Raw genomic sequence first — 144,179 nt, 5'->3', positions numbered from 1 at the left:
GAAACCTCTCAAGTATAAATGCTGGGTTGTTTCAACCCAAATTTGGGTCAAATATGAACAAACCCAGCCGTTGGGTTAATTTTTTTAATTAAAAATGTTAACCTGACGGTTGGGTTTGTCCATATTTGACCCAAATTTTGGTTAAAACAACCCAGCATTTTTTAGAGTGTATCCATTGACTGAGATCAGATGATGCGTTCGGCATGCGTCCAAAACATATGCACATGCACGAGGAGACAGACATCAACAAATTGTGCTGATGACGAAAATTTTTGTCACATTTACTGTCCGTGAAACTAAGTATAATGCAGACAGGGGAAGTATACATTGGGTTTGAGTATTAGCCTAAACTTTGGCCAATAACTTGAAAAATCACCTGCTTTTAACCTAGCAGCCGATAAAGGAATACAATTTCATTGACTTCCACTAAAGTAGGGACCCAAGCCATATCTAGAGAATATCACGGAGACTTGACTTGGGCTAGTAGGCAACCACCTATCAATCACCCAGAACATGTAACCACAGAGCAACACACTAAAAAGCACTCAGAAGTCCTTAGAAACCCTATAGCATTGTAGCAGCAACAACATAGTTGTGTCTTAAATTACATACAACTCAGATTTTTTTGTTTTACAAAAGTTGTCAAACTGTATCATTTCAAATGGTAGTACTATTTAGGTACTAATAGGTCAAGTCTAGTCAAGTCACCTTTATTTATATGGCACTTTATACTGTACAGATTGCTTCAAAGCAGCTTTACAGCGATAAACAGAAAATAATGATACTAATAATAATAGAACCAATGAGGTTCATTCTCGTGTTACGCAGCACGTTTGAGCTTCTGTAAGAACCAATGAGGTTCATTCTCCTGTTACGCATCACGTTTGAGTTTCTGTAAGAACCAATGAGGTTCATTCTCCTGTTACGCAGCACGTTTGAGCTTCTGTAAGAACCAATGAGGTTCATTCTTGTGTTACGCAGCACGCTTGAGTTTCTGTAAGAACCAATGAGGTTCATTCTTGTGTTACGCAGCACGTTTGAGCTTCTGCAAGAACCAATGAGGTTCATTCTCGTGTTACACAGCACGTTTGAGCTTCTGCAAGAACCAATGAGGTTCATTCTTGTGTTACGCATCACGTTTGAGCTTCTGCAAGAACCAATGAGGTTCATTCTCGTGTTACACAGCACGTTTGAGCTTCTGCAAGAACCAATGAGGTTCATTCTCCTGTTACGCAGCACGTTTGAGCTTCTGCAAGAACCAATGAGGTTCATTCTTGTGTTACGCATCACGTTTGAGCTTCTGCAAGAACCAATGAGGTTCATTCTTGTGTTACGCAGCACGTTTGAGCTTCTGCAAGAACCAATGAGGTTCATTCTCCTGTTACGCAGCACGTTTAAGCTTCAGCAAGAACCAATGAGGTTCATTCTCGTGTAACGCAGCACGTTTGAGCTTCAGCAAGAACCAATGAGGTTCATTCTCGTGTTACGCAGCACGTTTGAGCTTCTGCAAGAACCAATGAGGTTCATTCTTGTGTTACGCAGCACGTTTGAACTTCTGCAAGAACCAATGAGGTTCATTCTCGTGTTACGCAGCACGTTTGAACTTCTGTAAGAACCAATGAGGTTAATTCTTGTGTTACGCAGCACGTTTGAGCTTCTGCAAGAACCAATGAGGTTCATTCTCGTGTTACGCAGCACGTTTGAGTTTCTGTAAGAACCAATGAGGTTCATTCTTGTGTTACGCAGCACGTTTGAGCTTCTGCAAGAACCAATTAGGTTCATTCTCGTGTTACGCAGCACGTTTGAGCTTCTGCAAGAACCAATGAGGTTCATTCTCGTGTTACGCAGCACGTTTGAGTTTCTGTAAGAACCAATAAGGTTCATTCTTGTGTTACGCAGCACGTTTGAGCTTCTGCAAGAACCAATTAGGTTCATTCTCGTGTTACGCAGCACGTTTGAGCTTCTGCAAGAACCAATGAGGTTCATTCTCGTGTTACGCAGCACGCTTGAGCTTCTGTAAGAACCAATAAGGTTCATTCTTGTGTTACGCAGCACGTTTGAGCTTCTGTAAGAACCAATGAGGTTCATTCTTGTGTTACGCAGCACGTTTGAACTTCTGCAAGAACCAATTAGGTTCATTCTCGTGTTACGCAGCACGTTTGAGTTTCTGAAAGAACCAATGAGGTTCATTCTCGTGTTACGCAGCACGTTTGAGTTTCTGTAAGAACCAATGAGGTTCATTCTCGTATTACGCAGCACGTTTGAGAATTTAGTTTTTTCAGCTCGAAAGTCAACGGAGAGTTGCTAGACTACCCGAGCTGCAAAATAAATGTTGCTGCCGCTAAGGAGTGTCTAGATTTCTAGGCTATATTTCTCCTGCGATTGAGTCCTTGCTTCATCTCTTCAACCACAAACCCTGACAGTCTGAGCTTCTGCAAGAACCAATGAGGTTTGTTTTTACGAGTCAAGCATATCAAGTAAAGGTTTACCTTCTGTTTATGTTCACTGATCAATGTTTATATGTGAATTAAAGCCTAAATTAAATATGTTCATCATTATAAAGCAATTCAGTCTCTCCATAAAATTCGGACTAATCCGCACAATTCATATGGATTAGTTTTACAATCTCTTTATTAACTTTTTGAAGAGTCGAAGTGGTAGTTGCGTAGCTGTCAATGGAGGGACATAAATCTCTCCGATTTCATTTTAGTTGCGAAGATGAACGAAAGTCTTAAGTTTGGAACAACATAAGTGTGAGTAAATTATGATTTTTTTTTTTTACTGGGTCTGGGTTGTGACATTGATAACGCACATTTAATTGACAAACAAGTCATGTTCTTTAATACAAGACAAAGTATTTTTCTGATTTTCTTTTTTAAGTATTCACTACATGTTTATTATAGAAAGTAAATTCAAGTCCAGTTGCCATTCCACATGAAGAGTGACTTTTATGGGTTTGAATCTGAGGTAAAAGATTCTCACGAGCACATGGCTTGTGGAAACACATCTTCTGGTCATTCACACTTAATCATAGAGGGTTCACCACAGCAGACTAAGCTCTGCAGAACATTTCTACTTATGTTTTCCATATATAATTTTAGAACTGAAACCAATATAATGCAACCTTAATTTAATTCAAAAATACAATAATTTAACTTTCTCTGCAAAATGCATTCTAATGCATACTAATGTTACACTATTAAAAAGCCAATTTAGTCTGCCAAATATTAAATGCATCAATGTGCTGGTGCCCTAGTTGTTAATTAAAGTTATTAATAAAATTGATAATTCAGCAGTTCCTCTATTCATCTTTTCTCTTTTATTCTTTATGACAAAAGTATTCAAAAAGAGAAAAATTACATCAGCAATAAACTCACTGCACAGGTTAAATGAAACATTTCAGACATGCACCGTACCTTTCCCATAGTTGAAGTGGAGTTTGATGGATTTGCCCTGGTTGATGTGCAGGTACGTAAACCACACGGCAAAAGTAAGCAGCACCAGCAGAAGCAGAAGTTTGAACTGCTTTCGTATTTTCTTCACAGGGAATCGCAGCATTGTCGCAGCAGCAGCATCATCAGCAGCAGCAGCAAAAAGAGTGTCAGCTGCTCCTCAGTCTGGCGCTTTAGAGACAGACTCCTGATGTCACAATGTCATATTTGCATCAGCTAATCCACACCTCAATTCGTAATGTCACACTGTCATATTTCTCCACAAAGCAGCAGAATCAGTCTTTGCTGCTACTTTAGTTTGAAGCATCAAAAAAGATAAGACTCCTGATGTCACAATGTCACATCCCTGATCAATTCCGCTGTCACAAAAGTCATATTTACACTTTGTGTCAGTTGCTTCTCTGTTTGGCACGTAAAAAAAAAAAAAAAAAGATTCCTTATGTCACAATGTCCAGCAGCAGAAAAATGTCAGCTGCTTCTCAGATGCGTTTTAAAAACAATGTTATTTCCTCAAGCTCAACAAGTTTCACTGATTATTATAGTTAAAACGGTTTACATGAGTCTTATTATAGAAGCATCCTATTTGATTTACAAGATGTAGCCTAACTGACTTCAGCTGCTCCGGAAATCTTCATTTAAGTCCCATTTGCGGTAAACGAGTTTCAAAAACAGGTAAAGATGAAGAATAGTCCAATAAAAAGATATTATTGTAGACGTACAGGCAAAAAGAAAAGAGCAGCGGGCTGTTAATCTTGTGCAAGCCGCTCTGACAGCAGTCCAGCCACTCCAGAGAGGATCATCCTCTGGATTTAAAGCTTTCGCTCAAATGACCAGTCTAACTTTTTAACACTGCGTATTCTCGTTTAATTAACAATACACAACACAATCTAACTGCAGAACACGCAGAGGCGAAGCTGCCCCTTCCTAGGATGCATTTTAGATTTGTTGGGGTATCTCAAACAGTCATGATAACAATAAAACCATAATTATAAACCTGTAACTTAGCCATAATAATTAGCAAAATGTGTGAAATGAGTGAAACCACCTCATATTATAAAATATGTGCCTATTATGAATTGTGATTTTTTACATCTTTGTTTCCATTCATTTAACTCTTAAGAATAATTGAATTTCTACACGTTATCTTTAGGAGTAATTAGCTTCAAAGTGGTCAAAAAAAGTGTATAAGTGACTTTAGCACCACTTTGAATTTACTTCAAAATGTAAGGCATGCAATAGTGTAGAGATAATTAAACGTAATGTAAATCAACACAATGCATATGACACTTGATGTAAGCTACAATATCTATTTAAATATGTATTTCGAGTAGATGCACTGATTTAGTCAATTTAACATCACGCGCCTGGTACCAAAAAAAAAAAATGCAATGAAATGAAATAGCTAAATGCGGATTTATAATCAGATATTACTTTCCGGAGTTTAAAACACTAATAATGCGAATAGCCTAGAACAACAATGATTGAAGAATCACATTGCTCTGGCGGTGTATAGGTGATGCGTTCATGCACCTGCTATCCATCCAAGTCCACGCGCAACTTATTGGCTCTTTCAAAAAAAAAAAATGTAAATCAAACGTGTGCACCTAAACGTTCCTTCCCCCGTTAACAGAAAACCCTATTCATAAAAACAATAACAATGGTCTATTGGCGTCCGTAAGCTCCAATACCGCTAGCAGCATCTGACATTTTGATTCCACTAGTGCGCTCCGCCAAACAAACGCGTTGTTTCACCGATGTGATGTGATGCGTCAGTCTCCGCACGCGTGGATGCTGTCACGCCTTTAGTCAGAGAAACTATTTAGCAATGAGTCTCATAAATGCCACGAGCTCCGCTTCCAGTCCTGCGATGTGATCGACTCTCGATCCCCGCGTTCAACTGAGCATCCATGACTCTGCCGGGGAGCGACATTACGAATCCCACTATTGAGCTGGATGGGCTAATGAATTATTCAACAAGCCATGTCGACGTTACGCGGAGCATCTCGTCGTCGTGCTCATTAATATTCATAAGCCAAGGATTACCAGGCAGGCTTACTGGTCGAACGTTCCATTTACGTAATTAATATTCATGAGCCCTGCCGTCACCATAGTATGACTGGGATGTTCGCTGCTGGGCAACCGAACTTGGGTGGAGCTGTTACGGGCAGCAACGCTGTCCAACCATCGGCGGACTTCCAGCGCAATGCATTATTATTGGAAGAGATCGGTGACGAATGCATATATTAATCGTTTGCTGTGATGATCTCACCTTGTTTATTTGATGCTTCCATCATTTGACAGACGATATTAACGCTTAAATCGTTGTGTTTATGAAGAATTTCTCTTTTTATTAATGAAATTTCTATTTCAAGTATTGTTTTTCGTATGATGTATTTAGAAACGTGTTTTTTTTATGTATTTTTAATAATTAGTCAAATTAAATATTTGACTTTTTATATTATTTATGTAGGTGCATTATTATTAAATTAATCATAGTTAAATGATAATTTAATAACATCTTAAAATAAATCAATAGTTTACTTGTAGAATATATATATATATATATATATACATAGGGTGAATACTGGTAAAGTGGGACACTTTCTGATAATTTACCTTCTGAATAATGTTTTATTATGATCCAAATGTCTTAGCCCCTCATATGATACTATTCTCAATAGCTTAAGTGCTCTACTCATTAACATTAAACACAGGATGGATGACTCTTCCTCAAACACACATGGACACCAAACCACATTTTTCCAGGTGCTACTGTCAGACTGGACACCTTTATTGGCAAACTGGGACACTTCAAACACATTATATTGTTATTCAAATGTAGGCCCAATGAATTAAATACACAATAACAATATAAACAACAACAAAAATAATAAAAATCACTTTTTTTAAGGATGCAGGTACAGCAGATTCTTTCCACCCCTCCATCCCTCGCCTGTCCACAATATTTTGTATTGGGTTTAGTTTAAATAAATAAAAACAATTGAAATCTTCATAAACATTCATAATAAATGTTTATGAAGATTTCAATTGTTTTTATTTATTTAAACTAAACCCAATACAAAATATGATATTTGAACATTATGATATAATATCATTTATATAGATGTAATATTCATTTTGATATAATAATTTGATATACCATTTTACAATATGCATGTACACATGGCCATAAATGCCATTCTCTTATGCAATGCTAATTGAATTTGCATATTAATGTGTTCTTGGGGCAACATGAAATGAAAAACCTGTAATAATGGGAGTTATACGTAATTGGGAATATTTTCATTAAAATATCATATAAAATAAAATATATTGATATATAATTTCTTTCCCTATTCACTTGTGTCTCCCAAAATGCCTGACATGCCATGATGTTAGTCCTGGTGTCCACTGTATGAAATCAATCCCCTGTTACGTAACAGAAAGTCATATTCTGATTTGAAACCCCATAACATATTCCTGCGATGTTGATTTCAACAATTTGAAAATGAGTCCTATTTAAATTATTTAAAGGGCACCTATTATGGAATTTTGAAATGTACCTTTCATGTAGTGTGTAACATAGATCTAAGTGAACAAAAACATCCTGCAAAGTTTGAAATATGAAAGTGCACCGTATATAAAGTTATTGTCTTTCAAAAGTAAGAGTCGACTCGGAGTCATTTTTATGAATCGTTAGAAGACCGAAGCTTTTTCTCTGACTAGATGACGTCAACTTGTCAAGTTATTTGAATACGATACGCCCACTTATTGCGCTCCAAGGCCAGCAGGGAAACATCAGGGCGACGAGACGCTGTGTTCTGAAGTGCGACTCAAAAGCCAACTTTATTCATCTGCCCAAGGAGGAGCATTTGAAGACTAAGTGGCTACAATTCATATATACAACTATACCACAGAAGTATAGTCCGAGCCTTGTGCTTTGCTCGCGCCATTTTGAAGACGATTGCTTTACCAACTTAAATGCAATCAAACTGGGATTCGCGAGCCGACTGATATTGAAGGAAGGTTCAGTTCCAAGTGTATTTGCATCAGCTTCCTCCTCCGTATCACAACCTGTAAGTGTTATTAATAATTGTTGCTTTTATGTTTTATGTAGCATGATTAATTATTATTTTGTTTGTTGTGTAAGCACCGTTTAGCTTCTAGGTCTTCAATGGCAATTGTATTGAGATGTGAAGTGTTTGTCGTTGTTTACGGAGTTGTCTTAAAGAATAGAGTAATACCTCGTACTAGTAACGTAACTGCATTTTTTTTTTTTTTTTTGTAAAAACGTTATGTTTATGCATCGGGATAATGCAAACAAAGACTGATTGTGCTTTTACAATATGAACTCTGGGCTATGCTCGCTAACATAACATTACATGCTTTATCTTATTTTTAGTTTTTTACTACAAACTACAAAGCAGTGGACTATAATCATTATTATAACACAATTTAATTGATAAAAGCATCATTGTACTCCGTGTTAAACAATAAGTATTATCTCTGTAAACACTGCTGGGTCATCTGATCAATCGCAGATTAGCGTCGCGCAAAGGAGGGGTTTGGAAAAACGAGTCGTTGAACGAATCATTTGAGAGTCGGTGAGCAAATCAGGTAAAAATAAATGCATATTATACGACAACAAAAGTGTTTTTTGTCATTGCATGTATGTAAAACTGTTGTTGGGGACTCCCTAAACAACATTAGGAACATTTTAAATGTCATAATAGGTGCCCTTTAAATGATGAGCAAATGTGCGTACATGCTATGTCATCTTTGCAGGACTATGATGAAGAGTTTATAAAGTCATATTTTAGCAACAGTGTGAAAGTGAATGGCACATAACAAGCACAATACTGGCATAAACATGAATATCTATTGGTACAATATGCATCACATGACTAAACTCACGTCATCAGTTTGAAATACCTCCGTTTTCACATGCAGTGCACACTACAACACGAAAACTGCATTTTCACATTTAACCAGTTTGGAGAGCGTTTTCAAAAAAGTTAGTCTTCAATAATAAAAACGCCGTCTCAGACAAAACGAAGAGAAAAAGATGCGTTTTTAAACAATAATGTATTAGTGTGAACAAGGCCTCAGTTGCATTCAACCCGACACATTAGAATAGATCATGCATGTCACTCATAAAATAGTCTGGAAAAGCTTCCCATGAGATGGATTATTGTCACATTATGATTTCACGGGGTAATTTAAAGTCCAGCATTTCTAAACTTCTGATTCGCATTTTAAGTATTCCGCATATTTCCTGGCTTTGATCATTTACAGCATAAGCACAAGACTCATCAAATCTGTGAATAATTATGCCCCGTTTCTAATATGCATGAAGCTAGAAGCCAGTGCAGAGCTTATGTGGTGAAATATTAGTGTTTTTTCCAGCAGTGATCTCTTCCTCATGCGAGGAGCTGTCAGAGGTGGAACAACCAGTCGTTTCTCTCCCGATGTCTTATTCATCCTCTTTCCCTGCAGACTGTGGTCATGTACAGTGAGCTTGACTGGGCCAGGTAGGGTGACAGCCAGGTTTTAAATATGTAGCTGTCATCATAGCTTGCGATTATTATGACACATAAGAGCTCACAGCTGAAAGAGAGAAAGACTAAGCAGGACTCTTCTAATGGTGTGAGATAGATATAAACGCTCTTATATAGAATGGCCTTTTCCCTTTGTACTGTTTGTCTTCCTCGCCGCTTACCGGCATGACATTACAATAAAATGGCCTGATTCTACTGAAATGTCAAGTGGATTAAAAGGAAGGATTTTTCTTTCATGTTGATCTTTCAGGAGTGAATCATTTCCACTGCATCTTTAAGATTCGAAATGTGACTCGTCCAAGACGCAATAAAACCAGAAAGGATCGTTGAGAGCGCAGATGGAGTCTCATTGACATGTTAATGCACTTAATGGCCGTGTTTCTTATTTTCAGCAGACTAATACGATATGTGTCCCATGCGTCAGGCTGGTAAATTGTTCTGCTGTGATTTATGCATTTGCAAAAAAGTTTTTTTTTTTAATGTAGATTGAAACATGTCAAGTTTGTGCGATCAAAAAATCCATTTAAGTTGATCAATCCAGTCTTTCTTTTTTAATTATCAAGATAGTTGTATCACCTTGAAAAACTCATGTCATTGACCCTTTAGGGACATTTTCATATAATTGTGCATAATAAACACTTCCGGTGTTGTGTTGGGTCGCCACTTGATGAGCAAATCTATTTGACAGCTATAGTAATACATATTTTGTCTATTTGTAATCGGACTAGTAGCACAGTCACACGTAACCATGTCAATTGGAATGAATTGGCCAAATCCAATCGAAATTTCATGCGGATTGCAAGGGGTGGTTTAAAGCGTTTTTAATCCATTTGATACATGTAAACACTTGATCGAATTGAAAACCGAAACTGGGAATTTATGCACAAATGCAATGACGTAATGACGGATGATGCAGAGAATGAGCTGTTGTTGTTGAATCCTTGTTGTCTTGTTTGGTCTCCTGTAAGGAAACAGCTTATAAAGCATACTAAGTCAATATTATCATTATTATTATTATTATTATTTTGGTGTAAAATGTAAAAATGCAGAAAGTAGGTTAGGATTACAGGGGATAGAATATACAATTTGTACATTATAAAAATAATTATATCTATGAAATGTCCTCATATAAACCCAACAATTATTTAATTTGAAATGCTAATACAAAATAAAACAGAAACATTTAAGTTTAATGTTCATAGTTACTGGGGTGAAGTACACATGAGGAGAACTGATTTTACCATCCACTAAAATCACTGAGACAGCTGATAAAATGTCATTGCAAAAATGTCTAAAGTTAGATCAAATATCAGTAAAAAATTCTGGTCACACTTTAGATTAGGTTTCAATTCTCACTATTTTAACTACAACATTTCTCAATAAACTCCTAATTACTGCTTATTAATAGTTAGTAAGGAAGTTGTTAAGTTATTGGGTAGGAGTAAGGGATGAGGAATACTGTTATTTTCACAATTTCGGTTGAGGCAGAGGCAGAGGCAGTGGCAGTGGCAGAGGCAGAGGCAGTGGCAGAGGCAGAGGCAGTGGCAGTGGCAGTGGCAGAGGCAGAGGCAGTGGCAGAGGCAGTGGCAGAGGCAGTGGCAGAGGCAGTGGCAGAGGCAGTGGCAGAGGCAGAGGCAGAGGCAGAGGCAGAGGCAGAGGCAGAGGCAGTGGCAGAGGCAGTGGCAGAGGCAGTGGCAGAGGCAGAGGCAGTGGCAGAGGCAGAGGCAGTGGCAGAGGCAGAGGCAGTGGCAGTGGCAGTGGCAGAGGCAGAGGCAGTGGCAGAGGCAGAGGCAGTGGCAGAGGCAGTGGCAGAGGCAGAGGCAGAGGCAGTGGCAGTGGCAGAGGCAGTGGCAGAGGCAGTGGCAGAGGCAGAGGCAGTGGCAGAGGCAGAGGCAGAGGCAGAGGCAGAGGCAGAGGCAGAGGCAGAGGCAGTGGCAGAGGCAGTGGCAGAGGCAGAGGCAGAGGCAGTGGCAGAGGCAGAGGCAGTGGCAGAGGCAGTGGCAGAGGCAGAGGCAGAGGCAGAGGCAGAGGCAGTGGCAGTAGCAGAGGCAGTGGCAGAGGCAGAGGCAGAGGCAGTAGCAGAGGCAGTGGCAGAGGCAGAGGCAGAGGCAGAGGCAGTGGCAGAGGCAGTGGCAGAGGCAGAGGCAGTGGCAGTAGCAGAGGCAGAGGCAGAGGCAGTGGCAGTGGCAGAGGCAGTGGCAGTGGCAGAGGCAGAGGCAGAGGCAGAGGCAGTGGCAGTGGCAGTGGCAGAGGCAGAGGCAGAGGCAGTGGCAGAGGCAGAGGCAGTGGCAGAGGCAGAGGCAGTGGCAGAGGCAGTGGCAGTGGCAGAGGCAGAGGCAGTAGCAGAGGCAGTGGCAGTGGCAGTGGCAGAGGCAGAGGCAGTGGCAGAGGCAGAGGCAGTGGCAGAGGCAATGGCAGAGGCAGAGGCAGAGGCAGTGGCAGAGGCAGAGGCAGAGGCAGAGGCAGAGGCAGTGGCAGTGGCAGAGGCAGTGGCAGTGGCAGAGGCAGTGGCAGAGGCAGAGGCAGAGGCAGTGGCAGAGGCAGTGGCAGAGGCAGAGGCAGAGGCAGTGGCAGAGGCAGTGGCAGAGGCAGAGGCAGTGGCAGAGGCAGAAGCAGAGGCAGAGGCAGAGGCAGTGGCAGAGGCAGTGGCAGTGGCAGTGGCAGTGGCAGTGGCAGAGGCAGAAGCAGAGGCAGAGGCAGTGGCAGTGGCAGAAGCAGAGGCAGTGGCAGAGGCAGTGGCAGAGGCAGAGGCAGAGGCAGTGGCAGTGGCATAGGCAGAGGCAGTGGCAGAGGCAGATAAGCTTAAACAAGGCACACCTGAACTGAACTATCTAATCAATAAGTAACTATGGAAAAAAACAGGCAGGTGCGGAGGAAGACTAAACTGAACTAATAGGCAGAACAAAGACAGAAATCAAAACTGACAATGTAACAGTTATGCAGAATAAGACATTAATATATGCTTTATAAGTACTAATAAACAGCCAATATCAGTAATATGCATGCTAATAAGCAACCTAATAACATTGTTCACAAAATATTCAGGTAATCACCTAAAAAAATACTCAAATACACAAAAAGTTACATCTAACTTGGACACAAAAGGGTCAAGCATGAAGACAATGTTGCACTTGCCACAATGTTGTGATCAATTTCTGCTTCTCTGAGGAATTCAAGAATCTCAGACAGGAACACATTGATCTCACAATATGTGACCAGTAATTGCTTTTCCAAACAAACACATCCGCTCCTGTTTTCCTGTTAGAGATGATGGTATTATCCCAGTCAAAACTTTTGGAGAACATGACTACTTTATATTTGGGCTAATTTGATTAAGATTTCAGCCACAAATAACACAACATTCGCATAACCAAGAAAAAACTTTTTAAAACGTTTAAAAAACTGGATGTTTTTAACAGTTTCATAACATTCTTAGAATATTTGTTTGCTGTGTAGTTCCAGTATTCGAATATGATTGGCCAAGCAGTTGGGACTTTTCATTGTTTATGATATTTTAGCTATTATTTTCATTTTCACTATATATCCCTTTTTGTACCACTCGCATGTCTGAGTTTGTGTGTTCCAGACAGTAGTGGTGGTCAATTTTAAGTGGCTTTTTCTGCAAGTTATACAGTTACACTAGTAGGTGATTCAAAACCTCAGTCAGTCCAAACTCAATCAATCAGGAATGAAACAACCGACTGTTCATTGAATCAGTCAAATAACCGTTTTGTTCAAAGATGCCGATTCATTCAGGCATGAAACACTGTTGTGGTGTTGAGACATTCGTGTTCGTGTTTTAACCTCGTTTGGAACTATTCTGACAAAAATTGACAAAGTAATGTTGCGTCGAAAATGTAGGTTAAAATCAAATTCTAATGTATTGAACTGTAACAATCGACAGGAAGAATGACAGACACAGAGAAAATTATCATACATAAATATGGAATCATTATATTTTGTTACATCCCTGGCTGTATGTCGTCTCTCTCTCTCTCTCTCTCTCTCTCTCTCTCTCTCTCTCTCTCTCTCTCTCTCTCTCTCTCTCTCTCTCTCTCTCTCTCTCTCTCAAATAAATACTACAAACAAAATCTAAATATTCAAGTAGACTTGTTCTGTATGCATCATTTTCAAAAATAAAATAGTTTGGATGTTTTTATTGACTCCAAAATGCGATTAGCAAAATTACACAGAAGGATTTTAATTTGCATGTTTTTCTGCATGTTAATCACTTTGGTTAATCCCTCTAATGGCCTGCTTAATCATCAAGGGCGTTTGCATACAGTGTTCGTCTCCTGCGCCCGTATTTGAGGTTTGTGAATATATAAGTGACTGACAATGCTGTCACCTGTCAGTTATTAGTCCACGTAATAAGAGTCGTAATAATCCGCTCTGGAGAGAGAAGCTCCATTCACACGCGCTGCTGTATTCCTGTCATATCTCAAGGAAGGAGAGTGGCATGTGAATGCAATAAGCCGAGATTTAGCTGAATTCAAAGCACGGATGAGACTGTCAGACACAAATGTTTATTTGTTCATGCAGTGCAGCGCCGTTGGAGCTTTTCATTCATTACCAGAGAGAAACAGAGCGGGTCTATGAAGGATAGACGTTCACCTGGACAGAACAAACGTCTCTCACAGCTGTGAAAGCAGCACCTGCCTCGCTTTTTCTCCTCCTCATTCCTTTTGATGTTAGAAAAGAAGGCATCGTTTCAGTACAGGTTACAAGCGATCAAAGATTAGGAGTAGAATAGAAAAAAAAATGGGAATTTTGGCCTATCTCTGTCATAGCTGGTTGCCGCAAGGAAGAGTAAAGGCAGGATCTAGGCCTATGTGCAGCAGTCAACTTTATTAACAATAAACCAGAGGTGTAAAGATTAGCCCACGTCAAAACCACTTGAGAAAAGACAAACCTAACAGTGAAAATGTAACAAGTCACCAATTCTTGAGTAAAAGTCTTGCAGTATCTGATTTTAACAGTACTTTTGTAGTCAATAAATGTATCCCTTAAAACTCATCTATGATCACCAAAATTACATATTTAAACATTTTCTCCTTTCTCCTGAATGTAACTCTACACTCTTGCCTAATTTAGTATACGTGGTCCTATGAATATGCAAATGAGACCCGCCTCCACTCACTCACTCACTCAGAGATCCACTGGTTGACGATCACACGTTGATCTGATCGGTTACAAGGTAGTTTGTGACGTCAGAAACACCAGCGATTTCAAACCGTGTTTCTGAGACTGTCTTTGGTTCACTGCAGTTTTAAGCAGAAAATACTCAGCAATGGTGTTGACTTATGAACTTACACATGGTTTGTCTTAAAGCATATTAAAAACACCACATAGATTTGAATTTTTACCGAACTGAACTGATGCAGTGGTCCAACACTTAGGAGATGTGCCAGTGAAAAACAAGAAACATTTGATTTGTGAGGAGAGCAATTACATGTTTTTTTGTTTTTTTTAAAACAATATAAAAACTGAACACCTCAAAATTGCAATTGCAAGGTCGACACCGCAGCCTCTTAAACGTCTACAGACAATCAAGTCTCAGTTGAGCTCAAGTGCTCAGCATAAGTAAACCATCCTTCCAAAAGGGCTCTTCAATATAACGGATAAATAAAATAATGTTAAGTAAAATGTAATAGTCAAAGCCTACTTGCACTGGACGTGCTGGTTTTGGCCACATCACCGGCTGCAGTCATGCCCTCATCTAATATATGAAACACCTGCGATTCACAACTACCTGCTAATGCACTCGCTTTGGCGTAAAGTAGCCTTGTTGACCAGTTTGGATGAGTAAGGGCAAAAAGCACAATATATAGTTATAAGATAATAGCCCCATTCACACAGCACTTTGAACCCGGCAAATTGCCGGAACGCCTTCTGTGTGAACGCAAACACGACCCGGGTTTAATGCCGGGATCGATGCCGGGTTGGGGACCTAGTAACATTGCCGTGTTCAGACCCGGAACGCGCGCTGTGTGAACAAAAGCCAGGACAAATGCCGTAAGGGGTGTGTCGTAGTGATGATGCACGAGCCTTCGCAATGACGTAGTTATCGTGCGACTCTGTTACTCTGTTAGAAGAAAGTTTGTGTTCGTCATCGATACAAGAAAGAACGAAAAGATGTCTGCAAACTGGACTGAAGCAGAGACCCGAGAGCTCCTTGCAATCCGCGCCGAAGCTGAGATCGTTCGCCACCTTATACGTCACATCATAACGTCACGCGTCTATCCGGGACATACCCGGGTTGTGTGTGAACGCGCTCTCTGATTCCGGCAAATCACTGGCAGTGTGAATGAACCATTTTCAAACGAACCCGGGTCAAATCCCGGGTCACTTTATCCGTGTATTTTCCGGAATCTCTGTGTGAAAGGGGCTATAGTAGGCTACATTCAATGCCCTGTAGATGGCCAGATCACTTATTTTGAAAAAATGTACTGTAGGTGCCTTAGGTGTAAAATGTAACTACTAACTGCATTACTCATTGTAAATATATTGGAGTACAGAGTACATAAACATATTCAAAAATGTAGTCAAGTAAACCATAAAAATGTTTAATATCATGTGCGCACATGCATTTTTTTTAACCTATTTCCTTTGTGCATCACTGCCAAAAGTGAGACTATGGATGCGCATTAATGAATAAAGATTTATTTGCTCAAATTTGGCTTTCGTTGGGCCCACATGTGCCCCGCATTTCACACCAGTCTGGGCCCACAGTGGGCTGCCCTCAATGGTCCCACACGGGCCCCAAAGAAGCATGTTTGCTGGGTTATTTTGAATGGAATAATTTTTAAGTTGTGGTTGAGGTCGTGAACGGGGCTATGATCGTTTTTAAATCCACATTTAACTAAACATGTTTTGCAGACCCTGTGTTATCACACTTAGATTATTGCTCTGTGATTTGGTCAGGAACTACAAAGAAGAATTTAGGGAAACTACACTCTAATAAATGCTGAGTTGTTTTAACCCAATTTTGGGTCAAATATGGACAAACCCAGCCATTGGGTTACATTTTTAAATAGCATTTTTGATTCAAAGTTTGGGTTTGTCCATATTTGACCCAACAAAACAACCCAGCATTTTTTAGAGTGTACAGAGGGTTCAGAATAGAGCTGCTCGTTTAGCTTTTTGCTGTACAATAAGGGCTAGTGTTAACAAAATGCACGGCAAACTATTCTGGTTAACGGTTGATGGGAGGTTAAAAGCGTCACTTCTTGGCTTTAAACTAAATGAATGCATGGAAAACTCCTGACTGTCTGTAGGCAACTTACTCTGAGTTCTAATGTACATACATATCTCACGAGGCATGCCGTCATTGGTAAATATATTATTCCAAAATCCAGAACAAACTCAAAATAACGTACACACTCTAAAAAAGGCTGGGTTGTTTCAACCCAATTTTGGGTCAAATATGGACAAACCCAGCCATTGGGTTAAATTTTTAAATGACATTTTTAACCCAACATTTGTGTTTGTCCATATTTGACCCAAAATTGAGATGAAACAGTGTTGTATAGAGCTATGACTGAATGGAACTTTCTTCCTGCTTTTTATTTTAGCTTAGTAGATAGAGTATATTGTATGTGTATGTGTATGTGTGTGTATATGTGTATGTGTGTGTATGTATATATGAGAATTTGTTTTTTATTATTATGTGTTTTGTGTGGACTCGAGGAAGAGTAGCGGATGCATTTTGTTGCCTCAGCTAATGGGGATCCTAATAAATATATATTTTTTTTGTTTGTTTTTTGGGGGGACTATAAAACAGGTTGAATAAAACCCACTCTGCTGTGTGTTGAAGGGCACATTTGAGATTGCTCCTTTTTGTAAAAGACTCTTAACCTCTTCCCTCAATACAGGCTCCAACAGCGGCTCCTTGACAACAGTCATTCGGACCCTTGAAAAAGCCAAACCGTCTGCAGCCTACATTAAAGTGAGGCTGTCGAGATGCTTTCTTCCATGCTGTCCTCAACATTGACGTATAATCATCTGCCACTGGAAGGCAAGGTGGAGAATTACAGGTGAGGACAGGATGAGGACAGGTGAGTAGGATTAATAAATGAAACACACAGAAAAACTGGGTCAAAAGAAAACCGCCAAACAGAAACTGAACAATGAAAACTGAACATAACCCATGACAATCCCAGCATCAGCCCATTGTGTGCCACGGTTTCTCGGATGCCACAGAATCTAATTTTTTAAAGCGGACAGAAGGCCTTGAAATATGAAATACTGTCCTGACGAAAGACACTTTTTACTGTATCAGTCTTTTTTTATGTACCCTTGAATATGACAATGCACACAGCCGTATTGTGCCATCAGCTCATTTCACAGCGCGTTTGTCACGGGTATGGTGCGGATGAAGACAGGCAGAGGCCCAAAGTTCCAATTCAAACTTTTACTATAATAAAACTTAAACAAAACTGGTACAGGCAAGGGTAACACTCTCCATACACAATAACATATACAAACAAACATTGACCGACAACTGAAAGGAGAAAGACAGGAACTTAAATACACAGAGGATGACGAGGGTACAACAGGTGATGACAATGAAGGATGATTAACTGATTAACTAGACAGGTGATGAAAATGAACTAATGAAAATGACGACAGAGATGAAGAAAAACACTGAATGAGAAAAACAACCTAAAAGTCCATGGAAACAACAGAAAACACATTAACAATGTGACAGAACCCCCCCCTCCCCCCAGGCGCGTCCTCGCGCCGTAAAACATCCAAAGGGGTGGGAGGGTGGGCGCCCTGGAGGCTGATGAACAGGTGGCCGATCTGGAGCAGGAAGCCTCCAGGGCGGAGCAGGACGTGCAGGTGGCCAGGGCGGAGCAGGATGAGGGCTTGGCCATGGCGGAGCAGACGGACCCTCAGGCGTCCATGGTGGTGAGGACCCTTCGAATGGCCACGGCGGAGACGACCCTTCGGGCGGCCACGGTGGTGAGGACCCTTCGGGCGGCCATGGCGGTGAGGACCCTTCGGGCGGCCATGGCGGTGAGGACCCTTCGGGCGGCCATGGCGGTGAGGACCCTTCGGGCGGCCATGGCGGTGAGGACCCTTCGGGCGGCCATGGCGGTGAGGACCCTTCGGGCGGCCATGGCGGTGAGGACCCTTCGGGCGGCCATGGCGGTGAGGACCCTTCGGGCGGCCATGGCGGTGAGGACCCTTCGGGCGGCCATGGCGGTGAGGACCCTTCGGGCGGCCATGGCGGTGAGGACCCTTCGGGCGGCCATGGCGGTGAGGACCCTTCGGGCGGCCATGGCGGTGAGGACCCTTCGGGCGGCCATGGCGACCGTGTCGGAAGGGCCTCCACGATCCCCTCAGAGGACTTATTGCCCCCCCCCCAAATTTTCTTGGGGAGGTCAGCACTGGACTGGACCCGCGGCGAAGAGGACTCTGAGCTGACCGGGGCCAGCGGCGAAGGCGGTCCTGGGCTGGACGGGACCAGCGGCGAAGGCTCTGGGCTGAACGGGACCAGCGGCGAAGGCTCTGGGCTGGACGGGACCAGCGGTGCAGGAAGCTCTGGGCTGGACGGGACCAGCGGTGCAGGAAGCTCTGGGCTGGACGGGACCAGCGGTGCAGGAAGCTCTGGGCTGGACGGGACCAGCGGTGCAGGAAGCTCTGGGCTGGACGGGACCAGCGGTGCAGGAAGCTCTGGGCTGGACGGGACCAGCGGTGCAGGAAGCTCTGGGCTGGACGGGACCAGCGGTGCAGGAAGCTCTGGGCTGGACGGGACCAGCGGTGCAGGAAGCTCTGGGCTGGACGGGACCAGCGGTGCAGGAAGCTCTGGGCTGGACGGGACCAGCGGCGAAAGCTCTGGATCGGCTGGTGTTACCGTGAGGGAGGAACCACAAACCCAAAGAGCTCTGTCCATAAACTCAATAAAAGGTCTATCTAAGTCCCTGAGCAGCAATATCTGGGCTAGTGGATCATCAAGTCCTCTCCAGAACCGTTGCTTCAAAAACTCCTCCTCCCAGTAAACATCCTGATGAAGATGCAGGTAAACTTCCACAAACTCATCCAATGAACTCCCATTCTGATTGAACAGAAATGCCTCCATACCGTCCTCCTCCATTACTTTATGGGTCGGTCAATCTGTCACGGGTATGGTGCGGATGAAGACAGGCAGAGGCCCAAAGTTCCAATTCAAACTTTTACTATAATAAAACTTAAACAAAACTGGTACAGGCAAGGGTAACACTCTCCATACACAATAACATATACAAACAAACATTGACCGACAACTGAAAGGAGAAAGACAGGAACTTAAATACACAGAGGATGACGAGGGTACAACAGGTGATGACAATGAAGGATGATTAACTGATTAACTAGACAGGTGATGAAAATGAACTAATGAAAATGACGACAGAGATGAAGAAAAACACTGAATGAGAAAAACAACCTAAAAGTCCATGGAAACAACAGAAAACACATTAACAATGTGACAGCGTTACAGACATAAGGCTTTATATTAGAGATATACTGCCCTGACGAAAGCCTTCATTTTAGCAAATAGTTCTTTATTAATTCATATGCATCCATACTCTCGTTTTCTTCATAGTAAAATGGCAGTGACGCACAAAGTAAATAGGTTATAGTACAAATAAACCGGAAATTGTAAAGCATGAGCACTGTAGCAAATTAGCAAGGGAAATATGAATAATTAATTATAAATATTTGGATCAGTTAATAAAACTAACGTGATGTAGCTGAATTAAATTTACAATCAATTTAATTTGAGACTGACGTCTCTCATCAACTCTCAGAAAGGATTTTTTTTTTGTGGCCACAGAAAGTTTATTTTAACTAAATCACAAACACACAACTAATCTAAACAAACACATACACACACAGACAATCACATAGAAAATGTGAAAATGATAATTATTTTGATAGGACGCATGATAGATGAGGTTACTGTGGTTCTATCCATGCATAAAACTATACAATACAAACAGACACTACATTAAGTAGCCTAATAATCATACACACAATGTCCTGGAGATACATTTATATGAGGTTTGCCTATCAAATAATGGAAATAAGTAATTTTTATGGACTTTATTGTATTGGGCCTTCTTGGATCGTTGCTTGTTATGGTCTTGAGGCGTCTGTTGCATTATTCAGTAAATATAATGAATAATTGTGTTTGATTGTTCCAGCCGCTACCACACGTCAACATTTTTTAATGCAAAAGTGTCTTGTGCGCATGCGAAAGTTTGTATATATATATATATATATATATATATATATATTTTTTTTTTTTTTTTTGCAAAGGACCCTTGCTCTGTACTATTTACACAACACCATTTTCAACTGAAAACAGAAAAGCTTGTTATGCGTTCTGTCCGTTCATTTACACAACACCAGCGAGAGCGGGCCTGAAAACACACGCTTTTGAAAACGGGTTTCAAAGTGCAAGTTTGTTGAAGACGACACTGTTATCGACTTCTGTGTAAACTAAAACTAACAAAAAGTGAAAGTGAGATCTGCCATTATGCCAAATCAGCATCAAAGACTATTCATGTCAAATGTTGGGCAAAATAAATAACATACAACTTCTTGCAACATTACAACAAGATTACATAAAATGTTATATCTCAAATCGATTTTAAATTCATTAATAGATTTTGAATTTGAAAACTTTCTATTGATTGAAGGTTGAAAAACATCTATACCTTTACTTTGTGGGTGTAACTAATGTTTTATAAAATTAAATACAATTACAAGCTGCTTGGACATTCTGCAATTATGCCTTATTATGGCTTACAGGAGACTTCATTAAAATGCCTTGCATAAAAAAAAAAAATAAAAAAAAAAAAAAAAGTGTGAATAGCACTATTAAACACTGCTATCATATGAGCTCTGAAATATGGCTCTTCGAAATGTAATATTCCATCAGCTTTTACCATTAATAAGAAAGTTGCTCAGCTGGTTTTCACATGCATGATCAGACACGGCAGATGTTCTGACACTGAACTTATGAATTTTACAGAAAAATTATAAACAAACGTGCAGCTGAATGCAACACTGAAAATAAAAATACAACATAATTAGTAGTTACTACAGTGTATTATTATTGTTTTTAAGATGTATGTATTGGCTGAAAAAATGTTTGTGTTTTTTTACTACACAACACAAAATCGATGTTTGTGGCATTGCATTCACAGAGTTAAACACAATCTAAACAATCTATTGCTTCTGCACACAAAACACAAATATTAACAACAAAACTTCATCAAAAGCACAAAAGGGAGATAAAGCATGTATTAAAGTGTAATTTACTATAAGTGTTTTTTTATGGTGATGTGTAAATACATAACATTTATTTAGAAATGCTTGGTCTAAAGTAGAGGTTTTCAAACCATCCTATTGCAAGGGACCCACTTTCTGAAATATATATAGACAGATGTGTATTTTCCTACACATCTGTTGACTGGATACATCTTTTACAGTAAAAAAATAATAATAATAATAATATAAATATTATCTGGAAAATATTTACTTTTTATTGACACTGTATTTTTTGGCCACCAGTGTAATGATGTATAAGAGAAACATAAAACTAATGTAATTTTTTAATTTTTTTTATTAATTTCAAATTTTAAATTACCAGGTCCCAGGAACTCAATTTGACATAAAGACTATTTAACAGTTATTGTAAGTTGTGATAATATTTCATAAAATTACTGTTTTACTGTATTTTTAATCAAATAAATGCAGTTTATAAGAAAGATACTTTCAAATATATATAAACAATCTTACAAAAAAATGTTCAGTGGGGTTCTATATAGAATACTAGCATTCTTGACTCAATTTTAAAGAACCCCTTTATATCAAAAAGGTTCTATATAAGGAGAAATGAAATGTTTAATGTTTAATACTATCATTATTAACAGGTTTTTAAAATTTTTCTAGTGATAAAGTATATTTGCGAGCTCTTTAATTCATCGTTAAAACTAATTAGTACTCAAGGTAACACATTTTTAATTCAAAATGAAAAATTAATTAAAACTAAATAAAATAAATCCATAAAACGATCCAATGATGGGAAGATTCAATAATTGAAGCTCTTGACAAAACCTTTTCTTCTAAGAGTCTCCCAACCCCAGACTTTTGAACGATATTTAACTATTGATGCATTTGTATTAAATGATAAATAATGTAGATGCTGAAATGCGATCATCCGGTCAGAGATGTCTGGTGTCGGTGCTTTAATCTCTAAACACCGCTGACCCCTGCTGGCCATCTGTGTTAATGCAGCTCTGAAAGACCCATGTGCAACCACGGGCGTTATGTGCTTTGAAACCAAAGCTTCAAATACAAAAATAGCCTATAGTGTATAAGTGAGGCATGCAACAACTCGATTTTTACATTGTCGTGGGGGATTGCCAGGGCTTTGCTATGCAGTGTTATTACTGGCTAATGTAATATTTGGCACAATCTCAGACCTAAAAGACCCACTTTGCTTTGATTAAATTTATATCAATTAAGTGATCGTTTTGGACACATTTGACATTATATCTCGGCGCGGAAGACAAATGATCAAACTTAAACCGAATTGATATGCAGTGGATATTTGGACACCCAAATCAGGGGTGTTCAATCCTGCGTCTGAACGGACACCTTCAAGTTCATTTTATAAGCTCGTTGAATCTGTTATTCTCAAGTCTCTAATTTGCAGTCAAGTCTCATATCAGTTGTTTGAGTCCAAGCCCAGTCTCAAGGTCATTTATTTGCAGTTTAATTTCAACTCTCAGACTCAAATTTCTCTGTTAGCGGCACATTCTGTAAAATATATTACTAATTTAAATGAGAATTAACCAATTCTGTCTGAATTGATATTGAGAGACATACAGTATTTCATGGATGTTTAATAACTGTGGCGATCTGAACCTGAGCCTCCGCATTTGCCTTGACATCCCATTTTCCTGCATTCTGCTTGTGTTCAACTTTCTACAATATGTAGCTAGAAAATGTCTGTGAGTTTTTTTTTTCATTTCATTTCATTTTATGGACAAAAACATTGCTCAAAATATTTTCTCTTGTGGAACAAAGTATGTCACACATGTTTGAATGACATGAGTAAATTATGATATAACTTCCCTTTAATATTAAGCACACACATTGACAGAAGAATATGTTTCATTGACTGCTGGAAGAAAATTGTATATCTGGAAAATTAATATATATATATACACACACACAGGTGAAACTCGAAAAATGTGAATATCGTGCACAAGTTTTTACTGAATTTATTTCAGTAATTCAACTTAAAAGGTGAAACTAATATATTATAGGCCTATAGACTCATTACATGCAAAGTGAGATATTTCAAGCCTTTATTTGTTATAATTGTGATGATTACAGCTTATGAAAACCCCAAATTCAAAATTAGAATATTGTGAAAAGGGTTTCATAATCTGTAATCATCACAATTATAACAAATAAAGGCTTGAAATATCTCACTTTGCATGTAATGAGTCTATATAATATATTAGTTTCACATTTTAAGTTGAATTGCGGTACTGAAATAAATTAACTTTTGCATTATATTAAAAAAAATTTCACCTGTGTGTATATATAGCTATATATATATATCAACACTGGTGCTGAACATTTGTGAATAGATTAAGAAGGACTTTGGTTCGGTTACTGTGAATCTGTGTCTGGATGTGATCGCTAAGGCTTGATTTCTACAGTGGTTTTATCATAAGACTTTTGGGTCACTGAACACTTTATGTTTGCTCAGATCGTCATAAACCGCCTCAGGGTAACGTCGAGCTCCTTGAGAATGAACTGGCAGGGAAAGCACCAGACAATGGCGGCGGGATGATGGCGAGCAACTTCATCGACAAACGCCTGACTGATCACAGTTAAAATTTTTCAAACTCGACTTTACCCTGAGGTGGTTTATGACGATCTGAGCAAACATAGAATATTTAGAATGATTTGTAATCGACAGTAAGAAATTTTGGATTCGAAATATTCAGCTTTCGGACATTGTTGTTCTCGTGATGTGACGCATTCTGCCCACAGCACAGGTTACATGTGATACAAAAGAAAAGTAAACGCATCAAATAGTTCCAAATGTCATAACAAGTCTCACCAGAAATATGAATGTGTTAAAAAATCGGCTAATGGACTTTAGCTGCACTACTTCCTGAACTTTTAGCCAGCTCCTTTGTTTCCTGTCTGCCATTATTGGACAAACTGATTAATCCAGGTGTGCATTTTCAACTTTTTATCTTTTGTCAAATCAACTTCGATAACTAATGTGTGAAGATAACATACTATTTTGAGTTTCTGTTTATTAAACCATTCTTCTTCATTGTATTAACTCACATTTTTAACTACAACGAACTAAAAATGTTAAGGCAACGAGGTAACTTGCTTTTTTAAGTTAAACCAGATTTTCTTTTTAACAGTGTGTCTGATTATTGTTGTTGGTCAGGCACACCTGATTAATCAGTTTGTCCAAAAATGGCAGACAGGAAACAAAGGAGCTGGAACACTCTTAGAAGAAAAGGTTCTATATAGAACCTTAAAAGGTTCTATAGGCGCTTCGTATTTGGAACCCCTAAAAGGTTCTATACAGAACACTTTATAAGGGTTCAATCAAAAGGGGTTCATTTAGGGGTTCATTCATTCATTTTGTTTTGTCAAATAATAGCCTAAAGAACCTTTGTGCCAAAAGGGTTCTTTCTTGTCATTATAGAATCTTTTTAGCATAAAAGGTTCTTTGGAGTTGAGTAAAGAACCCTATGGTTCTATATAGAACCCCAATGAACCATTTTTTTCTAAGAGTATAGAACCTTTTAGGGGTTCCAAATACGTAGCGCCTATAGAACCTTTTAAGGTTCTATATAGAACCTTTTCTTCTAAGAGTGAAGTAGTGCAGCTGCGCATAAAGTCCATTATATCTCTAAATTGTGCTTTACACCTTTACACTGATAATGTTCTCATTGTTCTGACTGCTAAAAGTCAATATGCTCATGTCATAATAATTATAGTAGAATATGATCGTAGCTGATATTGTTGTAGCATGGGGAGAGTTGTAACACCACCAAGATCATTTATCATCATTGTTTACTTCCAGATCCTATATGAATGTCAATGTCAATAGGCATATGCAGATTTTATAAAGAAAAAAATATGTTGGCGGTAGAATGTAATTTTTTTCCACCAAACTATATTTTGTTTAGCACTTACATTTTTGCAGATAAAATGTAACATATTAGATCAATTTGATGCATTTATCGTACATTAGATTACATTGTAGTTTCTAAGGCAAAAAAAATGTGTTGCAGTTTTTACCTCAAACCATTATGCTAACACAGCTTGTTTTTATTATTATTTTTTTTTTTAAAGGAGCTGATGATATTTTAAAGGGATGGTTGAGTATGATTTCACTTTTTTAACTTTAGTGTGTAATGTTGCTGTTTGAGAAGAAACAACTGTTGTGTTAGGAAAACTCACAGCAACGTTTATTTGTTTTTTTTTGTCATTGACTGCCAAGCTAATATAAGTATAGTGTTATAAATGTGTATTGGCCTACATTAAAAAAAAAAAATTAAATATGAAAAACTTTATACTTATATTCGCAATGTTAATAACTGTAAGTTATATACTTATATAACTATAAGTGTCCTCACGGTCTGTGAAAAAAGGGTCCATATTGGTTGTTTATTTACAGATAAAGATCTTCGGGAGTCTCTTTCAAATAATCTGGGAAAGAAACGCTCAATATAAACTAGTCTAAGGAAAGCAAAAGGTGAAAGCTGGGATCAACACTCCTCAATGACGCCCTGAGACAGAATGACTAAAACAAGAGTGATATTTTATTAATGATTAAGTTTAAAGCTGCCATTGAGAACTAAAGGCTACTTCAAGGTTACATTTATGAACTCTTTAGTCACGCCAGAAAATGTGCTTTTTACCACATGACATTTATTTTCCTTGCTTCAGGGGATTTTTAAGAAAGGTTAAACAGCCTCCTAGATCATTAATTGTCAATAAAGGTTTTGTTCACATGATTTAACGATTATTATCGCCACAACAAAATCACCACTTTACTTTCCATAATTGCAGACAATACAGTTTGTATGATTTGTTGGACGAGGAAGGAACTTTAAAGGAACCTGAGGCACTGAGGTAAATGTTGGCATCATGTTCTGAAATGCATTTACAAAGCAATTTTGTAATACATCAACAAAGTAACTGGGTGTTAGCAAGAGAGGTGTTTAAGAATTAACAGAACAAAGTGAAAACAAGACTTTAATGATTACACAAGGTAACAATGCACAAATGTTAAAGGGATAGTTCACTTTGAAATTAAATGTTGGTATGTTTTATCTTACCTGAAGTGCATCCAAGATGTCGGTGTCTTTGTCTCCGCAGTAGTTTCAATTTTGATATTTTTAGGTCAAACCGTTCTTGTCTGTCAGCTGTGTTGCGGAAAGTTACTTTTAAAACTAATGCATTACAATATTGCGTTACTCCCTTAAAAAGTAAGTAATTGCATTACTTAGTTACTTTTTTAGAAAAGTAATGCGTTACGTTACTTTTGCGTTACCTTTTTCCCCACCTGGGCTGAGCTTGTTTTTTTATAACACAAAAGTTATATTTTTGGGCAAATGTAAAGACCCGTTCACACCAAAAGTGAAATAATAATCCTCAGGCTGAAGGACATGTGTACAGTAGAGGAAATTTCTCTTTCTATCGTCATTTCTGCTTATTTAACTGAATCATCGAAGGTCAGAAGCAAGTAGATTGGTCAATAAAGTGAGATTAAATGCATAAAAATGTATGTTTTATTTAACATATTTAGTTATTGGAGGTTTGCATAGTATTTTGATTCTGCATTCACTGATTTTATTCATTTTGAGGAATATTGAATATTTTTTGGTGTGTGCAAGTGAGATGAGTTAATGCTCACATTTACTCTAGAACTACAATACACACACACACACACACACACACACACACACACACACACACACACACACACACACACACACACACCGCCTCTGCACTTTGATTTGTCTCAACATGAGGACAGGAGAGCTGTCAGTCAATAAATGGGAAAACAAAGTAACTTGCGTTACTTATTTGAAAAAGTAACTCAGATATTTTGTTGTAAATTTTAAAAGTAATGCGTTACTTTACTAGTTACTTGAAAAAGTAATCTGATTACGTAACTCGAATTACTTGTAATGCATTTCCCCCAACACTGTCTGTCAGTCATATAATGCAGGTCTATAGGCACTGTCTCCAAAAGCATGCAGAGAAAAGTCCAAATAAAAAAATTCCCCATCGTAAGTGCACATTGATGGCCTAAGACATGAAACAAGCGGTTTGTGTGATAAAACCAACAGTATTTATATCGTTTTTATCTCTTTTACACAACCACGTCCATCTGATCTGTTTACTTAGTCTGCGCAAGCGCCGGAAGTGATCTCTCTCCCGGATGAGTTCGCGCGAGCTTACGTAAATGTATTTTTTTTACATCGGTTTAAACATCCCGGATAAGTGCAAACTAGCACCATTTCTATTAGCTGTAAATAATTCAAATGTCCACACAAATGTCAGGGTTCAATGAATACTTTGTATTGTTACACTCGTGCAGCAGTTAGCATACAGGCAAGAGCTCACACACTAGTTCCCGCGCAACCGCCCGAGTCTCCTAGGCAACACCATAGACATGTATAAAGGCTAGATGGCTCAAGGCGGAGTCAGCTGTGTCGTCACTTGGCGGCCATCTTAGGTCAGGAGACTGCGCTGCTGCTCCCTGCTGCTGTGGACGGAAGGTGAGTGACATACGCCAACTAAAATGCTCGTAACTTGCTGAATTCTTGACGGATTTACAAACGGTTTGGTTTATTACAAACCTTATTAACGTGGCTATGATTTGTGCTGATGCCGATGTTTAATAAACTCCGTGACTATAATTTTTCACAAGTATGCAGTTAAATAGCCGCATCCCTGACGTTTATGACACACCAAGCCGTTTGAAAATCGGTTGAAAATTGAGCAAAATATAGTTATTTCAGCACTACATGCACAATAGACTTTAATGTTATAACTGGACGAGCGGTCCTGTCCTAAGATGGCCGCCGTGTGACGTCGTCGGGTCCCATTGGCTCTCAGCGCCGGTAAGCCATCTAGCCTTTCTAAACATGTCTATGGGCAACACACCTTTCTGCGTACATAACAGAATGCTCTTAAAGCTATAAAGTCCCATTTACATGTGCACATTATATGACATTAGCCGATGGGGAATTGTGTAATTTGGACTTTTCTCTGCATTCTTTTGGAGACAGTACCTATAGACCTGCATTATATGACTGACAGACAAGAACGGTTTGACCTAAAAATATCAGAATTGAAACTACTGCGGAGACAAAGACTCCGACATCTTGGATGCACTTCAGGTAAGCTAAAACATACCAACATTTAATTTCAAAGTGAACTATCCCTTTAAGTCAAATCGTAAATCTTTATGACCACTAGGTGTCTTACCTTTTGGTCACCAGTGCTCTTGATGAAATTCATATTCCACAACCGTCAGCCACAGGATCTTATCATCAGAATTCAGCTCACTTACATCTGACCTGGGCAAGCCTTCCCAAATGCTTGTCTTTAGACCAGTGTTTCCACACAGGAAATCCAAATCGCGTGCTAGACACACCAGTCGGACTTTATAATGGTGAGGACAAGGCTTTCTTTGAATGTCTATCAATGTCTTTTCCTGTCAGATCTTTTGAAATGTAAAACAGACTCAAACTAATGGAAGGCCCACATTATAAAGATATTGTTTAAATGTTGTTAGACATATATTTATCTGGGTATAACCATTACAAAGTCCTTAGTTTGGGTTTCACAACAGTCAAAGTGTATGGAATTCAATACGAGCACTATGATATCCGGTTGACTGCTTTGTCTGGTCATTGCACAGTCCCATCTGTGAATGTTAGTTGAAAAGCGATCTATCCTCCTCCAGTCACGTATAGACTTTTAACTATTGGTTAAAAATTAAAATAGTAAGCAAAAATAGGAATTATGTCTTCATTTTATTAAACCTGATGAGGTTCCACACTCATCTGATTTTCTTTCATCTGTGGGACACAAAAAGAGATGTTTAGCAGCATGTTCAAGCTGCTCTTTTCCATAAAGGAAAGTGGATGGGGACTGGAATGGTCAAGATTCAAATAGGACCAACAAAAATAATAATAAAAATAATCACCAAAATGCTGTCCCCAGTGTAATAATAACAGAAATGCGTTACAATATTGTATTGCTCCCTAAAAAGTAACTAAATTGCATTACTTGGTTACTTTTTTCTAGAAAGTAATGAGTTCCTTTCGCATACTTCTCACCTGCTTGTAAAAAAAAAATATATATTTTTTTTTGGCAAATGTAAAGGCCCTTTCACACGAGGCCCTGGTTTATACACCTGGTATTAAAGGAACACGCCGGCTTTTTGGGACTTTAGCTTATTCGCCGTATCCCCCAGAGTTAGATAAGTCCATACCCTTCTCATCACTCCACAGAAGTAGCAGTGCTTCGCCCTTCTGAGAATATAGTTCCCAGTATGTATACGGTTAGAAGATGGCTGTCTCATGTGACCTTGTTATTTGTACACGCTGTGACTATACAAATCACAACATGTAAATAGGAAAATGTTTGTGTTATTTTGTCACTTATTGGGAGCAGTATGCTAGCTGGAGCCATTTACCTTCAGTCTTTGTGCTAAGCTAGGCTAGCGGTGGGTGCGTCAGACAGAGTTACGGCACGCACGGAGATGAGAAGGGTGTGTGTGGACTTATCTAACTCTGGGGGATACGGTGAATAAGCTAAAGTCCCAAATGGCGTGTTCCTTTAAGATGTGTTTTGTTCGATCGGATCACAAGTTCACGACAGTAAATACAGTACAGATGTAAACGGTCTAAACCGTTTTGAGTTTGTCCACTTTCGACCACTTCCAGAGGTAGTCGAATGCGTATTTGACCGGATTGCTTTCGTAGTGTAAACGCTCATGTGGTCGAATGCGGCCACAAAAGACCATCTTCTCTCCACATATTGACCGAATGCGTAACATTATGGGAAGTGCACTAGCCAGACGGGATTTAAACTTTGTTGGCTGGAAACCCAAGTTTGGTTTGAAGACAAAAAAACTTACCAAGCACAATATTATTCTCTCACCGTTCCTGATTTCTAACACGCACTCACAGCGTTTGCTGTGGTCTTGTGGCTGTCAGAGCAGAAACGAAAGCTGATGTTCTCCTTATGTTTTTCCATCGTCTCCTTTTGCGTTCATATGTAAATTGCGTGAGCTTATTTCATCCATTAGATCAAAAGATCTGAAAAAAAACATACATTAACACTACATAGACCCTCCCCTCAAAGACATCAGGACAGAAGTGGTTGAAAGTGGACAAAAGAGACGGATTAAAACACCAGGTGTAAACGGGAATGTGTCTCTCGTCTACTTGTGATCAGATCGACCAAAACTCATCTTAATACTAAACAAGGCCCAAAAGTGAAATGAATAAGCCTCAGTCTGAAGGAAATTGCGAAGCTCAAACTGCTGTGCTGCCAATCAGGACGCAGGAGAAGAAAGTTCAACACTTTTTATTAAATAAAAAAACAAATGTAATGGATCATTAAAGATCAGCAGCAAAGACAATTGGTTAATAAAGTGAGATTAAATAGGTTTGTGTAATATTTGATTTTGCTTTTCACTGTTTTTATTCATTTTGAGGAAAACTGAATCTGTTTTTGTGCAAGTGAGAGGAGTAAATGCATGTTTACACGAGTCTAGATCTACAATAACAATCATGTGTACACAGCACACACAACGCCTCGGCACGTACTCACGGTTTCTCTCAACATGTGGACAGGAGAGCTGTCAGTCAATAAATGGAAAACTAACTAGCGTTACTCATTTGAGAAAGTCATTCAGATATTTTGTTGTGAATTTAAAAGTTTAATTCAAAGTATAATTCAATAACTTGCCCTTCCCCCAACACTGACTGTCCCTTTAAAGGATTAGTTCACTTTAAAAAAAACTTTTGCTGATAATTTACTCACCCCGATGTCATCCAAGATGTCCATGTCTTTCTTTCTTCAGTGGAAAAGAAATGAAGGTTTTTGATGAACACATTTCTCCATATAATGGACGTCAATGGGCCCCAAACGGTTCAAGGTCCAGATGACAGTGTCAGCGCCGCTTCAACGGGCTTTAAACGACACCAGACGATGAATACGGGTCTTATCTAGCGAAACCATCGTCATTTCAAAAAGAAATAAAAAAGTTTAAGTTTTATAAGCACAAACGCTCGCCTTGCTCTGTTCTGTGATGCACGTTCGTGACGTCACGTAATATGCAATTACGCTGAAAAGGTCACGCTTGACGAGTCAGTGTTTACAGATGTGCGGAAGGAGGACCATACACACATATTCAAATGTCTTAGTGTCAGTTTATCATTTAAAATGCCCATTGCGTGTGTGTATCCTGGTGTTGTAATATTAAAAAGCCTAAAAGAACATTTTCGTCTGGACAGAAATGTTTTACTTTTCACAGAAGCGTGACCTTTTCAGCGTAACTGTGTATTACGTGACGTCACGAACGCGCATCACAGAACAGAGCAAGGCGAGCGGTTGTGCTTATAAAACTTAAACTTTTTTATTTATTTTTGAAATGATGAACGTTTCGCTAGATAAGACCCGTATTCATCGTCTGGTGTCGTTTAAAGCCCGTTGAAGCGGCACTGACACTGTCATCTGGACCTTGAACCGTTTGGGGCCCATTGACGTCCATTATATGGAGAAATGTTTTCATCAAAAATCTTAATTTCTTTTCGACTGAAGAAAGAAAGACATGGACATCTTGGATGACATCGGGGTGAGTAAATTATCAGCAAAAGTTTTTTTTAAATGAACTAATCCTTTAAGGGTTCATCATCTTCTGCAAGTTGCAATTGACAATAATGAGACAAACACACTTGTAAAATGTTTTCAGTTGCATTGCAGTTGCATTTATTTCTTACTTGGACTGAATCACATTCATAGCAGTATCACTATAGTAAAGGAGCACTACGGTCCTTTAACACAATAACGACAGGAATTAAACTACTGGATAGTAACAATAAGGCAAAATATTGAATAGACCTCAGAAAAAAAACAGCATTCGTTCACAACATAATGGTAACTTCACAATGTTAAGGGTCAAATGTAAAAAATATATAGATATATAGCAAGAGAGAGGTACTCCAATAAATATGCGTTTCCCTTATTTAGTAATATTGTTCACAGACAGACCATAAAACCTCTTCAAGGATTTATTGTTAAAATTTTAAAGATTGTAATTACAACTGCACAGCTTTCACTAAATCAATTGTCACTGCCTTACATACAGCATAGTCATAATTTTTTTTTTTTTTTTTACATATATTCAATTCCAAAACCTATACAATATTGGTCCAATCTTAGATGCTTTGTACTTTTCTGTAACTGTAAATATGAAATCCAACATATGAATGCACTTGCAGTATGTGCTGTACTGGGGTGCGTTTCCCGTACAACTATATTGCTCACTGCTTAACTACCATAGTATGATGCATCGTTGGAGAAATCAACTAGCTCGTCACGACTGTTTCCCGAAACAATATGTCGCAAAGTATCGTTCAACCACGCTGGTTTATGACGTCTCGCACGTGGTGGACTAATAAATTATTTTAATTAATCTGTTTGAGATCGAATTAACGCTAGATTTTGTCATATAAGTTACAGACATGGCATCTGAAGACCATTTCTAATTTTTCTCAGTTATTTTGCTTTATTACCAGACTTAATATTTGGCTCGTTCTTACATAGTAGAGCGCGTTCGCACATGCGCAGTCTTCAAAAACGGTGTTTTAAATCTCTTGACAAACTAAAAGACGTAAATTACATTTGTATGTATTCTAAATAAATAACACGGGTTGTACTGAATGTCAGCTTGCTTATTTTGCTAAAGATAAGGATTTATTCAGTCTACATCTCATGTAAACTAGAAACTATGCTTCTAACCACAGCTCGAGAGCTGTCGCTCTAACCACACAAGTTTGCTATGCTGTTTGCGAACGTTCGTTGGAACGATGGTTTCGGGAAACACCAAATCGTTGAACTATGCTGATAACGACGGAACTTGCGACCATAGTTGGCTAACGATGCTTTCGGGAAACGCACCCCTGGACAGTGGTTATCGTCAGCTATATGGGAAATAATCATGTTATTACATTGATATCTTATAAGACTTTGTCATAAGATGGAATCATAATACAATATTTTATGTTAGTAACAGCATCTATTGGATTTACTCTTACAGGCAGAGGTGATACAGAATAATATAAAGCAAATTTGGTAAAGTTGTGATTGTACACAATGTTCGTGGCAGATCAGATGTTAGAAAAAAAGTGTGTTAAAGCAAAAAAAACAACAACAACAACAAACAGATTAAATAAGAAATAAAATGCCCCCCCCCCAGTCTAAAGAAATGTTAATTATAAATACTTAAATTTCACTCAATACTGAACACACATTGATACACACTAGTTAAATAATAAAAGGTGTGTTGTGAGCATACGGACGTGCTATTGCGTTAGCTTAGCGACATGCTAATGCGAGACTCCAGTCAAGTCACTGGTGTTCAGTGTAACTGAGACCGCAGACAACATGGTAGCTCACTAGGTTTAGGAACAAAGCTTTTATATTAGTGAAAAAGACAATAATATGAAAGGACGTATTTTAAAAGTGCATTTAAAAGGTGCCCTTTGCTATGATGCAAAAGGACAGAGTTTGAATTAAAGATTGAAAATTCTGAATCATTGAGACCTTCATCCACAAGGTATGAACCTGAACGCCACTGTAAGGCCAGAAAGATACTGTACGCAACAGGCTACAGATGTGTTATTAAGGCCCACTCACACCAAGGACAATGACTATAACGTTTAAATCATCATTCTATGAGAATAGTCCACAACGATAACGACACAGAGGAACGTTATCGTTGGAATCACTTTCAGAATTAGTTTTTTCAGCTGATGACTGATAAAAACATTGACAGCCAATCAGAATCCACTTTTAAAGAGCTCAAGCATTTAAAGTGGCAGACATCAACTGCAGTGTGCGCTTCTAATAAACAGCATTGTCGTCCGTTGGGGGGAATGCTACTATGGTTTTCGTTTTGTTTATTCAAGTAGATAGCTATAAACATGCCATTTATTTAACTAATTTTAACTAAGTTGCTCAGTAAGATGCTATGGATGCTTGTTTCCGCCACGGAATAAAACAATTTAAACGATAATTGCGACTTCTTATCTCACAATTCTGACTTTAGATCTCACAATTCTGACTTTATATCTCGCAATTCTGACTTTATATCTCACAATTCTGACTTTTTCACACAATTGCAAGATATAAAGTCTGAATTTCCAGATATTTCCGAGTTCTTCTTTTTTTTTTATCTCACAATTCTGACTTTAGATCTCACAATTCTGACTTTATACATCACAATTCTGACTTTAGATCTCACAATTCTGACTTTTTCACACAATTGCAAGATATAAAGTCAGAATTTCCAGATATTTCCGAGTTCTTCTTTTTTTTTTATCTCACAATTCTGACTTTAGATCTCACAATTCTGACTTTATACATCACAATTCTGACTTTAGATCTCACAATTCTGACTTTTTCACACAATTGCAAGATATAAAGTCAGAATTGGCAGATATAAACTCGCAATTGCGATTAAAAAAGTCAGAATTGTGAGATAAAAAGAAAAAAAGAAAAAAAATCGCAATAACCTTTTTTAATTTTTATACAAGCTTTCATAGTATGCTCATATGGAAGCTTTTTTCCGCCACGGAATAAAACAATTTAAACGATAATTGTGACTTCTTATCTCACAATTCTGACTTTATATCTCACAATTCTGACTTTATAACACACAATTATGACTTTATAACACAATTCTGACATTATATCTCACAATTTTGACTTTATATCTTACAATTCTGACTTTAGATCTCACAATTCTGACTTTTTCACACAATTGCAAGATATAAAGTCAGAATTTCCAGATATTTCCGAGTTCTTCTTTTTTTTATCTCACAATTCTGACTTTTTTTATTCGCAATTGCAAAATTATATCTGGCAATTCTGATTTTATTTCTCGCAATTGCGACTTTATATCTCACAATTCTGACTTTTTCACACAATTGCAAGATATAAAGTCAGAATTTCCAGATATAAACTCGCAATTGCGAGAAATAAAATCAGAATTGCCAGATATAATTTTGCAATTGCAATAAAAAAAAGTCAGAATTGTGAGAAAAAAAAAAAAGAAGAAATCGCAATAACCTTTTTTCATTTTTATACAAGCTTTCATAGTATGCTCTTCAAACTGTTGACATAAAAAAAACCTGACACAGTTTATAGCACCCCTTGTGGTGACGCTGAGAATGTAACGTTATGAATGTTATAACCGGTCACCTGACACGTTTCTGAACGCAGTTATGCACAAAATCGGACTTTAGTAATTGCATCCAGCATTTGCGTAGAGTAAGTTTCAGGCCTCAAACTCATAAAAATAATATCAGGAAAGTTATACAAAGATACAGTGGAAAAGTGCAAATATTTACAGTACATCCCTCAATGGTGTGCTTTGAACCAAGTGGATTATTCCTCATTATCTTTAACAACAGGACTGCTATACCTAAACACAGTCATCAACACTGAACCCAATGGATGCCCAGCTTTCTGTTTCATCCCCCCCGACCCGTCACAAAAGCATCAAACACCCGAGTGCTGACAGAGCGGGTAAAACGATCGCGCTCACTGCCATTTGAATAAGGTCGCAAGCTAAAGCAAAGCCAGATGGAAAGGAAATCTTCCCCGTGCCAGTGGCCGTCTCCACACTTCTCAAAGGACAGCATTTCAGCGAGGGCAACAGAAGGCACCCGTTCTCCTCTACGGAGCTCGCATGCACACAATAGAGAAGGAAACGACCAGGCGAGGTCGAACTCGAACCATCTGGGAGGTGGCAGCAGGTTGCAAACAAAGAACAAAAGAAATGCTAAGTATAGAAGAGGAATAGCCTACTGACTTTATAAACTACCATCAAAAAATGGTCACATGACATTAACTTGAGAAGTCTGTGTTCGCTTCTCTAAAACGCCTTATTTTCATGAAACCCATCCTACGAACAATTAACGTTCTGCCGCAGACCTTCACAACACATTACTATTCGTGGTGTGGGACACAATGGCTCTGAAATTACATTCTGTTTTGATGACCTTGCAAATCGTGTACATTTTCCCCCCGGCTAAGCTGAGACGGTTTGCTGGCAGTGTGACCCCTGCATAGGGAACCTACTGTATGAAACTTGGCATTAAGCAAATGTGTAAAAATAGCCACGCTGATTCTCGAGGGCTCAGCGGTTGAGCACGTGTTGATAGCGACAGGAGCGTTTATGTGTGTCTCAGTGTGCTTAAAGGGTTAGTTCACCCAAAAAATGAAAATTCAATCAGTAATTACTCACCCTTGTTCCAACCATGTAAGTCTTTCGTTCATCTTCGGATCACAAATTAAGATATTTTTGATGAAATCTGCAGGCAGTCTCACTCCTCCATAGGCTTTCAGAGGGACCCAAACTCGCCGGCCCACGTCACACGTAGACTCACTATTGGCCGACGCTGGTCATGTGTGTGATGCGTGGTGACGTGCAACACAGACGCGCTGCGCAAAAACACTACGTGAACTAACTCGAGGCCCAGAGAGAAGGAATAAAGTCGTTATTTTTGTTGTTTTTCCGCACATAAAGTATTGACGTCGCATGATAAACTTAATGCAGAGCCACTGTAGTCACTTGGACTATTGTAACGATGTTTTAATAACTATTCTGGGCCGGCGAGTTTGGGTCCCTCTGAAAGCCTATGGAGGAGTGAGACTGCCTTCAGATTTCATCAAAAATATCTTAATTTGTGACACGAAGATGAACGAAAGACTTACATGGTTGGAACAACATGAGGGTGAGTAATTACTGATTGAATTTTCATTTTTGGGTGAACTAACCCTTTAAGTGTAGACGCCATATTTAATGTGATGTGCAAGAAGTCGTTTTTTTTTTTTTTTTTGGGCTTGTTTTATTTGAGTAGCAAAATGTTATTCATTGAATTCAAATGTAATTTTGAATAATTTAACATACAAAGAATGTATGTTTTTTTTTTTGTCTTGTGGAAATGTTCAATGTTTTGTTTGCTGAACACACCAGTGTACACTGGATGTTGCTTGTCCCGTGCAACAGGACCAGGTTGAGGATGCCATATGACTTTAAAATGGACCACTGTTGAGTGATCCGCTGTGTTTGCATTCAAAGCGCATTTCCACTCACACCCGAGGGTACAACAGCTGAGTACATATCAGACCAAGCAGCATTTCCCACCATGGCGGACGGTTCCCTCATTTAGCATCAGCGAAGGATCAAGCTGACGATCCTTTGTGAGATTTATGAATAAAACAATGATCAGTTTGAATCAACTGATGATAAGTACAGTACATTTTGCTTAAATGGCAGAACCCTTTCAGAAAAATATCCACTCCCCCCAAAAAAAACAATATTTATATTTGAATATTTTGCATAAATAAAATGACGCCTATTCAGTACCAGTTTTCCATTCATTGATATTGATATGTTAAGGTTCATATTAATTATATGAATTAATTACCATTAACGTGATTTGAAAAATACATATTTAAATCGTAAAGTACTTGCATGATTTTAGTATTTGTTGTCCCATAAAGAAAAAAACAAACAATGGGTCAGCACAGAATAATTCTCAAAAAATGCTGGGTTGTTTTAACCCAAATTTGGGTCAAATATGGACAAACCCAACCGTCGGGTTAACATTTTTAATTAAAAAATGTAACCCAGCGGCTGGGTTTGTCCATATTTGACCCAAATTTGGGTTGAAACAACCCAGCATTTTTTAGAGTGTACATTTTCTGAAAATATAATGAGAATCATCATCGAGAATAATGAGAATTATAGACAAAAGTAAAACGTCTGGGTCCATTACCGGAATGGCAGCCATTTTATTTTACATTATGGTCTAATGAAAATAACGAAATGTCATGAAAATAACGCAAAAACACCTTCATGATGCTAAAATAGACATTTTCTTTATGCAAAATAGATCACTTTTAAATTTATAGTGAAATATGACTACAAATATGTCGAGATTCACCCTAGTATGCGATTCAGATAATACAGCAGAGCCCCAAACGAGGAGAAGAAGAAGAACTGAAAAAAGTACTGGCTTACAGATAAAATACCTCATCTAAAGCACACGGCTTCCCACTTTCCCTTGAGTGAGATGCTTCCTACTGGCAATAGACAAATGAAAGTGGTTGGAAGCTCGATGCAAGCGTATCATCTGACATCACTCCCTCTTTACAAATATTATCTGATACTATACAGACAGAATTAACAGTACAACTTGTACTTATTTGCTGTTTCCTTGTGGTAGAGGTATTGAGCAATGCTGCTGACTTGGCAGCAACCTAAGGAAAAGATAACAGACACTGTCACCCTTCCCTTTTTATGAGAGTTTCGATCTGTATTTTCATATACATCTCAAATCTTAGTGAAGGATAGCGCTGGTTGCAGTGATTTGGGCTTGCTGGCCTATTTGAGCCAAGACAACTACCCCAGCACATGTGTATTTAGACATGGAAGTTTGTGTACTACTAAAATCAACACTTTAAAATGTGTCAGTGACACAGGATAAACATTAAGGTATACCTCACAATACTACAGCAAAGATTGTGCATTGATTTTCAATACAGCAGCAGTACGCTAACATATCTGCTTTCAAATGAAATGATTTTCATGCTACTCTCAGATTACATTTGGGAAATCTACGGTGAGACGGGGAAACCAGCCCCTAAGAAAAACCAGAACCACTTTGTCTTGTTTGCTTGTCCATTCTGCAGGACGGAAAGTAGGTTCCAGACGAAGACTAGTCACCCAAGACTCTCTCTTTGTTCACAGTATACAAGGCATCAAGGACTATCTGAAGAGGACAACATATCAGAGACACCGAGAAGACACTGTGGTTGAAATGGAGAACATGCTAAGGTAAGGAAGTAGGGTATATTGAGGATCTAGTAACCAGAACTAAAAAACTGTCTGTCCTTTCCTGACACCAAAATAGTGGTACTACTAGAGGAATGTAGGCAACAAATGCAGTATTGTAAGACTGAGGAACTATGGTGAGAGACTTGACTAAGTCAATAGGCTAAAACCAAGACTATCAAACCTTGTACATGAATCCAGCAAGAATTCCCCCATTGGTCAGGTCTTAAATGGATTTAAACGGGCGATTTCTCAACTATAACCAATGTATCCCAGACATGCTCAGACAGGAGAACTGTGGGAGGACCAGAGGTTTCAGGAAGTGGAACTTGAACCTGTGCAGCTGCTACCAATGTTGAGTCATTAGGGGAAGGTTGGTTAATGTACGGTCCTCAGGCTCTTTTCCAAGATGCGTCGGCATCTTGACGCTCCACTGCCGACAGTGCGATCAACATCTGTGCTGCATAGTAGGTCGCCATTATGATGGCTCGAGAGTGGGGCACAGGGAAGCAGAACTTGTTGACGGCAATGGTGAGGTCAGATACCATGAAGAGGACGGCTCCGAGGCAGGCCGACAGCTTCGTCCAGGTCCACAGGTCATTGGCGAGCTGGACTCCAGCAATGGCCCGCCAGCCCATGAAGCCGATGAGAGCGATGTAAACGGCCACCAGGTAGGTAAAGGGACCGGAGAGGTAGGGGTAAAGAAGGGTGTAGCTGAGGCCTGAGATGACACCGATGACCAGACCTGCTCTCGAGTTGATGGGTTTCATCCCAAAGGCCGAAGAGTAGAGAATGTGGGTGATGGCAAACATTAGCAGTCCTGTCAAGGCAAATTCAACTGAATTAAGTATTCAATAAAAGCATCATAATGAAAGCAGGGGGTGCTTTCTAAACTAGGGATGCACGGTATATCGGCCAGCCTTTCGGTATCGACCCATAAATAATGATTATTTCCTTCAACTGAGACACTTCAGATGCACACTGTTCATGTGCAGATGGTTTTGAATGACTTGAAATATGATTGGAATCACTTCAGAAAAGGAAAATACAGTCACTTGAAACATGTGCAGCACGAGTCATTATAATTGTGTCCTTAGGACATGGATATTAAAGGATTAGTTCACTTTAAAAAAAACTTTGGCTGATAATTTACTCACCCCGATGTCATCCAAGATGTCCATGTCTTTCTTTCTTCAGTGGAAAAGAAATTAAGGTTTTTGATGAAAACATTTCTCCATATAATGGACGTCAATGGGCCCCAAACGGTTCAAGGTCCAGATGACAGTGTCAGCGCCGCTTCAACGGGCTTTAAACGACACCAGACGATGAATACGGGTCTTATCTAGCGAAACCATCGTCATTTCAAAAATAAATACAAAAGTTTAAGTTTTATAAGCACAAACGCTCGCCTTGCTCTGTTCTGTGATGCGTGTTCGTGACGTCACGTAATACGCAATTACGTTGAAAAGGTCACGCTTCTATAAAAAGTTCAAAATTTCTGTCCTGATGAAAATTTTCTTTTAGGCTTTTTAATATTTCAACACCCAGGATACGCACACGAAATGGGCATTTTAAACGATAAACTGACACAAAGACATTTGAATATGTGTGTATGGTCCTCCTTCCGCACATCTGTAAACACTGACTCGTCAAGCGTGACCTTTTCAACGTAATTGCGTATTACATGACGTCACGAACGCGCATCACAGAACAGAGCACGGCGAGCGTTTGTGCTTATAAAATTTTAACTTTTTTATTTATTTTTGAAATGACCGATGGTTTCGCTAGATAAGACCCGTATTCATCGTCTGGTGTCGTTTAAAGCCCTTTGAAGCGGCGCTGACACTGTCATTTGGACCTTGAACCGTTTGGGGCCCATTGACGTCCATTATATGGAGAAATGTGTTCATCAAAAACCTTCATTTCTTTTCGACTGAAGAAAGAAAGACATGGACATCTTGAATGACATCGGGGTGAGTAAATTATCAGCAAACGTTTTTTTTTAAAGTGAACTAATCCTTTAATAGTGAAACTTTTGCTTTTGTAACCAGGCTCTCAAAAGTTATATAAAAATTTGGATATAGATTTATCGGCCAGTATATTGGTTATCGGGTTTCTAATATAAAGAATTATCGGTATCGGCCAACATTTTCACATCAGTGCATCCCTATTCCAATCCTGCTCCTGGAGGGCAACCTTCCTGCAGAGCTGAGCTACAGTACAACACACACAAACTTTCAAGCAATCCTGAAAACCCTGAATAGCTGGTACAGATGTGATTTCTCAGGGTTAAAGATCAACTCTGCAGGAAGGTCTCCAGGAGCTGGATTGGACACCCCTGAATGAAAGAATTTAACATAAATATCTCCTGTACAGGATATAACAAGAAACGTGTTAGTCTTTGTCCCATAACCCTGTTGTTTATTCCAAAGAAAAACTTGAGTAACTGTGGTTCCCAAGGGTATCTTTGGGCAGAACGGTTTGTCCCAACCCTCAACCTTGACCTAAAAAAACATCTTTCAATCTCTACACTACTTTCTCAGTACAAGAGCCGCTGAATCAGGCATGATAGTTCAGGGTTGGGACATAAAACTTCTTGCTTGAGAGTGGAGACTTGCATAAAACCACAGTCTGCTTTCAAATAATTAGCATTAACTAATTTAACCATCATTTGGGAAAGTTTAATACAATATTATATTGATATAGAGCTTTTGATAAACAGAATTATACATCTTTCCCTTCTCATCAACACACATGGCAAATAACTCTTAATCCTTTTCTAATCAAATCAGAGCAAAACAAATGAATTAACTCACCGTGACTAAAGTAGCCTTGTTCTTGCCAGATGAGAAATGCGTCACCCAAGGCTGAAAAAATAAGTCCTGCCAGGATTTTCCTGGCACTGGAGTGGGCACCTAAGAAGCTGATGCCATGAGCGAGCAGAAAAACCCAAAGACAGAAGATGGGCAGGCATTTGATGAGGGCACTGTACCAGGAGGGACTCGAGGTGGGCAACCACAGAACAAAGTAGACGCAAGTGGCTTTGAAGAACGGGACAAGCTTTGGACCCTCGCTCTTGACCTGTAGGACAAAAGAGAGATTGAAGTTGTATTCATGGGAAGTGAAACACACTATCACGTGAGTCAGAAAGACGGACACAGAGCTCCTTTTACATGTAACAATTGGAGGTGATAAAAAACACTTAACAATAAGCACCTCAGTTAAATGTGTTTCATGCGTTTCCTTGGAAATGTGAAAACTATGACAATTGCTAAATCTCAGAAGTTGACCAAACCCAAGAGAAGTATGTCAAAGTTTTGCTGTAAACAAGGCAGGAAGAACTGGGCATATTTCAACCCAATAAACCCTACAGGACCCCAAACTATTTAAGAACATACAGCTCTTTTTGTGACCCACAGGGTCAGATGAGTCTGATTATAGACTCCACACCACATTTAGCGGTAGAGGTCATAAATACAATTTACCACGTTTAATCTTGAAATTATGATGTCAAGGAGACGGCAGATTTTGTACAGAAACGTATGTGTAACTAGTACATGTAGAACTAGATTTTACCAGAGCCCGTGTACGGAGAGCCTGGCCACTCCCTATTAAGTCCTATTGTACCGAGTTTTGGTTGTAGTTCCACCAGAGTTCCACTGGGGGCGATCGCCCGAGTACAAAATGAGTTGTGTTGTGTGTTTACCTGTGTCCGCTGTGTTGTGTGTTTACCTGTGTCCGCTGTGTTGTGTGTTTACCTGTGTCCGCTGTGTTGTGTGTTTCCCTGTGTCCGCTGTGTTGTGTGTTTGCCTGTGACCGTCCACTGTGTTGTGTGTTTACCTGTGTCAACTGTGTTGTGTGTTTACCTGTGTCCGCTGTGTTGTGCGTTTACCTGTGTCCGCTGTGTTGTGTGTTTACCTGTGTCCGCTGTGTTGTGTGTTTGCCTGTGACCGTCCACTGTGTTGTGTGTTTACCTGTGTCAACTGTGTTGTGTGTTTACCTGTGTCCGCTGTGTTGTGTGTTTACCTGTGTCAGCTGTGTTGTGTGTTTACCTGTGTCCGCTGTGTTGTGTGTTTACCTGTGTCCGCTGTGTTGTGTGTTTACCTGTGTCCGCTGTGTTGTGTGTTTGCCTGTGACCGTCCACTGTGTTGTGTGTTTGCCTGTGTCCGTCCACTGTGTTGTGTGTTTGCCTGTGTCCGTCCACTGTGTTGTGTGTTTACCTGTGTCAGCTGTGTTGTGTGTTTACCTGTGTCAGCTGTGTTGTGTGTTTACCTGTGTCAGCTGTGTTGTGTGTTTACCTGTGTCAGCTGTGTTGTGTGTTTACCTGTGTCAGCTGTGTTGTGTGTTTACCTGTGTCAGCTGTGTTGTGTGTTTACCTGTGTCAGCTGTGTTGTGTGTTTACCTGTGTCAGCTGTGTTGTGTGTTTACCTGTGTCAGCTGTGTTGTGTGTTTACCTGTGTCAGCTGTGTTGTGTGTTTACCTGTGTCAGCTGTGTTGTGTGTTTACCTGTGTCAGCTGTGTTGTGTGTTTACCTGTGTCAGCTGTGTTGTGTGTTTACCTGTGTCAGCTGTGTTGTGTGTTTACCTGTGTCCGCTGTGTTGTGTGTTTACCTGTGTCCGTCCGCTGTGTTGTGTGTTTACCTGTGTCCGCTGTGTTGTGTGTTTACCTGTGTCCGCTGTGTTGTGTGTTTACCTGTGTCAGCTGTGTTGTGTGTTTACCTGTGTCAGCTGTGTTGTGTGTTTACCTGTGTCCGCTGTGTTGTGTGTTTACCTGTGTCAGCTGTGTTGTGCGTTTACCTGTGTCCGCTGTGTTGTGCGTTTACCTGTGTCAGCTGTGTTGTGTTTACCTGTGTCCGCTGTGTTGTGCGTTTACCTGTGTCCGCTGTGTTGTGTGTTTACCTGTGTCCGCTGTGTTGTGTGTTTACCTGTGTCAGCTGTGTTGTGTGTTTACCTGTGTCCGCTGTGTTGTGTGTTTACCTGTGTCCGCTGTGTTGTGTGTTTACCTGTGTCCGCTGTGTTGTTTACCCGTGTCCGCTGTGTTGTGTGTTTACCTGTGTCCGCTGTGTTGTGTGTTTACCCGTGTCCGCTGTGTTGTGTGTTTACCCGTGTCCGCTGTGTTGTGTGTTTACCCGTGTCAGCTGTGTTGTGTGTTTACCTGTGTCAGCTGTGTTGTGTGTTTACCTGTGTCCGCTGTGTTGTGCGTTTACCTGTGTCAGCTGTGTTGTGCGTTTACCTGTGTCCGCTGTGTTGTGCGTTTACCTGTCAGCTGTGTTGTGTTTACCTGTGTCCGCTGTGTTGTGCGTTTACCTGTGTCCGCTGTGTTGTGTGTTTACCCGTGTCCGCTGTGTTGTGTGTTTACCCGTGTCCGCTGTGTTGTGTGTTTACCCGTGTCAGCTGTGTTGTGTGTTTACCTGTGTCAGCTGTGTTGTGTGTTTACCTGTGTCCGCTGTGTTGTGCGTTTACCTGTGTCAGCTGTGTTGTGCGTTTACCTGTGTCCGCTGTGTTGTGCGTTTACCTGTGTCAGCTGTGTTGTGTTTACCTGTGTCCGCTGTGTTGTGCGTTTACCTGTGTCCGCTGTGTTGTGCGTTTACCTGTGTCCGCTGTGTTGTGCGTTTACCTGTGTCCGCTGTGTTGTGTGTTTACCTGTGTCAGCTGTGTTGTGTGTTTACCTGTGTCAGCTGTGTTGTGTGTTTACCTGTGTCCGCTGTGTTGTGTGTTTACCTGTGTCAGCTGTGTTGTGTGTTTACCTGTGTCAGCTGTGTTGTGTGTTTACCTGTGTCCGCTGTGTTGTGTGTTTACCTGTGTCCGCTGTGTTGTTTACCCGTGTCCGCTGTGTTGTGTGTTTACCTGTGTCCGCTGTGTTGTGTGTTTACCCGTGTCCGCTGTGTTGTGTGTTTACCCGTGTCCGCTGTGTTGTGTGTTTACCCGTGTCAGCTGTGTTGTGTGTTTACCTGTGTCAGCTGTGTTGTGTGTTTACCTGTGTCCGCTGTGTTGTGCGTTTCCCTGTGTCCGCTGTGTTGTGTGTTTACCTGTGTCCGCTGTGTTGTGTGTTTACCTGTGTCAGCTGTGTTGTGTGTTTACCTGTGTCCGCTGTGTTGTGTTTACCTGTGTCAGCTGTGTTGTGTGTTTACCTCTGTCCGCTGTGTTGTGTTTACCTGTGTCCGCTGTGTTGTGTTTACCTGTGTCAGCTGTGTTGTGTGTTTACCTGTGTCAGCTGTGTTGTGTGTTTACCTGTGTCCGCTGTGTTGTGTGTTTACCTGTGTCAGCTGTGTTGTGTTTACCTGTGTCCGCTGTGTTGTGTTTACCTGTGTCCGCTGTGTTGTGTGTTTACCTGTGTCAGCTGTGTTGTGTGTTTACCTGTGTCCGCTGTGTTGTGTGTTTACCTGTGTCAGCTGTGTTGTGTGTTTACCTGTGTCCGCTGTGTTGTGTTTACCTGTGTCCGCTGTGTTGTGTTTACCTGTGTCCGCTGTGTTGTGTGTTTGCCTGTGTCAGCTGTGTTGTGTGTTTACCTGTGTCAGCTGTGTTGTGTGTTTACCTGTGTCCGCTGTGTTGTGTGTTTACCTGTGTCCGCTGTGTTGTGTGTTTACCTGTGTCCGCTGTGTTGTGTGTTTACCTGTGTCAGCTGTGTTGTGTGTTTACCTGTGTCCGCTGTGTTGTGTGTTTACCTGTGTCCGCTGTGTTGTGTGTTTACCTGTGTCAGCTGTGTTGTGTGTTTACCTGTGTCAGCTGTGTTGTGTGTTTACCTGTGTCCGCTGTGTTGTGTGTTTACCTGTGTCCGCTGTGTTGTGTGTTTACCTGTGTCAGCTGTGTTGTGTGTTTACCTGTGTCAGCTGTGTTGTGTGTTTACCTGTGTCAGCTGTGTTGTGTGTTTACCTGTGTCCGCTGTGTTGTGTGTTTACCTGTGTCCGCTGTGTTGTGTGTTTACCTGTGTCCGCTGTGTTGTGTGTTTACCTGTGTCCGCTGTGTTGTGTGTTTACCTGTGTCCGCTGTGTTGTGTGTTTGCCTGTGACCGTCCACTGTGTTGTGTGTTTACCTGTGTCCGCTGTGTTGTGTGTTTACCTGTGTCCGCTGTGTTGTGTGTTTACCTGTGTCAGCTGTGTTGTGTGTTTGCCTGTGACCGTCCGCTGTGTTGTGTGTTTACCTGTGTCCGCTGTGTTGTGTGTTTGCCTGTGACCGTCCACTGTGTTGTGTGTTTACCTGTGTCCGCTGTGTTGTGTGGTTACCTGTGTCCGCTGTGTTGTGTGTTTGCCTGTGTCCGCTGTGTTGTGTGTTTGCCTGTGTCCGCTGTGTTGTGTGTTTACCTGTGTCCGCTGTGTTGTGTGTTTACCTGTGTCCGCTGTGTTGTGTTTGCCTGTGTCCGCTGTGTTGTGTGTTTACCTGTAACCACTGTGTTGTGTGTTTACCTGTAACCGCTGTGTTGTGTGTTTACCTGTGTCGTGTGTTACACCAGAGTTTGTTCAGCATTAGATTTTGTTACAACCAACAAAGTATAAAGATGAGATTTATTGTGTAGTAGACAGATTTTGGATTATAACAGGAGTTTTCACTCAGTGAGCTTGTGCTGTGACTGAGTGTGACTGCTCCATTGATTATAAAAGCAGCACTATTTGCTTGCTTTCTGTGTAAATAAACCATTTCATAATTTGAATAAAGGTTTATTGTTCTTGTTGCAAAGTACACACTGCAAAGGTGCAGGAGTGACGGCCGTATTAAAATGAAGGCATTAAATCTGAAACGGCAATGTTTGACAACGGATGAGAGTAAAAAAAAATCTGATGTCAAAATAGATACGTGCGTTCAGTCTGAAAGTGCAATAGACCTTCCACTTGTTCTGTTACCTGTAATTCGTTTCTTTGTTTTTCATTTCATTACTAACTTTTTTAATGCAATGTTTATTTAACTTAGGGCTGTAAACGATTAATCGCGATTAATCGAATCCAAAATAAAAGTTTGTGTTTACATAATATACGTGTGTGTATTGTGTATAATTATTTTGTATATATAAATACACACACATGCATTTATATATTTAAGAAAAATGTGTTATTTATATATAAAATTGTTATATTTATATATAATATAAATCATATAAAAATATATATGCAGTATATAAATGCAAATATTTCTCAAATATATACAAGCATGTGTTTTTTTATTTATACACAATACACACACATATATTATGTAAACACAAACTTTTATTTTGGATTCGATTAATCGCGATTAATCGTTTACAGCCCTAATTTAACTGAACAATATTTGAAGGCTACATGCTACATTTTTTAACATATTATTATTAATAATCATTAAAATGAACTAATTTCATTTATTTATTTCAAATAGTTAAAATTAAAAATATATATTACAACAAAATAGTTACAATCGTTTTTGCTGTAGTACCGAAAATGGTACAGAGAGAACCGTGAAATTTGACTGGTATTGGTAATGAGTAAAATTTTGGTGCCTTGACAATCATATTCTCAAGAAAATAGGGTTTTATTTTACTATGATGTTTGGGATGTTGCTATGTGAGTTGCAAGGGTGTTGCTAAGTGGTTGCTGAGGTTGTTGGTGGATTCCAGATGGATGCTGTAAGTCTATTGGATTTTTTTCATATTTGCAGAAAATTGTAGGTCATGTTCTTTAGAAAAGTAATATCACAAGAACAACCCCATAACAGTAACTATGAACACGAATAACAGTATGCGTTATAACAACTGCTTTAAATGACCTATATTAACTGAAGGGGGGGGGGGGGGGGGGGGGGGGGGGGGGGAATGTTCTTGTCCTAATCCTCTTCTTAGTCCATGACAGTTGGTCTTGGCTTAGTCTTGGAATTTGTAGTTTGAGCTTTAGCCCGTGGGGGAAGTGGAAAAAGGCTATTGTTAGACAGCGCACATTTTAATCAGATTCGGGTGTACCCCGCAGTCTGAGAAAGGTCACACTGAAATACAGAGACTTCTAATTTCAAGCCAGTTGATGTGAAGAGATGGTGCACACAGCAGGAGATCTTTATAATGCAGACTTGTGGTGCAGTTCTTTAAAATGGATGTGGTAAAACTTTGTGGCTGGTAACTGAAAGGTTGTACGTGCGAACCTCTAAAAGAACGATCCATTCACTATAACCATTGTGCTGGCGGGACTGTACGAGTAATAATTGTACTAAATGACTGTTTCCTAAAAAATAATAGTCTAAATCAGGTAATCCAAGCACAACATTTAATAGACTAATTTAAAATAACTTGGTTTGCTAAATAAAATTAGCGCTGCATTACGATTAATCGCAACTAATCGGTTGCAGAATAAAAGTTTTTGTTTACATCATATATGTGTGTGTACTGTGTATAATAATTATGTATATATAAATACACACACATGCATGTATATATGTAAAAAATATTTACATGTTTATATACATTTTTATATTTAAATATAATTTATATTATATATAATTATAAATACTTAATATATATATATTTTTTTTTCTTAAAATTATACATGCATGTTTGTGTATTTATAATATATACATAATTATTATATTAAAATGACACACACACACACACACACACACACGCACGTCAAGTCAAACACACCCTAAAAGGAGCGCAGGAAGAATCCTTCTTCAGAAAATACTAGGAAATCCTGGGACTAAGTTTCCTGTGTGACTCACGTTCTTCTGTCCACACACACACACACACACACACACACACACACACACACACACACACACACACACACACACACACACACACACACACACACACACACACACACACACACACACACACACACACTTAAGTCTAGTCGCAGTCTAAAATGCATGTTTGAGCTGTTTTAACTGAAAGCAACTTGCTCTGTATCTTAAAATATATCAGTGTCATTGTTTTGTCTCAAGACGGACATGTACAAGATGTAATATTTATTTTCTCTCTAATACATGTTTATAAAAGCTACTTAAATGTCCTAATTGAACCAAAGCCTAATCCTGGTTTAATCTAAGCCCTGCCTGTGAAACCAAGCCTATAGGATAAATTGTCACAATGAGAACCTGCTGTTCAACGGCTTATTACATGTTTTTCAGGGGGAAAATGAAACAGTAAAACATCTATGAAGCTCAAAACAATTTATGAAATGTAAGCAAAAAGTCACATAGGCCTATCAAATATCAAACTACTGTTTGGCCAACTCAGACATCAATACATAAAGAAACTGCACACTTAAAACACATGTGACAACTTTCCCCAATTTCACATTTATGCTAAATAACCTGAGAACATATTAGTTGGTCATACAACTTATAATATATACATATATAGGGCTGTCAAAAGTTCAAATTAGGGCTGTCAAAAGATAAATCGCGATTAATCGCATCCAAAATAAAAGTTTGTGTTTGCATAATATATGTTTGTGTACTGTGTAGAGTTATTATGTATAAATACACACACATTCATGTATATATTTAAGAAATATTTGCATTTATATAGCCTACTGTATATACATTTATATAATTTATATTACATAGAAATATTTTATATAGAAATATAACCAATTTTTCTTAAATATATACATGATTGTGTGTTTTATATATATATATATATATATATATATATATATATATTATTTTGGATGCGATTAATCTTTTGACAGCCCTAATATATATATATATATATATATATATATATATATATATATATATATATATATTTTTTTTTTTATATCATTAGTGAAAAGAAATGCTAAACCAGAGGACATTTGAAACAAAAGGTTTTGCTGAAAAGTGCAACTAGATCCCTTCAGAAACTGCACGAACTGGCGCTCTTCCAGTCAGAATGCACGCGTCTGTGTGAAAGAGGAATAAAGGATTGTGTCACGAGTTTCTACCAAAGCCCTTTGAAAGCAGATGAAAGCAGAGAAAATGCGGAAATACTGAGAATGCAAACCCTGCAGAGCGAATTGCACTGTGCTAATTTAATTATAGATCAATGGAATCTTTCCATAAATAAACCAGCGCAATTCCTGATCATATAGCACATGGTTTGGGGAGGCAAAGTAAACACGAGCATGCTGGCCATAATCACGTGCTCATTGTTATTCCCAAGATAACAGACTCAAGGATGCATGGACTAAAATATACATATAAAACAAACAGTGATGTCAGCATGTGTATTATTCTCCATAACAGCGAAAACAAGTCACTACATAAGCATAATTTTGTATATTTATATGACATAAACATAAGTGATTGGCAGATGTAAGCAATGCATGAATTCGGAATTAAAATGATCACTTCAAAAACTTATGAATGCATATGCAATGCCAATCTTAGTTTAACTGATATCATGTCTTTATCAAGTGATCATGTCGATTAAACGTGTGTTTTAATGAAAAGCTTTAATAGAGAAAAGAGGTAGCACACTTACCACAGTGACCGGAGAAACCATCTTTATCTGAGGTTTAAATGCCGGTGGAAAGATGAACAGATCGGTCGTGGCTAACAGAGCACCCGCTAGTATTTACGTCCCTTTGTATGCGCGTTTTGTTTTTGTCTTGTGTTTGGGACAGGCCATCATCAGTGGGAGGAGAGAAATCAGCTGTACTGTGGGCGGGGCCTGCGGGTGAAAACAACCCGCGTCCAATCAGAACGCGTGAAAGTGTTTACAACATCGAGCCTCAGCGAATGTGGGCGGGATTTACCCGCATCACAAGTGTTGAAACCATAGATATGGTTGAAACTGTAACCGTTTCTTCCGTTTATCGTGTCTTTTATGTGTTTGTTTGTCAACGAGTTTTTCTGATATATATAATGTGAGCTCTATAAAAACTCAGGATGTTAATAAAACGATATTTAGTTGCGTAAACAGACCGCGGAACTGTTTCGTGGATCTATATCGACACCTTGTGGTGCCATTAAAAACAATATTGCCCGTCACTCTTCAATGTTTATTTTTTGCCTGAATAAGTCAAGACAATATTAAATTGCAAAATTATGTGTCGGTATCGCAAGTCGGATATATAATAAACATTTGGTATGCAAAAGAAAACACGTGCTATTTAACCAAAGAGTATTATCGTTATTGTATATGGTCATTTATATAATTTGTCTTTATTATAAGTATGTTTTAAGTTTCTTTTGTTTATTAGTTTCTGTTTGGTGACCTCAATTATTTATTTTTTATTAATTGTTTTGATCTATTTATTATATTATTTGTTTTGGTTTAGATTACGTGTTAATTTCCTAATAATTTAGTTACATTTAAAATCTCATTGGCTGTCAAACAAACAAAAACAAGGAAACGCAAGAAAAAGCACGTGTTAAAATTGTATGGACTTATATTTTGTTATATAATTAGCATAACGGGTTATTTTGTTTTGTTGTTTGTGGTCTACTATTTCTGGTGTAAGTTAATTGTGACTAATCAAAACTTTATATATAAAAAAAAAAGTTCTGAAAGAAGATAAAGTAGAAAATTGAAAGAAGAAGATGAAGAAAGCGCATGTCTTAAACAACCGGACGTGACGTGGAATGTGAACCGGAAGACGTGGGCTTGGTTGTCGTTTCGAGAGAACGCAAATCTCACTAGAGGATTTCCATATTCTCGTTGATTTACACCATTTCTCTTTAATGTCGTTTAATGACAATTTAGGGAAAGTGATACGGTATCACTGAGCAAAAACAGAACGGAACTTTTTATTGTTAACCGTTCGAGCTGTCCGTTGTTTAACGGTTTAAATGCACAGCAGCTGATCAGACATGACGGCCAGAAGCTGAAGGCTTTAATCGATGGTTTTCTTTTTTTAGTTAGTTTCTGCTTCCTCTAAACTCGTTTGATTCTGACATCAGGGGAGATCTCAGTTGACTCATAGATCGTGTTTGCGGGCACATAGGCTGGCCGAGGTGAGTGTTTGTCGACTGGCGAGTGGTAGCTATCGCTATTAGCTAAAGAAGTGAGCTGTGGACAGTGAGGGACCATGGATTTCGACAATGTGCTTTCCATCGCCACCCAGAATCGAGGAAGCGGCGGCGTACCGGTATGTATGAGGAGATATATGCATGCAAACATAATATAACGTTAACATAATTTAGTCTGTGAAGTATTTTCAAATGAGGCCCAACTTTATGTTGTGGTTTGATTAATTCAAATGTTTTACTGCTCTAACGTGTCAAACTAGCATGTTTTAGGGTAATATTAATCAAATGTGTCCATAAGTTGAGATAAAAATCTGTCATGTGGGACCTTGAAGCTTATGTAATCTTATATACACACACATGCTCATATACACATTGACGTTCCGTGTCAACTCAGCCTCCAGCTATTTTTTAAAAAAAAATAATCTTTTTTTCTTGTGAAAGAATTACATTAATGAAGAAGATCCTCATATCAATGTAATTGAACCAGAATCTTAAATCATATTAAGATATCTTTACTACTTTTTGAGTTAGACACACACACACACACACACACACACACACTTTGGAAAAATAATATTCATGGCACTCAGACAGGTATATTCTATGTAATTGTGATGATAGAAAAAACTAGATACATTTCTAGTTTCAACATTATTTATTATTTGGTTATTCCTCTTTAAAAGTAAAGAGTATCAGCAAGCGCACACTGACCCACATTTGGTTTTCGACCACTGAAAATGTTTACAGTTTACTCATGGAGCATCATTAAGGTCTCCATATCTCTGGGTTTGAACCATTATAGGGCCTTTGAAATGATGATACAAAAATAAATGTTTGTTAAAAAAAACAGAATCTAAATGGATATTAAGATATCTTTAAAACTTCTTGAGTTACAGGCATGCTAAGTTGGGTAAAACAAAACGTAAAGTATTTTCCCCCATTTTTGGACTGTCACTGTTGGCATTTAATGCAACAAAGATGGCTAGAGTCAACACATTTTACTAATAGACATACTGATCTCAGTTTAAAAATAAAATAATGCTGCCATCTTTCTAAAGTAATTGTTACACTCTGTAACTTGGCTCCAAATCTCAAAAGTGAAAATTTTATCCTCTACAAAACAGTGCATTACTCAGTAACTATACATCCATTACATTTTATATTTTGGCTTTAAAATGTAATTTTAAATTGAAATATTTTTTTTAACAGGATCAAAAACGTGAGCTGGGGAAGTTTCTGAAATTTGGTTGGAACGACCCTATAGCTTTCACTGATTTCTGTCTTTTGCAGAAGCGGTATAGCTTAAAAACTGGACCACCCAAGAAAGATGACAGAGTCAAAGGGGTTAATTCGGCTGCGGTGCAAGCCTTCTTGAAAAAACAGGCCATGGACCAAAGGAAAAAAGGTACTTTTTTTTTCTTTGCAATCTTTGTTTAGCTATATACAACATTTCTTCTTAAAGCTTGCCAGCCAAGTCATTGTTTATGTCCTCCTGTCACCATAAACCCCGTGGACCACAACACATCGCTCTTTTCCATATGATTAAAACTAATGAATGGGGACGGATGCTGTCAAGATGATAAAAATGACCGTAAATCGCCACACAAGTCCATGCTACTTATATTTACACATCATGGCAAGGTTGATCTCAGCAACATAAACGTCGCCGATTTTATTGTAAAACTATCAACTGCTTGTAGACAGTTAAACTTTGTAAAAATTGGAGAAATTGTAAATGATAATACAGAAAACCAAGACCTCAGATTTATAATAATAATATATTTATAATACAAATAGTTGCTATATAAATCAATATATTATTATATTAAATGTATTATTATATTATCATATCAAAATAAATATTTTAGTCAAAATTATTCTTCTGTGGATGCGCTCTTCTAACATTTGCAGATAAAATGTAACTGCAAAACATAAAACACTTCTCAGCACACACACCTGAAAAGGTAGTCCATGTGAAGCTAAATGGTTGTAAGCTTCTTTGAAGGGCTTATTATAAAGTCCTCCCATGCTTTGAACCATTTAGGCTAGGGCATGCAATTATTTAATAATTTTTCCGAATGCAATTTTCTCCATAGAAATGCCTCAAAGTGATGTCGCTCAGGATTTTAGGGCCAGTCTCCAATTATTGATCACTGGAAGCAGTTTTGGCCTATGCTGATCACCGAAATAATAGGCCAACTAACTAGTCTTAATGTTTAAGTATAATAAAATAAGAAATGGAAAGTATCATGAATGGCCAACTCTTTATTTGTTGGCAAGCAACATGTGTGCACCATATTTCATTCCCTCTCTAAGGTGATCAGCAACGGCTTACAGCTTAACCAATATAGCGTTCCTGTGAAAACAACAACTGCAGTCTTTATCAACAGAGTAATTAAAGGGTTAGTTCACCCAAAAATGAAAATTCTGTCAGTAATTGCTCACCCTCATGTTGTTCCAACCATGTAAGTCTTTCGTTCATCTTCGGATCACAAATTAGGATATTTTTGATGAAATCTGAAGGCAGTCTCACTCCTCCATAGGTTTTCAGAGGGACCCAAACTCGCCGGCCCAGAATAGTTATTAAAACATCGTTACAATAGTCCAAGTGACTACAGTGGCTCTGCAACTGTGTATCAGTTTAGGCACGAAACCAAAGCTCAAAGTTTACTTTGCTTCTCCGTGTTCCCTGCACAGAAAGCAGGTTGGGGAGCAGGATCACAGTAGCGGCTTAATGTTGTTATTGCGATAACGATGTAAATAGTACATTCACCACTGTTTTTGTCTATAAGTCATAGCTGCATGCATTCTTGAGAGCCTCAAACAAACTTTGATCTAAAGTAAAACATACCCTTTATTAAATAGGCCCCTATAATATAACAATCACATACCCAGTGAAAATCCAAACACCAGCCCATGCAGAAATGGAAAAGTTGCAGTTATACGTTTCTTCTGTAAAAGTGCAGATAGTTTAAAGGGCACCTATTATGACATTTAAAATGTTCCTAATGTTGTTTTGGGAGTCCCCAACAACAGTTTTACGTGCATGCAATGTCAAAAACACTTTTGTTGTCGTATAATATGCATTTATTTTTACCTGATTTGCTCACCGACTCCCAAATGATTCGTTCAACGACTCATATTTCCAAACCCCTCCTTTGCGCGACGCTAATCTGCGATTGGTCAGATGACCCAGCAGTGTTTACAGAGATAATACTTATTGTTTAACACGGAGTACAATGATGCTTTTATCAATTAAATCGTGTTATAATAATTATTATAGTCCACTGCTTTGTAGTTTGTAGTAAAAAACTAAAAATAAGATAAAGAATGTAATGTTATGTTAGAGAGCATAGCCCAGAGTTTATATTGTATAAGCACAATCAGTCTTTGTTTGCATTAGCCCGATGCATAAACATAACGTTTAAAAAATAAAAAATGCAGTTACGTTACTACGAGGTATTACTCTATTCTTTAAGACAACTCCGAAAACAACGACAAACACTTCACATATCTCAATACAATTGCCATTGAAGACCTAGAAGCTAAACGGTGCTTACACAACAAACAAAATAATAATTAAGCATGCTACATAAAACATAAAAGCAACAATTATTAATAACACTTACAGGTTGTGATACGGAGGAGGAAGCTGATGCAAATACACTTGGAACTGAACCTTCCTTCAATATCAGCCGGCTCGCGAATCCAAGTTTGATTGCATTTAAAAAGCAATCGTCTTCAAAATGACGCGAACAAAGCACAAGGCTCGGACTATACTTCTGTGGTATAGTTGTATATATGAATTGTAGCCACTTAGTCTTCAAATGCTCCTCCTTGGACAGATGAATAAAGTTTGCTTTTGAGTCGCACTTCAGAACACAGCGTCTCGTCGCCCTGATGTTTCCAAGTTTGCCTTGGAGCGCAATAAGTGGGCGTATCATATTCAAATAACTTGACAAGTTGACGTCATCTAGTCAGAGAAAAAGCTTCGGTCTTCTAACGATTCATAAAAATGACTCAGAGTCGACTCTTACTTTTGAAAGACAATAACTTTATATACGGTGCACTTTCATATTTCAAACTTTGCTGGATGTTTTTGTTCACTTAGATCTATGTTAGACACTACATGAAAGGTACATTTCAAAATTCCATAATAGGTGCCCTTTAATAATAGTGCAACTGTACTGAAAAAATCACACAATAATTACACACAATAATAATTCAAATCAATTACAAGTTTGAAATGTAAATACAGATTCGGTGTTTATTTATACTCTTATGGTGCAAAGTGTTCCAAAAAATAGTGCAAACAGCAAAAGTAACAATCCCTACCATGTCTCCAGATAGGTTACAAAATTACAAGAGTGCAAATAATCAAGCCTTATTTAATTATAGAACTTAAGCAATTAGAACTAAAACTTGGTAACCGTGTATGAAGGAAAACGTATGAATACATAATTGTCAAGAATAAAACTAAATAGAAAATGTAAATAACACTCCAGGTCTCCGCACCAGTCACGTAACTGAAAACTATGAAAGCCGTGTGACCGGCCAACCGGTATAATTTTAAAAATACATTACGGAAATTATTCATTAATAAAGTTTGACTACTCGCAGCAGTCTCGCATGCGCTTAGAGCTCGTGTGAATTGTACGTATAAAATGAAGTTAACGAACAACCTCGATCCATCAACGCCACATAGGGCGCTGAATTTCACTGCGCTTCATGAAGAGTTTTTATTTTGCGTGACGAAGCCGTTCTCCGGAGATGTGTTAAGATAGCGGAGTGCATTCATGATTATTAGGCTACCGGTACAATAATCCTCCTGGCGTCGGGTCTGAGTGAGTCATTTACTCTCTTACCTTTGTTCTTTGATTAAAATGAATGACACTTTAAGACCAGTGTCTTAAACGCGTTGTTTGTGTTTGAGCTCCGTCGATTTGATTCAAAATCCGGGATTTCTCTCTTTAAACTCACTTACAACTAATATTTTCTACTTTTTCTCACTGAGAAACACTGACGCTCAAAATATCGTAGTTACAACGCGGACTGTTGAGTAGACGCGTCTCAAACCGATTGACCCAATACCGGTCCGTTACACCTGTGGGTCGGACGGCTGAGCGCGTCTTCTTTACACTCACTTACAAACGAACATTTTCTACTTTTACTCACTGAGAAGCACTGCTGCTCAAAATCTCATAGTTACAACGCGGACTGTTGAGTAGACGCGTCTCAAACCGATTGACCCAATACCGGTCCGTTACACCTGTGGGTCGAACGGCTGAGCGCGTCTTCTTTACACTCATTTACAAACGAACATTTTCTCGCCTATCGTGCGTCTACATCACACCCGTACCATTAAAAAGACAGATTATATCCAAGATTTCAGTTATAAATTAGCGTTAATATTGATAGCATCACTGGTAGCGTCGTTGCTAACTTACTGTCCATCTGTTTAAATGGCGAATATATCAAATGTAACGTTATGTTGTCTACCTTTTGGTGCAGGTGAGGACACATTCGAGCTGCAGGCGGTGCAGTCTGAGCTGGAAGCTGTAGAAAAGCAGATCCGCGACCTTCTAGAGAGACAAGCCGAGCTAAGAGACCGGCGTTTAGCTCTTGAAACATCTCGCGTCGATGCACACAAATCAGTTAATAATCCGCAGACTCCGATTGCGTCAACACCGTGCGTCTCTCAGCATTGGTCCCGTGCGCCAAGGCGGTTCTCACAAGTTTCATACACCCCGGCTCCGAGGCGCCGTCACGAAGCTTGGGTTGTTTCGCAGCGGAAGACGCGAAGAATCTCTCCGCCCCTCCCGGTTTTCGAGATTTCCACTCAGAACCGCTTCTCCCCTCTTCGCGAAACGGAACGCGATGCTGTGATTATCGGCGATTCAATTGTTCGGAACGTCCACGCTACGTCAGGTAAAAGTAAGGTGCGTAGCCACTGTTTTCCTGATGACCGTGTTTCTGATATCGCTGCGCGAGTACCCGAGATCTTGAACGGTGACGAGCGCGTCGGAGCTGTCGTCTTGCACGCAGGAGCGAACGACGTCAGGCTGCGGCAGACGGAGGTTTTGAAAAAGGATTATAGGAACCTAATCGAGACGGTACGCACCGCATCGCCTGAAATAACGATCATCGTGTCTGGGCCGCTTCCCACGTATCGACAAGGGCATGAGAAGTTCAGTAGATTATTCGCGCTAAATGAATGGTTAATGTCATGGTGCAATGAGCAGAAACTGCTCTTTATAAATAATTGGAATCTATTTTGGGAGCGTCCTAGGCTCTTCCGCGCTGATGGCTTACACCCAAGTAGAAATGGAGCGGATCTTCTGTCGGATAACATCTCCAAGACGTTAAAGACCGTTTGACTAGTTACCAAAAATCCAAATCACAGTCTCTGCTGCACCAAATTAATTGATATAAATACTAGTTTAGAACATTTAATAGAAACTGTGTCTATTCCTCGTTTAGTGAGATCAAATAATAAATCTACTGTAGGATCTAGGAAAAATCTAATTGTTATTAAAACAGAAAATCTCGCTATTAGTGAACAAAAACAATTTCTAAAGCTAGGTCTTCTGAACATTAGATCACTCACACCTAAAGCAGCTATTGTAAATGAAATAGTCACAGATAATAGCATCGATGTACTTTGCCTTACTGAAACCTGGCTTAAACCAAATGACTATTTCGGTCTAAATGAGTCCACTCCACCAGGATACGGTTATAAGCATGAGCCCCGTCTGATTGGTCGTGGCGGCGGTGTTGCAACAATCTATAGAGATATTCTTAATGTTACTCAGAAAACAGGTGACAAATTTAATTCGTTTGAAGTACTTGTATTAAATGTTACGCTCTTAGATGTAAGGAAAAAATCCCTATTATCTCTAGCCTTGGCTACCGTATATAGACCGCCAGGGCCCTACGCTGATTTCCTAAAAGAGTTTGCAGATTTTCTCTCAGATCTATTGGTCAACGTCGATAAAGCATTAATTGTTGGAGATTTCAACATACACGTAGATAATTCAAATGATGCGTTAGGGGCTGCGTTTACAGATTTATTAAACTCCTTTGGGGTCAAGCAAAACGTCACCGGACCAACTCATCGTCTTAATCATACACTCGATTTAATTATATCATACGGAACCGATCCAACCGATATAGATATCATTCCACAAAGTGATGGTGTCAGTGACCACTTCCTGGTAACTTGTATATTACGGACTACAGTACTATGTCATACTGCGCCGCGTTACCGACCAGGCAGAACAATCCTTCCATCCACCATAGATAATTTCTCAAATTGCTTATCTGATTTGTCTCAGTTACTGCCTGAACCCAAACAAACAGACGAATTAGAGGAAGTAACTAGCACTATGAGCACCATTCTCTCTAGAACATTGGATATTGTTGCACCCATTAGATTAAAAAAGGTCAGAGAGAAAAGTAAAGCACCATGGTACAACAATACTACGCATGTTCTAAAGAGAGAAACCCGTAAATTAGAGCGTAAATGGAAACAAACTAATTTAGAGGTCTTTAGAATCGCGTGGAAAGACAGTATGTCACGTTATAAAAAGGCCCTAAAAGCGGCAAGGGCTGAGCATCTCCGCAAACTAATAGAAAACAACCAAAATAATCCAAGATTTTTATTTACCACCGTGGCTAGACTAATAAATAAACAAACGTCACCTGACCAAAATATCCCGTTACAGTTTAGCAGTAATGATTTCATGAACTTCTTCACTGAGAAAATAGAAAGCATCAGAACCACAATTGTAAACACTCAATCTTCAATCGCGCCTTATAAATCAGCCTCAATTATCACCCCACAAGAACAATTACAGCGCTTTACAACTATAGAACAAAAAGAGCTAAATAAACTTATCACTTCATCTAAAACAACAACGTGCTTATTAGATCCTATACCAACTAAACTACTGAAAGAAGTGTTACCTGTAGTGGAAGAGCCTCTTCTCAATATCATTAACTCGTCTCTATCTTTAGGTCACGTTCCAAAAACATTTAAACTGGCAGTTATAAAACCACTCATTAAGAAACCACAATTAGACCCACATAATCTAGCAAATTATAGACCCATTTCAAATCTTCCATTTATGTCTAAAATACTAGAAAAAGTTGTGTCCGCTCAACTGAGCTCTTTTTTGCAAGAAAATGACATCTATGAAAAGTTTCAGTCTGGATTCAGGCCGCACCATAGCACTGAAACTGCGCTCGTTAAAATCACTAATGATTTACTTTTAGCTTCAGACCAAGGCTGTATCTCAATACTAGTTTTACTTGATCTTAGTGCTGCGTTCGATACTATAGATCACACAATACTCTTAGATCGACTACAAAATTATACTGGCGTTCAAGGACAAGCATTAAGCTGGTTTAGATCATACTTATCTGACCGCTACCATTTTGTCTATTTAAATGGAAAAAAATCGATCATAACTTCAGTAAACTATGGAGTGCCGCAGGGATCTGTGCTAGGCCCTCTATTATTCTCAATATATATGCTGCCACTTGGAAATATTATAAGGAAACATGGAATTAGTTTCCATTGTTATGCTGATGACACTCAATTATATATTTCATCACGGCCGGATGAAAACGCTAAATTATCAAAATTGACAGAGTGTGTTAAAGATATAAAAGATTGGATGACGCGTAATTTTCTTCTATTAAATCCAGACAAGACGGAGGTACTACTCATCGGTTCAAAAAAACGCCCACAAAACCTCTCACAATACAACTTTAACATAGTAGGATGTCCTGCTACTTTATCCTCTACAGTAAAAGACCTGGGTGTCATACTAGACTGCGACCTGTCTTTTAAAAATCATATTTCATATGTTACAAAAACGGCATTTTTCCACCTTAGAAACATTGCTAAGCTACGTAATATGCTATCAGTTTCTGATGCAGAAAAGTTAGTTCATGCATTCATGACCTCGAGACTAGATTACTGTAATGCTTTATTAGCTGGTTGTCCTGCATCCTCAATAAACAAGCTACAGTTAGTCCAAAATGCAGCCGCTAGAGTTCTTACCAGATCAAGAAAATATGATCATATAACACCGATCTTATCATCTCTACACTGGTTACCTATAAAGTTCCGTATTAATTATAAGGTATTGTTACTGACTTATAAAGCTCTAAACGGCTTAGCTCCAGTTTATTTAACGGATCTTCTATCGCCCTATAATCCATCGCGCTCTTTAAGATCGCTAAATTCGAGGCTTTTGGTTATACCTAGGATATCTAAGTCCACCAAAGGAGGGAGAGCATTCTCACATTTAGCTCCAAAACTCTGGAATAGCCTTCCTGATACTGTTCGTTGCTCAGAGTCGCTCTCCCAGTTCAAAACTAGATTAAAGACGCATCTCTTTAACCAGGCATTCATATAAATGTTCTAATCTTACAGTTAAATCCGGCCTCTAGTTCATAACCGCCAGAGGAGAACTGGCCCCCGACTGAGCCTGGGTTCTCCCAAGGTTTATTTTTTTCTCCATTAGGTCACCTGATGGAGTTTTTCGTTTCCTTGCCACTGTTGCCTTTGGCTTGCTCAGTTGGGGATATTCAATTTAATGAATCAATCAATATTACTATTGATTAGCATTACCAAACATGGACGTTTTATTATTATTTTAATTTAATACTGTGAAGCTGCTTTGATACAATCTGTATTGTGAAAAGCGCTATACAAATATTCTTGACTTGACTTGACTTGACCAGCCGCTGCTGACAGAGACGCGATCTGACACACGTCCCATTTCCTCACAAATCTCGACGTTCATTTAAGACTGCTCGTATGAGGACACTCGACAAAGCTGACATTTTGGCATAATTTGTGTGTTATGGTTTGTTCAAGCCCGAAAGAGAACTTGATACTGATGCGCGTCTTTTCTTTTGTGTGTGTGTGTAATAGGCAGGACTTACAGCGCGGTCTCTTTAGTCTTGTCGCTCTTGAACGGTTTAAAAGCAATCTCATTAATAAGAGCGTCATCATACAACGCAAAATATTTTTATCGCTTTAAATGTTTTTTTGTTTTTTTTTGCGGTTCCGCGGTGGGGAAGTGATGAAACCGGTGTTGTGACTGAACACCGTGTAACACAGACTATCGTAGCAAGCCTAGTCACTATACATCTCATGTTTCCCAGCAACGCTAGCGTGGCAGCGCCAAACACCAGGCTTGTTCGAGATGGTTCGGCTTCTCGCAGACCGATCGTCGCATGAGATCAAAACACTGCGAAAGCGATCCAAAAGCTCCGAGTCGAATGCGCCCCTAACACTCCCGCAGCTCCGATCGGTCCGCGCCGCTCCGATGCGTCTCGAACAAGCCTTCCATCAACAATGGCACTCTTTGCGTTACAATTGACGATCATGGCTTTGCGAACCCACATCGGCATCCAAACTCGGCGAATCCAACACACGTTCGTGCAGCTCGTCGTAACTTGCATAGACGGAGATTACAATCGAGCTACTATTAGCTGCTATTTAAAAAATGGCGGTCACAAGTTTCTGTTCGTCTTGTTGGTCACGGTCACCACGCCTAGTAAACTAGTCTCTGGCTCTGAACCAGCACTCAATCTGCCTTGGTGGAAAAGGGGTATGATAGTCTGGAGCCACATGATGCATATTTTGATGTCACTTTGCTTCCCCTTTTTTAGAAATCCAGAATAAGAAGGCAAAAGAAGAACTGTTAGCCAAAAGAGTGGAGCTGAAATCAGACAGGAAGGCACGAGCAATGGCTTCACGAACCAAGGACAATTTCAAAGGATACAACGGCGTCCCTGTCATAGACCAGCCCAAAAAGAGGCAGTCGAAGGGAGACCGATCAGACGACCAGGACAGGTCAAACACATATGATGATGATGATGATGTTGATAATTACGACTATGAGGGTACAGATTCTGAATCTGATGAAGATGAACGTGAACAAAGCAGGCCTGTTAAGCCTCCGCCTCAGCCTCCGTCCCGGGCTGAGTTCTCCAACAAAGCTGACAGCAAACCGAAAAAAGCGAGTGCTCCAGCTAGGTCCGCCCCGCCAGCAATGAACTTTGCAGAGCTTTTGAAACTTGCGCAAAAGAAGCAGTATGAACCTGTTGAAATGAAAGTAGTGAAGAAGACTGAAGAGAGGCTCAGAACAGCAGAGGAGATTCGAGAACTCGAATTGGAGCGCAGGGTTAAGACGCAGAGTAAAGGGAAGGACGCAAAACCAGACAAGAATTCAGGACAGAAAGACAGCAGATCTCAATCCAGCTCAAATTCTCAGAAGAGGAATGTAGACCGAGATGGCAAAAATGGGAAATTGCCCAAGCCACCAGTAGAAAAGCACCAGTCAAGTAGTGCCAGCAAAAAGCCAAAGCTTCAAGCATCCAGTGAACGCACTCCAGGTTCTGCCAAACTACATGGAGATAGAAACAACTCAGGCTCATCGGGTGTCTTAAATGGTAAATCTGCCATGAAATATGGTGCTCAGTTTAATGCAAAACAAGCACCACCTAGACCATCACAAGGCCAAAGGCCCACAAGCTCAAGTGACCTTACCCCAAGGAAGGGGAATACCTCAGTATCTCAAGGGAAATCAAGTATTTCGGGAAGTCGCACTGTAGCTGCTCCTGGTGCGGCTAGATCAGGGCAAGGGCCACACAGAAACTCTGGGCAGGGGAGACCTAGTAACTCCGATAGGGGTGGGCAACCTCAGAAACCAGCAAAACCAGTACATTTATCACGACCTGGGAGCGTTGCTCCACCTCGGCCTGGTAGCAACGGACTCGTACGACCCTCTTCTGGTGTGCCCTCAAAGCAACCAAGACCGGGTGGTAGTTTTCAAGGTCAGCAAGTTCCTGGAAGCTCCAGGGCTTTTATAAATGGACCAAATAGGATGGGAGGTGGTGTTTCTGGGAGACCGGTAAATGGCATGGGATCTGGCCCTGGTAGACCTCAGTGCACTGTTATTTCAGAGACTATTTCATCAAAGAACTTCGCGTTGAGACCGGGGATGGTTTCGAGGCCTCCGGGGCCACAAGGCCCCAGGACAGTGATTGCCCCCTCAGGCCACAGAGTCTTGGTTAAACCTGCTGGTAAGAGATAAGAGAAACGTTTCATTCATCTAATTGTTAATATTGTGAAGATAATTACTGTTTCTACACTGTAAAAAAATGCTTTTCTTACTTAGTATTTTAGTGTAGTTTCCAGTCCAAATATCTAAAAATTCTTTCTTAGTAATATGACATAGGATATTATGTCCTGTTTTCCAGGGGAATTCATACAAATTGAGTTTTTGCTTTAAAAAAAAAAGCTAAATTATCTGCCAATGGGGTAAGAAAAATAATCTTCATTCAAACAGAAACAAGATCATTTTTCTGACCCCAGTGGCAGATAATTTTGCTTGTATTAAACAAAAACTCACTTAATTTTTATTTATTTTCCCAGAAAACGAGACTTAATATCTTATGAAATTTTACTCATCTAGTAAATGCATCTTGATTTAAGAATTGTTTGATATTTGGACTGGAAACAAGACAAAAATACTAAGAAAAGCATTTTTTTGCAGTGTATGGATCACAATCCCAAGATACCCCAAAATAATTCTTATTTGTCCCTTGAAAGAAAACAGAAGATCCATTAATAAATTTACAACAGAAGTAGGCATTACAGGATTAAACGGGTCAACACTTAACAGAATATAAAGCGTTAATCACTTACTGACCTGGTCTGTGCAAAGTTTTTATTGATCTCATGTCATGTATAATTAATAGGGCCGGTACTCGATAAAAAAAAAAAAATCTAATTAATTAGAGGCTTTGTAATTAATTCATCGAAATGAATCGCATTTGAATTGCATATTATAAATATTTGACCTAAGAACAGTGAGAAGTAATTTTTTTCACATGGATTTTTAGTATACCATTGAATAATGACTGAATACATAAGCTTAAGCAACAAAATATTGTTTATTTTTGTTCAACCAAGTCCAGCAGACCAGTGCTATTTTTGCCATTAAGTGTAGCAATAACATATTTACATATGCAAATTCCTTTATTGGTGTGAAAATTTCTTTTGATTTGCTTCAAGCAGATTTTGAGATAACATGCTATGTTTTTGAGGACGGGAGGAATTCTGGGGGGGAATTTTAGGATTTTGCTGACAGGGATAGGATCTTATACCAGATATTATACAACAGCAGAATAATCCTTTAATTGTACTTGATGGGAGTTGATCATGGATGCTTAGTGAATCATCTGCAAAACTAGGAATCCTGTTTTTTGTTTACATCCTCGTTATTTTGTGACTCAACTCTTGCGTTAATTGTGTCTCTGAATTGCTGCATTGAATTTGCATTGGTTTATGAAGCATTTACACACACCTTCATTATTTTCATGAATGAGGCAGGTTGTTTTTAACTTGTAGTCCGTAGCAACATCAATGCCTTATGTGTGTTCCTGCATGTTTTTTAAGTTGTATCCCCTGCTATTTTTGAAGGACCATCGTTGCCCCCCATAACATCCACTTATAAACGGAAGTATGAAGAAGAGGAAGAGTACGACTCTGAGATGGATGACTTCATCGACGACGAAGGAGAAGACCAAGATGAAGTTTCAAAACATATCAGGGAAATCTTTGGCTATGACAGGAGCAAGTGAGTTCTTGCGTATTTGCATAGAGCCTTAAAATACAAGTGTTTTTTTTGCATTGTGGTAACGTGTCCTCCTTTCCAATAGATATAAAGACGAAAGCGACTACGCACTGAAGTTTATGGAGAGCAGCTGGAAAGATCAGCAGAAAGAGGAAGCAAGGAGGTAAGCCAACAAATTCAGCTGCATACTAAATCGTAGCTTTAGCCGCGTTTCCACCGAAATTACCCGGAACAATTTGTCCCAGGAACTTTTTTTGCCCCAGACCGGTTGCTTTCTGCGTTTACACCGCGGTCTAAAGTACCGGGAAGATTATAAACTGCGCCCGACTGCTCCTCCCAGTCTGTGACGGACAGTAATCAGTTTTGAGCGCCACATTTAATAAGTATGGAGGAGATTCGAACTGTGCTGCAGTTGTTTGTGATGTATTGGTTTACTAACTAGGTAATTAACGGCAGAAAAGAGACAAGCACTGATACTAAAGCGTGTTCAGAAAGCTCGTAATGCTATAAAATTAGACGATGCGGACATTGACCGTGAGACGGCTGGGACGAACGCGCAGAAAATTTCCTGTTACACAAATACGCTTAAAGGATAATTCCGGTATTTAACACCTTGAGTCTATATTGTAGTTTTTTTTGGATGAACAAGAGTGGTGGACAACATTTTTTTGACAATGGTTCCTCTCTCGAGTTTTTGACTATAAAAGAATTGGCCATGGACCCATTTAACATTGGAGTCAATGTGCATGTCCGAAAATGTCATTAAAACAGCCAATAATGTTCGTTTACAAAACTGTTAAACTCACCGAGTGATTAGTGGTGTTCGTTGATGTTCCAGAAACAAAAAGTGTTGCGAAATACAGTTTCTGTCGTGTTTTATTCGTCATTTTGTAAAATCACATTGAATTCTGTTGAAGGACTGAGTGCTCGTTAATATCAGGTTAATATTAATGCGCTAACGGAAACGGAAAGGGGGCTATTTACATTTGGTCGATGTAATCTTTTTGCTCGCTTCCGTTTCTCATAAGGCTAGCGAGCAGAGCTCTTTACCGCAGTTTTTGACCGCACAAATTCTAACCATATTGAAAGACGTGACCACTGACCAGTGCAATATGAAGTTGAACTCGACTGTGACCGTGAGTGTCCCGCGAGACATAAACATCGGTTATCGCCATCAAGTGGTCGGGAGTGTGCTAACGCTTCAGATTCAAATATTGAGCGGAAGTTACACGGTTCTGAAAAAATAGTTCCACTATAGCAAAATAAACGGATTGGAATCATATATTGCGACGATATATTGTTTATAATCATCAACGAACACCACTAACCACTCGGTGAGTTTAACAGTTTTGTAAACGAACATTATTGGCTGTTTTAATGACATTTTCGGACATGCCCATTGACTCCAATGTTAAATGGGTCCATGGCCAATTCTATTATAGTCAAAAACTCGAGAGAGGAACCATTGTCAAAAAAATTGTCCACCACTCTTGTTCATCCAAAACAAACTACAATATAGACTCAATGTGTTAAATACCGGAATTATCCTTTAATAAAGCCTGAACCTCGTCGTCGGTCCAGCTGTGTGTTTAAAAAAAAAAATTTAATTCCATATTTGCAGATCGACGACTCTCACTGCGTGAAGCCACAAACCGCAATAGATTTTTAAAAATGTCGGTTAAAATAAAATGCTGCGTTGAGTCATCCAATCAAAATGCGGCGTGAACCCAACCAATCAGCATGTTCAGCGCACAAGTCCCGCCCCCGAAAGTTCCTGAACTTTGAAAAGTACTATCTCGCCAGCAGGGACTTTCTGAGGGGGAAATATTTACCCGGAACTTCATTTAGACCCTGATTCCTGCGGTGTAAACACACCGAGTACCAGCCCACAGTCCCTATAGTTCCTGGGGAAAGTTCCCGCGGTGGAAACGCGGCTATAGACTAACTGACGTGGTTCATCATAATTTTCACCAAATCGGCTATTGCCTCTTTCGGTGTGTTTCTTGTGCTATGCCTTGCCCTGATTGTCTGATTAGCCTGCGAATGGCAGTGCTTGAGGACCAGGAAGAGGAAAAACGAGAACTTGAGGAGATGAATCGGAAGAATCCCAAGAAGGGAAAATGATTGTTTTCCGATAGACTGAAATAAAATGCTTCTCTCCCTTTAACGCAGAAGACCGGAGAAAGTCAGTTACTATAATGACATCTGTTTTTTTTTTGTCTGCTTCAGTTTACGCCTGGGTATAAAGGAGGATGAAGAAGAACTGCGAATGGAGGAGGAGGAGATGAAAAGAAAACTAGCAATGAAAGCAAACCGGAAAAAGATTTAGTTGACTTGACTTTGATCTAGTCTTTTTTGGGTGGAGCCGAGCGGAGTGGGTGGAGCCGAGCGGAGTGGGTGGAGCCACGGACATTGTTACACTATTTATTTAAACGGCCAAACCAAACCGTGGGAGCAGGTTTGCACTATCATGAGCCCGTCTGACGAAGCTGAGCTTGGGAGAAAATCATGTATGAAATTAATATCTGAGAATCACAATGGCAATTTTTTGTATCTGTAGAAACTATGTAAGTATATTGATGTGGATGCCTTACACCTCAAGCACCAACAACTTCAAAATTGGTCCTGATTTCGGGAGAGTTATTTTATTACTGATAGTACTATTTAATTGATGAGAAAAGACAGAAGACTGCCATTTTTCCAATGTATTTTTTTGTTAAACTTATTTGACAGATTCTTTTGTCCTGTCATTTGTTAATTCATTATGTTTGCTTTAATTGTGGATCTGGTTACAGAAATCTGAAAGAAAAAATGAGTTAGTTGGTATGGAACTTGAATATTAACTTCACTTTGCACATGGTCTTGTAATGCGAATTACATCAGTCAAATTTCAGCATTTCTTGCTTCGTCTAGACAGCTAGTCCACTAACTAATTTGTAACATTAGTTGCAATGCCATGGTATTCTGTGAAGCACCATTTGATACTATGGGTTACAAATGCTTCCATGGGGTTATTGATCCAGACAATCTTTGTAGAAATTAAGCGTTATGCTCAAATAAAGTGCTAAAGTGGTTTTGACCAACAGAGTGCATGACTCGGTATAGCTATGGAAAAGGCATGCTAACATTTGCCTACCTTTACTTATTATTTGCTCGCTCTAATTTTGTCACTGACCGCTCAAGTACACCATCATGTGTCTTCATTATCTACACAGTATGGGTGAGCGGGGCACAACCTAACACAGGGCTAGTTGTGACACACATGGTTTAAAGGCACACTATGTAGAAATTGCACCTTAAAGGGTTAGTTCACCCAAAAATGAAAATAATGTCATTAATGACTCACCCTCATGTCGTTCTAAGCCCGTAAGACCTCCGTTCATCTTCCGAACACAGTTTAAGATATTTTAGATTTAGTCCGAGAGCTTTCTGTCTCTCCATTGAAAATGTGTGTACGGTATACTGTCCATGTCCAGAAAGGTAATGATGACATCATCAAAGTAGTCCATGTGACATCAGTGGGTTAGTTAGAATTTTTTTAACCATCAAAAATACATTTTGGTCCAAAAATAACAAAAACTACGACTTTATTCAGCATTGTATTCTCTTCCGGGTCTGTTGTCAATCTGCGTTCACGACTCCGCAGTGACGCTGCTGACGTAAGACGCTGCTGACGTGTCATCTGGTGCGCCGGAGCTTTGTTTACAGTCTGAGGGAGACGCAACAACACGGTTTGAAATCGCTGGCGTTTCTGACGTCACAAACTACCTTGTAACCAATCAGATCAACGTGTGATCGTCAACCAGTGGATCTCTGAGTGAGTGAGTGGAGGCGGGGCTCATTTGCATATTCATAGAACCACGTATACTAAATGAGGTGATGGTGTAAAGTTACAATCAAGCTATTTTAAGGCATGGAGACATTTTTTTTTTTTTTCAAGGAAAAATTGTTTAAATAGTTAATTTTAGTGATCAAAGATGAGTTTTAAGAGATCCAATTATTGACTACAGGGGGATACTCCTAGTTTAACTCCTAGTTGTGCATAAATGTGCCCCTATTATAACTATTCTATTCTATATTTTTATTAATTCTATTAACAAATAAAGAAGTGTAAAGCCAGCTCACTGAGAATAACTGCTCCAAAAGAATTTATTAAAAAAGCAACGTTTCGACCCACAGGTCTTCACCAGGCAACAATTAATATTAATTGTATTAAACCATGAGAAAAAGGTGAGTAAAGAGAGTCACTGTTCAGAAATTATGAATTATTATTATGTTTTGGACTATGCTGTATTTTGTGGTGTGTTTGTCATACTCAAAACTTACTTTATTTTTAGTTATAAAAAAATGCCATTATTTTATATGAAAAAGTTAATAATAGTATTTTAAATATATTTTAGTTTGAAAGTCAAAAAGTGTTAGGTTGTGCTCCGCTCTCCCCTACAGAGCCACAAAAAATTAAATAAAAATAAAATGGAGGAAAAATAAGTTGAACAGAAAAAGTGAATATAACCTCAACATTTAAAAAAATATATTGCATCAGAAAACTCTAGTATAAATACCCAGTGGTGCTTCACCCAATATATTTGTATTTTGATAAGCAAGCATGCATTTGGTCGAATGAGCTTGAATGAGATATGCAGATCTGTTCTGCTGGATATGTTCCCATCCGATTGGCTGTTCGATTATTGTGGGCGGGACAAAGCCTTATATTGAAGCATTGAAACAAACACTTAAGTATATTATTCCAATGATTGTCATAAACATTGCATAATTTTTTTTTATTCTGGAAATCTCTCTAAATAGAAAAAATAAAATAAAAAACTTGGTCCATTCAGTGCTGTGAAAAGTAACACATAAAAAGCTACAACAGCAATATGTACTAATTCACCACCTGGATATTTTACACATAAATAGTGATGCTGGTGATGCACTTTATTAGTTTTTGAGTTTGGTTTGAATATGATGTTAATATAGGACAATTATTAAAGACGGCATAAAACAGAAGTAGCTATCAGCTTACCCCATTTCTCTATAGTGGGGGATGGATGGGAGATGACAGCAAATATAATATTTGTATTACCATTTGCAATAGCAAAAGATAAAAATAAAAAATATCCACAACAGCTTTACTTTTACTTTAAAAGAGGGAAACATGTAGAGAGATTGACTGCAGCAGTCAGAAGAGAGAATGATGTGAAATTTGTATTAGAAACATTTTATTTTTTTATTTACTGCCAAGGTAATAACACAGTGTTATAAATGTCCAAAATTAAAATAAGAAAAAGACTAGATTTGCGAGTGAGATGGCTTCTCGGATAATTAATTTACAATTAACTGCAATATTTCATACTAAAATAATGAATTATAATAAGAATATGTCCATTTTGATTTCACGGTGACGTTTCTGTCAATCAACATTTAAATGTGTCTGTCAATATGGTTTCTTTTCATAATGGTGAGCCCTGTAAAAGAAAATTAGATACAAATAAAAACTTAACGAATAAGGTTTAAATAGTTTATATTATGGATAAATGTAAGATTCATAAAGGTGCCTTCAGAAAGCCATCCCTAAAATATTTGGAATGAATTTACATCTCATAAATTATATATATTTGTACTTTTTGAATTCAATTTGTGATCACTGATTTAGCAAAATAAATAAAACCGCCTAGCGTATTTTATTTGCATGATCAGGCCTCTCGGCTTGCCGTAGGACACAGCAGACAGCAGCAGTCAGGCGAAGAAGTGTGTTTGCGGAAGTTTTGTTTCACTTTATTGCCTGGTTGAGATTAAACAGCTCGGGCTTCACGGTTTTACAGCACAGTTTTAAACAGCGATCATGGATTTAAATACGGAATCTGTGAAGAAAATTCTCAATAAGGTGAGTAACATGAACGCTAATAATATTAAATAGTGATTAATAATGGTTATGATAAACACTGGTTAAACCTGTTTGAAAAGTTTAGTCAGTGTGTCAAAAATCACGCCTTTAAATGTGGATTATTTACTCTCTCTCGATCTAACATGCTACTTGGTTTCCTTGCTAGTATAAATTTCGTGATGTGGCCATTGAAGAGCTTCAGAAAGTGTCTCGCGTTCACACTGTCATGGAAGTAAAGTCTGGAACATACAGTAAGTCATTTTCATAAAACATAATAACATATAAAACCACATGTATCTGGTTTAGTCGTAGGGAGTTCAAAGCTTAAATTATTGTATACATCTAACTTCTGATCATTTGAATCTGCTGAGTCATTACTGAAACTTATTTTGCAGCATTTAATGACAGTTTACAGAAGGATCTACTCAAACTGGTTGGAAACATCCCAGTCGGATATCAAGGTGAGACTCCATGGAAGAGAATCTGTGTATACTATAATAGTTATTTTATAATTGCCTGGAAGAGTCTTCTTTATGTTGATTTGAACACTTTTTGTGTATGCTAATGTATTCTCAGGACACTCCTATAACCTGCCCGTCCTGCTGTGGCTCTTGGATTCCTTCCCCTTCACGCCTCCCATCTGCTTCCTGAGACCCACTTCCAGCATGGTCATACGGGAGGGTAAACATGTCGACTCGAAGGGCAGAATACACCTGCCGGGCCTGCACAACTGGGACCACGTAAGAGAACTTGTTTGTGTAACGGAGGCCAGCTAGTAGTCGCGACAGACGACAGCGACAGATGCTAGAAGCTGCAGTCTTTAGCCTCCTTGTTAGAACGCCTGACTCTCACGCCGGAGACCCGGGTTCGAGGCCCGCACAGAGCGGGGCGAGTAGGATCCGGGTGGAGGGGTTACATTGGTGCCGTGACCCGGATGGGAGTGAGGTTTAGGGGGTGAGTGTAACGGAGGCCAGCTAGTAGTCGCTGTGCGAGTAAACCTCACTCCTCTGATCTCAATAGGCGCTCTAGCGAAAGATGCTAGAGGTTGCAGTCTTTAGCCTCCTTGTTAAAACGCCTGACTCTCACGCCGGAGACCCGGGTTCATCCAATACATGAATGTGTGTGTATTTATACATAATAATTATACACAGTACACTTACATATATTATGGAAACACAAACTTTTATTTTGGATGTGATTAATCACGATTAATCTTTTGACAGCCCTAATATATATATGTATATTATAAAAATGTCACTATTGCAGCCACGGTCACGGTCACGGTCACCACGCCTAGTAAACTAGTCTCTGGCTCTGAACCAGCACTCAATCTGCCTTGGTGGAAAAGGGGTATGATAGTCTGGAGCCACATGATGCATATTTTGATGTCACTTTGCTTCTCCTTTTTAGAAATCCAGAATAAGAAGGCAAAAGAAGAACTGTTAGCCAAAAGAGTGGAGCTGAAATCAGACAGGAAGGCACGAGCAATGGCTTCACGAACCAAGGACAATTTCAAAGGATACAACGGCGTCCCTGTCATAGACCAGCCCAAAAAGAGGCAGTCGAAAGGAGACCGATCAGACGACCAGGACAGGTCAAACACATATGATGATGATGATGATGTTGATAATTACGACTATGAGGGTACAGATTCTGAATCTGATGAAGATGAACGTGAACAAAGCAGGCCTGTTAAGCCTCCGCCTCCGCCTCCGTCCCGGGCTGAGTTCTCCAACAAAGCTGACAGCAAACCGAAAAAAGCGAGTGCTCCAGCTAGGTCCGCCCCGCCAGCAATGAACTTTGCAGAGCTTTTGAAACTTGCGCAAAAGAAGCAGTATGAACCTGTTGAAATGAAAGTAGTGAAGAAGACTGAAGAGAGGCTCAGAACAGCAGAGGAGATTCGAGAACTCGAATTGGAGCGCAGGGTTAAGACGCAGAGTAAAGGGAAGGACGCAAAACCAGACAAGAATTCAGGACAGAAAGACAGCAGATCTCAATCCAGCTCAAATTCTCAGAAGAGGAATGTAGACCGAGATGGCAAAAATGGGAAATTGCCCAAGCCACCAGTAGAAAAGCACCAGTCAAGTAGTGCCAGCAAAAAGCCAAAGCTTCAAGCATCCAGTGAACGCACTCCAGGTTCTGCCAAACTACATGGAGATAGAAACAACTCAGGCTCATCGGGTGTCTTAAATGGTAAATCTGCCATGAAATATGGTGCTCAGTTTAATGCAAAACAAGCACCACCTAGACCATCACAAGGCCAAAGGCCCACAAGCTCAAGTGACCTTACCCCAAGGAAGGGGAATACCTCAGTATCTCAAGGGAAATCAAGTATTTCGGGAAGTCGCACTGTAGCTGCTCCTGGTGCCGCTAGATCAGGGCAAGGGCCACACAGAAACTCTGGGCAGGGGAGACCTAGTAACTCCGATAGGGGTGGGCAACCTCAGAAACCAGCAAAACCAGTACATTTATCACGACCTGGGAGCGTTGCTCCACCTCGGCCTGGTAGCAACGGACTCGTACGACCCTCTTCTGGTGAGCCCTCAAAGCAACCAAGACCGGGTGGTAGTTTTCAAGGTCAGCAAGTTCCTGGAAGCTCCAGGGCTTTTATAAATGGACCAAATAGGATGGCAGGTGGTGTTTCTGGGAGACCGGTAAATGGCATGGGATCTGGCCCTGGTAGACCTCAGTGCACTGTTATTTCAGAGACTATTTCATCAAAGAACTTCGCGTTGAGACAGGGGATGGTTTCGAGGCCTCCGGGGCCACAAGGCCCCAGGACAGTGATTGCCCCCTCAGGCCACAGAGTCTTGGTTAAACCTGCTGGTAAGAGATAAGAGAAACGTTTCATTCATCTAATTGTTAATATTGTGAAGATAATTACTGTTTCTACACTGCAAAAAAATGCTTTTCTTACTTAGTATTTTAGTGTAGTTTCCAGTCCAAATATCTAAAAATTTTTAGTAATATGACATAGGATATTATGTCCTGTTTTCCAGGGGAATTCATACAAATTAAGTGAGATTTTGCTTTAAAAAAAAAAGCTAAATTATCTGCCAATGGAGTAAGAAAAATAATCTTCATTCAAACAGAAACAAGATCATTTTTCTGACCCCAGTGGCAGATCATTTTGCTTGTTTTAAACAAAAACTCACTTAATTTTTATTTATTTTCCCAGAAAACAAGACTTAATATCTTATGAAATTTTACTCATCTAGTAAATGCATCTTGATTTAAGAAATGTTTGATATTTGGACTGGAAACAAGACAAAAATACTAAGTAAGAAAAGTTTTTTTGCAGTGTATGGATCACAATCCCAAGATACCCCAAAATAATTCTTATTTGTCCCTTGAAAGAAAACAGAAGATCCATTAATACATTTACAACAGAAGTAGGCATTACAGGATTAAACGGGTCAACACTTAACAGAATATAAAGCGTTAATCACTTACTGACCTGGTCTGTGCAAAGTTTTTATTGATCTCATGTCATGTATAATTAATAGGGCCGGTACTCGATAAAAAAAAATCTAATTAATTAGAGGCTTTGTAATTAATTCATCGAAATTGATCGCATTTGAATTGCATATATTATAAATATTTGACCTAAGAACAGTGAGAAGTAATTTTTTTCACATGGATTTTTAGTATACCATTGAATAATGACTGAATACATAAGCTTAAGCAACAAAATATTGTTTATTTTTGTTCAACCAAGTCCAGCAGACCAGTGCTATTTTTGCCATTAAGTGTAGCAATAACATATTTACATATGCAAATTCCTTTATTGGTGTGAAAATTTCTTTTGATTTGCTTCAAGCAGATTTTGAGATAACATGCTATGTTTTTGAGGACGGGAGGAATTCTGGGGGGGAATTTTAGGATTTTGCTGACAGGGATAGGATCTTATACCAGATATTATACAACAGCAGAATAATCCTTTAATTGTACTTGATGGGAGTTGATCATGGATGCTTAGTGAATCATCTGCAAAACTAGGAATCCTGTTTTTTGTTTACATCCTCGTTATTTTGTGACTCAATTCTTGCGTTAATTGTGTCTCTGAATTGCTGCATTGAATTTGCATTGGTTTATGAAGCATTTACACACACCTTCATTGTTTTCATGAATGAGGCAGGTTGTTTTTAACTTGTAGTCCGTAGCAACATCAATGCCTTATGTGTGTTCTTGCATGTTTTTTAAGTTGTATCCCCTGCTATTTTTGAAGGACCATCGTTGCCCCCCATAACATCCACTTATAAACGGAAGTATGAAGAAGAGGAAGAGTACGACTCTGAGATGGATGACTTCATCGACGACGAAGGAGAAGACCAAGATGAAGTTTCAAAACATATCAGGGAAATCTTTGGCTATGACAGGAGCAAGTGAGTTCTTGCGTATTTGCATAGAGCCTTAAAATACAAGTGTTTTTTTTGCATTGTGGTAACGTGTCCTCCTTTCCAATAGATATAAAGACGAAAGCGACTACGCACTGAAGTTTATGGAGAGCAGCTGGAAAGATCAGCAGAAAGAGGAAGCAAGGAGGTAAGCCAACAAATTCAGCTGCATACTAAATCGTAGCTTTAGCCGCGTTTCCACCGAAATTACCCGGAACAATTTGTCCCAGGAACTTTTTTTGCCCCAGACCGGTTGCTTTCTGCGTTTACACCGCGGTCTAAAGTACCGGGAAGATTATAAACTGCGCCCGACTGCTCCTCCCAGTCTGTGACGGACAGTAATCAGTTTTGAGCGCCACATTTAATAAGTATGGAGGAGATTCGAACTGTGCTGCAGTTGTTTGTGATGTATTGGTTTACTAACTAGGTAATTAACGGCAGAAAAGAGACAAGCACTGATACTAAAGCGTGTTCAGAAAGCTCGTAATGCTATAAAATTAGACGATGCGGACATTGACCGTGAGACGGCTGGGACGAACGCGCAGAAAATTTCCTGTTACACAAATACGCTTAAAGGATAATTCCGGTATTTAACACCTTGAGTCTATATTGTAGTTTCTTTTGGATGAACAAGAGTGGTGGACAACATTTTTTTGGCAATGGTTCCTCTCTCGAGTTTTTGACTATAAAAGAATTGGCCATGGACCCATTTAACATTGGAGTCAATGTGCATGTCCGAAAATGTCATTAAAACAGCCAATAATGTTCGTTTACAAAACTGTTAAACTCACCGAGTGGTTAGTGGTGTTCGTTGATGTTCCAGAAACAAAAAGTGTTGCGAAATACAGTTTCTGTCGTGTTTTATTCGTCATTTTGTAAAATCACATTGAATTCTGTTGAAGGACTGAGTGCTCGTTAATATCAGGTTAATATTAATGCGCTAACGGAAACGGAAAGGGGGCTGTTTACATTTGGTCGATGTAGTCTTTTTGCTCGCTTCCGTTTCTCATAAGGCTAGCGAGCAGAGCTCTTTACCGCAGTTTTTGACCGCACAAATTCTAACCATATTGAAAGACGTGACCACTGACCAGTGCAATATGAAGTTGAACTCGACTGTGACCGTGAGTGTCCCGCGAGACATAAACATCGGTTATCGCCATCAAGTGGTCGGGAGTGTGCTAACGCTTCAGATTCAAATATTGAGCGGAAGTTACACGGTTCTGAAAAAATAGTTCCACTATAGCAAAATAAACGGATTGGAATCATATATTGCGACGATATATTGTTTATAATCATCAACGAACACCACTAACCACTCGGTGAGTTTAACAGTTTTGTAAACGAACATTATTGGCTGTTTTAATGACATTTTCGGACATGCCCATTGACTCCAATGTTAAATGGGTCCATGGCCAATTCTATTATAGTCAAAAACTCGAGAGAGGAACCATTGTCAAAAAAATTGTCCACCACTCTTGTTCATCCAAAACAAACTACAATATAGACTCAAGGTGTTAAATACCGGAATTATCCTTTAATAAAGCCTGAACCTCGTCGTCGGTCCAGCTGTGTGTTTTTTTTTTTTTAAATTAAATTCCATATTTGCAGATCGACGACTCTCACTGCGTGAAGCCACAAACCGCAATAGATTTTTAAAAATGTCGGTTAAAATAAAATGCTGCGTTGAGTCATCCAATCAAAATGCGGCGTGAACCCAACCAATCAGCATGTTCAGCGCACAAGTCCCGCCCCCGAAAGTTCCTGAACTTTGAAAAGTACTATCTCGCCAGCAGGGACTTTCTGAGGGGGAAATATTTCCCCGGAACTTCATTTAGACCCTGTTTCCTGCGGTGTAAACACACCGAGTACCAGCCCACAGTCCCTATAGTTCCTGGGGAAAGTTCCCGCGGTGGAAACGCGGCTATAGACTAACTGACGTGGTTCATCATAATTTTCACCAAATCGGCTATTGCCTCTTTCGGTGTGTTTCTTGTGCTATGCCTTGCCCTGATTGTCTGATTAGTCTGCGAATGGCAGTGCTTGAGGACCAGGAAGAGGAAAAACGAGAACTTGAGGAGATGAATCGGAAGAATCCCAAGAAGGGAAAATGATTGTTTTCCGATAGACTGAAATAAAATGCTTCTCTCCCTTTAACGCAGAAGACCGGAGAAAGTCAGTTACTATAATGACATCTGTTTTTTTTTTTGTCTGCTTCAGTTTACGCCTGGGTATAAAGGAGGACGAAGAAGAACTGCGAATGGAGGAGGAGGAGATGAAAAGAAAACTAGCAATGAAAGCAAACCGGAAAAAGATTTAGTTGACTTGACTTTGATCTAGTCTTTTTTGGGTGGAACCGAGCGGAGTGGGTGGAGCCGAGCGGAGTGGGTGGAGCCACGGACATTGTTACACTATTTATTTGAACGGCCAGAACGGGAGCAGGTTTGCACTATCATGAGCCCGTCTGACGAAGCTGAGCTTGGGAGAAAATCATGTATGAAATTAATATCTGAGAATCACAATGGCAATTTTTTGTATCTGTAGAAACTATGTAAGTATATTGATGTGGATGCCTTACACCTCAAGCACCAACAACTTCAAAATTGGTCCTGATTTCGGGAGAGTTATTTTATTACTGATAGTACTATTTAATTGATGAGAAAAGACAGAAGACTGCCATTTTTCCAATGTATTTTTTTGTTAAACTTATTTGACAGATTCTTTTGTCCTGTCATTTGTTAATTCATTATGTTTGCTTTAATTGTGGATCTGGTTATAGAAATCTGAAAGAAAAAATGAGTTAGTTGGTATGGAACTTGAATATTAACTTCACTTTGCACATGGTCTTGTAATGCGAATTACATCAGTCAAATTTCAGCATTTCTTGCTTCGTCTAGACAGCTAGTCCACTAACTAATTTGTAACATTAGTTGCAATGCCATGGTATTCTGTGAAGCACCATTTGATACTATGGGTTACAAATGCTTTCATGGGGTTATTGATCCAGACAATCTTTGTAGAAATTAAGCGTTATGCTCAAATAAAGTGCTAAAGTGGTTTTGACCAACAGAGTGCATGACTCGGTATAGCTATGGAAAAGGCATGCTAACATTTGCCTACCTTTACTTATTATTTGCTCGCTCTAATTTTGTCACTGACCGCTCAAGTACACCATCATGTGTCTTCATTATCTACACAGTATGGGTGAGCGGGGCACAACCTAACACGGGGATAGTTGTGACACACATGGTTTAAAGGCACACTATGTAGAAATTGTACCTTAAAGGGTTAGTTCACCCAAAAATGAAAATAATGTCATTAATGACTCACCCTCATGTCGTTCTAAGCCCGTAAGACCTCCGTTCATCTTCAGATATTTTAGATTTAGTCCGAGAGCTTTCTGTCTCTCCATTGAAAATGTGTGTTCGGTATACTGTCCATGTCCAGAAAGGTAATAATGACATCATCAAAGTAGTCCATGTGACATCAGTGGGTTAATTAGAATTTTTTTAACCATCAAAAATACATTTTGGTCCAAAAATAACAAAAACTACGACTTTATTCAGCATTGTATTCTCTTCCGGGTCTGTTGTCAATCTGCGTTCACGACTCCGCAGTGACGCTGATGACGTGTCATCTGGTGCGCCCGAGCTTCGTTTACAGTCTGAGGGAGACGCAACAACACGGTTTGAAATCGCTGGCGTTTCTGACGTCACAAACGACCTTGTAACCAATCAGATCAACGTGTGATCGGCAACCAGTGGATCTCTGAGTGAGTGAGTGGAGGCGGGGCTCATTTGTATATTCACAGAACCACGTATACTAAATGAGGTGATGGTGTAAAGTTACAATCAAGCTATTTTAAGGCATGGAGACATTTTTTTTTTTTTTTTCAAGGAAAAATTGTTTAAATAGGTAATTTTAGTGATCAAAGATGAGTTTTAAGAGATCCAATTATTGACTACAGGGGGATACTCCTAGTTTAACTCCTAGTTGTGCATAAATGTGCCCCTATTATAACTATTCTATTCTATATTTGTATTAATTCTATTAACAAATAAAGAAGTGTAAAGCCAGCTCACTGAGAATAACTGCTCCAAAAGAATTTATTAAAAAAGCAACGTTTCGACCCACAGGTCTTCACCAGGCAACAATTAATATTAATTGTATTAAACCATGAGAAAAAGGTGAGTAAAGAGAGTCACTGTTCAGAAATTATGAATTATTATTATGTTTTGGACTATGCTGTATAGCTGTATTTTGTGGTGTGTTTGTTGTCATACTCAAAACTTACTTTATTTTTAGTTATAAAAAAAAATGCCATTATTTTATATGAAAAAGTTAATAATAGTATTTTAAATATATTTTAGTTTGAAAGTCAAAAAGTGTTCGGTTGTGCCCCGCTCTCCCCTACAGAGCCACTAAAAATAAAATGGAGGAAAAATAAGTTGAACAGAAAAAGTGAATATAACCTCAACATTTTAAAAAATATATTTCATCAGAAAACTCTAGTATAAATACCCAGTGGTGCTTCACCCAATATATTTGTATTTTGATAAGCAAGCATGCATTTGGTCGAATGAGCTTGAATGAGATATGCAGATCTGTTGGATATATTCCCATCCGATTGGCTGTTCGATTATTGTGGGCGGGACAAAGCCTTATATTGAAGCATTGAAACAAACACTTAAGTATATTATTCCAATGATTGTCATAAACATTGCATCATTTTTCTATTCTGGAAATCTCTCTAAATAGAAAAAATTAAATAAAAAACTTGGTCCATTCAGTGCTGTGAAAAGTAACACATAAAAAGCTACAACAGCAATATGTACTAATTCACCACCTGGATATTTTACACATAAATAGTGATGCTGGTGATGCACTTTAATAGTTTTTGAGTTTGGTTTGAATATGATGTTAATATAGGACAATTATTAAAGACGGCATAAAACAGAAGTAGCTATCGGCTTACCCCATTTCTCCATAGTGGGGGATGGATGGGAGATGACAGCAAATATAATATTTGTATTACCATGTGCAATAGCAAAAGATAAAAAATAAAAATAAATCCACAACAGCTTTACTTTTACTTTAAAAGAGGGAAACATGTAGAGAGATTGACTGCAGCAGTCAGAAGAGAGAATGATGTGAAATTTGTATTAGAAACACTAACCCAGTCGTGTTATTTTTTATTTTATTTTTTTATTTACTGCCAAGGTAATAACACAGTGTTATAAATGTCCAAAATTAAAATAAGAAATGAGTGAGTGAGATGGCTTCTCGGATAATTAATTTACAATTAACTGCAATATTTCATACTAAAATAATGAATTAGAATAAGAATATGTCCATTTTGATTTCACGGTGACGTTTCTGTCAATCAACATTTAAATGTGTTTGTCAATATGGTTTCTTTTCATAATGGTGAGCCCTGTAAAAGAAAATTAGATTTACAATTAAAGTTTAAATAGTTTATATTATGGATAAATGTAAGATTCATAAAGGTGCCTTCAGAAAGCCATCCCTAAAATATTTGGAATGAATTTACATCTCATAAATTATATATATTTGTACTTTTTGAATTCACTTTGTGATCACTGATTTAGTAAAATAAATAAAACCGCCTAGCGTGTTTTATTTGCATGATCAGGCCTCTCGGCTTGCCGTAGGACACAGCAGACAGCAGCAGTCAGGCGAAGAAGTGTGTTTGCGGAAGTTTTGTTTCACTTTATTGCCTGGTTGAGATTAAACAGCTCGGGCTTCACGGTTTTACAGCACAGTTTTAAACAGCGATCATGGATTTAAATACGGAATCTGTGAAGAAAATTCTCAATAAGGTGAGTAACATGAACGCTAATAATATTAAATAGTGATTAATAATGGTTATGATAAACACTGGTTAAACCTGTTTGAAAAGTTTAGTCAGTGTGTCAAAAATCACGCCTTTAAATGTGGATTATTTACTCTCTCTCGATCTAACATGCTACTTGGTTTCCTTGCTAGTATAAATTTCGTGATGTGGCCATTGAAGAGCTTCAGAACGTGTCTCGCGTTCACACTGACATGGAAGTAAAGTCTGGAACATACAGTAAGTCATTTTCATAAACCATAATAACACATAAAACCACATTTATCTGGTTTAGTCGTAGGGAGTTCAAAGCTTAAATTATTGTATACATCTAACTTCTGATCATTTGAATCTGCTGAGTCATTACTGAAACTTATTTTGCAGCATTTAATGACAGTTTACAGAAGGATCTACTCAAACTGGTTGGAAACATCCCAGTCGGATATCAAGGTGAGACTCCATGGAAGAGAATCTGAGTATACTATAATAGTTATTTTATAATTGCCTGGAAGAGTCTTCTTTATGTTGATTTGAACACTTTTTGTGTATGCTAATGTATTCTCAGGACACTCCTATAACCTGCCCGTCCTGCTGTGGCTCTTGGATTCCTTCCCCTTCACGCCTCCCATCTGCTTCCTGAGACCCACTTCCAGCATGGTCATACGGGAGGGTAAACATGTCGACTCGAAGGGCAGAATACACCTGCCGGGCCTGCACAACTGGGACCACGTAAGAGAACTTGTTTGTGTAACGGAGGCCAGCTAGTAGTCGTGACAGATGACAGCGACAGATGCTAGAAGCTGCAGTCTTTAGCCTCTGTTAGAACGCCTGACTCTCACGCCGGAGACCCGGGTTCGAGGCCCGCACAGAGCGGGGCGAGTAGGATTCGGGTGGAGAGGGTTACATTGGTGCCGTGACCCGGATGGGAGTGAGGTTTAAGGGGGTGAGTGTAACGGAGGCCAGCTAGTAGTCGCTGTGCGAGTAAACCTCACTCCTCTGATCTCAATAGGCGCTCTAGCGACAGATGCTCACGCCGGAGACGCGGGTTCGAGGCCCGCACAGGGCTGCGTTTCCCGAAAGCATCGTTAGCCAACTATGGTCGCAAGTTCCGTCGTTATCAGCAGTTCAACGATTTGGTGTTTCCCGAAACCATCGTTCCAACGAACGTTCGCAAACAGCATCGCAAACTTGTGTGGTTGGAACGACATCTCGAGCTGTGGTTAGAATCATAGTTTCATGTTTACATGAGATGTAGACTGAATAAATCCTTATCTTTAGCAAAATAAGCAAGCGGACATTCAGTACAACCCGTGTTATTTATTTAGAATACATACAAATGTTATTTACGTCTTTTAGTTTGTCAAGAGATTTAAAGCACCGTTTTTGAAGACTGCGCATGTGCGAACGTGCTCTACTGTGTAAGAACGAGCCAAATATTGAGTCTGGTAATAAAGCAAAATAACTGAGAACAATTAGAAATGGTCTTCAGATGCCATGTCTGTAACTTGTATGACAAAATCTAGCGTTAATTCGATCTCAAACAGATTAATTAAAATAAGTTATTAGTCCACCACGTGCGAGACGTCATAAATGAACGCGGTTGAACGATACTTTGCGACATACGGTTTCGGGAAACAGTCGTGACTAGCTAGTCGATTTCTCCAACGATGCATCATACTGTTGTAGTTAAGCAGCGAGCGATATAGTTGTACGGGAAACGCACCCCAGAGCGGGGCGAGTAGGATCCGGGTGAGGGGGTTACATTGGTGCCGTGACCCGGATGGGTGTGAGGTTTAGGGGGTGAGTGTAACGGAGGCCAGCTAGTAGTCGCTGTGCGAGTAAACCTCACTCCTCTGATCTCAATAGGCGCTCTAACGACAGATGCTAGAGGTTGCAGTATTTAGCTTCTTTGTTAGAACGCCTAACTCTCACGCCGGAGACCCGGGTTCATCCAATACATGAATGTGTGTGTATTTATACATAATAATTATACACCGTACACTTACATATATTATGGAAACACAAACTTTTATTTTGGATGCGATTAATCACGATTAATCTTTTGACAGCCCTAATATATATATATATATGTATATTATAAAAATGTCTCTATTGCAGCCAAAGTCGTCTGTGAATGGCCTTCTGGCAGAGATGACTGCTAAGTTTGAAGAGGAACCTCCACTGAGCACAAAACCTTCTTCAGCACATGTTGACAACCCCAACGATCTACTGGCCTATGTGGCAAATCTCAAAGTTACCGAAGGTATGTCTGGATTGGACCAAAAAAAGGACCGCTTTTATGAATTGAAATCATAATATTATGTGGTATTGCTCTGATAGGTGGAAATCGGCCTGATCAGGAGGTGAAAGTGTCTGTGATTGGCGGGGGAGATTTGGGAATTGCTGCCGTGTTGAGTATTATGGCGAAAGTAACTACAATGATTGTCTTTTGTTTGCCAGAAATAGCTTAAGTCTACGTAACCACATTTTTGTGACCAGACTGTTGTGTCATTCTTTCCGTCATAGTGCTGTGTTGACAAACTGGTTTTGATTGACATCCCTGAGAGTTCGACCAAAGGCGGCACGATGGATTTGGACATTTTCAGTTTGCCAAAGGTCGAGGTCTCAAAAGGTGCGTTTCATCATTACATTCACAAAATCTCACACATAACATGTCTGGTGCTGTGTCCCGATTGGCCTACTTATACTAGGCTATGCCCTAAAAGTATGTACTGTTTTTGAGAAGAAAAAGTACATACTTTTGAGTGTGTAGCAGAAATTTCGTTCCTTCCTACCGTTTCGGAGAGAAGTGTGAGAGAAATTGCACGGTGATCTGCCAGTCATGGGTCTTTCATTCGGAGAACTCCTCACGTTTGCATAATGATGCTTTTAAAAGTTAATGACCAAACGCATCGTTATAAAAGTTCACAATGTTGTTTTAGATTAAATCTAATGTGGATAACATTTAATAAATATATGATTGTCAGGTTAGATAGGCTACTGATTATTAATCACTCAAACCCATTTATCTAAACCTCTCCGCTTAACCGTCGGTCTCGCACATCCGCCATGTTTGTAGTTTTTAACACTTTTTATTTGTATTTGTAGTTTTAATGGCATGTTGGCAGTATACGCCATTACAGTTTGCATGGATCTGCACTTTGGATTCTAACCAGAATAGTAGACCATCCGGGTATGTTTGAATCGAATACCAATTTAGGACACAGTATTCAAAATTAGAATTAGTATTTAGAACGGATAGTATGCAAATTGGGATACAGCATCTGTCATATTTCACTCTGAAATCAAAGGAAAGAAATCAGACATCATATTTTGCTTTGTGACAATTATTTACCGTGCATGACATTTAAACACATTTCTCATTAGTGCTAATTTAATATTATTTATTTAATATCCTAGTATTATTAATATTTCTATATTTTCAGTTTTATTTACTATTTTGTTTGTTTTAGTAGTTTTGTTATGCGTGTTGTTGTCATTTATTAATAATTTCTATTTCACTTTTATTTATTTTCATTTCAGGTTTAGTTTTAGTAATCTTAAAGTATCACCTTATGATTATATTTTATTTTCAGCTTTATTTCAATTACCAAAAACAATTTGTAATAGTTTTAGTTAACAATTACAGCCCCGATTCTTATTAATGTAATGTTATATAGATATATATTTAAATGATAGAACTTCAAGCAAAATATTTGTATTTATTTTAATTTGTTTTGGAAAAAAAAGACTGTATTCATAATCCCAACCCTCCATTATGTGAAGATGTAATTTCAGTATAGTTATATATATTTTTTGATAACATTTTATATTTTGTTTTTATATTTTAGGTTTTAATTTTATTTAAAGTTGTGTTAATAGTAAACAACTTGTGTTAAGTTGTGTTTTAAATGCCTGTATATAGGTTTTGAGTTTGAGTAATTTTAGTACTTAAACTACATTAAAATGAGGTGTTGTCTGGGTAACTAATAGCTGAAATGAAATGTCTTTTTTAAATATTTTATTCCAGTTAATTTTTTTCATGATTCTGCCATCATGTCTTTGTTTTTCCTGGTCTTGTGGCAGGATCATGGCAGACCCATGTTTTGAATTGTTTGGGCCATGTGCTTGTGTTGTCTCGTCGTCTAGCCCCGCCCTCCTTGTTATCCTCGTTTAGTCATTATTGCTTTACCTGTGTCACCTGTTATGTTATCATTAGTCTCCCTATTTAATCCCCTTGTGTTTGCTGTCCTGTGTCGGTTCATTGTCAAACACTTGTTAAACTCTGTCTTGCGTTGCTGTCTATCTTTATGATACCTCTGTGAGTACTTTGTCTGGAATCCTGTTATACGTTTAGTGAGAATTGTTTTGTTGTTAGTTACTGTTTAGTCTTCGTCATCGTCAAGTCTTAGTCATAGCTATTTTCCTGTTGTCTTGTTTTGCCCCCTCGTGGGTTTTGTTTTCTCTGTTTTGTCTATAATAAATTGTGTTAGAGCATTCAGTCTGCGATTGGGTTCGTTCCACCTTCATCCACATAACAAATTTTACTTCAAGTAATGAAAAAATGTTTTTTATGTTTTTAGTTTGAATGCTAATAACCCTGATGAAGATCCAGATGTCACCACAGTCTCTTGTTTTTTACTGTCTACATTGTAAAAGTTATTCAACCTCTCCTACACAACAGATAGTGACAGTGTCTTTCTTTTAATCTCAATTTCACAGAACTGTCGGCCTCAGTGGGCTCTAAAGTGGTGGTCGTCACAGCGAACGCCTGGAGTGACGAGCAGTCGTATTTAAGTGTAGTTCAGACTAATGTGGACATGTACAGAGGAATCATCCCACATCTCGCCCAGCTGAGTCCAAAAGCTGTGCTGCTCATCGCCTCTCAACCAGGTTAGTGATCGGCAGCTAGCTTAGCCTGTGCTTGAAGACATGAAATCAAAATTACCCATTTATTCTCTTTATTGATTCCTCTTATGAGAGCTGATCGATTAATCGTTAAAAAATTGCAATCTTGATTCAAACACCCACACGATCTCATTCCTTAATGACAACGATTCGCCTGTGACTATCAAACCTTTGACAAAATCACACCGGAACATTCAAATCTGTGTTACAAATATTCATATTATATTCATATATTATGACAGACATCTAAATAGCATCAAAATATATCGTTACACCAGTAGGTGGCGACACATGACTGTTAAAAATTTATTTGACATTGAATCATTAATTCAAGAGTGCCATTGAATCATTCATTCAAACTGATTCTCTCAAATTAATTAAACATTTTTAAATAGACTGCAGCAATTTATTTAAAGCAAGTTATTATATTTAACTATGTTCAGAATTGCGGGAGAATCGTCATCTCTGTTTGAGACAAAACAAATTGTGATTCTCAATTTATCCAGAATCAAGCAGCTCAAGTTCTTATAGTGGCCGATTCATGATTTAGTCAGTAATCTAAAATATAACAGACAACAAAATCCTGCTTTGTCGACCACGAACGTGACCTCTGACCTTAATGTTCACAGTGGATATTATGACGCATGTTGCCTGGAGACAAAGTAATCTTCTACCCTCTCAAGTGATCGGTGTGGGGTGTAATCTGGATTCAGAGAGACTGTCTCACATCATCAACATTTCACTGGTGGCAAATAACACCGGCAAGCAGGCCTGGGTCATTGGAGAACTCTCCGAGAACAAGGGTGAGTGGATCCGGAGCAGCTGGACATATTTTACAGTAGGGATGGGCAACGATTAATCGCATCCAACATAAAAGTTTGTTTAAATAATATATGTATGTGTACTGTGTATAATTAATTATTTTGTATATATAAATACACACATATGCATATACATATTTAAGAACTTTTCGCTTGTATATATTTATTAGGGCTGTCAAACGATTAAAATATTTAATCGCATTAATGTCATAGTTAACTCGCGATTAATCGCACATTTTTATCTATTCTAAATGTCTCTTGATGTCTTTTTGTCCCATTACTAGTTACTAGTTGATGCAAAAGCAAGTGAAAAAAACTACAAAGTTTGCTAGGCGTTAATCTCGTGATAAAAAAATTGACGCCGTTAAAATGGGGTTGAGTTAACGCCGTTAACACGTTTAACGGACAGCCCTAATATTTATACATTATTATACGTTTATTGAATAGGATGAACCATCTCGTTTTCGATGGGGTCCTAATTTACAATACAGAACAAGGAACAAATCAAAACACATTACAATAAAATAATAAAACAAACAATACCACAATCAGCACAGTACAACAACAAACTAAAAAAAAAAAAAAAGTATTTAAGTAAATACAACCACTTAATAGCCACACATAGGCTAAGAACAAATACGTGTCAACAAAAGCATATATATATATATATATATATATATATATATATATATATATATATATATATATATATATATATATATATATATATAGTAACTTGTAAATTATATGCAGGTATATCAAAATCTGAAACAAGAACAATTTAGATCAAAATAAGAAGACAAACTATTTTTACATTTGTATAGTGATGTTAAAGATCTTATGTTTGAAGGTAAGTTATTCCAATCTGAAGGAGCCTTAAATATAAATGCTCCTTTCCTATTGCTTTTTTGACTATAGGAATGGAAAAAAAATATTGTGTAGAATGCCTAAGGTTATGAATTGAAGAATACGGCACCAGAAGCTGTTGAAGATATTGAGGATAGATCAAATGTATACATTTAAATATGAGCTGCAACCAATGTGTGCGTCTTCTAATATTGAGTGAAGGCCATTTTAGTGATTTATACATTACACAGTGATGAGTATTATAGGAACAACCAAGAGAAAATCTGCAGAGATTATTGTATCATTTATATTATATATAAATATAAATATTTTATATATAAATAACATATAATATATACATAAACATACAATAATTTTTCTTAAATGTATACATGCATGTGTGTGTGTATTTGTATATACACAATTATACACTGTACACATACAAATATTATTTAAACACAAACTTTTATTTTTAAAGTGTTCATAAAATAATTTTCAGATGTTTATATTATGTTTATAGAAGTTATCCTATGAAGTAAGCCAAGTTTTGTGTATCAATAAAGTTCAAGTATAAAAAAAAATTTAATTTTCCATCCTCATTTTGACTCTATCACACTATCTCAAGGGACGTTTCTTCTTGCATGTAAACGCTCACTGCTTTGATTGGCCAACTTCACCACAGCATCTGTGACGTGTGTATTAATGTAAACACTGCTGTAACAGCGCCAGATTCAAATGAATGAGTTTATCACTGCACCAACATTTAAGTAGTCGCAACTAATACCAGTAAAATTTAGCATTTCTCTGAACCAATTTAGGTACCAATGCAAAAACTGTTGAATTAAAGGGTTAATTCACCTAAAAATGTATAGTCTGTCATTAATTACTCGTCCTCATGTCGTTCCAAACCCTTCTGACTTTCATGTTTTCGAACACAAATGAAGATATGATTTATGAAATCTAGGAGCTTTCTGTCCCTCCATTTTTACAGCTACGCAACTACCACTTTCACGCTTCAAAAAGGTTAATTCTCGCGTTACGCAGCACGTTTGAGTTTCAGCAAGAACCAATGAGGTTCATTCTCGTGTTACGCATCACGCTTGAGTTTCTGTAAGAACCAATGAGGTTCATTCTCGTGTTACGCATCACGCTTGAGTTTCTGTAAGAACCAATGAGGTTCATTCTCGTGTTACGCATCACGCTTGAGTTTCTGTAAGAACCAATGAGGTTCATTCTCGTGTTACGCATCACGTTTGAGTTTCTGTAAGAACCAATGAGGTTCATTCTCGTGTTACGCAGCACGTTTGAGTTTCTGTAAGAACCAATGAGGTTAATTCTCGTGTTACGCAGCACGTTTGAGTTTCTGAAGAACCAATGAGATTAATTCTCGTGTTACGCAGCACGCTTGAGCTTCTGAAGAACCAATGAGGTTCATTCTCGTGTTACGCAGCACGTTTGAGTTTCTGTAAGAACCAATGAGGTTCATTCTCGTGTTACGCAGCACGTTTGAGTTTCTGTAAGAACCAATGAGGTTCATTCTCGTGTTACGCAGCACGTTTGAGTTTCTGTAAGAACCAATGAGGTTCATTCTCGTGTTACGCAGCACGTTTGAGTTTCTGTAAGAACCAATGAGGTTAATTCTCGTGTTACGCAGCACGTTTGAGTTTCTGTAAGAACCAATGAGGTTAATTCTCGTGTTACGCAGCACGTTTGAGTTTCTGTAAGAACCAATGAGGTTCATTCTCGTGTTACGCAGCACGTTTGAGTTTCTGTAAGAACCAATGAGATTAATTCTCGTGTTACGCATCACGTTTGAGTTTCTGTAAGAACCAATGAGGTTCATTCTCGTGTTACGCAGCACGTTTGAGTTTCTGTAAGAACCAATGAGGTTCATTCTCGTGTTACGCAGCACGCTTGAGTTTCTGTAAGAACCAATGAGGTTCATTCTCGTGTTACGCAGCACGTTTGAGTTTCTGTAAGAACCAATGAGGTTCATTCTCGTGTTACGCAGCACGTTTGAGTTTCTGTAAGAACCAATGAGGTTCATTCTCGTGTTACGCAGCACGCTTGAGTTTCTGTAAAAACCAATGAGGTTAATTCTCGTGTTACGCAGCACGTTTGAGCTTCTGCAAGAACCAATGAGATTAATTCTCGTGTTACGCAGCACGTTTGAGCTTCTGCAAGAACCAATGAGGTTCATTCTCGTGTTACGCAGCACGTTTGAGTTTCTGTAAGAACCAATGAGGTTCATTCTCGTGTTACGCAGCACGTTTGAGCTTCTGCAAGAACCAATGAGGTTCATTCTCGTGTTACGCAGCACGTTTGAGTTTCTGTAAGAACCAATGAGGTTCATTCTCGTGTTACGCAGCACGTTTGAGTTTCTGTAAGAACCAATGAGGTTCATTCTCGTGTTACGCAGCACGTTTGAGTTTCTGTAAGAACCAATGAGGTTCATTCTCGTTACGCAGCACGCTTGAGTTTCTGTAAGAACCAATGAGGTTCATTCTCGTGTTACGCAGCACGTTTGAGTTTCTGCAAGAACCAATGAGATTAATTCTCGTGTTACGCATCACGTTTGAGCTTCTGTAAGAACCAATGAGATTAATTCTCGTGTTACGCAGCACGTTTGAGCTTCTGCAAGAACCAATGAGGTTCATTCTCGTGTTACGCAGCACGTTTGAGTTTCTGTAAGAACCAATGAGGTTCATTCTCGTGTTACGCAGCACGCTTGAGTTTCTGCAAGAACCAATGAGATTAATTCTCGTGTTACGCAGCACGCTTGAGTTTCTGTAAGAACCAATGAGGTTCATTCTCGTGTTACGCAGCACGTTTGAGTTTCTGTAAGAACCAATGAGGTTCATTCTCGTGTTACGCAGCACGTTTGAGTTTCTGTAAGAACCAATGAGGTTCATTCTCGTGTTACGCAGCACGTTTGAGTTTCTGTAAGAACCAATGAGGTTCATTCTCGTTACGCAGCACGCTTGAGTTTCTGTAAGAACCAATGAGGTTCATTCTCGTGTTACGCAGCACGTTTGAGTTTCTGCAAGAACCAATGAGATTAATTCTCGTGTTACGCATCACGTTTGAGCTTCTGTAAGAACCAATGAGATTAATTCTCGTGTTACGCAGCACGTTTGAGCTTCTGCAAGAACCAATGAGGTTCATTCTCGTGTTACGCATCACGTTTGAGCTTCTGTAAGAACCAATGAGGTTCATTGTCGTGTTACGCAGCACGTTTGAGTTTCTGTAAGAACCAATGAGGTTCATTCTCGTGTTACGCAGCACGTTTGAGTTTCTGTAAGAACCAATGAGGTTCATTCTCGTGTTACGCAGCACGTTTGAGTTTCTGCAAGAACCAATGAGATTAATTCTCGTGTTACGCAGCACGTTTGAGTTTCTGTAAGAACCAATGAGGTTCATTCTCGTGTTACGCAGCACGTTTGAGTTTCTGTAAGAACCAATGAGGTTCATTCTCGTGTTACGCAGCACGTTTGAGTTTCTGTAAGAACCAATGAGGTTCATTCTCGTGTTACGCAGCACGTTTGAGTTTCTGTAAGAACCAATGAGGTTAATTCTCGTGTTACGCAGCACGTTTGAGTTTCTGTAAGAACCAATGAGGTTCATTCTCGTGTTACGCAGCACGTTTGAGTTTCTGTAAGAACCAATGAGGTTCATTCTCGTGTTACGCAGCACGTTTGAGTTTCTGTAAGAACCAATGAGGTTAATTCTCGTGTTACGCAGCACGTTTGAGTTTCTGTAAGAACCAATGAGGTTCATTCTCGTGTTACGCAGCACGTTTGAGTTTCTGTAAGAACCAATGAGGTTCATTCTCGTGTTACGCAGCACGTTTGAGTTTCTGTAAGAACCAATGAGGTTCATTCTCGTGTTACGCAGCACGTTTGAGTTTCTGTAAGAACCAATGAGGTTCATTCTCGTTACGCAGCACGCTTGAGTTTCTGTAAGAACCAATGAGGTTCATTCTCGTGTTACGCAGCACGTTTGAGTTTCTGTAAGAACCAATGAGGTTCATTCTCGTGTTACGCAGCACGTTTGAGCTTCTGCAAGAACCAATGAGATTAATTCTCGTGTTACGCAGCACGTTTGAGTTTCTGTAAGAACCAATGAGGTTCATTCTCGTGTTACGCAGCACGTTTGAGTTTCTGTAAGAACCAATGAGGTTCATTCTCGTGTTACGCAGCACGTTTGAGTTTCTGTAAGAACCAATGAGGTTCATTCTCGTGTTACGCAGCACGCTTGAGTTTCTGTAAAAACCAATGAGGTTAATTCTCGTGTTACGCAGCACGTTTGAGCTTCTGCAAGAACCAATGAGATTAATTCTCGTTACGCAGCACGTTTGAGCTTCTGCAAGAACCAATGAGGTTCATTCTCGTGTTACGCAGCACGTTTGAGCTTCTGCAAGAACCAATGAGGTTCATTCTCGTGTTACGCAGCACGTTTGAGTTTCTGTAAGAACCAATGAGGTTCATTCTCGTGTTACGCAGCACGTTTGAGCTTCTGCAAGAACCAATGAGGTTCATTCTCGTGTTACGCAGCACGTTTGAGCTTCTGCAAGAACCAATGAGGTTCATTCTCGTGTTACGCAGCACGTTTGAGTTTCTGTAAGAACCAATGAGGTTCATTCTCGTGTTACGCAGCACGTTTGAGTTTCTGTAAGAACCAATGAGGTTCATTCTCGTTACGCAGCACGCTTGAGTTTCTGTAAGAACCAATGAGGTTCATTCTCGTGTTACGCAGCACGTTTGAGTTTCTGCAAGAACCAATGAGATTAATTCTCGTGTTACGCATCACGTTTGAGCTTCTGTAAGAACCAATGAGATTAATTCTCGTGTTACGCAGCACGTTTGAGCTTCTGCAAGAACCAATGAGGTTCATTCTCGTGTTACGCAGCACGTTTGAGTTTCTGTAAGAACCAATGAGATTAATTCTCGTGTTACGCAGCACGTTTGAGTTTCTGTAAGAACCAATGAGATTAATTCTCGTGTTACGCAGCACGTTTGAGTTTCTGTAAGAACCAATGAGATTAATTCTCGTGTTACGCAGCACGTTTGAGTTTCTGCAAGAACCAATGAGGTTCATTCTCGTGTTACGCAGCACGTTTGAGTTTCTGTAAGAACCAATGAGATTAATTCTCGTGTTACGCATCACGTTTGAGCTTCTGTAAGAACCAATGAGATTAATTCTCGTGTTACGCAGCACGTTTGAGTTTCTGTAAGAACCAATGAGGTTCATTCTCGTGTTACGCAGCACGCTTGAGTTTCTGCAAGAACCAATGAGATTAATTCTCGTGTTACGCAGCACGCTTGAGTTTCTGTAAGAACCAATGAGGTTCATTCTCGTGTTACGCAGCACGTTTGAGTTTCTGTAAGAACCAATGAGGTTCATTCTCGTGTTACGCAGCACGTTTGAGTTTCTGTAAGAACCAATGAGGTTCATTCTCGTGTTACGCAGCACGTTTGAGTTTCTGTAAGAACCAATGAGGTTCATTCTCGTTACGCAGCACGCTTGAGTTTCTGTAAGAACCAATGAGGTTCATTCTCGTGTTACGCAGCACGTTTGAGTTTCTGCAAGAACCAATGAGATTAATTCTCGTGTTACGCATCACGTTTGAGCTTCTGTAAGAACCAATGAGATTAATTCTCGTGTTACGCAGCACGTTTGAGCTTCTGCAAGAACCAATGAGGTTCATTCTCGTGTTACGCATCACGTTTGAGCTTCTGTAAGAACCAATGAGGTTCATTGTCGTGTTACGCAGCACGTTTGAGTTTCTGTAAGAACCAATGAGGTTCATTCTCGTGTTACGCAGCACGTTTGAGTTTCTGTAAGAACCAATGAGGTTCATTCTCGTGTTACGCAGCACGTTTGAGTTTCTGCAAGAACCAATGAGATTAATTCTCGTGTTACGCAGCACGTTTGAGTTTCTGTAAGAACCAATGAGGTTCATTCTCGTGTTACGCAGCACGTTTGAGTTTCTGTAAGAACCAATGAGGTTCATTCTCGTGTTACGCAGCACGTTTGAGTTTCTGTAAGAACCAATGAGGTTCATTCTCGTGTTACGCAGCACGTTTGAGTTTCTGTAAGAACCAATGAGGTTAATTCTCGTGTTACGCAGCACGTTTGAGTTTCTGTAAGAACCAATGAGGTTCATTCTCGTGTTACGCAGCACGTTTGAGTTTCTGTAAGAACCAATGAGGTTCATTCTCGTGTTACGCAGCACGTTTGAGTTTCTGTAAGAACCAATGAGGTTAATTCTCGTGTTACGCAGCACGTTTGAGTTTCTGTAAGAACCAATGAGGTTCATTCTCGTGTTACGCAGCACGTTTGAGTTTCTGTAAGAACCAATGAGGTTCATTCTCGTGTTACGCAGCACGTTTGAGTTTCTGTAAGAACCAATGAGGTTCATTCTCGTGTTACGCAGCACGTTTGAGTTTCTGTAAGAACCAATGAGGTTCATTCTCGTTACGCAGCACGCTTGAGTTTCTGTAAGAACCAATGAGGTTCATTCTCGTGTTACGCAGCACGTTTGAGTTTCTGTAAGAACCAATGAGGTTCATTCTCGTGTTACGCAGCACGTTTGAGCTTCTGCAAGAACCAATGAGATTAATTCTCGTGTTACGCAGCACGTTTGAGTTTCTGTAAGAACCAATGAGGTTCATTCTCGTGTTACGCAGCACGTTTGAGTTTCTGTAAGAACCAATGAGGTTCATTCTCGTGTTACGCAGCACGTTTGAGTTTCTGTAAGAACCAATGAGGTTCATTCTCGTTACGCAGCACGCTTGAGTTTCTGTAAGAACCAATGAGGTTCATTCTTGTTATGCATCACGCTCGAGTTTCTGTAAGAACCAATGAGGTTCATTGTCGTGTTACGCATCACGTTTGAGTTTCTGTAAGAACCAATGAGGTTCATTGTCGTGTTACGCAGCACGTTTGAGTTTCTGTAAGAACCATGAGGATCATTCTCGTGTTACGCAGCACGTTTGAGTTTCTGTAAGAACCAATGAGGTTCATTGTCGTGTTACGCAGCACGTTTGAGCTTCTGCAAGAACCAATGAGATTAATTCTCGTGTTACGCAGCACGTTTGAGTTTCTGTAAGAACCAATGAGGTTCATTCTCGTGTTACGCAGCACGTTTGAGTTTCTGTAAGAACCAATGAGGTTCATTCTCGTTACGCAGCACGCTTGAGTTTCTGTAAGAACCAATGAGGTTCATTCTTGTTATGCATCACGCTCGAGTTTCTGTAAGAACCAATGAGGTTCATTCTCGTGTTACGCAGCACGCTCGAGTTTCTGTGAGAACCAATGAGGTTCATTCTCGTGTTACGCAGCACGTTTGAGTTTCTGTGAGAACCAATGAGGATCATTCTCGTGTTACGCAGCACGCTCGAGTTTCTGTGAGAACCAATGAGGTTCATTGTCGTGTTACGCAGCACGTTTGAGTTTCTGTAAGAACCAATGAGGATCATTCTCGTGTTACGCATCACGTTTGAGTTTCTGTAAGAACCAATGAGATTAATTCTCATGTTACGCAGCTTCAGCAAGAACCAATGAGGTTCATTCTCGTGTTACGCAGCACGTTTGAGCTTCTGTAAGAACCAATGAGGTTCATTCTCGTGTTACGCATCACGTTTGAGTTTCTGTAAGAACCAATGAGATTAATTCTCATGTTACGCAGCTTCAGCAAGAACCAATGAGGTTCATTCTCGTGTTACGCAGCACGTTTGAGCTTCTGTAAGAACCAATGAGGTTCATTCTCGTGTTACTCGCATATTCAAGCTTACAAATGTGATCAGCACCTCGAGTGTGCACTGATGTTCTGAGGTCGGAGTCTGGCTTTAAATAATACATTTTATTTCTCTCTGGTTGTTCCTCAGTGGCCGTGTGGGGTAATATGGAGCCGGGAACTGACCAACTACTAGCGTTAACCCCAGTGTCCAACTCCACCAAACCCTTGATGGACAGGTATTGGTTTAAATGATCACCGTCCACATTTTTTTAAAAATATATAGTTTCTAATAGAAATGTTAAAATGAATTTTTTTTTAATTGCATTTGATGTTTTCAGGGCGTTAGAGATGCTCAAGGGCAGAGGTCAGAGGTCATGGTCAGTTGGGTTATCCATTGCTGGCATCATTCACAGCATCGTAACAGACCAAAGGAAAACACACTCTGTCACAACATTGGCTGAGGTATGTTCAGTTAAGTAACTTTGTGGCCAGTCCTACATGTGCATTAGCGATGGAGATTAACATGCAATTAACTCTCATAAGATTCAAATTGTCTGTCAATTTTTTTCAAAATTATTTAAGTCATATTTTGGGAGTGAAAACCTTATCGAGTGCATTAGTGTCCTGCCACTTTTTCAGCTGCGTTGGTTCAGTAAGTATTTTTCCATCCATTTTGTTAAAAGTGTTATAAGCCATGAACCAAACCAACCAGTTTCGAAGTGGATCAAAACATTGCAAACATCTATTAAAGCATTTGAAAATCAGACAAAAAGACAAAGGTTCAAGGCTGTGCACTTAACAGCTTCACTGAGGGAAAGAACTACAATCCCATGAAGCATTGCGAATGATAAGCAAATTAAAAACAATGGTGAAAACTGAAAACTATTCATTAAAGTTGAATTACATCTATATAACAATATATTTTATTGCAAAATATGATATAATATATTTATCAAATGAATTGTATTGGTTATTGCATTATGAAATGTGAATGGTTTGTTTTCAATGATAATATATATGCAAAAATGAGAAACTCGATTATGTAATTCACCGTGTTCCCTGGCAAAGCTCTATTGGTGCGATTTCCTCGCCGCGATACACTATCATGGGTAATGTAGTATAGTATAATAATAATGTATTAAAATATTGCAAACTGATGGCTTCAACCAAAAGCATATACCATCGATTAACAACAGGTCTGTCTTTAAAGGTTCATAAGAGTTTTTTTTACTTCCAGAACTCACCTTTTGCACACTAAAGGAGCCACTGAAACATTAAATTGTTTTGCAATAAAATATTAAAGATGCAGTTAAAGGATAATTCCGGTATTTAACACCTTGAGTCTATATTGTAGTTTGTTTTGGATGAACAAGAGTGGTGGACAACATTTTTTTGACAATGGTTCCTCTCTCGAGTTTTTGACTATAAAAGAATTGGCCATGGACCCATTTAACATTGGAGTCAATGGCCATGTCTGAAAATGTCATTAAAACAGCCAATAATGTTCGTTTACAAAACTGTGCAACTCACCGAGTGATCAGTGATGTTAGTTGATGTTCCAGAAACAAAAAGTGTTGCGAAATACAGTTTCTGTCGTGTTTTATTCGTCATTTTGTAAAATCCCATTGAATTCTGTTGAAGGACTGAGTGCTCGAAAATGACGAATAAAACACGACAGAAACTGTATTTCGCAACACTTTTTGTTTCTGGAACATCAACTAACATCACTAATCACTCGGTGAGTTGCACAGTTTTGTAAACGAACATTATTGGCTGTTTTAATGACATTTTCGGACATGCCCATTGACTCCAATGTTAAATGGGTCCATGGCTAATTCTTTTATAGTCAAAAACTCGAGAGAGTAACCATTGTCAAAAAAATGTTGTCCACCACTCTTGTTCATCCAAAACAAACTACAATATAGACTCAAGGTGTTAAATACCGGAATTATCCTTTAAATATCCATGTCTGTAAATGTTGAGAGAATGGAGTCTCCAATACTGTATGTGTGCGTTCCCTTCATTCAGGGTTGGGGTGGAATCGGTTCAAAAGTGTTCCTCAGCTTGCCGTGCGTCCTCGGGGAAAGCGGCTCCACCAGATTAGCAGGTGTGTCTTTAGGTTCAGAGGACGAAATGAAGCTGAGGGAGAGTGTGGCGTGTCAGGTTAACCTCTTCATGCAGCTGAGACTGTAATTCAGGAGCATCACCTCTACAAGCCGTACATTTTCTCTGCTACAACCGCCGCTTTCAGAACATTTACGGATGAGGGGCTATTCAAAGAAATTTCTAATAGAATATGAAGATTCAGTTTAGTCCTTCCTGCAACACTTGCTTATGTTATATTCTCACTGTGAAGTGAAAGTCTGATCGCAATAGCACTTAAAGACACTATCCTGGCTTCTGGTGAAGCATTATGAATAATATTACTGCACTTCAATATTGTTTACAATACAAACTATGTAGATGCAATCCTTTTTGTCATATAACTTATTGTATGTGGTTACCTTTGCAAATAATGGACAACGGTGCCTTTATGGAAGGTTAAATTATGGAAGATGGTTAAATTACAGTTAAAAAGGATAGTTCACCCACATTTTTTATTTCTATCATTATTTACCCTTACGTTGTTCCAAACCTGTATGAATTTCTTTCTTCTGCTGAACACGATGATATTTTGAAGAGTGTCGGTAACCAGAAAGTTGATGGGCACCATTGAGTCAACGGTTTTTTTCAAAATATTCAGCAGAAGAAAGAAATTCATACAGGTTTGGAACAACTTGAGGTGAATAAATGATGACAGAATTTATTTTTGGGTGAACTATCCCTTTAAATGCTATTATCAATCATGCAAATCTGTGATGTAGGTTTGCTTAAATTAATTTAAGGGTGTGGGTTTCTAATGTGCTTTTCTGCAAGCGAATGTACATTTTCATCTCTAAAGAAATATATACTGGTATTATATTTTATCACGTTGTGCTTGTCATGTACTGTACCTCTGAATGTGCAATCAGAAATGATGATAGCAATAATGTAAATAAAACACTCCACTGTACTATCTATTGTCTCCACTGTTGCAATGAGGAAAACAAAAGTTTTTTTTAGTTAAGCACATAAGTCAAATGAGCAGAAACCAAAACAAACTTTAAATTGGGGTTGAAACACCATTTTAACCTGAGAATCAATATAAAAAAGCAATTAAATATAGGCTGTTAATACAAATAAAATACAAATCAAACAAATTATATTTACAATTACACAATAAAGCCATAAAGTGACCTTGAATATACAGTTTCTTCATTTTAACATTCACTGTGGTGGCTGTATTTCCCAGTAAATACATTTTGACCAAACTGGGCTTCATTTTCACAAGGTGGCGCTAAAGGTTTACATATAGAGAAATTTCAAAGGAAATTCCTTTATGAGCAAATATCTTTCAATTATTGTAACCAGGGAACTTTTGCTTATGTCGGTGTGATGAGATCCTTTTTTACATTTCCTAAATATAATAGTTTCAATATGATAGTTTCAAAAGTAACAAAAACGACACAAAAATTGCACTTAAGATATAAAAATAAACCCACAAAACATAAGACAAAAATCTAATGGGAAAAACCTGAAAAAAGCAGTCAAATCAATCATTTTTTTGCCTTCCATCAAGTCGAAAACCAATGCAACTATAGTACGACTGACAAGAACCCCTTCAGAAAACATACAGACTCAAACAAAATAGTGGTGACCGTCACATCTCAGGGTCCAGTGGAAATATCAATAATTGCACCTCTAAATGATTAAAGCGATCCCTTCAAAACACATTAAGACTTCCCAGAAAACTGCTTACTCAACTTGCTAACTGGTGATTCTGATCACTCGAAGCTTCACTTTAGACATGGGGATTTCAATGCAACAAATTTGCCTGAAACACACACTCATTAAACACAAACACACATTCTAGCATCCTGGTTTGATCTTATAAAACACATATTGCAACATAAAAAAATAAGGTTACACTTTATTTTAAGGTGTCATTGTTACATTGCAATTATATATGTAAGCACTGAGTGATATTAAGCAACTACATGTACTTACTATAGGATTATGGTTTGGTTGAGGGTTAGTTGCATGTAACTATGCATCATTTACTGTTATTACTATGGTAAGGACATGTAACAAGGACACTGTAAAATAAAGTGTTACCGAAAATAATCACAACATCTAAAAGACTAAAAAGTCCAACAGATGGAAACATGCCTTCAGTTCACACTAGGGGTGCACAATATATCGAATCAATATCGTTATCGCGATATCACGTTGCCCGACATTATATCGAAAGTCTCCCGATAATTTTGCAATATTTTGTTTATTATGCGTCCGACATGCACCTCTCGAAAAATACACGTCGTTTGGTAGCGTTGCATTTTCCCGACTCATTTCCTGGTTCTCCTTCTCCATAAACAACATGCAATCAAGGAGAGGGCTAACTTTTCAGACACTTTGTTTCTCTCAATATGACTCTACTCGCTCCAAAGCTAATCGCCGTCACTCTCGCACTTCTCCCTCGCTCTACCACACAGTCCCCACCACACACACACACACACACTTGCCAGCTCGACGCACACACCAGCGCACAAGTATAAACATCAGGCCACCTGGCCGCTTCATGTGTTTTCTCAGATCGGACAGCTCTCTGATTTATCAAAACGATTGCATGTACACCTGGTCACATAAATGTGTTTTTGCAAAACGGATATAAATCCGATCTTCAATTCCCGCACTATGCAGATTTAATAGAGTGCACGTCACCGAAAGCAACAGATATGAGCTGCATTTTATTGATCGTCAGTAGCCTGGGAAAACCCAGACCACTCTCAGTTGTAACTGAGTAAGGGTCTGGCAAAGCTCCATAGACAATTCATTTCCACAGGGGCGTCACCAACGGATGTCGGATAGATCTAAAACCAATCAGAGCGATGAATGACATGACGTATGCAGAGCGACGGAGAAACATCTCGAGACTCTCAGCAATTCTCTGTTTGTGTTAACGAAAATGACAATTTTAAATCGCTTGAAACAGACGCGATAGCTGATTCGAACGAGTGATGTTCCACGGCGGCATCCATCTTTGTAATGTACAAAATCTGCGTCATCGTCTCTGCTCTGTCATCATCGTGTAAAGCCCGCCCCAACGTTTCTGATTGGTGCCGCGATTTCGACGGATTGGAAATGGGTTTCAATGGGCTCTTTGCCAGACCCATTTGCAGAGCAAATCTAAATTTGCCGGAAGTGGTCTGGGTTTTCCCAGGCTAGATCGTCAGCTAAAATTTCTAAATCAAAGACCGCAATAAGAGAGAGCGGCAACAGCCCTGGTAAGATCATTTAATTTCTTTACTTTTAATGAAGATGATTGTGCGTTAAACATCTGCGACTTACTTTCACTCTGATTTGCGATAGTTTGCGCGTTGGCTTGATGAATCGATGCTCAGCTTCGGTGTTGCGTACTGCAGTAGCATCGTCATATCTGGCTATAACATGACATATAGCCTATAACACGCTCTCACACACTACATTTTTAGCATTTTTGTTTGGAGTAAAATTGACATGTGGTTTCAACAACCAGATGCATTTACACTCGTCCAGTTTCGTCTGGAATGCGGCCCAGACCTCCTCCTGAAGTGGTTTGAGCGATCGGAATTGAAATATCGAAATTAATATCGATATCGCAATATTCATTATCGATATCGCAATATAACATTTTGTCAATATCGTGCACCCCTAGTTCACACTAACAATGGTACTTGTATGATAAGGTTGCTTCCAGCAACTAGTGACTTGGAACATGCATTCGGAAGAAGTCTGAATCCGACTGTACAGGAGAGAGCATTGTGGGTCGAGATTTTTTGGGCGGTAGTCTTGGGGGCTGTGACTGACCCCTATCTTGTTCAGTCTGGTTTACAACCACCTGATTGCATGGGGCAGAAGATATGAGAAAGGGTCTATCTGCAAAGCCAGTAGGTGGGTGGGGGAAAACAGAGTCTGGAGTCACCCAACGGTTGGACTCCTCAATGCATGGAGGAGGTGCCGGGAGTGGCGAAGAGTCAGGGCTGTAGAAGAACATATGGGCTGGTAGAGGAAGAGACGAGGCATCTTCTGAAGGAAAGGGAAGGCTGGTGTTCCTGAGGCCCAAGTTTGGGTTATGCGGCAATGTGGCCGCCATCTCCAACAGCCTCTCCACAGACTGATCATCCTCTTCCGAGAGGTTGTCGTAATGCGAGGTGTTGGAAGGCCTCCGGTCACCTGAGGATGGCGGGACATACAGGTTGACGGGAAACTTGCTTAGCTGCCGATAGGATCGATACGAGGAAGGTGATGAAGATGGATCCTCTAAGATGAGATCCAAAGGTTGGGTAATTGGAGGTGGTTGAGGTGGGAGAAGGTAAAACTGGACATCCTCTTCAAAAGGTAAAAGCTCGACCCCTTGTTCGGTGCAGGGAAGAGGTGGAGGAGGTAATTCAGGGAGATTTAAAGAGTGGATACTGGAACAATCTGTTAGCGGTGTCTGGTACGGAGGAGGCCAGTCTTCAGACACCACTGATACGGGCCTATTGAGACATTCACCCTTCAACGCAAGAGTCTCTGTTGAAAATGGTGTAGGTTCTGGGTGGAGTGGCTGATTTCTCTGTACTTGATTCTTCAGTGTGGACCCTGTATCTTCAGGTGTAGCTTGTGACAGTGATGAGTTGGAAGATGAGTGGGTATGCTTTGAAACAGGGGGAGATGTAATGGAAGGGATGTGTTTATCGCTGCCCTGGTTGTGGGTGGGGTTGTCTTCCGTCTGAAGCTTGTTTGAGGTTTGATGGTTGTGTGCGGCTGGTGGTAAGGGGACAGACTCAGTCTGCATCACTGGAAGCAGCAATATCGGACGCTCCTCACCCAATTGTGTCTTCGGGAACTCGTCTCCCTTGGCTACAAGACAAACAAAGAAAATAAGTTTGTTGTAACAGTCTAAACTCGTACAAAACCACAAGATGCTATTTAAAAAAAGAGATTTAAGTCAAGTCACCTTTATTTATATAGTGTTTTTAACAATATAGATAGCTATAAAGCAGCTTTACAGTGATGATAGGAAATTAAAGTAACAGAGATTGTTTTGGCTTTACAGCAGCTCTAGAATACAGTTATTGTCCAGCTAATGTTAGTTTTTGATTGATTCACTTCAATTGCAAAGATCATTAGTTATTAACTTAGGGGTTGCCTACACGACACCGTGCTAACTGAAAACGTTTAATGTGTTCTGTCCGTTCATTTGCACGACAACAGTGTTTAGTGGCTCGAGAACGCAAACTTTGAAATCGGTTCCAAGATGCAAGTTTGGAAAAACGTTATCATCTCCGTGTAAAACTCAAAAACGTGGATCTTTGAAAACGGTGACGGCGTGCACATTAGGGCTGTCAAAATTGCTCAAATGACGTTCGAATATTCCCTCTAAAAAAGAAGCCATATATTCGAACTATTCGAACATCTGGTTGCGCATTTTACAGGACAAATTAATACAAAGAGACATACCTACTTGTATAGGTAGTTTATTTAAGTTTAAACATGTTCGACAACGTATTACTACACAAAAACAGGTAAATCAACTAATGGCCAAGACCGCAGACCTCACTCTCGCTCGCTCGCAGGCACTCTTTCTCTCTCTCGCCCTCGCGCTCTCTGCGCATAACGCTTTAAATGAACAACAACAATTAACAAATGTTGAGTGCTGATCAAGAGTTTTGTGCAAGCAATTTAAGGTCGCGACTCTTGTCCCAAATATAGCAAGCTTCATTCAGTGATTGAAACAAATATTATTAACATTAATTGAAGTTTTACAGTATATAGAACCGACATTAAACGCTGTAAAAGAGATAAATACTGTTCGTTTTCTCACACAAACCGCTTGTTTCATGTCTTAGGCCATCAATGTGCACAAAGACACCTACATCTTGGATGCACTTCAGGTAAGCTAAAACATACCAACATTTAATTTCAAAGTGAACTATCCCTTTAAGTTCCACTTTTGGCGCATAAACATTATCGAACATTTATCGAGCTCTTGATATCGCTTTTTCGAGAAATTATATCGCGATAATTATCGTTATCGTTTTATCGACCAGCCCTAAATTATGCTATCTGCTACTTGCACAGAATATTCTCATTTACAAAAATAACTTTGTCTATTACCTGGAGGAGGGAGTTCAAGCTTCATCCTGCGGAGTTCTGACATGGACGATTGTAGGTGCTCAATAACAACATCATCGCTCATGGTGAAGGAAGAAGAAATCCGGTCCTGCAGGAACTCCCTCAGGTCCTCCAGAGACATCTTCAGAAGAAGCTCTGAAAGGGAGAATAAAGACTTTATAAACTTCAAATTAACCTCATCTACACCAACCAAATAGCAACATTAGAAACTATTGGCTGACAGTATATCTAGGAAACTCATTTACTACAACCATAACTCTTCTGTTTTTGAGCGCTACTGCTCAGACTAAATATAACATTGAAGTTGAAGTATCTTTAATGTCCCCAAGGGGCAATTTGTTTCACAACAAGTAGCCAACACATAAACATTCACACAAAACAATAAGATAATAAATAGATAAAAACATAGTACACATACCTATAGTTTGTTGAGAAACCCAACAGCTAATGGTACAAATGATTATTATTAAGCATTATTTAATGCTCAATGATGATAGTTTATGAATCGCCCACAATGGGATTTGTATAGACTACAAACTGTCAGTAAACCCAATCTTTAACCACCATACAGTTCTGTGTTGTAATAGTGATAGCTAATTGTTTGTCCATTGTAGATTCCTAACCATCAAACTTTCAGTTACCAGCCCAGATATTTAACCACTAGGCTACAGAGATCCACCAAAGTGGAAATCTTACTTACTTTTGTACAATTTGAGGAGAGTATAGGCCATGGCGGTTAGAATCTTTTCTCCCTCTAATATGTAGACGTCCCAAAGACGCAGGGTGAGTGTGAAGGGTGTCTATGTAGTAGAAACACAACAGAGGCAAGTCATCAACCGGCTAAGCAAGAGCTCCAATATGAATAAAACATTGACATAAGATTCTCTAAGGGGTTCAGCCTAGCCATATAAAACTTTTAGCAGATGATGTTTCCAGTCTTTTTCACATGAAAACTCAATGTAAGCGAGTGATGTGATTCTCTTCCCTGAATATTCAGCAAAGAGGTGCAGAGTTTGGACTCGGCTGGTAAGAAAATTAACCTTTTGTCCTGGCCTGGACTAGATCACGGAGAGGGGGGTCCAGAAAGAGTGATGCAATTTCACAATTTATCTATGCGTAAATGGTGCATATTAGTACCTTTAGGGTGTTTTCACTCCTATAGATTGTTAGTTTTGTTTTCCGAAACAGGGACTTAATTTGTTATGTTGCATTTTCTTCTTGTTTCGGTTTGCTTTCACAAGGCAACCTTTCAAAGCGTACCAAAATGTGTTCACGCAAGTCACATTCGCGTACAACTGTCCTCTTATTGGTCAGTTTCCTCTGCGTCATCCATCAAGATGATTGACAAGTTTGCTCCATGAGCTTATTGTGGCTTTATTTGTAACTGTCGAGACATACGCAAACACTATACGAATGTAGTCGTCATTCCCACTGTTAAATGATATACTACATTCATATTAATACTACAGCAATTTCAAACACACTCTCTCTGGATCTCCCAGCACTAAGATGGTGTCAGTGTCAAGACCAGTGTTGGGAACGTTACTTTAAAAAAGTTATTCGTTATAGTTACTCACTACTTGTTCCAAAAAGTAACTGAGTTAGTAACTGAATTACTCTATAATAAAAGTAACTCGTTACCAGGGAAAGTAACTATTTGCGTTAGTGTTAAAAAAAAAAGTTGCTATAATCCAAAGAATTTTGATTTTTGTGAGCAGTTTTCACAAGTCAGTTGTAATGAGTAGAACAGACGGGTGTTTGTATATAACTTTCAATATTTATTGCACGTCGACAGACAGCAAGAGGTTTATCCTGCACTTCAAGTATTATCTTTGTAAGAAAAGTAAACAGTTACACCATATAAAGTGCATAACTCTTATTAAATCAAACTCTCTCAACCTGAGACAACTGGTCAAGAAAACAACCTGGCGAACTAGCATCTGTGGTGGAGGTATCGGTGTTTTTTGCCACTAGCTTTGTAGATGCGCGTGTCAATGTGAGATGCTTCATTAAATTAGAGTTGCTTACAACGGATGTCGACAAAGTCTTCGCTCCTGGACATAATGTACACATTACTTGCACGTTCTTGCCTTTGACCACAATGAATTTGAAGTAGTGCTTATATCTCCACCAACTTTTCATCGGATTGCTCCTGACTCGCCATCTCTGCTGCTCCGTCAAATCTGTTTAGCGGTTGTGTGTGTGTGTGTGTGTGTGTGTGGTGCCTGGAGCGTGTGCTGGCATGTGTGTAAAAAAAACTGGCTCTGATTGGCTACCATGAATCATGACTCTGCCTTAGCCAATCATAATCGCTTACATCGTTATTAACCCACCTCCTCACTAGCTAATCGGATTACACAGTTTATTCAATCAATGCATATAACGCACCGCATTTAACATCCAGTAACGTTAACGGTGTTGTAACGACGGGAAAAGTAATTAGTTAGATTACCCCGCTACTGAAAAAATAACGTTGTTACCTAATGCCGTTCTTTTAAACGGCGTTATTCCAAACACTGGTCAAGACACACACAAACACTATACTAATGTTATAATGCAGATAGAACAGGAATCCACGCTTCATCGGGACAGCAATCTCGCACGGAGAAGCGCAGTTACACAACGGTTTAAGAAGAGGAGATGCTCTTTTGGTTTTCAACTGTGATAACTAATGTGCTCACTCACAGAATCAGACACATTTCCAGTTATGAATTATAATACCATTTGATTCGTTGGTCCGGATTGCTTTCACACCTCAAGCAAACCACCCGCCTCGTTCAGGCGATCTCGGAGCGATTGTTTTGGTGCGGATCCGAGCGCGATTGCCATGTTCATCAGTGTTGGGCAAGTTACTTCGAAACAGTAATGCGTTATTTATTACTTGTTACCAGTGTTGGGCAAGTTACTTCGAAACAGTAATGCGTTATTTATTACTTGTTACTGTCATTTCAAAGTAATTCGTTACATTACAATATTACTGTATTTAAAATGTAAGGCATTACACTACTATTGCATTACTTTTAAGTTACTCTCACCAAAATAACTGCAAATATGGATTTGGCAATCTAAATGTAGCGTATGATGCTCAATTAGCTCATTACACATCCAGTAGAAGGTGATGTGGTATCCGACTGAGCTTGGACCCATAAGAAATTTTACCATGATGTACTATAGTACATACCATGGTATACCATAGTAGTACCATATGGAAGTACCATGGTACCTTACATCTAACCATGGTACATACTATATAGTACTTCAGATATTATCATGGTACCATGGTCATTGCATGGTACTGTAGATGTTACTATGGTACATAGTATGGTACCTCAGATTTACCATGATACCTATCATGGTACATACCATAGTACCTCAGATATAACCATGGTACATACTTTATAGTACTTCAGATATTATCATGGTACCATGATAATATCTGAAGTACTATACTGTACAGTATGTTACTATGGTACATAGTATGGTACCTCAGATTTACCATGGTACATGCCCTAGTACCTCAGATATAACCATGGTACCTCAAATATTACCATGGTACTTTGCATGGACGCATGGTACAGACATCTTTTTTACTTTAAGCCCGGGGTAAACTTTAAACTTAAACTTTAGCAAAAATAAAAATAACTAATGAATAATAACTAAGCCAAATATATATATATATATTTTTAATCATTATTGTGAGTGACTGCAGTAGTGTGGGCATAGGCCATTTGGTCTATGAACGAGTCATAGATCTCCAAAATCAGTTTTAAATGTATAATTTAATATTAATGAGATTTTTATTTAAGTAATGTTCTAATTCTAGATGTTTGTAAAAGCTGCATGATTTTGACGTGGTTTAATCAATGGCCGTGCGCGTGAACTTTGAACATTCATGTCGCTTTCAAACACTGGAGCGGCCGCGGCGCAGAGTTGCCGTGGAAACGGCGCTGGACCACTGCGACTGGTAAGCAGAAACTCCCTCTCTCGCTGTTGAGATTGAGAATGTACTATCCGCTGCAGGCTCACTCATCTCGGCTCTGTCTGATTAACGTACAGGAAGTGAAACATTTTGCGCGGACGTTTCTCCTCTGCTGATCTCGCGGTGATTTTGGCGAATTTGTATGAAGAAAAACAAAACTACCACTTTATTCCAGGTTAACTAACAATGCTTGTAACGCGCGTTACTGACATTTGTACCGAGTAAAATATTACTTTTTTCCCCCCTGTAATGCCTTACATTACCGCGTTACAGCAAAAAGCAATGCATTACAGTAATTAATTACTTTTGTAACGCGTTACTCCCAACACTGATGTTCATATATGCCTAAACGAACCGAACCGAACCGAACCAAGGGAGAAAACGCACCCGGTCCCGAAACAAACACTCACGTGTGAAAGCAGCCTAACGCCCGGATCACATCAACGCGTTTTTTTGCAGTGAGGGGCGCCTTTTTTCTATTGTTTTCCTATGGCAGTGAGCGTTCTGCGCGCCGTTTATGCGCCTCGCGTTTTTGAAGTTGAAAAAAAAAAATCAAGCGCCTGACGTCATCGCGTTTTTTTCCACTGTCCAATCGAATGAATGGAGAGGCGGGCCTTCCGTTGTGGTCGTGACGGAAGTTTACAGTTGCTTCAACGTCCACAGACTATGATGGAGGAGAAAGCCAGGGCAAGCACCCTCTGCTTGTCCATTTTTTTTTGTTAAGTTTACAATTTGAAAGTTTACTTGACAACAAACCAATTTTCTTTGCGCGCGCGCTCGCTATAAGACTGACAGCTGCCTCGGTGGTTGCTTAGCAACATAAAAACCGCAGCGAACTGCTATTTCAGGCGTGATCGGGTATTTTTTTAGCAGTACTGTGCGCCTCGCGTTTTCGAACCTGAAAAGCGTGTTAGGTGTGATCCGGGCCTAAGAGTAGTAATGTTCCCTTATGGGACCACTATGAACCTTTTAAGAATAAATAACAATGTTGAAAATGAAAATTATGCCTCACCCTGTCAATAAAACACTGAAGGAACCATTTGGTTGTGTAGATACCAGTGGACATCTGTTCCTTATCCTGAGTTGAGGAGAACATTTGAAAAACTGAGAAAGTTTTTACTTATATTTTGTTGAAGCCAAGCAACTTAAGATTAAAATAAGAAATCTCACCAAGTGTTTCCTGAGTTTGGGAAGGAGTTTGGACAGTATTTGGTCATGATGAAGCTGAAAACGGTGCAGTTTGGGAAAACCTGGGATGAAGAATCCTGTTGGAAACCACAGAGACCGTATCAATAATTACAGCAGGTTCTACAAAAACAAAAGATCTATCTATTGATCTACAGAGAATGAGAGATACTCACCATGCATGGCATGCTTCTGATTGGTCAGTAGTTGTGATAAGGCCCAGAACGCATCTTCCTCATTCATGTACATGAGCAGAATGGCCGCGATCTGGCTCATCCCCTGACAGTAGCTCACTTCCTACACAAAACCACAGTGTTGGGTAAGTTACGCTAAACAACATTCAGACGTATAGAATGGCCTAAGCCCTAAGGAAACAGTAGTGCTCATTTCCCCAATTACAAAACTTTTTAGTGCTTCTGTATTACTTTTGCTATAGAAAAAGAACATCTGCTGTTTCTTGTTCTCTCCACCGCTTTCGCTCTCTCAATCCCCCCCCCCCCCCTCTCCATCGCCCTCCTTTTTGCCCAGTTGACCCACTTTGTATAGGCACGTCGGGAAGGAAAAGGAATCGAGCACCATTTCCTGAATCTTTGAGACTGACATGCTCCTCATTTTTACAAACAAGGACATTTATGTGCGTCTAATGTTCCAGCAGTTTTGTCAAGCATCCGGTCTAACCGTCATTATAAAAAAACATTCTTCCACTTGTCTTTGTCAATCCTTTATATGGTTTATGTTTATGGTGGTCAGTTCCCAATAAGTACCCCAAAAAAATAATTAAATAGCATATCGTCCAATTAGCACCAGACAGACGGGCTCAGATCCTGGTCAGCCATTGCCAGTGGGCAACAACATCAGAGTCACTGTCTCTGAAAGTCCTCAAGAGCCAGACAAACAATCAAGCAATCTTATCTTGAATTTATATTTTTTACTGTACTCAGTGTATTATGTGATTGCCTTCACAAAACATACTCCTGTATTTAAAAAAAAAAAAAGCCTTGGATTATTTGTGTCTTGGCTGGTTTCTCCAGCCAGGTCAAACTGGTTTGTTAGCTGGTTTTAGAGTGGTTTTGGGCTGTTCAACTGGTCAGGCTGAGAAACCTGGTAACCAGCCAAACATCTGAAATCATTTATAGGCTGGAATACACAACACAATTTACTGCATGGAGGAGCCAGTCTGTAGATATTGTGCAGTGAAGAGTTTCACAGAAAATAACAGTGTATGATGGGCACAGACTTCCTGGCGTATTCCAGGTTTAACTTTAAGTTTATCCAACTTTGAAGTTCATACATTTGCAAACAAAAGGGGTTGTGGGTAATAGGGGTGTAACGGTACATGTATTTGTACCGGACCGTTTCGGTACGGTTCACATGTGCACCGAATGTAATCTATCACGTAAATTAGGCTAGTTTTGTGTGCGGAACATGCATCAATTCCGAGTTTCCACACGAACATATTAAGTGTCGGAAGTCTCCGCGTTGCACTGATTAAATCCTCTTATACTATCTATGATTAAATCTGATTAATCGTTTTTGTGATTCAAATACATGTAAAATATTACCATAACATCTGTCTTCCTGTGTGCGGAAATTTGTTTATGTAGCTGTGACAACGAAACACGTGCAAGCGCGCCTGTGTTAAGAGCGCTAATGCGCTCATCTGTGGACATTTCCGAATGCCTTTCTGTTAAAAGCGGGCTTTCCACACAAACAAACGTACACGTGTCATTAGCATGAGAAAAAAAATGGGACTTTAACCCTCGGGTCGGGCTCGGACATAAATATCGCATAAATAAAGATCACCACATACACGGCACGCTCGCTTTAGCCCAGCCTCTCGCTAGCGTCACGGCCAATATTGGTTTGAGAGTATTTTATTTAGTGGAGAACTTTGCAGCAGTATTTTATTTCTTCTTTTTTTATTTTATATCTTTTTTATTTATTAGCCTAACGTTATATTTTATTAAAAAGTGTGTTTAAAAAATTGTAAACAAATTGTTAAAAAAAAGTTTATAGTAAACAACCAGCAGTTTAATGTTTTGCATTTCTATCCCTTACTGTACCGAAAATGAACCGAACCGTGACTTTAAAACCGATGTTCTTACCGAACCATGATTGTTGCGTACCGTTACACCCCTAGTGGGTAATATTAACCCAAAATTGGGAATAGTATATCATCCGGGTTTATAGTACCTACTATTTCCAACATGGGACACAATTGTCCTGTTGCTTGCATGCTATACAATACAGAGAAGTATGCAAATTGGCATACATCCATGTCTATTCACTCACTGATACAAATACAAGTTTTATTTCATTGTTAGGGTCTGTAGTCATTATATTTAGCTCAACTTAAGAACAATAGAGGTGAATGGGAAGTCGCCATTAGTGTGGTAATTGCGTGTCGGTGTAGGACACCGAACTGCCCTTTTCCCCCCCGCCCTGGTTCATCCAGCACACGCTGTTCTGAGTTACATAACACATTTACACACAAACATTCAGACTCTGTCAGTCCCTCACCGTGTTGTAGACCGAATAAGCTGCCAGCACATGGAACAGGGCTTGTTGTCTGTTAAGGACAAAACACACAGGTCAAAAATGGCCTTCAGTTGCTATCAAAAGTTAAGGAAGTTCAACAACAAGATTTCAAATTTACAGTTTCAATGTGTTAATGATGTGATGCTAATAGTGGGCTAAAAATTGGGTCAATGACATGAAGCTACTATTTTTGTGACTGAATATAGTATTCAAAAGTACATGGATGTTTGAATCTGATTCTTCTATGATGAACTTGGTTTCAATTTCAGAAATTAAAATTAATTTAGGATATTTTTGTATGTGAAGAAAGTTCAGGTGGTACAAATAAATACAACATATCTGGTGGAACAATCTTGTCAATTAAAAAGAAATTAATAAAAACCGATGGAAAAAAATGATATTTATTTTTACATTACTTTTTTATTATTATTTCATGAGACGTAGTCAACATTTGAAAAACTTGACAATAAAATGGCTTCCTGCAGGTTGGTTATACCACACTTTGTTTTGGCAGACATGTGACACCAAAAACATTAAACAGTAAATTATATATTATGATAGCGAAGCAAACCCTGAAGTTCAGATTAATTTTACCTAATAATGACAGGGCAAAGTATAACCCTAAGAAAACTTCATGATATTCATGCCAATGTTGTTTATGCCAGTAAATATTTAAAGAAAATAAACTTATGTATAATATGTTTGAAAATGTTTATTTCACCATTACACCACTTGACATTTTTTAGCTTAAAAGTATTGAAGCCTTAAAAGGCCATGGATTATTATATTTTTTGTGATCTCGACATACAAGTTTTTTTATAATGATTGTTTGATTCTGAAACACGAGTCTATTGTTGCTATTGTAACGAATGCGACTTTCACGCGCATCTGATCGACAGATAAACGGTGCGCTCTTATATGTTGTGAATACTTCAGCAAAAAGTTTAATAATAAAGTTTACAATAAATATATAAATAAATATAGGCTAGTGATGACAAGAAAACAACTTGGTTATGTCGATATCACAAGAAAATTAATTCGCGATAACGATAAAACAACTTTGTCGAGATCACGAGAAAATTAAGTCGTGATAAGAAAACAACTTTTGTTGTGTCAAGATCACGAGAAAAGTAAGTTTAAATAACGATAAAACAACGTTACGTCGAGAGATCACGAGAAAATTAAGTTTAAATAACGATAAAACAACGTTACGTCGAGAGATCACGAGAAAATTAAGTTTAAATAACGATAAAACAACGTTACGTCGAGAGATCACGAGAAAATTAAGTTTAAATAACGATAAAACAACGTTATGTCAGATCACGAGAAAATTAAGTCTTAATAAAGATAAAACAACGTTATGTCGAGATCACGAGAAAATTAAGTTTAAATAACGATAAAACAACGTTATGTCGAGATCACGAGAAAATTAAGTCTTAATAAAGATAAAACAACGTTATGTCAGATCACGAGAAAATTAAGTTTAAATAACGATAAAACAACGTTATGTCGAGATCACGAGAAAATTAAGTTGTGATAAGAAAACAACTTTTGTTGTGTCATGATCACGAGAAAATGAAGTCTTAATAACGATAAAACAACTTTTGCTATGTCGAGATCTGATCATGAGAAAATTAAGTTGTGATCACAAGATAACAAGAAGGAAAAATAATAATAATCCATGGCCTCTCCGCAGAAAACTGTATAATTTTCAATTAAAATATAATAAAAATATAAAATATATTTAAATTTTTCTAATTATTTTGATTTCATATTTTTCCTTTTTTTGATCATGGACATCTTCTTAGTCAGTAACCCAACTACATTTTGAGCAAAAAGCCCTGAGGGTCCAGCCCAAATTGAACAGTAGAAAGAAACCAGCTCACAGTCGCAGTAAGAGTCCATTCATGCATAAGCCATCACATCCAAAGGAGATGTACGTTAATAATTCATAGCATCTGCAGATTTAAAAAGATTTAGCAATGCACAGCAAGACCCTTGGTAACAAGCCAGAGGAAAGCAGAATTGCGACTAGTGTGTTGTAGAAACATTGACGAGTAACGCAAACAAACTGCAGAAGTGTTAAACTGCACTTCCGCCCCATATCCTCTTATTTGCCACGCTGCACTAACACAAATGTAGAAGTCATTACTCAAAGCTTCCATCAGCAGATACCCGGCCTGTGCACAGAGGTTGTGGTCGATCTACGTCTATTGTGGCTGTGCCACCCATGCAAACCACACGTCTGAAACCTCCCCATGCACTTTGGTCTACACACCTCGATGTTTGAAGACCATTTCAGTTTTAAGACACGGTTGAAAATCAAATTTACTGAAAGGTTATTGAAGTTCATCTGGTCTAGTTTAGTTAAAAAGCCACGATTGACTCGTTGGCAGTTTAAAAACAGAACAGATTTATTATTTTTGACATCTGTCCATTCTTAAGAGGATATACAATCCCAAGTGGGTCTTTATGATTGTCCGGCGGCGCAAAAGGAAATCTTTTTTTTTTCTTTTTCTTTTTTTTTCATGACACCGTGGCAAAACTTTAGTTGTTATGGACAAACATCAAAGTATTTATTTATTCTGGGCATAATGGTAACGAGTCACCGGCTGTGTCATTTCCTGTTAGGCCACTCACAGAAACAGGAAGCCGAACAAAAAAGCAGTGACAAAGAGGAAGTTGCTCTTGTTTTGGTTTACATGGTCTGAGCACCTCATTTAAGAACCATCTCAACACAAAAGTCTGCGTCACACACACACACGCACGCACACACACACACACACACCAGTGTTGTTTTTGGCAGCCCTTTTAGTTTAGTCTTTTTGACGAAAATGCTTTTTAGTTTTAGTCACATTTTAGTCACTTATAAACTTGATAGTTTTAGTCGACGAAAACACAAAAAGGTTTTAGTCAATTTTAGTAAAAAAAATAGTAGTCTTTAACAAATTAATTTAGGTTAAAAAGTATTGGAAATGGGCTTAGGTTTGACAGGTTGCAGCAAGTGTTGCAATTCATAAAACAACAGTTAACCTTAAAACCTTTGCATAATAAACTAGACTTTCTGAATAATTCGATTGGTTGGGTCCTTACATGCGCTTCGTGAGGCACACACACGCACGCACACACGCACACACACGCACACACACACGCACACGCACACACACACGCAAGGTCTCTCGCTCCCTTTCTCTGCTGTGCGCGCGCTACACATGCGCGCTCTTGCTCGCTCGATCTAGATTCCGGGAGATTTTAACTAATTTGCGGGCAATTCTGAAATTATCGTACATTATGGGATTTTTTTCATTATTGATCGTACAGAGGTCAAAATTATCGTACAAATACGATAAGTATCGTACGTCTGGAAACACTGGTTGTTGTTGTGTGGAATCTGGTGCGCGGCAGCCGGGTGGTGGGCGTTCCCAAAACAACGATTAGAATGCGGCATTGCTGATACTTTTTTTTAGCTCAAAACAGACCGATTTCACGCAAAATAGGCAGAAATGACATGCATTGTGAACGTCAGACTTATAATCATTTTCGTTCCATCTCGTCTCGTCAACGAATACTCGAAAACGTCTCGTCATGTTTTAGTCACCTTAGAGCCATTTTTAGCTAGTCATCGTAACGTTATCGTCATAAAAAAAAGGTGCGTCAACGAAATAATTGCGTTATCGTCATCGTTGACGAAAACAACATTGACACACACACACACACACACACACTGAGTGAAATGAAGATAAAACTAGATTTTGTATTCATTCACAAAATATCTTACTTGACCCCAAAGCGCTCCATGAACATGATATGGTTTCTAAAGGTCCTGTTGACATCAAGGTCAATCTGCTTGATTTCTGTTGAATACCTCTTGGCTTGTTCCTTCATTTTCTGCAACAACATGAAAACAAAAATGGTTGGAAATAATGCATATGTTATAAACAATTTCGAGTTTTGCTAGTAACTACTAGTAATTAAATGAACAGGTAAAAAAAAAACATCCTTTCGACAGTTAAACAGTGACATTTTTAAAAAGATTTCCCAAAACATCTCCCATTGGTCAGTCAAACAGAGTCACCTCATGCCATTGGCTGATCCAAAAAAAACATGACAAAATCAAACTGCTCAAGTACAGTTTTGAAGCATCTTCATCCAGTACTCTGAAAATCAATTAACAAATGGCTTATTAATGATTATCAGTGCATATTAAACTTTTTTTATTTTATTTTACATTGTCACTAAACTGTTGTTGTACACAAAGATCTGCATTAGCTTTCCATGGGGAAAATAACATTATATAGGGTAGGTTTGGAGCAATATGACCAGTGTTGGGTAAGTTACTTAAAAAAAGTAATTAGTTATAGTTACTAGTTACTTATTCTCACAAAAAGTAACTGAGTTAGTAACTGAGTTATATCATTACAAAAGTAACTAATAACCAGGGAAAGTAACTATTGCGTTAGAGAAAAAAAATGTTTATATGTGAAATTGGTTATACCCCCAATATTAAATATGGTAAATTAATGAAATGGTCACTAAATAGAACAAATTATTATTATAAAACATTGTACACTAATCTACGCTAGTTTAATGTTGCTGTGGGACAATGTGAGAAACATTAAATATTAAAATATTATAATTTCTATAGTGAAACAACAAAATACAATAGATGGTTTAGAACTTTTCACGACTGGCAAAAAAAAAAAAAAAAAAATGCTTCTTAAGAAATGTACCAAAAATAAATAAATTGTAGTAAAAAAATATCATACACATACACTCTTTGTAGTGCAAATTAACATGATAAAACCTTTACAACTGGTAGACATACTGTATAGCCTTGTAGTATTTTCTTCCTCACAAAAGTAAACAGTTTAACTAAAAGTGTTCTCAATATAATACTGAACAATGTAAAAACATAAATAATAATAATAATACAATTATAGTCTTGTTTGCCGCACTACTTCACAACCGGTCAAAGATGTTTTCTGGGAACGTTCCCTGCAGGTTATTTTATATTATAACCATGTAAACTAATTAAAACGTTGCAGATGAAAAACTATATTATGCTCGGACACACTCGAGCGTGCTCTCGGACACGCGCTGACGACGTTCGCTTAGCTTTTGTCCAGTCCGGCGCCTCGAAACACACACACACCAGAGAAAAAGTTTGTAGTTCCTATAGCGGAGAGAGAGAGCCCGATCGGATGAAAACCGCTTTAGTGAACTCAATTATAGTAACGCTGCATTTTTTTTGTCAGTAACGGCAACTACGTTGTAAAGGAGGAAACAGTAATTAGTTAGATTACTCGTTACTGAAAAATATAGCGCCGTTATTCCCATCACTGAATATGACAATTATATAATTTGCAGTAAATTATCTTTTACATTAAATCCACAGTTAATCTTTTAAAAACAATGCATTCACAGTAATGCTTTTATATATTTAACAAGTTACCAGGTGACTGATTTTCACCGGAGTACACACTATGTGTTGCTGTATTCATACAGAAACCTTGATAGCCACTGGTTTCACTTTAAGAGAAACACTTCTGTTTTTTTTATTATCCATCAGAGCAGTAAACAAGTTATAAATATTACAGCGGCACCTAGATATATTTAGAAATTCAGATACAGATACACAAATATAAATCTTGATCTCTACAGTTTCTGCAGTGACTGAAAACAAAAAAATGACCTGTACCAGATAAAGACAAGTACAAGACGGGAATATTTGCACTACTGTTCAAAAGTTTGGGGTTGTAAGATTTGTAAATGTTTTTGAAAGAAGTCTCTTCTGCTCACCAAGGCTGCATTTATTGGATCAAAAATACAGTTAATCACTAATATTGTGAAATATTATTACAATGTGAAATAATTTTAGTTTATTCCTGTGATGGTGAAGCTGTATTTTCAGAATCATTACTCCAGTCTTCAGTGTCACATGATCCTTCAGAAATCTTCTAATATGATGATTTGCTGCTCAATAAACATTTCTTATCAATTTATTATTTATTATTATCAATTTAAAAATAAAATGCTGTGGAACTTTTTTCAGGATTCTTTGATAAATAGTGAAGAATAAAACGTTTGTAACATTATAAATGTCTTTATTGTCATTTTTGATCAAGTTAATGTGTCTTTGGTGAATAAAATAATTAATTTCTTTAAAAATATATATTAATCTTACTGCCCCCAAACTTTTGAACTAGTGTGTGTGTGTATATATATATATATATTACACTACATAGTCTCAATTAATCAGACTTTTGGTTAGCGGGATAAAGTCTGGTCTCCTTTACAGCTTATTCTGGAAACTTTGTTTTATGTTTGGTATATTTTTTATGTTAAAAGTATAGTTCACCCAAAAATGAAAATTGTCATTAATTACTCAAGCCTAAATTAAATCTGTTTATCATATTAAGCAATCTAGCCTCGTCAGAAAATTTGGACTAAACCACTCAATACATATGGACAGTGTTGGGAAAGTTCACTTTCTACATGAACTAGTTCAAAATTCAGTTTACAAATTTTAAAATGAACTAGTTCATAGTTCTTTTTTTTTTTCATGTTGCTGCGAGCTATTATTTTTCAAAATGATTGCCACAGCCCATCTAGAACCACAGCAATTATTTAATCAGTTTTAACACTGAAGCTATGCGTCAGATGTTTCCCATCCTCACCGACCTGGTCATGAAACTCGTTTAAATGATCATGTGACGCCTACATGCTGCTTTTTGTTTTGATTTTAGTGATGAGTCGTTCATGAATCCATTCATTGCGTCGGTCACGTGACAAATGAACGAAAGACTCGGGAAGGTAAAGTAATTATTTATGTTCCCTGTAAACGATTTTTGACTGCATTATAATGATTTAATAATTAAGAATATGATCAAGATTGCGTAAGTGGATGTGTTCGGGGAATTTGCCAGTTAATAGTATAACATTTAAAGCCCCTTAAATGAACGAAATGACTCGGAAAAAAGATTTGTTCATTTTGATGAACGAGATCGACCAGAGAGTCAGGACACTGGCGGCTGGTGTTGCCAGATTGGGTGTTTTTTACGCTACATATTAAGGCAGTTTACGGGGTATTTTTGCCTGGAAGGCTCTATAGAAATCTGGCACCCTATTGAACGAAGTTAAACTGAGGGAGCGTGCCGTTCACCGACACCAGAATGAACGAGTTCACAGTAACGTTCATCAGGCAGTAATACAGTACGTTCAGTTCACGTTCGCCCAAAATATGAACGAGTTCATGAACTATCGTTCAATGAACGCATTCAGGCACAACACTGCATATGGATTAGTTTTACAATCTCTTTGTTAACTTGTTTAGGAATAATAGTGGTAGTTGCGTAGCTGTCAATGGAGGAACAGAAATCTCAGATTTCATCAAAAATATCTTTATTTGTGTTCTGAAGATGAACGAAAGTCTTACGGGTTTGTACGGGCGAGTAATTAATGACAGATTTTACATTTTTGGGTGAACTATCCCTTTAATACCACGGAAGTTTTATGTAAGAGTTGATCGTTTATAAAAACCATGCAAAGCAGAAAACCTTTGTTATGAAATTAAAAGATTGTTGCGCCAAGAGGGCAGAGACAAAACACGTCTGGCTAATTTAAACCCAAACAATCACACAGGACAAAGTAAAACCCAAACAAGTGAGTCAATGAATGACCGAACATCAAACAGCCACTTTTAATTCAAAGGAGCTACTGGAAGCAGACAGATGATCCTGGCAAAGCTCCTACCTCGTACTTCCTGAAGTTTGCCCGCTTCACATTTTCCACATCCAGCAGCAGAGCCCAGGCCTGACCGCGCAGCTTCAAGGGAATCCCCTTGTACACCCGCTTCATCATCTGCAAAATGCACATGGGAAACAAATAGATGGCGAGATTTATTTTTGGATCTCCATAATGCCGGACATGTGAACCTCTTTAAACACGGCCTTGTGAATATAATGGCAGCGATGTGATAAAAGACAACGTTCAATTGTTTCGAATTCATCCAGTTAAACCTCGAACAATGAAATATACAAGTTACCTTCTCACTGTTTTGGTACTTTTCCCACTTTTTCACCATCTTAACCCATTTTTCTTCTCTTTCGACCTCCTGGAGTTTGTACTAGAGACAGAGCATACTGCATTTTAGTCTTAAATCTAAAAATGTACCTAAAACAAAGAGGATACTCATACACAGAAACAGGAAAGGTTTAAAGCTAAACACCCATGTTGGTTTTAAATGTAACATCACAACTTGAATGCCTAAAATTGTGTATAGTAGACACCATAATTCAATGGGTTAACTTATTTAAAATGAATTTTGCCATAGATTTAACAATAATATGAAAGCTGATATCCTAATGTCACCTTCTCCTCCACTGCGGTTGGTGTTGGTAGTTCCCCTTCACTGGAAAGAAAGTATAAAGGGTAAATGGTTGTTAAATCTGTCATTTAAAGGATTTTACTGTGGACTTATTCACAGTCAGGCGTAATAGTTTGCACATGTTCTTTGACAACACAGTTGAGCAATTAAAGGGTTAGTTCACCCAAAAATTTAAATTCTGTCAATCATTCACCCTCATATCGCTCCAAACCCGTAAGACTTTCTTTCATCTTCGGAAAACACAAATAAAGATATTTTTGATGAAATCTGAGAGCTTTCTGTCTCTCCATTGACAGCTACGCAACTACCACTTTAACGCTTCAAACAGTTCATAAAGAGATCGCAAAACTAATCCATATGAATTGAGCAGTTTAGTCCAAACTTTTTAAAGAGACTCGATCGCTTTATATGATGAACAGATTTAATTTAGGCTTTTATTCACATATAACTTACAACTTTTTGAAGCGTCAAAGTGGTTGTTGCGTGGCTGTCAATGGAGGGACAGAAATCTCTCAGATTTCATTAAAAATATCTTTATTTGTGTTCTGAAGATGAACGAAAGACTTACGGGTTTGGAACGACATGAGGGCGAGTAATTAAAGGATTAGTTCACTTTAAGAAAAACTTTTGCTGATAATTTACTCACCCCGATGTCATCCAAGATGTCCATGTCTTTCTTTCTTCAGTCGAAAAGAAATGAAGGTTTTTGATGAACACATTTCTCCATATAATGGACGTCAATGGGCCCCAAACGGTTCAAGGTCCAGATGACAGTGTCAGCGCCGCTTCAACGGGCTTTAAACGACACCAGACGATGAATACGGCTCTTATCTAGCGAAACCATCGGCATTTCAAAAAGAAATAAAAAAGTTTAAGTTTTATAAGCACAAATGCTCGCCTTGCTCTGTTCTGTGATGCGCGTTCGTGACGTCACGTAATACACAATTACGTTGAAAAGGTCACGCTTCTGTGAAAAGTCCAAAATGTCTGTTCTGGCGAAAATTTTCTTTTTAGGCTTTTTAATATCACAACACCCAGGATACACACACGAGATGGGCATTTTAAACGATAAACTGACACAAAGACATTTGAATATGTGTGTATGGTCCTCCTTCCGCACATCTGTAAACACTGACTCGGTGAAGCGTGACCTTTTCAACGTAACTGTGTATTACATGACGTCACGAACGCGCGTCACAGAACAGAGCAAGGCGAGCATTTGTGCTTATAAAACTTAAAACTTTTTTATTTATTTGTGAAATGACCGAACGTTTGGCTAGATAAGACCCGTATTCATCGTCTGGTGTCGTTTAAAGCCCGTTGAAGCGGCGCTGACACTGTCATCTGGACCTTGAACCGTTTGGGGCCCATTGACGTCCATTACATGGAGAAATGTGTTCATCAAAAACCTTCATTTCTTTTCCACTGAAGAAAGAAAGACATGGACATCTTGGATGACATCGGGGTGAGTAAATTATCAGCAAAAGTTTTTTTTAAAGTGAACTAATCCTTTAATGATAGGATTTTCATTTTTGGGTGAACTAACCCTTTAACATCTTTAAAAAAAGGTCAGAGGTCATCATCTTACTAGACTGAGTGGCAAACCTGCCAGGACAGGCGAGACTTACTGCAAGAAACCGAAGCGGTCTGTGACCCTGTAGACGCTGTAGTCGGCATCCTCCCAGGGCTTGATGTGCACACCCTCCTGCCTGCCCTGCAATCAGCCCAACACACACACTGAGAAACTGGAGCAAAGGCAAAACACCCTCAATCCAAGAGACGATTGAGAATCAAATAACAACATGACACAGTAAAAGGCAAGAAAAACATTTGAAAACAACCCAAACTCTGTTTAGAACAATCCAGACATCCAAAATAAATGGCGATACAAGAAACTTCCTTATACTACAGGGCCGTTGAATGCTTGAATCTGATTGGTTGACAAACGTTCTACGGTGTGCAATTATTTTCAGGGAACCGCACGGCTAAAGTAGTTCCGGCAGGTCTTGACCGCATTACCGCTCCATATCACTGCGCATAGTTCACTGTAATAACGGGAAATAGGATACAATTCATAACAAGAAAAACTGCAGCCGCATGCGCTTGATCTGCGATGTTCAATGTCTAACTTCACAATCAATGGAAACATGCAGTTTAATTTTAATAAATAAAGTATACAGTCCTATACATAATCATATCAAATAAATTGATAGTCCTGTTGCACAGGTTTTCGTAATTATTGCAGATAATATAACAAATAAATAGTTATTGATAGGCCTATACTTGTTAAAAGGGCTTTGTGTTTCATGTATTAGGCTAGTCTACTGTCACTAATAGAAAAAAAGAATGAATTAATTAATTAAAACTAATTGAATTCATAAATAAATAATAATATTGACACACATGCTTCTCTCTAAGGCCGGTTATGAATGTAATTTGATATTATGACTGATCAAGCGCGCGTGTTCAGTGTGTGTTCACAGCGGTGTTTAAAATCTGCTGCATTCACAGTCAGAGAATGTGTCAGTGGTTAAGTGTGTGTCAGTCGTGAAGTGTGTGTCCAGCATTACTCTGCTATCAGCGGCTCAAACCGCCGCTAACTCTACAATGACGTTCTGGAATCAGCAACGGAGCATGGGTTTAGATGCGCAAGGAATTAGTCCTACATACAAGAGCGTTTTATTGACAAAAACTTTACAAACGTCTTGAAATACGTCATCTGAACAATATTTCGAGGTGTGGTAACTGTAGTATAAGCGGAATAATTGACTCCAGGCCGTTGAATTATTATAAAAATAATGCACACCCGAGGTGTAACTCCTCCGCTTCGCGTCGTGAACGCATTACCGCCTCGGGTGTGCATTATTTTTCTAATAATTCAACGGCCTGTCGTCAATTATTCCTTACATAATTTATTCTAACAGAGTGATTTTTCTGTATATCCTGAATTCCTTATCTGTATAAACTCCACACACTCATCTAAAGGTATCTTAAGTACGCTGAGAATTTCTGTAGTCAGTGTAGCAGAAATGCAAGCATGACATCCAGCTGTTGTCCATCAAGATGCTTCCTCCTCATAAGATTTTGGCTGTTGAAAGCTAAAACTCGCTGCCTTCGCAAGCTGTATATGGAGGTACGAAGGCACTAAGGCTTGTCTGGATCCAATGCTCACATAACATCCTGTCTACAAAGTTTTGACCTTTTTATGGACAGGTTTTTAACCTTCAGTGCCCATGATAACTACAGTTCACACGCAATAAAAACAAAATGGCAGACATTTGTGGAGCAGAAGAATCTCCATTTATACTGAGAAACACATTGTGGTCACAATATATTTTTGGTTTTATCAAAAGCTTTGATCTTGGCTGTATTTAAATTTGATCATTAGACATGTCTGAAACATTTCCTTAGGAGGTACATTCCTACAAAACCACTGTCTGTGAAGTCATGACTGGGCAGTGAGGCAGACACAGCCACAATCTATCCCGAAAAATAAACCACAATATGAACCACATCTACCTTTACCCACATATTATACATCAGCCTTTATATAACTTGTCTTACATCAATTGTGTGCAGCATCTCTAAGGAAAGTTGCTCCTTGCCAAGATCAGCAAATTGCAGCAACGTTTTGGGAGGTGCAGTCTAGTGGTTAAATATCTGGGATAGTTGATCCATGAGTTATCACAATCGTTCCCTTGAGCAAGACACTTAACCCTAGGTTACTCCCAGCAGTGGCGTACCCAAAACCTTGGCCTCTCCCCAGAGGATTGTCCTTATATGTACTGCAAAGACATCTGATTTAAAGTGATAGTTCACCCAAAAATGAAAATTATACTGTGATTTACTCACCCTCAAGCCATCAGAGGTATATATGACTATCTTCTTTCAAATGAACCCAATCGTTTTAAAAGATATATTTAAAAAAGATCCAAGCTTTATAATGATAGTGAATGGGGGGTGAGATTTTGAGGCATCCATCCATCATAAAAAAATAATCCATATGGTTCCAGAGGGTTAATAAAGGCCTTCTGAAAGGAAGCGATGGGTTTTTGTAAGAAAAAATATCCATATTTAAAACTTTATTAGCTACAGCGGAAGAGTAACTCCTGACCCGACACATGACGAACGCTGAAGCGCAGAGGATACAGCAAAACAAAACACCGGTCACAAATTAGAAGTCTAAAACGAGACATTTTAATGAGAAATGTTGGAGGATTTCAAAGAGAAGAGGAGCTTGAATTTGTTGCAAAGCCCTCTTTGTTTTAACTCATACATCCTACATCCTACATCGCGTCAGAGTTACTCTTGTGGCGCAAGTCGACTTTGCAGTATGCCAGTAGCTAGTTACTATAGGCTAGCTAATTAAGGTTTAAATATGCACAAACGCATCGCTTCGCTTTAGAAGGTCGTACTTTTATGATGGATGGATGCATTTTTTTTGGCCTGTAAAATCTTGTCCACAATTCACTCCCATTATAAAGCTTGGAAGAGCCAGGATATTTTTTTTAAATAGATCTCAGATTGTGTTTGAAAGAAGATAGTCATACAGTATACACCTAAGATGGCTTGAGGGTAAGTAAATCAAGCGATCATTTTCATTTTTGGGTGAACTATCACTTTAATGGCTACTTACTACATTCCTATTTTGTCAGAGTGTCTTATTGTCCATGTCGCTGAAGGTCAGGGACATTCATTAACCAGTTTCCTCTTGTCTGGACATTGGCTCAACCGGTCAAAGTTCAAAACTTAGGTCAACAACTACAGAAAGTCAGAAGGTAGACAACTAAAAGGATGTAACTTGCCTTCTCATATTTGTTGATGATTTCAGCCCGTTCTTCAGCTATTAGCGTATCAATGTCCTTCTTCATCTCAAAACCTGAAAAAGGAACAAAACAAACAGAAGACGTTTGAGACAACTGGTGCACATGGAAACATGTCCATGGGTGTTGAGGAATTACCGTATTTTCCGCAAGTTTTTTTCATAGTTTGGCTGGTCCTGCGACTCATAATCACGTGCGACTTGTATATCAAAATTAATTCATACTGACTGAGATGAACCAAGAGAAAACATTACCGTCTACAGCCGTGTGAGGGCGCTCTAGTTAGCGGAGTTGTTCAGAAGCGACACCGAGGAAGAACTCGATGTATTCAGTGTTGAGGAATGAGATCGGGAGATTGGTGAACTTGCTGACCGGTAACTTATTGGACTCGCTGGCTAATGTTAATTTAGCCTATTCAGCCTCAGGTATATGTTCTTTATGGGTTTCCAGCAGAAAATGTGTTAGTTTTAAGGTGGTGGGGTGGGGTTTGTCAGAATTATTATTATTTTTTCCTGTACCTAATACCTTCAAGTTAGCCTACGTGTCGCCACCATACACATCAGCATAAATGCTCCTGATAAAATATTTGTTATTAAAGCATTAACATTCACAAACCACTGTTAATTTAACATAAAAGCAAGCAGGCTGTGTGCATGGTTTGCCATGACTGAATGCACGCTCCCTTAATAATTCCTAAGAAGCTGACATCAGTTCATCGCGATCTCACACATCTCTGTTAATATCAATGAAGCTGACTGCATAATGAATCTTTCATTATATATCTACACTTTGTTTGTTATAATCAGAGGATTTGCCAACATGCAGAATTCAGCACTGAACATAAAGTCAGTTTTGAGCGGTGAGGAGTTTCTATCTTAAATGCTTCTGATTGGCCAATGCGTTCAAGAAATCAACACATGTCTGTGATTGGCTACATCGCTCAACGCTGCAAACAATTTACAAATAGAAACTCTGGCCTTTAAATCGTTTCTATTTTGTTTTAGTTGTTCTTGTTGCTTTTCTGCAACAGATGAATAACAATTGATTAGTTTTTATATGTTTTATTCATAGATATTTATATTTAATCGTGTTATTCCCTGTGTTACGTTAACATGCCGGACACCTATTCAGCCTGTTGTTCTGTGTGCTGTTGTGGAGCTGAATAACTTGCCTTTCCAGATTAAATGTCTGTTCTTGGTCTTGGATTTTGTAAAAATAAATTTCTAAATAAATGCGACTTATAGTCCAGTGCGACTTGTATATGTTTTTTTCCTCTTCATGACACACTTTTTGACTGATGCGACTTATACTACAGAGCGACTTATAGTCCGGAAAATACGGTACTATTCCTCTACTGATCCACCTTCAGGTCTGTTTGGGTTAAACGCATGAAAATGATCCGAGGAATCCACATTCCACCAATATTACAACATTCATCCAAGTTCTGCCAGAAGCTGAGAGACACCCATGTGAGGTGAGGTTGCACAAATGCACATTCATCAAGAGCCAAAAACAGACAAGTGCTGTTATGTCAGCTAATTCTTCAAGCACTCTTCTTTTCTCAGTCCAACAGTCTTGTCGAGAAAAATGTGGGACAAACTCATGTAACATGCAAGAAGACCAGAACTGAAGTCACATAGGCAACCCAACAACTATCACACTTAGGCCAACAATTGAGCCTTTGCCCTCCCATGTAGATGACCCAGTGTATGGTTCTCTAGTCAGATTCATTCACAAACCCAAGCTTTGACCAAAAAATTGCTATAAAATTAAGCAGCAAATCAATTTTCATTAATGCAAGGTGGCCAAAGAAGTTAAACAACTGGTAAATGAAAGGTTGTAGGTTCAAACCCCAGTAGTGTCAATTAGGGCTGTGCGATATTGAAGACAAATGCGATATGCGTTAACTCCTTAAATAATGCGATATTCGATATGCGATACGATAATGCTTAAAGTGTGTAAAATAAACTTAAATTATCTTTAAAATATATTTAAAATTATATAACCTACATGTGTTTCACATTCTTTTTATGACAAGAAAACATCCTTATAACTTGTGAAAGTGAACATCAGTGTTTTACTGTAGCGTAAGAAGTGTTATTTTAACATCAGTGTAAACCAGGGCTTCAGGTTATCCTACATTAGATTTATTTAATAAAAGATACTGAATCATAAAATATAAAAATAAAACATTGCTTAGTTTTCATTAAATATATCCTGATACTTATTAAAGCTAAAAAAAAACTTTGTCTTTTGTTCATGACCCCATTTATTGCAAGCTGTTGTCATATGCATATTGCGATATATACATTTGCGATATTTCGATAAATTCGATATATTGTGCAGCCCTAGTGGCAATCCATAAAGCCCAAAGCAAGACACCCATATTTATTACTTCAGGGCAGGCTGACTAAACCATTAATACATTAACTGCAACTTAAATGGATAGTTCACCATCAATGAAAACTCTGTCATCAATCACTCATGTTGTTCCAAACCTGTAGGACTTTCATTAATCTTCAGATCTCTTTATGAACCTAACCCTAACCCTAATTCAAGCGTCAAAGTGGTACTGTAGTTGCATAGCTGCCAATGGAGGGACACAAATCACTCAAATTTCATTAAAAATATCTTAATTTTTGTTCAGATGATGAGCGAAAGTCTTAAGGGTTTGGAACGACATGAGGGCGAGTCATTAATGACAGAATTTACTTTTTTTTTTTTTTTTGCGTGAACTATCCTTTTAAGTCACTTTGGATAAAAATGTAACTCAAAGAATTCTGGAAACAAAATTTATAAAAATGTATTTGATCAATTTGGATAATTTAAGAGAAGCTTATTTGAGGATTCAAATGAACTGAAAAGGAAAAGTTAGCCTGTGAAACTCTGTGGCGACAGCATGTAATCCGAAGTTGACAGCAGAACTGATCCTCATCACCACCATGTGTTGAACACTAGCGAGGGCTGTTAGTTCACGCTCTCTGTGGACAGGTGGCACTCTTACGGTCTACAGTTCACCAGACAACTGCTCTGCTGAGACACATGTTTAACCACCTGTCCTATTCAAAACATTAGATCGTATAAATGGAAACCCAAGTTTCCCTTTCAAACTTCTCTTCACTCTCAGAAAACAGTGCACACTTTTTTTTTTAACCTTTACTCCTAAAGGTTTGTAGTGCACATTTTTTCCTGTCATTGTTTCAAGCTCCTAAATCGATAAGTGAGCTGAATGTTCTTTGGTTGCTAAAGTTTTTAAAGAAATAGCCTAATTCACAGAAAAATGCAAATTTTGTCATCATTTACTGACATTCATTTAATTCAAAATCAATAGGCTATGACTTTATTTCTTCTGTGCTGTGGATGACAAAAATAGAAATGTTATTTGATAAAGCGGGGTCATTATATTATTCAGCATTCCTCATTTTATGCTCACGGAAGAAATAAAATCATTAGGGCTGCATAACGATTAATCGCAACTAATCGTTTGCAGAATAAAAGTTTTTGTTTACATCATATATGTGTGTGTACTGTGTATAATAATTATGTATATATAAATGCACACATGCATGTATATGTTTAAAAATATTGACATGTTTATATACATTTTTATATTTAAATTATATATAATTATAAATACTTAATATATAAATAGATTTTTTTCGTAAAATTATACATGCATGTTTGTGTATTTATATATACATAATTATTATACACAGTACACACACATATATGATGTAAACACAAACTTTAATTCTGCAAACGATTAGTTGCGATTAATCGTTATGCAGCCCTAAAAATCATACAGATATTTGTTTTGGGAGGAACTATTCCTTTAACACTATGATCCATGGAAGAAATATAAATTAGCCTATATCGTTTTGGATTGGGTTAGAGTAAATAACGACATGATTTTTGTTTTAACACCGTGTTGTCTATGGCATCGGTTCCCAACAGGATTCATATTTTGAAAAGTTGAGCAATGAGCATTAAACAAAAGTCCTTAACTTTTTCTAAATGTACAAAATGTATATAATGAGCAAGTTCATCATGAATCCATTTTCCAATCCGTGTTTTTGTCTTATCCTGAAGCACTATGGTACTCCCATAATAAGTGTTTACATTGGGACTATTTTACACGGGTTCGGATGCGGAGTAGCCAAGGACCTGCGTGACTCGTCATAGACGTACACAGAGAGAAGTAGTTCCGGCTACAATGTTCTTTCAAAAGACGCATATTCTGTTAATAAACGCAAGTTTATTATCGCTCGCTATAGCGCCAAAAGCGTAAAAAATAAAGCCTCACATTGATAAAGCCTCAAATTGATAAAGCCTCTCAAATAACATGCAAGTATTGAGTTCCCAGACAGCAGGCATTTAGTAATATCCTATATTCTTTTTTTTTTACCTACACACCAGTGTGAATATTTGTGTTATTGCATTTCAAATAGGGCCAATTGATAGGCTACTCCTAGGCTTATGGTTTTAAATTACAAAGGGCCTACTGATGTTTTTGTTATTGTATTTTCAATATTATAGGCTATTATTTGTGCATAAACATATCTGGTTATAGTAAACATAGCGTTTGTTTGAAAACAACATATTTTGTCATCCTTGCTGCAAGCTTACAAGAGCGATAATATCATTAAATGTGAAGGGGGGCCTAAAATATTTTCTTGGGGAAAAAGGGGGTCTCAGACAAAAAAAGGTTGGGAACCACTGGTCTATGGTAAGGAAGGAATAGCACTATCCTAATGCTCTGTACACCCTCGTGAGAAGTCAATGTGCCACAGTAAACAGATCTGGAGCCAACACACTTTAATTTACTGCTACAGGGAAAGGCTTCTTTGAGAAACATTACGTCTCCTATAAGCTGACCAGCGAAAACAGGTCAAGCTAGCAAGAGATGCAAGCATCATTTATTTACCGAAGTCTTGTCTATGAGTCGGGGAACTTAATGGCTTGACAGAAATCATGGGATTAAAAATGTGGGCCACTCCTATAGGATTAAAGCAATGTCTGCATAAACGTCTATCCTTTTGGACAAATGCAATGAATGGTTTTTCGTGATATTGTGACTTTTCCTCCACACTATTCAAATGAAGGTTAAGCCAAAGCGGTTTCAATTTTGTCATGCAACTAAATACAGAGAGGTCACCCGCAGATCTAAACAAATAACCACAGGCTTGCAATTATAAGTGAACTAGGATGCAGGGTAGGATGTTTCAGACAAAACCAGTGGCACAATTTTAGTAATTCTGAGAAGCTCATGGTCTTCGTGAAACTACTTTGTTGTGCAAATGTTTATCATTTTAAACTAGCATCTAGCATCAATCCAATGGATTTTTCACTTACACATCTAAATTGCGCATCACTCTGCTTCTTTAAAGGTCCTGTTCTTCGTGATCCCATTTTTTAAACTTTAGCTAGTGTGTGATGTTGCTGCTAGAGCATAAATTATACCTGTAAAATTATAAAGCTCAAAGTTCAATGGCAAGCGAGATATTTGATTTAACAGAAGTCCCCTTTCAAAGCCGACAGCGAACGGCCGGGTCGGACTACATCCTCTACTTCCTGCTTTAATGACGTCACTAGAACCGTTTTTGACTAAGCTCCGCCCACAGGAATACACAAAGGGGGCGTGGTCTTGTTGCGCTCCTACAGAGAAGAGGAACAGTTGTGTTTGTAGAGTGTGTGTCGTCATGTCGTCGAGACGCTGTTATTTTCATCCCGGAGTCAGATCACCTTTGTTTGGCCGTGTTTACAGTAACACTGAGCGCATGCGTCTCCACGTTACGGTAAGAGGCGAGACCTTTCCGGGCAACGTGCGCTAATCTGCCGTCCAATCAAAACAGGAACCGCTGGCACAATCAGAACTCGTTACGTATTTCTGAAGGAGGGACTTCATAGAACAAGGAAGTCATCAGCCCGTTTTTAGGACAGTGAAAACAGCGAAGTGTTTCCCCTACAATGTAATCTTCACATGATCAGTAATATTACGACATTCACTTACACACTGTAAAAGCACAACAGTAAAGTAGACGCCTCCATCTCTCTCAACATACTATACGCGACTGTTGCGACGTATATTCACATCAAATGTTAACGCAGAGGAACTGGACACTGCAGTTCATTATTTGCATGTGATTTAAAGCCTTGCCGGTTAAAGATGTCATTCACGCGCTTTTCTGAGCGCATACACCCGACGCGCACATGCACTAAAAGCCTGTCAAACAGCGCCTGTTACTGGGCTAAGTTATCTTTTGAGTCTTATTGCGCTAATACTGTCAAATACACACATGGTTTACATAAAAAAAGTTGGTTATGTCTAAAGTGAAAGAAAACAGGAAATGTAGAGAAAGAGGATCTGCTTGTTATATGCGTGTATATTATTAGACGCGTCGTGTTCAGGTCTTAAAGAGACAGTACCCATATAATAGTAAACAAGCAGCCGCTTGTCCTTAAAGGGATAGTTCACCCAAAAATTAAAATTGTGTCATTCTTTACTCTAATGTTGTTCCAAACCTGTATTAATTTCTTTCTTGTGCTGAACACAAAAGAAGATATTCTGAAGAATCTGGTTAACCAAATAGTTGCTGGTCCCCATTGACTTCCATAGTACAAAAAATATATACTATAGAAGTCACTGCGGTACATCAACTGTTTGGTTAACCAGATTCTTCCAAATAACTTTTATTTTCAACAGAAAAAATACACTTATTTGGGTTTAAAGCACACAATCAGGCCTTGAATCTGTTGATGGCATGTCAATATTTGTATGTCTTAAAATGTCCATTTCTATCCACAAAACTTGTCAGAAGTCATGGTTTAAGCCCAATCCTGCTCCTGGCGATCGACTGTCCTGCACAGTTCATCTCCAACCCTAATCAAACACACCTGCCTTTAATTTTCAAGTGATCCTGACGTGCACTGAAGACCTTAATTGGTTGCTTCAGGTGTGTTTGATTAGGGTTGGAGATGAACTGTGCAGGACAGTCGATCGCCAGGAGCAGGATTGGGCACCCCTGGTTTAAGTGGTAATAAATAAATAAAAAAATCTTCCAGAGGTACATGCCCCCGGGAATTTCTAGGGGAAACACTGCAGCGGTATACAGATAAGTACATTTTGTGAAAAATACTGTTTTTTTTTTACACGCGAAACATGAACATGTTATATCGCACACTGTAAACACAATCAAACCTTCAAAAACACAGGAAAAATGGGACCTTTAAAACTAAACGCCAACTCTAAATCCACTAGGGGTGGGGGAAAAAATCGATTCTTAGATGCATCGCGATGCGGACGTGGATGATTCTGAATCGATTCACAAATGGCAAAAATCGATTTAAAAAAAAAATTTTTAATAACGGAAATCGATAATAACGGAATATTGACGGAACGCAAAAGACGGAACTCTGAAGCGTGGAAACAATATTGTCAAAGCTTCCACCCGGCTCGGAAAGGGCAAAGCGCATTACACAATCAATCGCAACTTTTATTGCCAAGGATTTGCGTCCAGTCGTTGAGAACCAGGGCTTTCGCGCTATGTTGCACACTTTGGAGCCGAGATACAACGTCCCATCTCGGAGATATTTTACAGACACAGCGATCCCCACACTCTACAACAAGACCAAAACCGAAGTCATGGAATCACTGAAGAAAGCGGGTAGGATAGCTGTAACATGTGATGCGTGGACATCCGTATTTTATGTTAATAGAGATTCAGAATATGTTGAAGTTTGTTATAATTTGTTATTGTTGTGATTTTTACTGTAGTGAATTTACTGTTGTGAAATGGAAAATCAATAATCGAGAATCGTTAATAATCGAAAATCGACTGTAATCGAATCGTGACTTCAATAATCGTAATCGAATCGAATCGGGAAATCATACAGATTAACCACCCCTAAAATCCACAGTTGGATCCTGTTGAAAATGCCATTTGGTGATCAGCCAAAGGAATACAGGTGTGCCACCGCCAACGTTTGCACAGCAGGAGTGCTTGCTTTGCATCAATCACAGGTCAGTGGCAGGAGGACAGTGAGAAGGTGCTGACGGAGAACGATCCTGGACGCTGATCTGTGCTCAGTTCAGCTGGTTTTACTGGCAGAAGCCAATACTCAGAGAATTGGAAATGCAAGAGCAATACACAGCCGGAGACGCACTACAGTTTACATGAAAGTGTGAATAATCACCATTCATGGACTGCTTTGGGTTAGTTTAGAGAACTGAACACTTGAACTTCCCCATGTAGGTTATATTTAATCAACTATGACGGTTTAGTAGACACATCATTCTCACTTTTAGGTTTGAGGTTCTCACAGTCCGTGGAAAGTCCAACCACATTTGAAGTTGCAAAGCCAAACTACAGAAATCTCACGAAACTCAAGTCTCAAACAACCAATAAATTAAAATACACGACACGTACTATAAATAAATGGGTGTTTTGTAAGGTCTCGTCGTGTAAGTTTCTCGTTTGTATGCTTTGCAGAGAACAAGTTTGGACTATTTGCAGTACAATACTGAGAGACATCCCTTCTCTGATTCACTGCCAAAAACTTCTCAAACAATCAGACGTCATGACAAGTTTAGCATGTGATACACACTATGAAATATCCCTGAGACACAAAACAGTTGATTTAACAATTAAAAATATAACTTGAAAAGCCTTATTACGTCCTAAACTTCTATGCATAACCCAGTCAACCAATTCAAGAGCAATTCATAACAGAAAAAAAAAAGGAATAAACAATAATATTTTCTTAGTATACTCCTTTTGGGGGAATTAACCTTTTAATACATTGAAAATTAATCTTATTATTTTAATTGATGGATGAGAATATGTAAGCCCAGGGCTATAAACAATGAAAAACATGTCCACCCAGAACACCCTAGCAACCGCCTAGCAACACCCTAGCAACCACCCAGAACACCCTAGCAACCGCCAAGCAACCACCCAGAACAGCCTAGCAACCACCCAGAACACCCTAGCAACCACCTAAAACACCATAGCAACCGCCTAGCAACCACCCAGAACACCCTAGCAACCCCCTAGCAACTGCTTGGCAACCACCCAGAACACCCTAGCAACCACCCAGAATACCCTAGAAACCACATAGCAACGCCTTAGCAACCACCCAGAACACCCTAGCAACACCATAGCAACCACACAGAACACCCTAGCAACCACCCAGAACACCTTAGTATCTTCATAGCAAACTCCAAGAACACCCTAGCAACCGGGTCGTGTTTTTTGCCACTGCAAGCACCATTCACATTTTCTTCTGTAAATGTACATTCTAGTATTTTCTTACTATACTCCTTTTGGGTGAATTAACCTTTTAATACATTGAAAATTAATCTTATTATTTTAATTGATGGATGAGAATATGTAAGCCCAGGGCTAAAAACAATGAAAAACATGTTCATTGTTTGGTGCCCAAGTCTGGCAAATGAACAATAGTAATGTTCTGTTAAAATAGCTCAGCATATTTCCTATGAACCCAGTTCCCCCCCGGACTCTTCCTCAGGGAAAACTCAAGTGGCCTTCTCAACAAAATGAAAGTGTGTATATCTGAAGAATGTAAGAGTGCCTGAACCGTATCTTAATGTCACAACCTTTTTACAGTGTTATCATCTGATCGACTATAATGGTAGACCACCAATAACACTACAGAACTGCCGAGTTCTCCGTCAAGCTTGTGCAGATTTCCACAGAGTTTGACAGATATCTTGACAACTTTAAAAGGTTGAAGGTCAAAATGAGCCAAATATGATTTGTTAATGACAGATCATCATTTCAAGAGCAAAAATTGACTCATCACTTTTAAACCACAGTGTTCTTCTTAAAGCTGCAGGACAAAAACGAAGCCACAAACCTATTATTAGATGACAGACTGCAACATGTTAGTTTCTCCAGATGATCTAACAGAGTATTTCATACACCGAGGAGGCACATAAACTTGACGAGAACATAACTGATATTACAAAAATAAAACAACGCAAATGTTACAAAATGTGACATTAAAATTTAATGGGAAGATAAATAAAAAAGTAAGTTAACAACTCAGCCACGTCAAAATCAAACTTGAAATGGGTCGAAAACATGATCAATGTGGTTTTTTTAGTGAGCAATTAGCTTGGTGAAATTAAATTTATAATTCTTGATTTTATATATATATAAAATCAAGAATTACCTTAAATTTCACCAAATCAACTGTTTGTATCTCACCGATCCCAAACTTTTGAACGGTAGTATATATATATGTATATGTATATACTGCCGTTCAAAAGTAAGTCTCTTATGCTCAACAATGCTGCATTTATAAAAAAATAAAAATAAAAAAAAACAGTAATATTATTAAAAAAAAAAAATTTATGTACTGTAATGATACTGAAAAAAGCTGAATTTTCAGCATCATTACTCCAGTCTTCAGTGTCACATGATCCTTCAGAAATCAGTGTAATATGATGATTTGATGATAATAAAAACAATTATTTTATCAATCTGGAAAAGAAAAAAAAAACATGATTTGAGGAATAGAAAAGTTATATTTAATTTATTTGAAATATAATATTTTGTGACATTATAAATGACCTTACTGTAACTTTTGATCAATTTAATGCATCCTTGCTGAATAAAAGTATTAAATTAATTTATTCCCCCCCCCCCAGCCACAACTTTTGAAGAGTAGTGTATACAATGTTACAAAAGCTTTCTATTTCAGATAAATGCTGTTCTTTTGAACTTTCTATTTATCAAATAATCCTGATTATTATTTATTTTTTTACATAATTGTTTTCAACATTGATAATAATAGTAATAAAAGTTTATTGAGCAGCAATCATCATATTATACAGATTTCTGAAGGATCATGTGACACTGAAGACTGGAGTAATGATGCTGAAAATTCAGCTTTGATCACAGAAATCAATTACACTTTAAAATATATTTAAATAGAAACCAGTTATTTTAAATTGTAATAATATTTCACACCAATAATGTTTTGTTTTGTATTTTTGATTAAATAAATGCAGCCTTGGTGATAAATAAATATTGACATGTAAAAAAAAAAAAAGTTTTAAACAGAAATTGTTAAACACAGCCTTGGTGAGCAAAAGAGACTTTAAAAATACATTAAAAATCTTACTGATCCCACATTTTTGAACGGCAGTGTATATATATAAGTTGTTAAAGACTTGGTGAGGAAACACATGTCAGTGAGCTTGTGGTTCATTAGTTCTCACTGTCGGGTTTCAGAAACAGAAACACATGCTCTTTTGCCCCACTTCCTCTAAATATATTTGAGTTCAACTCAAAAAAGAACATCTAATCCACTGACTTCTGGCAACACCTTGCACACGATTGGAGATTTAAGGGCATGCCGAGTGTGTGTCATCACACGCAAGAGCAGTCGACTGCAGTGGAAACCGGCGTGGGCCACACCTCGCTCTGACACAAGGTAAGGAAGTAAACTGGTGACCACAATGCATCCTGCACTTCTGAAGTTCAAGGTTTCAACACGAAACACGATCTCATGGAAAAGACCAGTTTATTCACGTTTAAAATGTTAAAGGATAATTCCGGTATTTAACACCTTGAGTCTATATTGTAGTTTGTTTTGGATGAACAAGAGTGGTGGACAACATTTTTTTGACAATGGTTTCTCTCTCGAGTTTTTGACTATAAAAGAATTGGCCATGGACCCATTTAACATTGGAGTCAATGGGCATGTCCGAAAATGTCATTAAAACAGCCAATAATGTTCGTTTACAAAACTGTGCAACTCACCGAGTGATTAGTGATGTTAGTTGATGTTCCAGAAACAAGTAGCGTAGCGAAATACAGTTTCTGTCGTGTTTTATTCGTCATTTTGTAAAATCCCATTGTTGAAAAAATAGTTCCACTATAGCAAAATAAACGGATTGGAATCATATATTGCGACGATATATTGTTTATAATCATCAACGAACACCACTAACCACTCGGTGAGTTTAACAGTTTTGTAAACGAACATTATTGGCTGTTTTAATGACATTTTCGGACATGCCCATTGACTCCAATGTTAAATGGGTCCATGGCCAATTCTTTTATAGTCAAAAACTCGAGAGAGGAACCATTGTCAAAAAGATGTTGTCCACCACTCTTGTTCATCCAAAACAAACTACAATATAGACTCAAGGTGTTAAATACTGGAATTATCCTTTAAACGGTAGTCTGGCGTAGTAGTGTATTGAAAGGAAAACACTTTATGTTCTCACGTTGGTTGAAGTCACATTTGTTAAGCCAAATTCGAATGGGAAATTTACACTGCGACGGTGGCGTAGAAGCGCTTCTGCCGTTCTTTACGCTGTGGGATGCTGTGTGATAAATGTGTGTAGTGAGAATAAATACACAGTGACAGCAATTACTACTGTAAGATTTGATACTAGTCATGATTTAGTCTGGCTTTGATGCAGCATTGCATCTTTACACTGAATTTTGAGCAGGCTTAACTCGACTGTTGACGCATCTTTACACAGACAAGTTAAGGCTGCTCTGTGCCTGCTCACAATTCAGTGTAAAGATGCAATGCTGCATCAAAGCCAGACTAAATTATGCCAGAAAAAGAAAAAAAATAGTTACAATAATGCCACCTCAGAGCAGTATTAAACAGCCAGTGTAAAGACGCCTAAGCTAAATGCCATTTTGCAAGCGCTTCTGTGTAAAGATGCCTTAATGCACTTTTATGTTAATTTAGAAGCTGACACGTGACCCGTGATAGATTAACATTTACTGTACATCCATAACTGAAAGATGAAAAAGCACTCAAAAAGACACAAATGACTGATAGCCAACAATTTATATAAATATCTATGACATTGCCGATGTAAAATGTTTCATGGCTAAAGGCATACCAACATTAATCGGTTTCAGAAGAATCAAAATGTCTTACAAACTAAAGCCACATGAAGTGGCACAACTTTTAGTTGTGAAATGGCAACACTACAAACAAGAGCGAGCTATTCTAGCTTCTAGACAAAATAAACACGTTGAAAGCAAGACTTTATCTGACTTCAGACAGATCATTAGACGTTCATCTGTTTTCACGCACAGACGCGACAGCAAAACACAATCTCATCAAACTGAACGAAAATAAAAACAGCATTATATGAAGTCTTTTACCTTTGAAAACAGACACTCTGCGCGGCACAGGCTGTTGTTTAATAATAATCTGTGTTCATAATGAAGCCGCTCAACAACGTGGACCGACGAGACTCCAGCTCAACTCTGTCGGATCGCACAGTGCACGAGAACACGAGCGCGCGCGCGTGGCTGTGACCGCGGTTCGACTCCGCAGATCCAGAAGAGCTGTACAATCAATATATACATATTGACATGTTTAAAAAAAAGATGTTTTAAACACAGAAATGTGTGATTGTTTTTATAGTCTACGACTAATATTATGATGATGATTATTAATTATTAATAATAATAATCATAATGGGCCTATTATTGCAATACAATGAATTATATGATTCATATATGAACATAAATTATAAACAATAACAAACATTTTCAGAGTATTATAAATACATACATTTTTATTCAGTTATTATATAGGCTGCTTAATTATATTATATTATATTATATTATATTATGTTATATTATATTATATTATGTTATATTATATTATGCAGTGAGTGGTCTTGGTGCGTCCTCTAGCGGCCAAGCGTATTTCTGTCCAACAATTTGGTTTAGGTGTATTTGCATAAATATTTTAATATTTAAAAATAAATATATATAGGTTTAATATAAATGCATGGCATATTTATTCATTTGCGTGTTTTGTTGCTTAGCAGATGTTTCTAGTTTCAGATAGATTTGTCTGTTCTAAAAAAATATGCTAAGCACCTGTTTAATATATAATGCTACATTAAATATTGAAATGTTAAAATATACGTTGTGGGAATTGCTTGAGAAAAAAATTAATTCAATATGTTTTAAGACAGACAAGACATATTTGTATTGTTGTTCCATATTTCACCACAGGAGGGTTTCAAACTACTAGACTTGCAGATTTGTCTTTGTCAAGTCCAATGATCTGTAATTGGTCGTGAAAGTAATAAACATAAATGTATTAATCTATCTAAAGGCAGCCGAATGTATTTGTATTTGTGTTATCAATCACTGCTTTTAATTATTTTTTAAACATTTGATTTTTCACATTTTTATGCAGAAATGAACCTACGTTGATTTTGGAAATCAATCAACTGAATGCTTACATAGTACAATAAATGTTTCTAGGCTAGATTAATTTTTTGTAGAGTAGCCTGTCTATGCTGACTAATGTTCTGCCTGAAGAAATGTCATTCTCAATTATTTTCTTATCATATCGATGTTGTTTTATTTATATACCAATATCATATAGGCCTAGTGAGTGATTTCAAAATAATAATAACAAATAGGTCTACAGCTTAGTAGCCTAATATTAATACAGTAGCTGAGAAACATGAATTGCAAACACACATGCAGCGCACACTAAAATTGCGAGGTATGGGACATGATGGACAAGGTAAGTGTTCCCTCTTTTTTTATAGAAAATACTTAAAATACTCCTAGCCAGTATAAACGGGTCAAGGTTTGACTGGCTATTCAGTCTCTGCTGGAAGACACTGTACAACATCTGGAACGAAACATCTCAGTATTTATTTATATTCAAAATTACCTGTGTATTCTTGTTTTGCAAGCAACATATACATCGATAATGTGCTTCATTATGCTAATGCTAATTCGCTTTAGCTAAACTGGGTTGGGTTAAATCCATTTTTTTCGGGCTTCACACTTTTTTGTCAGCCGCACCCCTTTGACATAAAATATTTTTTTAGTTACCCCTGGACATTTTGAGTAAATAATTTCATAATTTATCGACACATTTGCATGGTCACGTAAGTTTCTAATGATGATGTAGGTTAATGGTCAGTGGTCACATGACATGCATGAATACATTTATTTAGATTATTTTAATTTTATTATTAAGCTATTTAACCGGTCTGCACGATTTGGTTGAACTTGAAACATGTATTGTGGTTATTGTGTCATGAACTGACTGAGAGCGTTAAAGTTCACCCAAAATCAAAATTGTTCATCTTCAAAACACAAAGGAAGATATATTAGTGCAATCTGAGAGATTTCTGTCCCTCGATTGACAGCTACACAACTACCACATCGACGCTTCAAGCAGTTCATGAAGAGATGGTAAAACTAATCCATGTATTGAGCGGTTTAATCCAAAATAGGGCCCCTAAGTGTTAATGCAACATTAGGCCCAATTCGCCTTTGGCTAAGCCACGCCCTAGAATGTAGATTGACCAATCACAGCGCAGCCGAGAACGAGCTCCACAGCGGTCCGACACTTCTTCACAGCGCTCCGTTGACTTTAACACAGGCGTCTCGAATTTTTGGTCTCGGCAGGCTATTACCGTCGTAGTTTTATCAAAAATATGGTTAACCGTTGTGCCTGGGGCGTTTGTAACACAGATACGCGTTTCCCAGAGAGGTTGGAGGGGGGTGTCCGTTTTTTTCCCTTCCCAAAACCGAAGTCAAATCCTGACAAGTGTCGTCTTTTGATTAAACTGTGTGGACGTCCTCAGTCAGCGAAACCCCTCAAGGATCAACAAGCTCTCACTTTTGTCTCTAAGATACATTTAGCTTTTAACCTTACTGTGAAGTTACACTAGTTAGACAGTTTTATGCTGGTTTAGGTCATGATTTCGGTTCTCTGCACTAATTGTTGATACGCTAGCACACGCTGCTAATAAACACAACTTTATACTCGCGTAGTCCGTTTGCTTTGTAATAACGATTATAGAAGTGAACAGAGACCCAGCTTTGCATGAACAGTGTTGCTCCTGATATTGTGAGTCCCAGTCTCCGTCTCCATTAGGATATGCGCTGGTTCATTTTTTGACTGTGACCGTTATGCTTTTGCCTCTATTTGGATCTTGTTGTTGCTTGCGTTTATGTCTTGAATATAGCCTTCAAACGCATATCCCCTTTTGCCTACTTCTATCAGACACTTTATTTGCTGCTTTATAAAAGTTTGATAGAAGTTCAGCAGGAAGAGCCGTCACAGCATAAGCCATGTTGATACCAAACCAGAGCCCAGATGAAGTTGACGGACGTAGCAACAGTAACTAAGGGGGGCGGGGCTTAGCCAAAGGTGAATTGTAATAAGAGTTGTAATAATACAATTGAACGTTAATATATATATATATATTAAACTTGATAATTATAATAATTACAAAACTAATAGCCTATGTCTTCCTTCTTTTAAACGTTAAACCCTCAAGCTTTTGTTTTGGCAGAATAGTGCAAGAAGGCTTTAAGTTGAAATATTTTGATAAATGAAGTTTAGAAATGTTTTCTCATTACAAATCGGATAAAATGCTGAAAACACATGTCCACAGAAATGTTGGAAATAAGGTGCACGTTGCGTTCAGATGCACATTAAACAGCCTAAGCGACGTGCATGATGGAGTTTGTGTGGATTCACTGTGAGTCGAACCGCTAATTCTTGGCTTTTAATGAACTCACGAACCCAGAAGCCCCGTTTGGGAAACCCAAGGGTGAGTGGCACTGTCTCTCTCTCGACTGAAGTGAAGCCCGAGGGCCCGTGTGTGGCGTCTCTGGCTGGTGTCAGGCACACAGTGACATTTACCGGCCGCTCTGGTGCCTGCATGAAAAAACCCCACCGTGTAATGCTAGCGTTTATCACGCCGAGAGGACATGTTTAGTTCTCAGAGGTTTCTCTTCACAGTTTATTCAAATTGGTTACACACAATTTCTAAAATTATGGCTCCATTTCTTGAAACTCTACACACAAAACCACAAAACACACACACAACATGCAAAACATCAGACATCTCTTGCAAAAGCAAACACTCTACACACAAACATCAAATGATTAGTCACATACACACAAAACTACACGGATGTGAAACATGCAAAACACTATCTTGTTTCTTTTGCTTGTTCGGTGTAGTAGAGTTACAGGAGTTTGTCCAAAAATACACTGAATATACAGTACTGATTAATTTTACACAGTTATGGATCTGAACTGAATCAATACTGAGCTGAATAATGTCACTATTGGCTTGTTAGAACTGCCGAACAGCACAATTTGAATTTGTTACTATTATATTTAATTTTTTTTTTTTATGAAGCTGCGAGACCATCTATACTGTGTCTTATATACGTGTGTGTGTGTGTGTATTTGCGTGTGTGTTTGTGCGTGTGTGTGTGTGTGGCGAGACCATCTATACCTTGTCTTATATACGTGTGTGTGTATTTGCGTGTGTGTGTGCGTGTGTGTGTGTGTGTGTGTGTGGCGAGACCATCTATACTGTGTGTTATATACGTGTGTGTGCGTGTGTGTGTGTGTGTGTGTGTGTGTGTGTGTGGCGAGACCATCTATACTGTGTCTTATATACATGTGTGTGTGTGTGGCGAGACCATCTATACTGTGTCTTATATACGTGTGTGTGTGTGTGTGTGCGTGTGTGTGTGTGTGTGTGTGTGTGTGTGTGTGGCGAGACCATCTATACTGTGTCTTATATACGTGTGTGTGTGTGTGTATTTGCGTGTGTGTGTGTGCGTGTGTGTGTGTGTGTGTGTGGCGAGACCATCTATACTGTGTCTTGTATACGTGTGCGTGTGTGTGTGTGTGTGTGTGTGTATGTGTGTGTGGCGAGACCATCTATACTGTGTCTTATATACGTGTGTGTGTGTGTGTGTGGCGAGACCATCTATACTGTGTCTTATATACGTGTGTGCGTGTGTGTGTGTGTGGCGAGACCATCTATACTGTGTCTTATATACGTGTGTGTGTGTGTGTGTATTTGCGTGTGTGTGTGTGTGTGTGTGTGGCGAGACCATCTATACTGTGTCTTATATACGTGTGTGTGTGTGTGTGTGGCGAGACCATCTATACTGTGTCTTATATACGTGTGTGTGTGTTTGCGTGTGTGTGTGTGTGTATGTGTGTGTGTGTGTGTGTGGCGAGACCATCTATACTGTGTCTTATATACGTGTGCGTGTGTGTGTGTGTGTGTGTGTGTGTGTGTGTGTGTGTGTGGCGAGACCATCTATACTGTGTCTTATATACGTGTGTGTGCGTGTGTGTGTGTGTGTGTGTGTGTGGCGAGACCATCTATACTGTGTCTTATATACGTGTGTGTGTGTGTGTGTGTGTGTGTGTGTGACTTCAGGTCAGTGCCAGTCCTCCAGCATAAGTCGTTTAAATCTGGCCAGTCTGATGACACACCAAATCCTTGTGCTCGTCCATCCAACTTTCCATTAGTCTTTCTTTTAAAGCCCAGGAAGCTATCATCTCCGCCGCAGTGCAGCACCTTTACGTTTTTTGGGTCGTAGAGGACCCATCTGTCATCATGGAGGCTAGACTGCACCATAACAACACTGTTCTCCTGCTCCAGCCAGAACATCAAGGCAAACTCTCTTATCTACTCAAAGAGTACTGGTCCGGTCTGAAACTCCAGGGAAAGTTGGCAAAACTCCCCTGTGCTGACCACTCTGTATCACACACCATCTATACCAATGCCAGCATCAGTGAGGAGATCCTGACCTTCTGTGTAAAAGCACGCCTGCAAGTGCTTCCTACAAAATACAACTTATCAGTGTGGTTTCCCTCCACCCACTCGCCGCTCTGCACGCTGCATGACCCCCCTCAACACCTCGAGTCAGTAGCTCACATCATGAACAGTTGCCCATCATTTAAAGGACTATATATCGCCCAACATGATAG

The 144,179-nt window shown here is 38.7% G+C and overlaps 7 protein-coding genes and 1 long non-coding RNA gene across 10 annotated transcripts in view; 4 read left to right on the top strand and 4 right to left on the bottom strand.

Annotated features, from left to right (window-relative positions):
• Positions 1–5,351, bottom strand: part of b4galnt4a (beta-1,4-N-acetyl-galactosaminyl transferase 4a) — a 153,299-nt gene extending 147,948 nt beyond the window's left edge. The window contains exon 1 of the mRNA XM_079604636.1: positions 3,417–5,351. Within this exon, the coding sequence (XP_079460762.1) occupies positions 3,417–3,558 (142 nt within the window). The 5' untranslated portion in view covers positions 3,559–5,351. The remainder of the gene's footprint in view (positions 1–3,416) is intronic.
• A 26,701-nt stretch (positions 5,352–32,052) lies between these two features.
• Positions 32,053–36,630, bottom strand: LOC306993504. Its single transcript, XR_013796461.1, has 2 exons — positions 34,737–36,630; positions 32,053–34,694 (listed from the first exon to the last, which is right to left on the bottom strand). It is a non-coding gene; the product is annotated as an uncharacterized lncRNA (long non-coding RNA).
• A 588-nt stretch (positions 36,631–37,218) lies between these two features.
• tmem86a (transmembrane protein 86A) lies at positions 37,219–50,790 on the bottom strand. The gene is made up of 4 exons (XM_079604635.1): positions 50,637–50,790; positions 42,035–42,299; positions 38,082–40,038; positions 37,219–37,930 (listed from the first exon to the last, which is right to left on the bottom strand). Exons 1-3 carry the CDS (start codon positions 50,655–50,657, stop codon positions 39,611–39,613), a joined length of 714 nt encoding a protein of 237 aa, XP_079460761.1. The 5' UTR covers positions 50,658–50,790; the 3' UTR covers positions 37,219–37,930; positions 38,082–39,610.
• Positions 50,791–51,482: 692 nt separating this feature from the next.
• LOC306994200 (protein SPT2 homolog) lies at positions 51,483–69,097 on the top strand. Its single transcript, XM_079604634.1, has 6 exons — positions 51,483–52,245; positions 53,417–53,531; positions 62,816–64,231; positions 65,634–65,790; positions 65,873–65,950; positions 68,017–69,097. The coding sequence occupies exons 1-6, from the start codon at positions 52,186–52,188 to the stop codon at positions 68,114–68,116; spliced, it is 1,926 nt and encodes a 641-aa protein (XP_079460760.1). The 5' UTR covers positions 51,483–52,185; the 3' UTR covers positions 68,117–69,097.
• Positions 69,098–71,506: 2,409 nt separating this feature from the next.
• Positions 71,507–72,479, top strand: LOC306994199 (ubiquitin-conjugating enzyme E2 variant 3-like). The gene is made up of 4 exons (XM_079604633.1): positions 71,507–71,671; positions 71,838–71,922; positions 72,067–72,132; positions 72,248–72,479. The coding sequence occupies exons 1-4, from the start codon at positions 71,630–71,632 to the stop codon at positions 72,445–72,447; spliced, it is 393 nt and encodes a 130-aa protein (XP_079460759.1). The 5' UTR covers positions 71,507–71,629; the 3' UTR covers positions 72,448–72,479.
• Positions 72,480–73,081: 602 nt separating this feature from the next.
• On the top strand, positions 73,082–79,283 carry LOC306994197 (protein SPT2 homolog). Its single transcript, XM_079604631.1, has 4 exons — positions 73,082–74,497; positions 75,900–76,056; positions 76,139–76,216; positions 78,286–79,283. The coding sequence occupies exons 1-4, from the start codon at positions 73,159–73,161 to the stop codon at positions 78,383–78,385; spliced, it is 1,674 nt and encodes a 557-aa protein (XP_079460757.1). The 5' UTR covers positions 73,082–73,158; the 3' UTR covers positions 78,386–79,283.
• Positions 79,284–81,501: 2,218 nt separating this feature from the next.
• On the top strand, positions 81,502–99,807 carry uevld (UEV and lactate/malate dehyrogenase domains). Of its 2 annotated transcripts, XR_013796631.1 has the most exons (13): positions 81,711–81,905; positions 82,072–82,156; positions 82,301–82,366; positions 82,482–82,645; positions 84,035–84,179; positions 84,257–84,345; positions 84,443–84,548; positions 86,639–86,809; positions 87,454–87,627; positions 96,381–96,468; positions 96,571–96,694; positions 98,261–98,622; positions 99,052–99,289. XR_013796631.1 is itself a non-coding variant. In XM_079604632.1 (12 exons), exons 1-12 carry the CDS (start codon positions 81,864–81,866, stop codon positions 98,423–98,425), a joined length of 1,419 nt encoding a protein of 472 aa, XP_079460758.1. In that variant the 5' UTR covers positions 81,502–81,863; the 3' UTR covers positions 98,426–99,807. The 2 variants fall into 2 exon arrangements, 1 of the variants encoding a protein (XP_079460758.1); XM_079604632.1 differs by having other exon boundaries at positions 81,502–81,905; positions 98,261–99,807.
• Positions 99,808–101,800: 1,993 nt separating this feature from the next.
• On the bottom strand, positions 101,801–138,679 carry LOC306994196 (USP6 N-terminal-like protein). 2 transcript variants are annotated; one of them, XM_079604629.1, is made up of 14 exons: positions 138,542–138,679; positions 125,361–125,434; positions 122,184–122,269; positions 120,540–120,579; positions 120,214–120,294; positions 119,922–120,029; positions 115,948–116,057; positions 112,152–112,200; positions 109,808–109,928; positions 109,617–109,711; positions 109,459–109,524; positions 105,168–105,267; positions 104,450–104,602; positions 101,801–103,192 (listed from the first exon to the last, which is right to left on the bottom strand). In XM_079604629.1, the coding sequence occupies exons 2-14, from the start codon at positions 125,424–125,426 to the stop codon at positions 102,051–102,053; spliced, it is 2,217 nt and encodes a 738-aa protein (XP_079460755.1). In that variant the 5' UTR covers positions 125,427–125,434; positions 138,542–138,679; the 3' UTR covers positions 101,801–102,050. The 2 variants fall into 2 exon arrangements, with proteins under 2 accessions (XP_079460755.1, XP_079460756.1); XM_079604630.1 differs by lacking the exon at positions 138,542–138,679 and having other exon boundaries at positions 101,814–103,192; positions 122,184–122,260; positions 125,357–125,434.
• Positions 138,680–144,179: the final 5,500 nt, after the last annotated feature.

This window comes from Phoxinus phoxinus (genome assembly GCF_949152265.1).
Source record: "Phoxinus phoxinus genome assembly, chromosome: 25".
In the NCBI taxonomy this organism is placed as follows: domain Eukaryota; kingdom Metazoa; phylum Chordata; class Actinopteri; order Cypriniformes; family Leuciscidae; genus Phoxinus; species Phoxinus phoxinus.
This window is presented reverse-complemented; position numbering and strand designations above follow the sequence as displayed.

What these genes read in the sequence shown, in the direction of transcription:
- tmem86a (XM_079604635.1), bottom strand. Translation starts at nt 50,657, where the DNA reads ATGGTTTCTCCGGTCACTGTG. An exon ending in TGGTTTCTCCGGTCACTGTG is followed by an intron (nt 42,300 to 50,636) that starts GTAAGTGTGCTA and finishes TTTGTCCTACAG; the next exon opens with GTCAAGAGCGAGGGTCCAAA. An exon ending in ACAAGGCTACTTTAGTCACG is followed by an intron (nt 40,039 to 42,034) that starts GTGAGTTAATTC and finishes TTGCCTTGACAG; the next exon opens with GACTGCTAATGTTTGCCATC.
- LOC306994200 (XM_079604634.1), top strand. Translation starts at nt 52,186, where the DNA reads ATGGATTTCGACAATGTGCTTTCCATCGCCACCCAGAATCGAGGAAGC. An exon ending in GAGGAAGCGGCGGCGTACCG is followed by an intron (nt 52,246 to 53,416) that starts GTATGTATGAGG and finishes TGTCTTTTGCAG; the next exon opens with AAGCGGTATAGCTTAAAAAC. An exon ending in TTTGGCTATGACAGGAGCAA is followed by an intron (nt 65,791 to 65,872) that starts GTGAGTTCTTGC and finishes CCTTTCCAATAG; the next exon opens with ATATAAAGACGAAAGCGACT.
- LOC306994199 (XM_079604633.1), top strand. Translation starts at nt 71,630, where the DNA reads ATGGATTTAAATACGGAATCTGTGAAGAAAATTCTCAATAAG. An exon ending in TGAAGAAAATTCTCAATAAG is followed by an intron (nt 71,672 to 71,837) that starts GTGAGTAACATG and finishes TTTCCTTGCTAG; the next exon opens with TATAAATTTCGTGATGTGGC. An exon ending in CATCCCAGTCGGATATCAAG is followed by an intron (nt 72,133 to 72,247) that starts GTGAGACTCCAT and finishes ATGTATTCTCAG; the next exon opens with GACACTCCTATAACCTGCCC.
- LOC306994197 (XM_079604631.1), top strand. Translation starts at nt 73,159, where the DNA reads ATGGCTTCACGAACCAAGGACAATTTCAAAGGATACAACGGCGTCCCT. An exon ending in TTTGGCTATGACAGGAGCAA is followed by an intron (nt 76,057 to 76,138) that starts GTGAGTTCTTGC and finishes CCTTTCCAATAG; the next exon opens with ATATAAAGACGAAAGCGACT. An exon ending in CAGAAAGAGGAAGCAAGGAG is followed by an intron (nt 76,217 to 78,285) that starts GTAAGCCAACAA and finishes TGTCTGCTTCAG; the next exon opens with TTTACGCCTGGGTATAAAGG.
- uevld (XM_079604632.1), top strand. Translation starts at nt 81,864, where the DNA reads ATGGATTTAAATACGGAATCTGTGAAGAAAATTCTCAATAAG. An exon ending in TGAAGAAAATTCTCAATAAG is followed by an intron (nt 81,906 to 82,071) that starts GTGAGTAACATG and finishes TTTCCTTGCTAG; the next exon opens with TATAAATTTCGTGATGTGGC. An exon ending in CTGTCACAACATTGGCTGAG is followed by an intron (nt 96,695 to 98,260) that starts GTATGTTCAGTT and finishes CCCTTCATTCAG; the next exon opens with GGTTGGGGTGGAATCGGTTC.
- LOC306994196 (XM_079604629.1), bottom strand. Translation starts at nt 125,426, where the DNA reads ATGAAGAAGGACATTGATACGCTAATAGCTGAAGAACGGGCTGAAATC. An exon ending in CAACCGCAGTGGAGGAGAAG is followed by an intron (nt 120,295 to 120,539) that starts GTGACATTAGGA and finishes CTCTGTCTCTAG; the next exon opens with TACAAACTCCAGGAGGTCGA. An exon ending in TTCAGTGTTTTATTGACAGG is followed by an intron (nt 105,268 to 109,458) that starts GTGAGGCATAAT and finishes TCTACTACATAG; the next exon opens with ACACCCTTCACACTCACCCT.